At 40.7% G+C, this 144179-nt stretch overlaps 1 protein-coding gene across 1 annotated transcript; it reads left to right on the top strand.

Moving 5' to 3' along the window:
* The first annotated feature begins 30583 nt into the window (after nt 1-30583).
* LOC124606095 (protein spartin) lies at nt 30584-127624 on the top strand. Its single transcript, XM_047138060.1, has 8 exons — nt 30584-30831; nt 40338-40468; nt 71789-72105; nt 73624-73758; nt 74656-74844; nt 80118-80315; nt 112286-112538; nt 126958-127624. Exons 1-8 carry the CDS (start codon nt 30700-30702, stop codon nt 127142-127144), a joined length of 1542 nt encoding a protein of 513 aa, XP_046994016.1. The 5' UTR covers nt 30584-30699; the 3' UTR covers nt 127145-127624.
* Nucleotides 127625-144179: the final 16555 nt, after the last annotated feature.

Genomic DNA, 144179 nt, shown 5'->3' with positions numbered 1-144179 from the left:
TAATGTATTTTATCTCAGCCAAACATATTCCAGAATCTCGAAAAACTTGGTTAGTTATAATGCAAACCTCATAATAGTCGTCCAACAAGACACTCTGAATTTAAAATACATTCATCAAGCAAATGTAGGAATGAGATGTCATTCATTCGTTTTTCAAAGATACGTGCCGATAGCTGGAATCATTCACAGTATGGGTTTCTCGTTATTGATAAAACAAGAAAACAGAATGATGATAGGTACAGGCGAAACTCCCAAGAGTTTCTGTACATATGGCCCAATAAGAGAGGTGAGTACATCAATATATGCAGCACCATGGACAAATTCGCGCGCATGTGTAGCTCTCAAACCGAGAGAAGTGTGTACTTAGACAGAACAGTCGCTTGTACATAGTTGCGAAGGTTCAAGCTATTATGCATAAAGTTGAAAGTATGCACAGTGAGCTAGAAACTATTACCAGACTCTTATGAGAGAGATCAATGCCTTAAATGAGTTAGTTAATGAAAAAAGTAAGAAAGTAGCCGACTTAATTGAAAATGTCGAGATTATTGAGGGAAAATAGATGTAGAGGTCCTTGTAGTTGAGAAGGGGGAGCAGGCACTAAATAAGAAGAAGAAGAGCGCATGTATAAAGCCTTACGCTGCAGAGTCGTCTGATTAATATACACCGAAATGCCAATGAAGCAGAAAGTCATTCAGACCCAGAAAGCCGTTCGAGAGAAATTACAGATGCTAAGATTATGCCATATGGGTCAACAGCATACACTGAGAGAGACCTTTAATCCGGTTACCGAATCTCTCAGGCAGCTTCCAGTGAAAAGAAACCACACAATAACGATCCTGTTGCCATTGCCCAGATAGATAGGATATTCGGAGTCATCAGGGGAAGACCGTACATGATGGGTGCTCAGCCTATAAATCTAACTGATGACAGTCGAGAGTTTTACAATAGGTATTTCAAGACCGTCATGCAGCGGTATGGAATACATCACTACTCAACATTCACTCACCTGAAGGCGAGCATTGTGGAACGTCTGAACAAGACAATAAAAAGTCAATGTGGATGCATTTTAATCTTCGCACTCATACAAATGGACAAATATCCTCCCAGAAATAATTGCTCAGTATAATCGAGCAAAACACAGCAGAATAAAAATGAGACAAATCGATGTTCGTGATAATGGACTCATGGATACAGTGTACTATCGCTTTCAAATGCAGAGAACAAATCCTAGAACTTACATTTTAAAGTATAGTAAAGGTGAAAAAAATTGCAGGTTGCTCCTACACTGAGGAAATGCAGAACAGCTCAGAACGGGCGTGTTTCTCGTGGAGAGAGTCATAAGACGTCGGGGAAACAGAACACTAGTTAAATGACTTGCTTTTACCGGCAGCACAAAAAAGTTGTATTGACGCTGATGATTTGCTGTATAATGGAGTGTACAGAGAACAACTGGCACTATAGCATAACAAGCGTGCTAGGAGATACTTTAGAGGAGTTGGGGGTATTCCGACCTGCCAGTGGAATTACACATCCTGGGATACAACTACTGTGGCCTGGAACAAAGCTTCAAAAACGCTCGGCATGAGGTGATAAGGGGATTAATTTGCTCGACGAAGCGTGTATGGGACACAACATTGCATACGCTGCAAATAAAGATCTCCCAAGTTGTCACATTGGAGAAAGGATTTTAGCTTATAAGGCTAAGGCGATACACAGATGAAAGGACATTGGTATATATCAATGCACTGCAGCATTTGCAGTTTATAAAACTATGTATGGTAAAAACTATGCATGGAAAAATTAAGTTGGGTTTAGGAGTGATGAATTTCAAGCTTGTTATGAATGCTGCACGTCATGCACTGAAGAAGAAGGAAAAGACGATGACGAAGAAGAGGAAGAAAGGGTGTTTAAAAAACTGTATTTTGACAGCGACGTATGCAGCTAAAAGTGCTCTGAAGCGGAAGGGTGCGGGAAGAAGAGGATCCGTTAAAGCACCTCGAGTTCTATCAGTATCCAAGACATCAGGTAGTTTTCTTCCATTCCTCGCCCCAGCCCTCTCCGCTCTCTCAGCGGTGGGATCACTGGCTGGTGGAGCTGCGGCTATTGGCAGAACAGTCAAGAACTCGCAAAACTCTCAGGAACATCTAGAAGAAGCAAGAAGACATAACTGCATGATGGAATCCGCAGCCATCGGAAAAGGACTATACTTGAAACTGTACAGGAAAGGGCTTGGTCTATCCATAAATTAAAAAAAAAAGCCCATTAGCGGTCCTACCAGATCGACCACTCACAAATACTTATCTTCTCAAGTTTACTAGAAAAAAAATTCGAGATTCCAAGATTCTGTGGTATGTTTTCGCGGGATACATTACTGAAGACTATGTGGAAAACTGATGATTGTGGTACTGTCAATTTAGATGTTGCTGGAGGTCCCACGACCCATTAAGTGTTACATATTATGAAAAATGCAAATACCGTTTACTATTTCGATTCATTTGGTGATCTGCAACCGCCAGTAGAATTACAACGTTACTTAATTCGCAGGAGACGTGTTTTCTACAACTTTTGAACCTATCAGGACTTTAAAACACACCTATGCGTGCATCTATGCATAATGTTTCTCTTGGCGCTTACAAAGCAGAAGAGGAAATGTAAGGAAGAGCTTTAAACATTCCTTCATCAATTGAGGTTCAGATGCAACGTTGTACATTTTGACTTTAAAAGAACAGTCATCTGTATTATATACAAGTTACTTCCTATCAATTGATTTGAGCATTGGAAAATGGAATATTCCATTGATTGGACTCGAGACGTACAACAGCATACCTAATATCACTGAGGCTAACAACAAACTGCATCTGGATATTAATGGTGAAAAAGACATAGAGGAAATATAATCTGGTGCATACGATATCGATGATTTAAACAAAATCTTAAAACAGTCTGGAAAAGATATTGAACTATGTGCAAACATCAATATACTTAAATCTGAAATAAGGTCTGTGAATGCAACGTTTGATTTTAACCAGAAAGGTTCAATAGGGACGCCGGCTGGGTTTCGCAAAATGACAGGTTTTGAAGAAGGATCCTAGTAAATTTTACAAGTCAGATCAGACTGTGGATATACTGCCAGTCAGCACAGTCTGAGTCGAGTGTAACATTGTAACAAACTCCTATCTCAACGACAGTCTGATTCATATTGTTTATGGATGCTTCCCCTCTGTTGCAACAGTGTATGAGATTGTTGAGACTCTCACCAACGTAATATACTTTCCAGTAACAGTTCAGACACTAGACTATTTGGAATTGCGTATTGTGGACCAGAATAATCAATTTGTCAAGTTTCGTGGTGCGGAAATCATTGTATGATTTCATCTAAGGTAGGATGGGCATACAGTATAAAACCAGTGCACGCAATCCATAGCACGTCACTTCGCTGTCGAATCGAAGTGATAACACGTGCGAACTTAAATCAGTTGGCTTGAAACCTCGCAATGGCGTCCTCACTCTGTATAACCAGTCTAGTAGAGTATAATGAGCGAATTATACGTCAGAACTACTTCTTGCATAAACCTTACACTTCAGTCACACTTAACAAGAATGATGAAATGATCGTCATCCAGTACCAAAACGCGCTGACGCTTCCATGCAAGAGTTTCATATACACTCCTGGAAATGGAAAAAAGAACACATTGACACTGGTGTGTCAGACCCACCATACTTGCTCCGGACACTGCGAGAGGGCTGTACAAGCAATGATCACACGCACGGCACAGCGGACACACCAGGAACCGCGGTGTTGGCCGTCGAATGGCGCTAGCTGCGCAGCATTTGTGCACCGCCGCCGTCAGTGTCAGCCAGTTTGCCGTGGCATACGGAGCTCCATCGCAGTCTTTAACACTGGTAGCATGCCGCGACAGCGTGGACGTGAACCGTATGTGCAGTTGACGGACTTTGAGCGAGGGCGTATAGTGGGCATGCGGGAGGCCGGGTGGACGTACCGCCGAATTGCTCAACACGTGGGGCGTGAGGTCTCCACAGTACATCGATGTTGTCGCCAGTGGTCGGCGGAAGGTGCACGTGCCCGTCGACCTGGGACCGGACCGCAGCGACGCACGGATGCACGCCAAGACCGTAGGATCCTACGCAGTGCCGTAGGGGACCGCACCGCCACTTCCCAGCAAATTAGGGACACTGTTGCTCCTGGGGTATCGGCGAGGACCATTCGCAACCGTCTCCATGAAGCTGGGCTACGGTCCCGCACACCGTTAGGCCGTCTTCCGCTCACGCCCCAACATCGTGCAGCCCGCCTCCAGTGGTGTCGCGACAGGCGTGAATGGAGGGACGAATGGAGACGTGTCGTCTTCAGCGATGAGAGTCGCTTCTGCCTTGGTGCCAATGATGGTCGTATGCGTGTTTGGCGCCGTGCAGGTGAGCGCCACAATCAGGACTGCATACGACCGAGGCACACAGGGCCAACACCCGGCATCATGGTGTGGGGAGCGATCTCCTACACTGGCCGTACACCACTGGTGACCGTCGAGGGGACACTGAATAGTGCACGGTACATCCAAACCGTCGTCGAACCCATCGTTCTACCATTCCTAGACCGGCAAGGGAACTTGCTGTTCCAACAGGACAATGCACGTCCGTATGTATCCCGTGCCACCCAACGTGCTCTAGAAGGTGTAAGTCAACTACCCTGGCCAGCAAGATCTCCGGATCTGTCCCCCATTGAGCATGTTTGGGACTGGATGAAGCGTCGTCTCACGCGGTCTGCACGTCCAGCACGAACGCTGGTCCAACTGAGGCGCCAGGTGGAAATGGCATGGCAAGCCGTTCCACAGGACTACATCCAGCATCTCTACGATCGTCTCCATGGGAGAATAGCAGCCTGTATTGCTGCGAAAGGTGGATATACACTGTACTAGTGCCGACATTGTGCATGCTCTGTTGCCTGTGTCTATGTGCCTGTGGTTCTGTCAGTGTGATCATGTGATGTATCTGACCCCAGGAATGTGTCAATAAAGTTTCCCCTTCCTGGGACAATGAATTCACGGTGTTCTTATTTCAATTTCCAGGAGTGTATTTGGAGGGATCATTCAAGAAAACCGATGGCAGCGCTACAGTGGGATCCAAGCTTACATGTAACGCTTTAGCGTTCCTGTTTCAAGAGTATGCTATGAGCTCAATTGGTCTGAGATCGACGGTACACGCAATGTCGGCATGACATTAACCCTTAAAACATATGTGTCTGAATCACCCACGCGTATGAATGGTTTAGATAATGCAGAATGGTTCATAGACGATCCTGCGGATGGAACAGTTGCACAGTACAAACGATTTACTACATTCAGGGGTCATTCAAGAAAACCGACGGCATCGATACAGTGAGATCCAAGCTGACACATAACGCTTTAGCATTGCTGTTCCAAGAGATACGCTATGAACTCAGCGGGTCTGAAATAAAACGGGTCTGAGATCGACCGTACACACAATGCCGGCATAACATCAACCCTTAAAACATACATCTCGGCATCACCAGTTTCATAGTTTAGAAACTGCAGGATTGTTTATAGACGATCCAGGGGACAGAACAGTTGCAGAGTACAAGCGATTTACAGCCTGCATACCTCTAAAGATGCTTATGGGCTACTTTGAGGACATGAGGGAGATTATTTTGAATGCAAAACAGGAACTCATTCAGGTACAGAGTGCGACAGATAATAACTCATACATTCAAGGAGCTCAAGAGAGAATATGATCACAATCAGCAAGATAATATGGAAAATGCCTCACACCAGTGAATCAGACGAGAACCGTTTGAAGCTTTTAAAAGTCCTGAATTCCTGTACATATCTACTGCTGACACTCTCCCTGTGGGAGGTTTCCGAGTATCCAGTACTACCGACTGAAAGCAGACAAACATGGGCTGCTAAATCTGCTTCGCAGCTAGACACGCTTAGATTCACCATACTTGCGTTTCAGACTGATAGAAGAGGGAATACAGCAAATGATTCCCCTGCATTCGACAGCCGCAAGTTAACTAATGCCAGAGTGTAACTGAGTTCAGAATTCTACCCACATGACAATCTGCACCTGCAGTGAGATGAAAATGTATACAATCTAGTAAATGACATGTATGCGAGATTTCGTGCTTCTTACTGTGAAAGTGATGAAGAAGAAGGAGGAGGCTGTCTACTCAGTCCACGGAAATTCAAAGAGATATCACCAGTCATCGTAATAGACTGCTCTGTTTAAAGCAGAAAGAGGTAATTAGGTGCCACCCTATAGATGTTCGAACTGAATTTGAATCTTCACCAAATTTCCCAAAACACACTGCAGCATATGCTTTAGTTCTACATGACTGTGCGATCAACTACTGCCAGCTCGTTGGTGTTGTGCAACGAGCTGAATAAAGGAACAGATGCTGCGTCATACCTAGAGCATTTCACAATAGCATCTCAAGGTGTGAACATCATTGCAAACGCTCAGGGTACCTAAGATGATGAGCGTAGACAGCTCATATTTAAAGGCGTTGCATTCGTAACGTACACAGAAGATGCAGGAATAATAGAGACATTCTCAGCAAATATTGCATCACCAAGATCATTCAAAGATGTGAAGTCCGCTAAAACACAGGAGAGTGAAAAGTGGTTAACACATTTCTACCGCGGAATTCACTGAGTGATCCTGGCATACGTCGCTTTGATTATTCGACCACACGGATACCATCACCTACGTGAAGGGGAAGGAGAAGATCTCATGGATGCGTCGAATCTTCAAGTTTGCTGCTATTCAAGACCTGGAATACTACACATGTCTCGCTCTCCATCGACTCAAGAAGAAGAAGAAGAAGAAGAAGATGTGTGAAAATAGTGTTGCTGTGTCTGCTTATGAAAATGTAAAATTACTTTTAAGTTGGATGAGAAATAAATTAATTTTTACCTCATAATATATGTGTAGTTTCTCTTCACCCTGTTCCCACTTTACTCAAATGCTAAGTCTGTGGTTTTCTTCAAGCACAGGAGATATAATTTTAGATATGTTTGCTATATGTCTTTGGAAGCAGACGTGGTCATGTGCCTCCTGCTCCCACAACCCAGTTCCAGTTGTATGATACGGGTAATTCCATTCAACCATTCTTATGTTTTGTTATTCTGGAACTCAAGTGTCATTTGTGACCTGCACGGCCCTGATATTTGTATATACATACATAATGCAATAGCGGTGACGTTTTTTTTGTAAATAACAAAAAAGACGTATGGTAAAAAATTGTTTTCGTTTATTCAGTTCACACAAATACAGTGTAGTTCTTGAGGTACAGTTTAGTGCTTGATATTACAATATAGCTCTTGAGGTACAATTTCACTCTGTTATTCCAATCCAGGGATACTTTTAACTTACACGTTACAACAGTAGCACTGGTCAAGAATATTTTTTACACTTTTTTTTCACAGTAGCACTGGATGACAGCGTTTACAACTTTTCCAGAGATATAAATCTACGTTAAAAACTAAGTCAGAGGTACTTTTACTACAATTAAATTCCACAGTCCCAGTAGCATGGCTTTTACAATAATTCTGGTGGACTGTGCACACTTAGAATCTAATTTCCATAGCCCCAGTAACAAAGGTTTTTACAATAATGCTAATTCTGTGAGCTATATAGATAACTACGATACACTAAAAAACTAATCTGACTTGGGTGGCTATTGGCAGGTGAAAACTTAAAAACTGTTCTATTTACAAGACGCACATGATGTGTAGATATAATATATATTTACAGGGCACACATGAGTTATGCGTGAATAAAGAAATATACAAGTACAGGGTGTCCAAAAAGTCTTTCCCTGATTACATAAATTGATAACTCAGGCTAGAAGTAAGATACAAATATGAAACTTGTGTCAAATTGTTTACAACTATCAAAGCTTTTTTTCTGTTTTAGGTTCGCAGTACGTAAGTAGTGGATGAGGTGCAGTGCCCAAGAAGCCATGTTAACCAATCAGGAGAAGGCACAGTGTGTTCTGTGGTACCATGAGACACGATGACCAACCACAGTGCAGAGACACTTCCAGACAACATTTGGAAGGAATCCACCTGATGTCAAGAGCATTAAAGCCTGCTACGAGAGGTTCAAGAACACAGGATCGGTTGCTGACCTTCCGAGATCTGGTCGACCAAGAACCTCAGCAGACAGGGTGGAAACTGTAAGGCAGTCTTTTCTGCGAAGTCCGAAGAAATCGGTGCACGGGGCCTCACGTGAATTACAGATGCCAAAAAGCTCTCTCCATAACATTTTGCACAAACGTTTATTGTTTCGTGCACACAAAGTGCAAATCGTTCAGGCCTTGTTGCCCAATGACAGTACACGTCGATATGACTTTGCGGTCGAAATGCTATCACGTATTGAGGACGATGATGGTTATCTCAGACGAACTGCCTTTTCCGACGAAGCGACCTTTTTTGTCAGTGGAGTAATGAATCGCCATAATGTGCGCATTTGGGGTTCACAACCCCCTGGCGAGGTCATGAAGTGCACCAGAGGCAGTCGATAGGTGAATGTTTGGTGTGCGCTATTGAACGATCGAATTATTGGGCCATTCTTTTTCGCTGAGGCTACCATCACATCTGCAGTGTATCTGGACATGTTGCAACTGTATACTGTTCCTCAGCTGCTTCAGTATCACCCCTATGTCTTATTTCAGCAAGACGGTGCACCGCCTCATTGGGGTTTGGATGTCCGTGCCTATCTCGATATGACCTTTCCTGGGCGATGGGTTGGTCGTGACGGTTTGGCCTCGACGCTCTCCTGACATAACCCCATTAGACTTCTTTTTATGGGGTTATGTCAAGGACGAGGTCTACCAAACACGTGTACCAGATTTTGAAACCCTGCGGCAACAGATAACCACAGTCATTGAACTGATCCCTCCAGTGACGTTGGCTAATGTGTGGACGGAAATTGCATATCGCCTAGATGTGCTACGTGCTACCAAGGGTGCTCATGTGGAAGTTTACTGATGTGTGTAAAAAACTTTGATAGTTTGTAAACAATTAGACACCAGTTTCATATTTGTATCGTACTTCTAGCCTGAGTTATCAATTTACGTAATCAGGGAAAGACTTTTCGGACACCCTGTATTTTTTCTGTTTATGGTTTCTTTAATAAACGTGTTTTTTGTTTATGCTTTTTTAAACTTTTTTCACACACATGGTGTGCATATGTTTTAATCTTTTTCTTCCACACAAGTTGTGTGTGTGTGTGTGTGTGTGTGTGTGTGTGTGTGTATATATATATATATATATATATACGCATGTACATAATACACATAATATTTACACCACACACACAAACAAACACACACACACACACACACACACACACACACACACACACGTACTTACACTGTGATAAACTGGTGCTACTACTACTCTGCAGTCTCTCTCTCTCTCCCACTCTCTCACTGAGGATCCCACACCCCTTCTCTCTCACTACAAGTGAATAGTGTGAGTACAGAGTTTCAATCCTGTCATCACAAATGACCCTTTTATTGTCATGAGGCAACAGGCCATTTTTAGACTGCAGCACAATGTACACCTTGTGTCATCTCAATCGAATACTAGTCTGCCGTACCATATGCGCGCAAATAGTCTTAGATAGAGAGGGCTATTGATGCTATATGACGCACACCCTAACCCTTGTCTGGGTCGCACCTTCCAATGTGTGATATGCATACATTGTTGACTGCAGACCTACAAACTCCACAATTGGCAGTGCATTTGCCTCGTCCTTCATAAGGCCTATAACCTTGGCCTGTGGAACAATACAATAGGGATTATCGGCCACATTTGAGGATGTGTCGAATTCATTACCGTGATAGCTCATTACTTCATATTTATTGCAGTTCTTCACCGAATAGATGAAGCTATCTGTATCCATATAAAGTTATTTAGAATATGCGAAATGAGTTTTCGCAAACTTATAATGAAAACGGTACACGTGGAGTTTGGATAGGTCTAGTATGCACATCCCTGCATAAATAGGTTTTGTAAACTCTACTGCAGTCTTTGTCATCTCCATGGCAACAAAGTTCTTATTGAATATGATGACCTGCTTAAAATTTGGTCTGACAGTGCATTTTCTTACGCGATAACGCCAATTCCATTCAGTTGAGATCAAAATTTCACATCGTTCCCTCAAACTCTCCATTGTTTTGCTGAAAATTGAATTATTCATTAATTTGTAAAAATCTTTCTCAAAGTCGCTCGTCGCAGAAGCTCTCTGTCTCGTATTCAAGTCAATATACTTTTTCAACCAGGAGAGTAAACTGCCACTAGCCACAGGATCATCTCTATTACTCATACTGTAACTACAACTAGGTGACACAGCTTCTAGTTGCGGTATTGTGTTGAGAGGTATGTGCTGTAAAGCTCGAAATCGTCGAGGACGTGATGGCGGAGGAGGAGGAGGAGGAGGAGAAGGAGGAGAGGAGGAGACGCTGCAGAATCGGACCACTGCGACCAGCCTGGTTGCTGCTGCCCTGATCTGCTAGCCTGAGAGAGAGTGGTTCATAGGCGCCACAGCAGTGCTGGGGTGGCAGCCGCGATGGCGGGGTCAGCGGCGGTGGCGGCGGCAGCGATGGCGTCTTCCTGCGTGGTGACTAGCGGCACCCTTGCTGGCAAAGCATGCCGCACGGAACCTTGTCTCGATGTTATATTTTTCACCGTCTCTGGTACTCAAGCCACGAAATATTGTGGGAATTGTTCCCCTTACGCAGCTGCTGTGTAATAACGAACACAATTAAGTACAATGTTCTAGACATTGCATGCTGTCGCTGTTGCTGCACGGAAATAAAGAACACTGATTGTTTGTAAGAAGAGTGAAAATCTATTATCTATTTTGTTCTAGCTCCTTGGCATCTCCTTCATCTCCTCATGATAATGAAGGTCTTCTTCCATCTCCTCCATCTATAGTGGCATTTCGCCCTTGCCTGAAATTTGGGAAGATTTATCTGTCGAGCTCCATGCATTGCCTACAATAAAATGGTCTAATAATAAAATATGCACACACACACACACACACACACACACACACACACACACACACAGACACAAACTGCAGGAAACAAATATATTTTTGTTAGAATATACATTCACATGAATCCTGTGATGGTTCCTGCACATCTCCAGCACATACCACATCCTGTCCCTCTTCTTTGTTGGCCAGGCAATCACCTACACCAACAAAGAATATACACCATATTACATATAAGATGAAATTTAATTTTGTATACACAGTACAATGGAGATGAAAAAATTAATGGCTACATATACTCAAACAATACGAAATTCTTAGCGAAATAATGAGAAGCAACGTTTATCGATTCTGATCCTCGAAATCATCTAAAGCAACAACGACATGTTAAGTACATGGTGTAAAATATATATACACTACTTACAATGGTACTGTTGCTGCTGTCAGACCTTTGCCTCCAGCTCTTCTGTGATTTGGTGTATATTATCTGAAACAACAACTAAAAAATTAACACCTAAATTAAATCTGAACTTATACTGCAAATTTTTTTATGAAAATAAACACTGCGAAATCCGACCTCATGCTATGAAATTAAATATACGTTTACCTGGTAATTCCCATTGCCTCGGGCATTTGCTGCCACTGGCATTGCCACTGCCGCTTGTTGCCACACGCACACACACACACACACACACACACACACACTCTCTCTCTCTCTCTCTCTCTCTCTCTCTCTCACACACACACACACACACACACACACACACACACATATATGAGCGAGAACAACACAGTCGAGCTGACACCGCCGTGGACGATAGTACAATGAGAGTGACTGCACCATGATGAGTGTTTATATAACCTCCGCCCCCTCCACCTGCCATTTTATCCAGGGAGACAATAGGAGCGTGGCATTCTATCCCATCTGCAGATGAATGCTTGTCTGAGCTCACATGACAAGTTGGTGCTGGTCTGGCGGGCTATGGTTTTCGCGCTCTTGCTGACTGAGCCGGAAAAACCCTTCTTCCCATATGGACTTTACTCTATGGTCAGCTACGGCTACTGACAGGCGCGCCACCGCTTCGCTGCTCTGCAGGTTACGACCATGTCCCATGTAGCAAACTACTGTGATACTGTATTAACAATATTTTTTTAAGTGATGCAGGATCATTTTAATTGTTTTGATACATTATATTTGCAGTCATATATTTTAGCGATATATTTATTTTTTCGAGCGTATTTTGCCGTAATGTATTTCCATTCCACGTGCACCTGGGAAGACAATGCAGCATTTTGTGAGCGAGTGTATCTGAAACAAATTGTTTAAAGCAAAAATGGTTCAAATGGCTATAAGCACTATGGAACTTAACATCAGACGTCATCAGTCTCCTAGACTTAGAAATACTTAAGCGTAACTAACCTAGGGACATCACACACATCCATGTCTGAGGCAGGATTCGAACTTGCGACCGTAGCAGCCGCACGGTTCTGGACTGAAGCTCCTAGAACCGTTCGGCCACAACGGCCAGCTTAAAGCAACATTTGCAAATGTATTGAGGCATTTAACACTTTACCTAATTTGTATATGCATGCAAATGTTTCACAGTAGTGGCGGAAGACTGAGAGGTTTCTTATTTATATAAATGATATGCCTTCTAGTATTACAGGGGATTCGAAAATATTCCTTTTTGCTGATGACACCAGCTTGTTAGTTAAGAATCTTATGTGTAATATTGAAACAGTATCAAATAATGTAGTTCATGAAATAAGTTCGTGGCTTGTGGGAAATAATTTGATGCCAAATCACAGTAAGACTCAGTTTTTACAGTTTCTAACTCACAATTCAACAAGAACCGATATTTTGATCAGACAGAATGGGCGTGTTATAAGCGAGACGGAACAGTTCAAGTTCCTAGGCGTTCAGATAGATAGTAAGCTGTTGTGGAAAGCCCATGTTCAGGATCTTGTTCAGAAACTAAATGCTGCTTTATTTACCATTAGAACAGTATCTGAAATAAGTGACAGTTCAACGCGAAAAGTAGTCTACTTCGCATATTTTCATATGGTTATGTCGTATGATATTATTTTTTGGGGTAATTCTTCTGATTCAAAAAGGGTATTTTTGGCTCAAAAACGGGCTGTTCGAGCTATATGTGGTGTAAGTTCGAGAACCTCTTGTCGACTCCTATTCAATAGTCTGGGAATTCTGACATTGCCCTCACAGTATATATTTTCTTTAATGTCGTTTGTTGTTAGCAATATTAGCTTCTTCCCAAGAGTTAGCAGCTTTCACTCAGTTAATACTAGGCAGAAATCAAATCTGCATGTGGAATGCACTTCCTTGACTCTTGTGCAGAAAGGAGTGAAGTATTCTGCTGCATCCATTTTCAATAAGCTACCACAAGAACTCAAAAATCTTAGCAGTAGCCCAAACACTCTTAAGTCTAAACTGAAGAGTTTCCTCATGGCTCACTCCTTCTATTCTGTCGAGGAGCTCCTGGAAGAGCTGAAAAATTAAGCAAATTCCAGTGTTACATTGTTGATTTTCTTTATTTAAACTTACGACTTATCGCCTGAATATGTTTCTTATATCTCATTTTATCTGTTTCTACTATCGTGTTACAATTTCATGTATTGACTCGTTCCATGACCATGGAGACTTCTCCTTAATTTGGTCCCATGGAACAATAAATAAAATAAATAAACAAGTGTGCTGCAATCTTTTTTTAGTCAGTGGCAGTATTCATCACAAAACTGAGGCAAACTACTGTGCAGCGATCCGTTTGAAAGCGCATTTAGAGACATATTCAATTGTATTTAGTAACTCCTGAAGCAGCTTGTGCTCAAAGATTAGGGTATTTCCTGCAAAAGTGGGCGAAGTGTCTCAGGGGTAGTTTCACAAGTGTTTTGCGATCGTTTCTTTTAGAGCCTGTGTTCAAGTGTGACAGTAGAGTATTCCTTGGAATAAAACGTGTAATTGTTTAAATATTCTCATGTAATCTGCAAAGCTCTCTCTTTGTGCAGTGGTACATTTAATTCCTGTGACATCTTCAAGTTTTGTATGTGACAATTTTCAACAACACCAGATAAGTCTCAAAGCAGATCGTGAAATGCAACACTAGAAACTGTACTAGGAAGGCTGAGGCAGTTTAGAGCCCATGGTGGAATCCATTCTCAGACAGGAATTTGCCTTGGAAGGAAGGCATATAACGTGTGTCGGTATTCCACATGAGTTTTCTGGATAAACGCTTCTTTGTTTGCGGTTCGACCCGAGCACAACTGACAGTGCTTGCAGACCCAGCAGTGGGATGCTATAGGAGGAGAAATAGAGAACACTTCTTTTGACAGGAATTTATCAGGTGCTTTTGTTTGGAGATTAGCATGACATCATGTCTGTCGGCCACGGGGCTGGAGCAGACACAGGCACGTGTCGCGCCCACTGTCGATACGTCGCTTTGTATGGGCCACCAGTGCAGCCAGTGCACCCTCACTCTAGGCACCCTGCGTGGGTGGCGTTCTGTGCGAGCCAGTGGACAGTGCATGTTTTGCGATCGAAAGATTTTTAACAGTATAATTATGTGTAACGGTTGTTTCATGATAGTGTTCCTTGCATGATCGCAATAAAAAAAAGCAATCGATTTAATTACTTCTTTTCGACGTATTTTACAAGACCTAACGGTAAAGAATGATGAACACGAGAAATGCAACACCTGCAAACTGAATTTCTTATAGATAAACAATATACCTTCTGGTATGTAATTGAATTTCCTGTTGTGAGATCCTTCCTCTCCAGCACAGAGCCGCCAATTTCCAGGTAGAGGAGGCAGAGAGGGGAGGGGAGAGTTGGGGTTTACCAGAGAAGGAGGCATTAATTAATTGATATAATTGAGTAGTTAATCAAACTGATAGAGTGAGAGGGGGCTATTTGAATAACTCAAGCCTGAAAGTGTACCTCTATCAGTGAGGGTTGGGGGGTGTTGGAGGTTTCCTGATGGGTTGGAAGAAGGAGATGGATGGGTGGGAAAGGTTTGTCAGAAGGACAGATTATCTGCAGGTGGTCTTAGTCATCATAGCAGAACAATAGGTTAAGGACCTGTCAATCAAAAGAGAACAATAGGTTTCCTCTGAATGTATACTTTCTCCTGATGTAGGCAACCTGCACTAACAAATTGCGCTGAAATCGGCCTTTCCCTACTACTGACCTATAAAGCTGTTGTTTGGGACCTAATGTGTTGAAAACACTGTCCTTTCTTGCAGGGAATTGCTGCCCGACCCTTGGTTTAAGTGTTCTACAGTCATGAGGAATAAACTCAGAAACAAGAAGAACAGATTTTATTGATTCCAACATGTACAGCTACTTTCCACATTGTAACCCAACGATAACTTAACTGAAGTGTTAGCGTCCTCACAGAATTGTAATTTGAATCAGAAAGAAAGCTAGAAAACCTCGCAGCACACTGTCAGGGAGAAGTTGAATAGAACAACAACAGAATAAATTTAAATCTAAGAGTAATGTGCACATGCAGAGATGAATCACATATGCAGTGCAGCACTCCTGGAGGCCAGGTGCGGAACTACTGGATGGCGATGCACTTGCTATGTACACATGACACTCTACTGTCACTGCACAACACTCTGAGCAAATACATGGAGGCTGATGCATAGGGCGCTACATCATCGCCTCCCTGTCGGAAGCGGAGCGTTGGTATGGAGAAGACTCGCCAGGAAGTGGACTTGGTGGCCAGAGCGGCTCGTCTTCTCCGGAGGAGGTATCGCTACAGTTGGTGGATGCTGCACTGTATGAGGCGGCAGACACATCATTGAGTGACAATGGGAGGGGTATCTTCGTCTACGCTGGGGCATTAGCAGCAGCGTCTCACGGAAGATATATGCTGACTTTACTCGTTTCGATTAGACAGTTATCGTTTTCCATTCACCAGAATGTCTGTTGTTTGTCCATGTCTCTGGGGAACCTTGTATGGGCTGGAATACGGGGTTTGAAACGGAACTTTAACATCATCTGCACAGAGCGTCACAATTTTACAATGTTCAAGATCTTGGTGTGTGAAAGAGTGCAGTGTACCATGTCACGAAACCTTTGGCAGTTGGATATTGGACACATACTGTCTTAAACTCGATACTAATTGCGCTGCTAACACATTGATGTTTGACGTGAAACTTGTCTGTAAGTCGAGTAATATCACGGAAAGTGCCAATGTGCAAGATTCGTCATGGCACATTAATGCTGCCTTCAGACAGTGGTGCCAGGGCTCGATCATCCTATTGCTGGACAGGTGGTAACTTGTGGACTTGAGATGGATGTATCCACAAAACTTGGCCAGCTGAGTGAACAGTCTAACTCAAACTCGCATCCACAATCAGTTATGATATGCAATGGTCACCCATATCTCACCAATCACGCCAATGCAAAAGCAGAAGCTAATGTCTCAGTTGTGATATTATCTGTCAGTACTGCTTCAGATCAGCGGGTACAAGAATCAGTCATGGTCAACAAACACCGCCGTCCATCTGATGCAGGAAGTGCGCTAACGTTGACCAAATGCGCATAGGCGAAACGTTTGGTGGTATCTGGAAAATCGCCCATTGGAGTATGTTCATGTGAGAAATGCTGCATCATTTTCGCTTGAGACAGTACCTGACCCACTCGCACAGTCTTTCTGCGTGTCTGGCCATACATAGCACTGAGACACCAGTTGTGTCATTGGTTGCACACCTGGATGGCACAACTCCCATATCGTGCTGAAAGCTTGCCTTCTGCCTGGTGGTGGGAAAGGACGAGATCGACCGCATGCCTCATTGCAGCACAAACATGTATTTTCTCCTGGTACGTTCATGAGCTGCAAATTCAGTGCTGAAACAGGGTCATTAACGTACATACTGAGCTCTTTATCTTCCTGTTGTGCCTGTGCAAATGCGAAAAATTCTATTGAACTCAAGATATTGCTGACCCTCAACAAAAAGTGTGCAACGACATTGCTAATTTAGGATGTGTTTCTAACGTCTGTCATGAAGTAGGCAAAATATTCCAGATGATTAAATTGCCTGGAATAGCAGTTAACACTGTTCCTCCTGAATGCAAATGTCAAGGGCTTGTGGTCTGTAAAGATTCTAAACACCTACACTTCGACATGTGAACGAAATTTTCTAACTGCCTGGTACGCAGCCACGAGTTAGTTCACAGTCGTATGTGCTGCATTTCCTTTGCGAAGGCGACAGTTTGTGGGAGTAATACACCAGTGGCGACCAGAAGTTGTCATCCACTGTTTGAGTGCTTCGCCAATGGCTGTTTGACTTGTATCCACGGCAATAACTAGTGGTGCATCAATCTTCAAGTGCGCTAAAAGCATTGCCTCACCCGTGCTCTTCCTTGGAGCCACGAACACGGCACACATATTATCTGTCCAGTGCACAAAGCATTTTCTGTTAACATTAGGACCTGACAAAGCTGCCCTCAAAGGTTTTGTAACTCTGCGGCATGTGGAAGGTGTCGTCTGTAGAAATTAAACATAGTCAAGAAATGTGGTAATTCTTTGAGTGTAGCTGGCTTGGGCAGCTGCAGTACCGCTTCTATCTTTTCAGTCAGAGGAAGGGACCCCACGACTGAAATCTTACGACCAAGAAACGTCACTTCTGGCTGCCGAAAAACACACTTGGCTACGCTCAGTACGACTCTGTACCGTTCTAGTCGTCCGAATACCTCATGCAGGTGTTGATGAGATTGTTCCAGATTGGCGGAGCACACCAGGAAATTGTCGACGTATGCAAAGCAGAATGGCAGTCCTTGAAGAACAAAATCTATGAATCTCTGCCACGTTTGAACCGTGTTACATAAGCTGAAAATCATAAACATACTGTTGTATAAACCAAAAGGTGATTATGGTGGTCTTTAGTATGTCTTCTGTGGCTGCAGATATCTGGGTATAAGCTTCTGCACAGTCCAAGATGGTGAAAATGGTGGCCCCATGAAGTGCGCAACTTAAGTCCTTTACAGCAGTACAGGGTATATGTCATGAACTGTTTGAGAGTTGAGTGCACAATAGTCACTGCATGGGCTCCAGGCTCCACCTTTCTTTGGCACCAAGTGCAGAGTCAAAGACCATAGGTTTTTAGATGCCCGTATTGTGCCTTCCTGTAACATTGAAGCAAATTTGGCCTTTGCAATTGCCAAAAGAACTGGAGCCAATCGTCTAGGCCTCCACACCACATAGGGTCTGTCTGCTGTTTTAATATGGTGCACTGTATCATGTGGTATGCGTCTCAGGGCACCACGTGGCCTGTCAAATTCGGGAAGTCACACACTAATGCAGCGTACTCACCACCAGAAACCTGGATCAACTTGGCGCTGAGAACTGCTAAGCTGCGACTGAAGCCAGTGACGGTGAGGTCATTGAAGCGATCAACTAAGTGGGCATTTGCCACTTTGGGTAGTAACCTGTAGTGTACCAGGAAGTTTGCTCTTATGATGGACTCTGTTACGTCTGCGATGGTGAAATCCCATATGTACGGGCGGCGCAGTTCAAGTTTAAGCCCTAACCGTTGAGTGCCATATGTTGCAATTGGAGAGCTGTTAGCGGCCGTCAGGTGAAAAGTGACTGGCGGCCAACAATGATATATAGAGATCCGAGGCAATACACTCTGGTTTGAGCTTGTGTCTACCAGGAATTTTATGCCAGAATCTCAGTTGGTTACAAATAAGTGTTTGGAGGATGTTTGGCAATCAGTTGCGCCTATTACTGACTGCCGGCATCATTTGGGAATGAACAAGGTGGTAACGCTTCTTCGCCTATTCACCAAACTGGCGGTGATACGTGTGTCCCGGGATTGAGTCTCTTAACAGAAGTACAAGGTATCTGCCAGGAACTGTTCGAGAATGTCACCGGTATTGTCCTCTGCTGTTTCCAGCACCATTGCGTAATAATAGTGCGCTGACTGGGAGCACAACATTTCCACTTTTGCCACAAGCGAGTCATGGTCTGCCGGCACTACTGTTGACACAGTAGTTGCACAGTTATCCAGCGCCACGACTGTACTGACCTGTATGGGGGCAACTGCATTTCGAATGCAGTCAGCTAGCTCCTCAATGGCGTCCAGCGACATGTTCATCTGTCAGACGACGATTGCCTTGATCTGTGGTGTCAAGGGTGTATTCCATAATGCGGTTAACAAGTTATCTGGTATCGTGCCTGTGTCAACTTTACTGTGCAAATAACGCAGGCACTGCGATGGCTTCCTGTCGTCAATCTCTTCCTGTGTCAGCACTTGCATAATCGGATATTCTTGTGAGGCATCCACACGTCTTGGATATCAATTCTGTTTTGAGATTAATGTGTGATTACGTCTTGGGTGACGAGTAAAGACGTCTTGCAACTCGGCTGTGAATCTGTGATCCAGTTGACTTACCATAAGGACAAACTTAGTCACACAGTTGTTACTTCCATGTAGCATCTTCTAGCTTCCAAACTTTACAGAAGCTCTTTTGCAGACCGTGAACAACTAGCACTCCTGAAAGAAAGGATATCAGCGCACACTCCGCTGCAGAGTGAAAATCTCATTCTGGAAACATCCCCCAGGCTGTGGCAAAGCTATGTCTCCGCAATATCCTTTCTTTCAGGAGTGTTAGTTCTGCAAGGTTTGCAGGAGAGCTTTTGTAAAGTTTGAAGGTAGGAGACGAGGTACTGGCAGAAGTAAAGCTGTGAGGACGGGGCGTGAGTCGTGCTTGGGTAGCTCAGTTGGTAGAGCTCTTGCCCACGAAAGGCAAAGGTCCCGAGTTCGAGTCTCGGTCCGGCACACAGTTTTAATCTGCCAGGAAGTTTCAGAGTCAATGTTCCTTTAAGCGAAATTGAAACTACTATTTCCATGTTTCCCACTGATCGTTTCTTGTCAGATTGTAAATGGCTGTATGACTGCTGTCATAACTCAACTAATGCGTAATGTCGCCCATACTCCACACATCTTGCCACTGCATGAATATCCTTGGTAAACCGAAAGATAGTCCAGCGAATGCAGCCTGAAGCGTTTTGGCCCAGGCCCATAAACCTGTTGCAATGAACTATTGATACAGTTGTAACAGGAGATAAACATGGTGCTTTATTATACTTTTAATAATTGTGCACTTTATCTAGCAACATGGTCAGACAACAAGAAACAGTTCGACAAGACATAAACAAAAATGAAGAGTGCATGTCTCCCAGGAAGTTTCAAATCAGCGCGCACTCCACTGCAGGGCGAAAATTCATTCTAAAAGCAATACTCAGTTTTAGAGCAGAGAAGTTTCCATAGTGTTTGACAGAACACAAAAATAGGTGCCACATTACGAGGGAGAAAATCTCATCATCGTTCGATTTGTTTACTTAAATTAGGACTTCTTTACTCCGTCTCCATTGCTGAGTGGTCATTGTAGCTAGCTGTATGGTGTCCTCATCATCGTCGACGCGCAAGTCGCCAAATAAAAAAGACGCACTAAGCGGGCGAACAACACCAGATACGGTGTCTCGGTCAAAAATACTATAATGTCATTTCATTTCACTACTTTTTTGATTTATTCGTAATTTTTATCATCAGCAGTGGCACGTTTGAACAAACAACGTTAATTTTTGTTTGAGAGATGTATGCACTGTTGACGATATTTTAATTGACGTATTAAACACACTTAAAGGTTTGGCTTATATAATACCTACATAATACCTATTTTCTCGATTTCTACTGTACCTCACGGCACAACAATGTGGAAATGTATGAGTAAAGCATAAGTGAAATAAAACAGAATCAGTTTTCTTGTCAGCCTCTTACTTTCTGTTTCAGAGGAGGGTTTGAAAATGATATAGCAGAACTTGGTTTGAAAGAGTTCTTCTCCAATTATTTAGAACACCAGCTTAATAGATTCATGTGTTTCAGAAAGAATTTTTTCCAGAATTCTAGTGACAGTTCATGGCCGCCATTTTGTAACTAGGTGAGAAACAAAATCTGAGGATCTTTGGCAGGCACACTCAGGCAGTTGTTCAACAAACAGCCTATGAAGGAGAAATCTAGTACCAGACGAGCAGATAGAAGAAGTGGACAGTGTTAAATTCTTGGGATTACAGCTTGATAATAAATTCAACTGGGAGGAGCACACCACAGAACTGCTTGAGCGTCTTAATGAATCTCTATTTGCAATGTGAATTGTGTCAGACACAGGGGATATAAAAATGAAAAAGCTGGCATACTATGCTTACTTTCATTCCATAATGTCATATGGGACTATTTTTTGGGGCAATTCATCAAGCCAAGCTGACGTTTTCTGGGCACAAAAACGTGCAGTAAGAGTTATATGTGGTGTGAACTCAAGAATATCCTGCAGAAGCCTGTTTAGGGAACTAGGGATATTAACTACTGCTTCGAAATATATTTATTCCTGAATGAAATTTGTCATTAAAAATATATCACTTATTCAAACCAACAGCTCAATTCATGGAATCAATACTAGAAATAAGAATAATTTTCACAAGGATTTAAAGTTACTTACTCTCGTACAAAAAGGTGTGCATTATTCAGGAATACACATTTTCAATAACTTGCCAGCAGCCATAAAAAGCTTAACAACCAATGAAATTCAGTTTTAGAGAAGCCTAAAGGATTTATTGGTGGCCAACTCCTTCTACTCCATTGATGAATTTCTCAGTACAACCACCTGATTTGTGTATCTACTGGCCATTAAAATTGCTACACCACGAAGATGACGTGCTACAGAGGCGAAATTTAACCGACAGGAAGAAGATGCTGTGATATGCAAATGATTAGCTTTTCAGAGCACTCACACAAGGTTGGCGCTGGTGGCGACACCTACAACGTGCTGACATGAGGAAAGTTTCCAACCAATTTCTCACACACAAACAGCAGTTGACCGGCGTTGCCTGGTGAAACGTTGTTGTGATGCCTCGTGTAAGGAGGAGAAATGCATACCATCACGTTTCCGACTTTAAAAAAGGTCGGATTGTAGCCTATCACGATTGTGGTTTATCGTATCGCGACATTGCTGCTCGCGTTGGTCGAGATCCAATGATTGTTAGCAGAATATGGAATTGGTGGGTTTAGGAGGGTAATACGAAATGCCGTGTTGGATCCCAACGGCCTCGTATCACTAGCAGTCGAGATGACAGGCATCTTGTCCGCATGGCTGCAACGGATCGTGTAGCCACGTCTCGATCCCTGAGTCAACAGATGGGGACGTTTGCAAGACAACAACCACCTGCACGAACAGTTGGACGACGTTCGCAGCAGCATGGACTATCAGCTCAGAGACCATAGCTGCAGTTACCCTTGACGCTGCATCACAGACAGACTCAACGACGAACCTGGATGCACGAATGGCAAAACGTCATTTTTTTGGATGAATCCAGCTTCTGTTTACAGCATCATGATGGTCACATCTGTGTTTGGCGACATCACGTTGAACACACATTGTAAGCGTGTATTCATCACCACCATACTGGCGTATCACCTGAAGTGATGGTATGGTGTGCCATTGGTTACACATCTCGGTCACTTCTTGTTCGCATTGACGGCACTTTGAACAGTGGACGTTACATTTCAGATGTGTTACGACCCGTGGCTCTACCCTTCATTCGATCCCTGCGAAACCCTACATTTCAGCAGGATAATGCACGACCGCATGTTGCAGTTCCTGTACGACCCTCTCTGGATACAGAAAATGTTCGACTGCTGCCCTGGCCAGATCTCTTACCAATTGAAGACGTCTAGTCAATGGTGGCCGAGGAACTGGCTCGGCACAATACGCCAGTCACTACTCTTGATGAACTGTGGTATCGCGTTGAAGCTGCATGGGCAGCTGTACCTGTACACGCCATCCAAGATCTGTTTGACTCAATGCCCAGGCGTATCACGGCCGTTATTACGGCCAGAGGTAGTTGTTGTGGGTACTGATTTCTCAGGATCTATGCACCCAAATTGTGTGAAAATGTAATCACATGTCAGTTCTAGTATAATATATTTCTCCATTGAATACCTGTTTATCATCTGCACTTCTTCTTGGTGTAGCAATTTATATATACAAGATGTTACAGAAAGGTACTGCCAAACTTTCAGGAAACATTCTTCACATACAAATAAAGAAAAGATGTCATGTTGGACATGTGTCTGGAAATCCTTAATTTCCATTTTAGAGCTCAGTTAGTTTCGTCAGTATGTACTGTACTTCCTCGATTCACCGCCACTTGACCCAATTGAAGAAAGGTAATGTTGACTTCGGTGCTTGTGTTGACATGCGACTCATTGCTCTACAGTACTAGCATCAAGCACATCAGTACATAGCATCAACAAGTTAGTGTTCATCACGAACGTGGTTTTGCAGTCAGTGCAATGTTTACAAATGCGGAGTTGGCAGATGCCCATTTGATGTATGGATTAGCACGGGGCATATACGTGGCGCGGTACGTTTGTATCGAGACAGATTTCCAGAACGAAGGTGTCCCGACAGGGAGACGTTCGAAGCAATTGATCAGCGTCTTAGGGAGCATGGAACATTCCAGCCTATGACTCGCGATTGGGGAAGACCTAGAACAACGAGGACACCTGCAATGGACGAGGCAATTCTTCGTGCAGTTGACGATAACCCTAATGTCAGCGTCAGAAAAGTTGCTGCTGTACAAGGTAACTTTACCACGTCACTGTATGGAGAGTGCTACGGGAGATCCAGTTGTTTCTGTACCATGTACAGCGTGTGCAGGCACTATCAGCAGCTGATTGGCCTCCACGGGTACACTTCTGCGAATGGTTCATTCAACAATGTGTCAATCCTGATTTCAGTGCAAATGTTCTCTTTATGGATGAGGCTTCATTCCAACGTGATCAAATTGTAAATTTTCACAGTCAACATGTGTGGGCTGACGAGAATCCGCACGCAATTGTGCAATCACGTCATCAATACAGATTTTCTGTGAACGTTTGGGCAGGCATTGTTGGTGATGTCTTGATTGGGCCCCATGTTCTTCCACCTACGCTCAATGGAGTACGTTATCATGATTTCATACGGGATACTCTACCTGTGTTGCTAGAACATGTGCCTTTACAAGTATGACACAACATGTGGTTCATGCACAATGGAGCTCCTGCACATTTCAGTCGAAGTGTTCATACGCTTCTCTACAACAGATTCGGTGACCGATGGATTGGTAGAGGCGGATCAATTCCATGGCCTCCACGCTCTCCTGACTTCAACCCTCTTGACTTTCATTTATGGGGGCATTTGAAAGCTCTTGTCTACGCAACCCCGGTACCAAATGTAGAGACTCTTCATGCTCGTATTGTGGATGGCTGTGATACAATACGCCATTCTCCAGGGCTGCATCAGCACATCATGGATTCCATGCGACGGAGGGTGGATGCATGTATCCTCGTTAACGGTGGACATTTTGAACACTTCCTGTAAAAAAGTGTTTGAAGTCACGCTGGTACGTTCTGTTGCTGTGTTTTCATTCCATGATTAATGTGATTTGAAGAGAAGCAATAAAATGAGCTCTAACATGCAAAGTAAGCGTTTCCTGACACATGTCGACATAGCATATTTTCTTTCTTTGTGTGTGAGGAATGTTTCCTGAAAGTCTGGCCATACCTTTTTGTAACACCATGTATATACAACTTCTGCAACATTTCAGTGCAGTAATGTATTCACTGTAAATAAGTGTGTGTGTGTGTGTGTGTGTGTGTGTGTGTGTGTGTGTGTGTGTGTGTGTGTGTGTATGTAAGTACAATCTAACTTCTGCACCCATTCAGTGTAGTAATGTGGTCATTGCAAATAAGTATTGTAGTAGTTGTATTACATGTTTATTACCTTATAAATAAATTTAAAAAAAAGTGTTTTAAATTCAGTGCACTAGTGTTTGCAAAATGATTCTTTCATATAGAGTTCATTAAAAAAAAGTGTGATCATTCCACTTGGGACCTGTGGAAGGTACATTAGCTTATTTGTTTCAGTTGTAAATATTTGTCATGTATTATTGTTTTACCGACATGTTCTATGTCCTGGAGGACCTCCTCACGATGGATCAACTGGAATGAAAGTAAATCTAATCTAATCTAATCTTCACAAGATACTCTCGAACGTTCAGTTAGCATGAAACATACAAAGAACCGTAGTGTAATTACACTTTCTAGCTATACATACATGCACAAAAATGAAACATTAATTACTTAATTAATAAGATAACTAATGTCCCTAAAGATATGAACTATATCTGTTACAAAGTATGTTACAGTTATCAGTAGTGGTCTGCATGGATAAGAAAAGTGCAATCCGCATCTGCAAGGTCCTAATCCGCAACCGCATCCTCATCCGCAGCAATTAATCCGCATCCGCAAGTTCCTTATCCGCATCGGCATATATTTAAGTTTTGAATGAGTAATTAATAGTAATAGACAGTAGTACTTAGAATTATGGTATGTAATGACATAGTTATTGTTAGGGTGCCATTTCTGCGACAACTTAACTACTTTTGACTTCTTAAATCACAGGAAATGCTCTATACCTACTCTGAAGCAGACCATTCCAAACAGGAAAGCATTGGCGCTCCGGAGCACACACAGTAGCGGCTCGGATGTCGTGAGATTGGAAAAGCTATTTAAAAAAATAAAATTCAATGTGATAGTATTAAATGATGAAAATACGTGTATAGAAACAATTTCGCTGCTCTTGTGCCAAGGGAGCTGAAAATGACGATGGTTTTAAACTGTTACTAGCACATTGCATCATTTACCGACAGTTTTTTTGTACCCACTGCTTGGATGTGTCAAATTTTGAATCCATTCATGTCAGCTGATGATTATATTATAGCTTATGCGTTCAGTCCTCGTCATTTCCAGGTGAAAATATTTACAGTATTAGGCCTTCACTGCAAAACGCTGGCGCACCTGTGAAAAAGTTAAACTGCCAGCAATAATTGACGTTGTCTGGAAGAAATAATTCGTCTTCCGAAGAGTGACAACAAAATCAGTGGTTATAGAAATTAGGAGTGGTTGGATGAGGTAGCAGTTCCTTAGCACTCACTGTACCGTACTTGGCCCCCACATCAATAAGAAACTATGCCGTCTCGAGAAACCCAGCTCCACACGCAACTTCGAATGCTAAAATGTCTTTGCTGACAAGATTGATAAGTTTTTCTGTCGCAGCTGTCTTCAAATTTGGCGGAACTTCAGGAACTTTCACGTCTCTCTTGGCATTTAAATAAGTAATTATGCTACTTTGTCGAGCCTCACACGAATGTTTTAGCAAATTTGAAGTTCCACTTTTGTGTCCAGTAAAGGAATATACTTTTTTACATGCAAAACAAGCCACTATATCTTTTATCTTTTCGTTGACATCAAATACGTATGCGAATTTTTTCCAAATTGGCGATTTCAATTTGTTTTCCTTCACTAATGTAAAATCACCTTTTTTCACCTTACACGAAATTGTACCCATCGATATGGTGTTCATTTGAAGAAAGAACTCTCACTGATATTTGCTACGATGCACGTTGTCACTCGGTCACTACAAAGCGCTAACTGAAGGTAGCGGAAAATTGCAACGGGCACCTGTCTGGTAGACAGTGGGCAGGTTTGCCACCCAGAGAGCACTTCACAGGCCACACAAATGACACGGTCACGGAAACGGATTAGGCGCAGGTCTCTTGGCTACAGCTACGTCGGTCGTAGCCAGGGGCTAAGGACAACAGATATCCACTCTACCCGGGCCCTGCAAGATTCCAATAATGTCAACAGACTTGAAGTTTTGAACTAACATTGCAACATACGTACTGGGCAGATGCCTTGCTCATTATCCGCAGATGACCCGCGGATATCCGCGCCAGTCGCGATTTTATCCGCCAAGTAACAAATACCGCAGATATCCATATCCGCGCAGACCTCTAGTTATCAGTAATCACAAATATGTTTGACTGTTTCCAGAATGAGATTTTCACTCTGCAGCGGAGAGTGCGCTGGTGTGAAACTTCCTGGCAGGAAAATACAGAAGCGTCCGATCTTACCCGTCGGCTGTGACCCATGACGTCACAAATGTAGCTGAAACGACTATAAACGACAATTCCAATATGGCGGATATAAAAACATCGCATACGTATTATCCAATATGGCGGATATAAAAACATCGCATACGTATTATAAACACCGAAATACACAAGTTTCACAAAAAGCCTAATGACTCTAACGGGACAAGCGTGGGAAATTGGGGGTTTTTGGGTGGGGACAAACTAAATATACACAAATGTAGCCACCGACCGCCATACAAAACCACGCAAAACAACGAAATAAATCAACATCACAAAACTGACCAAATACCAAAAAACACATTCCTATCCAGAATCAGACACTTCCCTTGACCTATGTAGCTCAACAGAACCTACCAATCACATCCTCCAATACAAAAAAAAAAAACGAACACTTCCCTTACACCTACATACATCTACAACAGCTCCCAATCACATAAATTACGATCGATCACTTCCGTTGACCTATATAGCTCAACAGAACCTACCGATCACATCCCCCAACACCAACCTAAAAAAACCAACACTTCCCTTACACCTACATACATCTACAACAGCTCCCAATCACATAAATTACGATCGAACAAAGATAATAATAAACAAGTGGTACTCGAGGCCAGGCAGGGGGGGGGGCTGCGCCCCCCCCTGACTCCCCCCCCGCCAAAAAAAAAAACCTCCCAACCTAACCTCGTATTCAGGGCTACGCTACAGATCAATGTGTAGGTCCCTAACGTCACGGGTCAAAGCCGACGCGTGAGATCGGATGTTTCTGTAGACACAAAACACACATCAAAAACAAAAAAAAAAAAAAACGGAACTTACCTCAAAAAAGTTCCAGCCCCACAAACTAGATTGGCCACCACAATCACACACAAATGCACCCTAACTAACCACTTTCGGCCTATACATTTTACCTACAGCCCTTAAAAAAAACCCGAAAAATGCAATAGGCCTCTGGGACACTCTTCCGCCAACAGTACTCATCTAAATGAGACTGAAGGTTGGAAGAGCGCCTCTTCCCCCTCCCAAGAACTGACTTAACCGCCCCCCACATCCCCTCAATTGTGTTAGTGCAAGCCCCAGTATCATAATTCTTAAATTCTAGACTGTGGTTCACTACTAAATGATTAAATCCCCTGTCACCCAACCCCCTATAAGAAGAAAAAGCATCAGAAACTATTGTGGACCCGGGCTCTACATACTCCTCAATTAACCCCACTAATTCAGCCTTCGACCTCCCCTCCACAACCCTAAAAACACATTCAGTACCCCCACCCCCGTGAACAACAGCCCCCCACACCCAAAGACCAGCCACAGACTTCCCCCTCCCATACTTCCTTTTACCAAACTGCGACTTGTCCACCTCCACAAGCACCCCATGCCCACCCAACTTACCCCTGTACTTAATAAATTCCGAACACACTTCACGACAAAAGGAATACCAGTCTAAAACAGTCCTCTCACTCACACCAGTCTCAAACGCGCAAAAACTCTGTGGGCATCTATAACAAAAATAATATGTAATAAGCACAATCTCACGCATGCCCAATCTAGACTTCTCGAACCAGGTACCACGCCTTATAGAACGCCATACGCCATCTTTCCGGCAACACCACATGTATCCGTCGCTGGTCCGAGAGGTCAGAACTTTAACCAATTTCATCGCCTCAAGGCAAAGAGAACACTTAACAACTTCGGCGATTAAACCGAATAGTTGTAAGAACTTGATAAGTTCTAACGCTGTCTCGCCCATCATCGCCCTCAACCGAACACTATTAAGGCGGTCTTTCATATCCATTCCTAAACAAAAAACCACAACCAAATACACTCAATAACAAACTCACCCGACATACAGCAATGAGCATTAAATTAAAACAAACGAAAACCATGAACACACCACCAGAGAGCACCACAAACAAAAACAAGACTAAACTCCGCGCCGTAATGACGTCACACACCACAACACGCTTACGTCACGGGTCAAAGCAGACGAGTAAGATCGGAGGTTTCTGTTGACCCCGTACTGGGCAGATGCCTTGCTCATTATCCGCAGATGACCCGCGGATATCCGCGCCAGTCGCGATTTTATCCGCCAAGTAACAAATACCGCAGATATCCATATCCGCGCAGACCTCTAGTTATCAGTAATCACAAATATGTTTGACTGTTTCCAGAATGAGATTTTCACTTTGCAGCGGAGAGTGCGCTGGTATGAAACTTCCTGGCAGATTAAAGCTGTGTGCCGGACCGAGACTCGAACATGGGACCTCTGCCTTTCGCGGGCAAGTGCTCTACCAACTGAGCTACCCAAGCACGACTCACGCCCCATCCTCACAGCTTTACTTCTGCCAGTACCTCGCCTCCTACCTTCCCAATTTTACAGAAGCTCTCCTGCGAACCTTGCAGAACTAGCACTCCTGAAAGAAAGGATATTGCGGAGACATGGCTTAGCCACAGCCTGGGGCATGTTTCCAGAATGAGATTTTCACTCTGCAGCGGAGTGTGCACTGATATGAAACTTCCTGGCAGATTAAAACTGTGTGCCGGACCGAGACTCGAACTCGGGACCTTTGCCTTTCGCGGGCAAGTGCTCTACCAACTGAGCTGCCCAAGCACGACTCACGCCCCGCCCTCACAGCTTTACTTCTGCCAGTACCTCGCCTCCTACTTTCCCGACTTTACAGAAGCTCTCCTGCAAACCTTGCAGAGCTAGCACTCCTGAAAGAAAGGATATTGTGGAGACATAGCTTAGCCACAGCCTGGGGGATGTTTCCAGAATGCGATTTTAATCTGCATTCTTCTCGCACATGAATGAGCGATTCTCTAGCATATATTCAGATGTATATACAAATTTCCTTCAAAATCTCGCAATGGCGTCGATTTCTACTACACAATAAAGAACAGTCTCCTCTCTCATGAAATTAAAGTTTAACAAGAACAAAAGCTTACTATCTAAGAATAAATGTCTAAGCGCACTACGCCACAGAGTAAAAAAGAATATCTTTGTCTCTCTCTCTCTCTCTCTCTCTCTCTCTCTCTCTCTCTCTCTCTCTCTCTCGTTCTGTCACATTAATGCATAGCAATCTTATTACATGATACATCGTATATATCTTAGTTTTTGATTGCGATTTCTGGAATCTATTACTTTGCAAGATTACAAGAAGACTTCAGTTAGCAGACACGCACTTTACTGCTAGACAACGACGCCTACTCATAAAAATTTAAATGAAAAATGTTGTGATCTAAATGACTTATTACGAATTAAAAATATGGATTTTCGTGCCACTTTCTCCCGTATTCAAAGTGCCCTGCCAGGCCACTATGAGCACTGTTGCCGTTCTCTTGAACTTCAGTTTCGGTATTCTGCGCGGTATGCACGAGATGACGTTTTGTTGACGTACGATATGTTGTATAGTGGATCAGCGATAATTCTGTCAGAGATCACTTATATTTGCTCATGTGACATGCACATTTGTGTATTTTGATTAGCAAGAGCGCAGTGACTTCGCTGTGTGTCAGCGCAGTCGGCTCATCCACAATTGCTATCAAGGCTTAGCGAAAGTGTTGTTTACATTCTTCGTTTATTAAGTTTGATAACATAATGGCTGTGTATCATGGTGATACGAGAACCGATTGGCCTATGCTGTTTGCTGAATTAAAACAGTACCATGACGAAGCGTATCGTGTGATTGACACTGCTATAAAACTGGAAGAGGAAAGAAAAAACAGAGAGGTAATTATAGGACAGGAAGATAATGCAACGTGTAGAGAGTACGATGAGTTTGACAGTATGATGCCGAAAAGCGAAGTTCTTTATTGTGAAACTCGCAGTTTGTTAACACTTCAAATGATAATGTTAACAGGCACGTAAGTTTTTAAACAGAACCGATCGTTGTTGGATAAAAATTATAAATTTATAATGCGCTAAACTAGGGCAATGGCTTTGCTGCTGCAGATCAGGAACATGCCGATACCACCATTCTGCTTTGACCCATGACATTATGAAAGAAGGACCATCCTAATTCAGTATGGGTAAAGTACGTGTCATAACATGAATTGCAGTTATTCTCCTAATATCAAATTTGTTGTCCTTGACAACCGACGTCGTGTGTTGCCAGGTTCAGTCCAGCACACTACAGCGAAGAAGTCAATGGAATGTTTATGAGATACTCATTGCTTCATTATTTTTGTCAGAGACCATAATTCATTGACACCATTGGGTACCCGCATGAGCCATATTCGGAGTGCTCTCATTGAACGTCAGTTCAGTTGATTAGATGTGATACTGGTCAGGCAAAATGTCAATTTTTATGTCTTGCAGTTTGTTGTAGCTGGTACATAAAATAAAAGTTCTTGCTTTATGATACAGCGTAGTCTTCTCTGAAATAACTAAGTGGTTCTGTGTGTGTGCTGGTGTTATCTGTTATAAATAATTATGTTACATGTTAGGCCTATGTGCAGTTTGCCAAGTGGTGCTAAAGCAGTGCACCATTGGCTTCCAGGTGCACTTCAGGTCAGACACTGGTAACAGTGAATGAGCTGCCAGTGTGGACAATACATGTACTTGTCTGCTGTGGCCAGCATTAAATGGGCAACCAGTAGTGTGTGTACTTCAACACTGCAACTGAACTGGTGTTTGTTTACAACAGCAGACATGTTTACATGTCACATTGAGAGCTGTGATTTGTCGGCCTAAGTTCTAAGGCATGAAGTGAAGTGTCAGTTTGTTTACAACAGCAGACTGTTTACATGTCACATTGAGAGCTTTGATTTGTGGGCCTAAGTTCTAAGGCATGAAGTGTCAAATAACAAGCAATTTTAATTAGACAATGCTTCTCCCATGTTGTGCATTAGAGCAACAAGGAAATTACGGTATGAGAGCTCACAGTAGCAGTGACAAAATCATGGGGGTAATTTCAATGAAGCTTCAGATGTTCTGTTACCATGCTTATTTCCAATTGTAATTTAGAGGTGGGAGTCTGTTAAACATAGACATTGAATGTTTTGTGAAATGCCTGTAACATGTACCACAGGAACATTACTTATGAACTGGCAATGACCTCCAATGTTTTCCAGTGTCGCCATGCCTAAATCCAGTGTGATGCTTCTAAATGCATTTTCCGTAAAAATTGAAGAGTAGAGTTATTAATATCTTTTTGCAATGAATGCTTTACATATGGGCGCGTAGAATTACTCGGAACATTATTCCATGTGCCATAAATTCATGTAACTATGCAAAATAAAAAATTTAAAAAAAGTTTGTGCAGTGGCACTCAGATGGAAACATGTTGAACTCGTGCATCTATAAAAGTGTATGATGTGTGATTGTGTGCTGATTTGATGGTATTCCACTTGATCAAGTGGACAGTTTTTATGGATAATAAAATAAGGAAACGTGTTTGGGTTCAGATAAATGGAAGAGTATTTGCATAATTCTTTCATCCTTAATACCCTCAAATGGATAAACAACTCCCTATGTATCTGCAGCCATAATTGACTCTAAATTGCCTGACCTATTCATTCTTGTTTCTGTTCCTTTTTTTTTCACTGCTATGAAATGCTTGTTTCTTCCTCAAATATAGCTAACCCACAGTTGTGTAGTTTTAACAGATATTGTAATGGCTGCTCACATATGGGACTGCTTCCACGCGCTCTCAACCAAAACGCACTGTACTGCTGAGAATCCCGTGTGTATGTGCGTGTGTGCGCACATGTGAAATGATTTATTGCTTTCATTATTTTGTACATTTTTTTAACATCCTAGAGTTTTTAGCGTAACTAGTCTAACTGAAGGCCTAAACTTCTTAACTACTGCAGATATTGGACTTGGATCAACCATACTGAAGATTTACTACAGTTGAACTTGGTATATCAATTTACGCCACTGAACATATGAAACACTGCAACCTCTCAGAAAAAGACAACCTGTAATATAATTTTACTGTCATTTGTTGCTAAATTTTCGTATTGGAACACCCTGAAGTCTTGATTGTGACAGAGTGATCTGTTACGCAGCCCGAGGTCTAGGTTAGGTGGCAAGGAGTGACTTGGCGAAGCCAGTGAATGTTTAAATCTGCATCATATTGAAAAATGAAAGACAAAAGACTCACACACACAATAATTAGCCATATGTACCATCTTTCCTTCTGCTGGGTGCAAATCTTTGCTCACATTGTCCTCTTGCTGCGCACCTCATCCTTCTGTATTCCCCACCCTTCAATGTTTAGTCTTAACCCTTGCAATCCCAAGGGGAGGGGTACTTTATGCCCACTGTTTGAAAATATTGTAATCTAGTCTGTTTTTTCTTATATTAAAACTGAAAAATGTTGTTTTTAATGAATTGTTGTTTTAAATTTTTGACTTAAAACAACCCAAAAATTTAAGTTGCGATAGTAGTGTCACATTCTGCAGTAATGTCATATTCACTATTTTCAGGTGCAGGAGCTTCCTTACCCATCAATATTTCTTTAAAATTTATGTTGTTAGTAAAATCCGACAACAATTACTTCATTAAATTTTTTTAGGGTGAGTGTGAAGTACACCCCCTCCCCCTCCCCCCCCCCCCTCCCCCAAATTGGTAATCTGCATTATGGATATTGCATTGGTATTGCGAGGGCTAAAGTCTTCTGTTAATGTTCCAAACACCTTTATGCACAGTTTAGCTTTAACATTTTCAGTTACGTGCTGAAATTGAAATGAAATGATCGTAAGGCATTGTTGGCCAGGAGGCCCCATCCGGGAAGTTCGGCCGCTGTATTACAAGTTCTTTTTAGTTGACGCCACTTTGGGGACTTGAGCATGTCAGTGATGATGAAATGATGATGAAGAACACACAACACCCAGTCAGTTATGCTACTGCACCGTCAGAGGTGACATTTACTCTATTTATGCACCTGTGTGTCATAGTGTAATATCTTTTTAGTGTTGTTCACCAGTAATGTATCTTCTTTGATTGTGATAACATTTTTTATCTTTTGAAAATAACTTTCCTCCACGAGATTCACATAATACAATTTTGAACTCTTCCTTTTCAGTAATTTTCGGAGAATGTATACTAAATTATCCTTCCCTGTATTTACCCTTTCTTTTTTACTGAATGCCAGATCTTCAGTGGAACTGCTTTATCTTCTGATCTCTATGTATATAGCAGTTTTGGGTCTTTCCTGCAGTAGTGATATATCTGAACCGTCTCTGCAAATCATTTGTACTTACTTAGTTTGTTGTTGTTGTTGTTGTTGTTGTTGTCTTCAGTCCTGAGACTGGTTTGATGCTACTCTATCCTGTGCAAGCTTCTTCATCTCCCAGTACTTACGGCAACCTACGTCCTTCTGAATCTGCTTAGTGTACTCATCTCTTGGTCTCCCTCTATGATTTTTACCCTCCACACTGCCCTCCAATGCTAAATTTGTGACCCCTTGATGCCTCAGAACATGTCCTACTTACCGGTCCCTTCTTGTCAAGTTGTGCCACAAACTCCTCTTCTCCCCAATTCTATTCAATACCTCCTCATTAGTTACGTGATCTACCCATCTAAATTTCACCATTCTTCTGTAGCACCACATTTCGAAAGCTTCTATTCTCTTCTTGTCCAAACTATTTATCGTCCATGTTTCACTTTCATACATGGCTACACTCCATACAAATATTTCCAGAAACAACTTCCTGACACTTAAATCTATACTCGATGTTAACAAATTTCTCTTCTTCAGAAACGCTTTTCTTGCCATTGCCAGTCTACATTTTATATCCTCTCTACTTCGACCATCATAAGTTTTTATGCTCCCAAATAGCAAAACTCCTTTACTACTTTAAGTGTCTCATTTCCTGATCTAATTCCCTCAGCATCACCCGACTTAATTTGACTACATTCCATTATCCTCGTTTTGCTTTTGTTGATGTTCATCTTATATCCTCCTTTCAAGACACTGTCCATTCCATTCAACTGCTCTTCCAAGTCCTTTGCTGTCTTTGACAGAATTACAATGTCATCAGCGAACCTCAACATTTTTATTTCTTCTCCATGGATTTTAATACCTACTCCGAATTTTTCTTTTGTTTCCTTTGCTGCTTGCTCAATATACAGATTGAATAACATCGGGGAGAGGCTACAATCCTGTCTCACTCCCTTCCCAGCCACTGCTTCCCTTTCATGCCCCTCGACTCTTATAACTGCCATCTGGTTTCTGTACAAATTGTAAATAGCCTTTCGCTCCCTGTATTTTACCCCTGCCACCTTCAGAATTTGAAACAGAGTATTCCAGTCAACATTGTCTAAAGCTTTCTCTAAGTCTACAAATGCTAGAAATGTAGGTTTGCCTTTCCTTAATCGTTCTTCTAAGATAAGTCATGAAGTCAGTATTGCCTCACGTGTTCCAATATTTCTACGGAATCCAAACTGATCTTCCCCAAGGTTGGCTTCTACTAGTTTTTCCATTTATCTGTAAAGAATTCGCTTTAGTATTTTGCAGCTGTGGCTTATTAAACTGATTGTTTGGTAATTTTCACATCTGTCAACACCTGCTTTCTTTGGGATTGGAATTATTATATTCTTCTTGAAGTCTGAGGGTATTTCGCCTGTCTCATACATCTTGCTCACCAGATGGTAGAGTTTTGTCAGGACTGGCTCTCTTGAGGCCGTCAGTAGTTCTAATGGAATGTTGTGTTCTCCCGGGGCCTTGTTTCGACTCAGGTCTTTCAGTGCTCTGTCAAACTCTTCATGCAGTATTGTATCTCCCATTTCATCTTCATATACATTCTCTTCCATTTCCAGAATATTGTCCTCAAGTACGTCACCCTTGTATAGACCCTCTGTATACTCCTTCCACCTTTCTGCTTTCCCTTCTTTGCTTAGAACTGCGTTTCCATCTGAGCTCTTGATATTCATACAAGTGGTTCCCTTTTCTCCAAAGGTCTCGTTAATTTTCCTGTAGGCAGTATCTATCTTACCCCTAGTGAGATAAGCCTCTACATCTTTACATTTGTCCTCTAGCCATCCCTGCTTAGCCATTTTGCACTTCCTGTCGATATCATTTTTGAGACGTTTGTATTCCTTTTTGCCTGCTTCATTCACTGCATTTTTATATTTTCTCCTTTCATCAATTAAATTCAATATTTCTTCTGTTACCCAAGGATTTCTACTAGCCCTCGTCTTTTTACCTACTTGATCCTCTGCTGCCTTCACTACTTCATTCCTCAGAGCTACCTATTCTTCTTCTACTGTATTTCTTTCCCCCATTTGTGACAATTGTTCCCTTATGCTCTTCCTGAAACTCTGTACAACCTCTGGTTTAATCAGTTTGTCCAGATCCCATCTCCTTAAATTCCCAGCTATTTGCAGTTTCTTCAGTTTTAATCTACAGCTCATAACCAATAGATTGTGGTCAGAGTCCACATCTGCCCCTGGTAATGTCTTACAATTTAATACCTGGTTCCTAAATCTCTGTCTTACCATTATATAATCTATCTGATACCTTCTAGTATTTCCAGGATTCTTCCATGTATACAACCTTCTTTTATGATTCTTGAACCAAGTGTTAGCTATGATTAAGTTATGCTCTGTGCAAAATTCTACTAGACGGCTTCCTCTTTCATTTCTTTCCCCCAGTCCATATTCACCTACTATATTTCCTTCTCTCTCTTTTCCTACTCTCGAATTCCAGTCACCCATGACTATTAAATTTTCTTCTCCCTACTTAGCTTATTCCAAAGAAAACATATTATCTAATTTACCTTTATAGATGAAATAAAACTTAATTCACTAGCATTATTTATAGATTGTAATGATAACATTTTTATTTGAACCATGCAATCACTAACATTTTATGTACCTCCACTATCTGTTTTCAATAAGCTTTCTACACCTTGATACTTGCATCTGTTGTACCCTCTATACTACAGCTGCTGCTTGATATGGTCGTGTGACCTCACTTTTAATGCACAACTTGTTGCCCCCTGTCTTTTGTAAAAGTCCTTACTGTGACTGCTCTACTGTGTTTTGTCTTCAGTCACTTTACTTTTGCTAGGAGACTGCTTCCACTTTTCTTTCTTCAATGCCATTATGGATAAATATGAAATTGGTCATGTGCACTACTACTTGTACTTCAGTGATTATTTACAAGTATTTCCACTCTTTATTTTCGAGGTTAACAGTTTCACTGAAAAATATTTTCTGCCCTATATGTCAATGGAATCATCAGCATTTTTCCTACACAGTTGCCTTCTAATCAAATTTCAGAGGTGTATTGCTGTGGATTTCTTGTAACTCATAATACAGTAATCAGTCCACAATATTACAATTCTGACGTTGCATAACATTTCTACCTCAAAGTCATATGCATGCAAAGTCTGTTCAAAAAATTCTGGAACTTTGTTCACAAAATTTTTCTACAGTTACCTCTTACTTATTGTGCATGGTCTCCTTCGAAATACTCTCCTCCTCAATTGCTGTACCATTTCCAATGCCGTTTCCATTTTCGGAAGCAGTCTTCATACGCCTCTTGCTGGATTGTGTGAAGCTCCATCAGTGAATTTTCGTTTATCTTGTCTGTCATTACAAATATTCATCATTTCAGTGGGGTTTTCAGTCTTGGAAATTAGAAAAAGTCCGCAGAGGCCAGGTGTGAAGAGTACGAAGGAGGAGGCAGCACAGTGATTTCGTTTTTTGTGCGATAGTCATACACCAAAAGGGATGAATGTGTGGTTGTGTTATCATGATGCAGGGGCCATGAATTGTCTCATCAATTTCAGGTCATTTCCTTCTGACATTTTCTCGCAGGTGTTGCAACAAGTCATGATAGTACTATCGATTAACAGTTTGTCCCTGTGGCATGAATTCATGATGAACTAATCCTTCAAAGTCAAGGAAAACTATCGTCATGACTTTGACATTTGATCTGACCTGACCTGATAAGCTTTCTTTGGTCAAGAGAACCGTTCCCGACCTCTTGTGAAGATTGAACCTTGGGCTCAACATCATAACCATAGACCCACATCTCATCACCAGTTACGATTCTCTTAAGGAGCATCTCGTTCTCATGTGCACAATCTGAAAGCTCTTCAGAGGCTGTTAGGTGAAGGTTTTCCTGGTCTTGACTTATGAGCCGTGGGTGAACGTGGCGGCAACACGGTGCATTCCAAGATGCATCAGGATTTCATGGCATGATCTGACTGAAATGTTACAATCTCTTGGGCAGGCTGTCTTCGATTGGCACGCACCATTTCTTTGACGTTTCTGACATGAGCTGCTTCGATAGATGTCGGAAGGGCATTCTGAATGAGGGTCATCCTTAAATTCTCTTGGGCCATTTTTAAACCATGTGAATCATTTGTAACACTGAATACAACTTAATCACTCATCACTGTAGGCTTCCTACTTCATTTGGTTTGTCTCTGTAAAGGTTTTCTTGAGATACACACAAAATTTAATGCATAAGCATTGTTTCTGTAGGTGTGTCACCTTGAAAACACAAACTGTGTGACACAATATTCTACTCAGTACAGCACTGAACAGTAACTAACAGACATGCAACTATGAAACTTCCGGCAGCTACACATTAAACACAGATGTGTGTAGGGATGGCAATCGCATTTCGCTCCAACATACCATTGGCACGAAATTATGAATGTTCCGGAATTTTTTGAACAGACCTCATACCTACTACTCATGGCACTGTATGCTGTGTGGTGGAGGGAATGTTGTATACCACTGGTTGTTTCTTTTTCTGTTTCACTCGCAAATAAAGTGAGGGAATAATGACTATCTATATGCTTCCATACAAGCCCTAATTTCTTTTGTCTTATCCTTGTGGTCCTTACAGGAAATATAAATTGGCAGCAGTAGAATTGTTCTGCATCAGCTTCAACTGCCGGTTCTCTAAATTTTGTTTCTGAAAAAGATTTTCATCCTCCCCCCAGGGATTCCCACTTGAGTTCTTGAAGAATCTCTGTAATACTTGCATGTTGGTTAAACCTACTGGTAACAAATCTAGCAGCCTGCTTCTGAATTGCTTCAGTATCTTTTTGTAATCTGATGTGGTGGGGATCCCAAACACTTGAGCAGTACTCAAGAATCGGTTGCACTAGTTTTCTGTATGCGACCTCATTTACAATTAACCCACACTTTCCTAAAATTGTGCTAATAAACCGAAGCTGACCATTCACATTCACTGCTACAGTCTTTCGATGCCTGTTCAATTTCCTGTTGCTTCTATTCCAAAGACTATAAATTCTAAGCAGCACATTTGCCAGCCAAGGGATGCCAATTGAAATGTGTCCTTTGTGTCATTATTTGTACTGTTGCTACAAACACTACTTTGCTGGACCGATGTTGCTGTGAATGTTTGCTAACTGAAATAATGTCCCACAGGTTTAGCTCTGGCTGCTCCCTCTCTGGCTTGCAACTCATTGAATCAACCACAAAAGCATTTTAAAAAAAGGACTGAACATTGATGAACATTATCAATATTATTGTTGAATTATAACAAACATTATCATCTCTACTGTCTCAAACTGTGCATAGAATCAAACTAATTTTTGTGTCCTGCATACCTAGCTAAGTACTGTCACTTACCGTCAGTGTAATCATCTGTGTAAGTTCAGTCAGAGAAGGTATTGTCATTTGTTTTATATAACAATGTGTTTGACACACATTCACTGTGTCAGAACAATTGTTGCTTATTTACACATTTTTTCCCCCTTGGTCTATCACACCATACATTGCTTATGATAACCAACTAACTGTGTTTGATGCAGCCAACAAATGTCATGCTGCAAAGAATAATGTGGGAGAAAAACTAATCTCACTTAATAAAAGATACACTTTAACAAAGATAAATTACAGTCTGATGAAAAGCTGAGCCTTTTCCATTAGAGATGCTACTTTCACATAACAATATGGTAGAGCCTGTGTGGAGTATGATACGAGTATTATGCAGAAACTGTGTCTCTGGTCTCATAGTGAAGAATGTGTGCTGTAGTGGGAGGAGGAGGCAGGAAGGGGGGGGGGGGGAGAGAGAGAGAGAGAGAGAGAGAGAGAGAGAGAGAGAGAGAGCAGGGGATGGGGGAAGAGAGGGAGGGTGCTTGTTTATTTGTTTGCTGGTGTGTGCGCCCCCCCCCCCCCCCCCCCCCCCACACACACACACACACACACACCATCATCATTTTTTAAATTTTTCTATCCAATAGTCAGCAGAATTTGTTGTGGAAGAGGTTATATGAATTTTTCCTCTCTAAATGTTGCAGGCAGTTGAAAGGTATGAACAAGGTCTAATCTTAATAGATAGAGCACTAAGTATTCAGCTCGACTGTCCGCAGAATCCAGACTTTTCTTGGGAAAAAGCATGCATGATGATGCAAAAAATGAGGAAGACCAGGTTAGTGTGAAAACTCGTGTTTCACATAAATTGCTAATTATTTTTGTAATTGTTCATACATATGGATTAGTTTTTTATTTAATATTTGCTAGATAAGAATGATGACTTTGTGTTCTCTGATGTAAAAGTAGAATTTCCTTACTGAACATGAAGAAAAAAAATTGATCGATTTTTCAAACTTTTCTACAGTTTTTGTTGCAATGCTGAATTTCACTGTCAAAGTCGAGATTTTGATAACAAGTCAATGAAAAAATAGGGTAGTGAGCTCCAAAACTGGAAATTTGAGGTCCAAGCTACTGAATTCCACTTGTAGATATTGTGGGTGTTCTTGTAGTTTATGGGATACCTTGAGATATTGAAGGGAGAATGCAAAACACACTGTGTTTAATTTAATATCATGAGTTCTTTCTTTTCGATCAGTTTACATTAGGTGTGTTTTTTCTATGTTGGGGACTGTTTAAGATGACTAGCCCCATCCTAAACTACAGGCGCCAGGGACTGCCATGCAGTAGAATGGTGAAATTTTATGTATCATAGCAAATGAACATTTTATCTTAACTGACCAGATGATGACAATAAAAGAAGCTCAGGTTCATGGTGTGGTCTGTGCCACTGATTTTTATGACTGTTGCAGAGTGTCAGTTGTTAGTGAGCACTTGCTACGTACTAGTTTCTCTTGATAAATGGGCTCTGTCTGGGCTGAAAGGATATTTCCGTGGACTTTTAGGTGATGCAAATGGAAGTCATAGATCAGCTCTTGAACATTTCCAATGCTTCATATGATTTATTAAATACACTGGCAGAAAAAAATCACAGCACTAAAAAATAATTAATGTAGAGTAATGAAATTTCAGGAATACATATGTCTAGGTAACATATGTAAGTGATTAACATTGCAAGATTACAGTTTAATGTAAGCATGAGATATGTCATTGCAAATATGAAATGCTGATATACAGGGTGCGGCAGTCAGACCTGCATTTATTATTAGTGCGCGTAAGCATTGGAAGTAGTTGGGGAAGAGTAACGAAGGTCACCACTGCGTTCCACAACACAAAGCATTTCAGTAGCCATGGAGCAGTGGGCTAAGCAACAACAGTCGTTTGCAAAGTGTTCTACAAAAGTGGTAGTTTTCTAGTCACTCAGCATCATTTCCAGGCGTGTTTTCAAATTAATTGTAATAGTTTGGTGCCTTCGGTTAACTCAATAAAAACTTGGGTCGAAAACTTTCAAAACGTTGGTGAAATAACGAGGAAAAGAGATTGCAGAGTGAAGACAATGCGTACTCCTGAGAATGTGGAATGTATAAGAATTGCTGTGGGCAGAAGCCCCTGGAGATTAGCACATAGACAGAGTGTTAAGCGTGGAATTTCTGACAGGACTGTCAGAAGGATTTCGAGGTCGGACTTACATCACCACCCACACAAAATCTGAGTGGTTAATGCTTCGAATAATGACGACTTCGTGGAGCGACTGCTTGCCCCCCCCCCTCCCCCCCTCCCCCCCCTCCCGTTCACCTGACCTTACAGCTTGTGAATTTTTATTATGGGGTTACCTTAAGAGAAAAGTATGAAGAAAGACTTCGTAATGTTGGTGATCTCAAAGCAAGAATCCGGCTGGAAATTGAGAGAATTTCTCAGGGTATGCTCTGTGATGGACAGCTTCGAAAATCGCCTGCGAGAATGCCGTAATTGAGAAGGACACTATTTTGCTGATGTTATTTTCAAACAATGAAAAAAAAAGTGTTGATGTTTCTTAAGTACTTTTTAATGTAGAATAAGATTGTATGGTATCTGCATCTGTGTTTATTTTACACTCATTTAAAAATTCAGGTTTGACTTTCACACCCTGTATTAATAACCTGTGTAACTGCCAGAATGTTGAATGCAAGCATGTATGTGCTGTTTTGTACAGGTGCCAGATGTCAGTTTATGGGATGTATTTCCATGCCTGTTGCAGTTGGTTGGTCAATACTGGGAGGGTTAATGCTGTTTGTGGGTGACGCTGGAATTGTTGTTTGATGATATTCCATATGTGCTCGAATGGAGTCGGATCTCGTGATGAGCAGGCCAAGGCAATGTGTCAACACTCTGTACAGCATGTTACAACAGTGGTATGTGAGTGAGCATTATCCTGTTAGAAAACGCCCCCTGGAATGCTGTTCATAAATGGCAGCCCAGCAGGTTGAATCACCAGATTGACATACAAATTTGCAGTCACTGTGCGGGGGATAACCACGAGAGTGCTCATGCTGCCGTATGAAATAGCAGCCCAGACCATAACTCCAGGTGCAGGTCCAGTGTGTCTAGCACACTGACTGGTTGGTTGCAGGCCCTCAACTGGCCTCCTCGTAATCAACACACAACCATCTCTGGCACTGAGGTGGACCCAGCTTTCATCAGAAAACACAACAGACCTCCACCCTACCCTTGAATGAGCTTTCGCATGACAGCACTGAAGTCACAAATTGGCAGTTGGTTTGGAGTCAGTGGATTGCATGTTACAAGATGTTGGGCTCAGAACTGTCCTTGAAGTAATCGATTTGTAACAGTTCATTATGATACTGCTGTGCCAAATGCTACTTACATTGCTGCTATAGATGCAGTACAATGCACCAGAGGCATACATTGAGTACCATAGTCTTCCCTCTTGGTAGTGCCACGTGACCTCACAATCTCTTGACCACCACTGCCAGCAGTCATGTATGGTGGCTACATTCCCATTAAGTGTCTGCAGTATTGCGGTAAGAACATTCAGTCACAGAGAGAACGTCCAGCTTCTTGTAGCCTTATTACGCAACCTCATTCAAACTCAGTGAGGTATTGATAATGGTATCTTTGTTGCCTTGAGCACACTCTTAATTGACATCAACTCACCAAGTCCAGTCTGAAAGGCAACTAACACTCATGACCATTACAGCACATGTATAAAGTAAACATGATTTGCATCCTTTCTAGCACACTCTTATGCGACTTATTACCATTTACATAAGCACAATGCTATACACACATTATGTGCTGCATCTAAATATTTTATGAAATTTCAATAATCAGAATCGAAATTACTAAGATTTTTCTTAGAACTTTCTATTTGTTAATTTTATGAAGCTGTAATAAGTGAGTCAACCATAAGCATTCTGGATTAGACATTATCATTTTACCCAAAATAGGATAGAGCTACATGAAATTTCAAAGTATTGCGCTCTTGCAAATGAAATAGCACAGTAATTTGTCATTTACAGGCAATTTAGTTATTTGAAACAGTGTTACATAAAGAATAATAACTGCAAAAGGAGTATACACAACCATAAATATAAGACAACATAATAAAAGGTGCATTGTATTGAGCCGGCCGCTGTGGTCTAACGGTTCTAGGCGCGCAGTCCGGAACCGCGCGACTGCTACGGTCGCGGGTTCGAATCCTGCCTCGGGCATGGATGTGTGTGATGTCCTTAGGTTAGTTTAGTTTAAGTAGTTCTAAGTTCTAGGGGACTGATGACCACAGATGTTAAGTCCCATAGTGCTCAGAGCCATTTGAACCATTTTTGCATTGCATTGAGTAATACATCATAGACTGTGTATCACATAATACATCAATAGTTTTGCATCATGATCATAAGTAATGAGATGTATCATACACTCCAGTATTTGAGTTTCAACTTGTTACGTTACAATCCTCAACAAATGTGACCTGTAACTGAAAAAGTGTCACAATGGATGTGTCTTATTCAAATATCCTGGATAGGTTTGCCAAAAAAGGAGAGGTGATCATGAGAAAAAGTTTGAAAAACCAATTAAATGTTAACATTCTGAGAATCAGTGTGCTGAATGTCAGCACTAAGAATGTGGTAGAGAATCTAGTAACTCTGAAAATGAAAATATTAAGACATGCTCTAGATCTAGGAGGAGGCAGCAAAATGAAAAGAAAAGATAAGAATTTCTGGGCAGATGAAAATAGGAAACTATCAACAGCAACAGAAATTAGTGCGATATGAAAAGTTCTGTGCGGCATTTTTTTTTTTAAATTTTTGTCCCGCTTTGTTGGTGGACTAATTTGGGTAGGTTAGTTTTCCTAATTAGGTACTTATTAGAGGTTTATTGAGGGGGAGAGGGTAGTACTCACCTTATAGCCAGAGGAAACCTCCAAAACCGTGGCCTGAGTTGGTGGTGTTATCGCATTTCTTCTGCAGGTAATGGGTGCAAAACTCCCATCTCTCTCTCTCTCTCTCTCTCTCTCTCTCTCTCTGTCTCTCTCTCTCTCTCTCTCTCTCTGAGATACTTTTGGAGTTGTCAATTTTGCTGTTCCAATCCGACTATGTTCTTGGTCTTGACTTAGTTTTTCACTCTTGTATGCTGTGCACATCCCTCTGATTGTGTTGCCTGCATCTACTGCTATGTCTCAGAAAATAATGACAACACCTGTCTCTCCTTAGTCTGAGAATGTATGACAACACACGTCTGCCATTGGCTTGTTTAATAAGCAATACTGTTCACTGACTGCCTGAATTGATAATATGCACATATATTGTAACAAAACAATAGTTATCAATTAAACATGGGCAATACTGCTTATGGTTGTCGAAAACTGTTGTATTTTTTTATTTGTTGCAATTTCATATCCAGGCAGAAATTCCAAATCCAAATATGTAGACAGGCATAAATACAGCTGCTAACTGTACACCATGTGAGTATGAGTGGTGGTGAATTCATGGAGTACACCAATAAAAACACATTTAGATAAAAGCCACAACACTAAAATATTTTTTCATTTTCACATATGAAAATGACCATTTTTAATTATTAACAATGTAGGAAAAGACATAGTGCTACTTACCATAAAGAAGACATGTCAAGATGCAGACAGGCACATTTAAAAGACACTTGCATAAAGATTTCAGCCACAACCTTCATCAGTAAAACACAGACGCGCGCGCGCGCTCGCACACACACACACACACACACACACACACACACACACACACACACACACACACACACACACAATGCATCTATCACGTGGGATGAAAGCAGCAATCTGGAGGGAATGGGGAAGGGATGGTAGTGTACAGGTGGGGAGGGAGACAAATGGTGTCTGGTGGGGTGCGCAGGGACTAGGCTGTCAACAGGTGCAGTGTCAGGAGGTTGTGGGCCAAGGAGGTGGGGAAAAAACGAGCAAAAAAGAAGGTCAGCAGGAAAAGACAGGTGGATGCATTGGCAGAGGGCTGCAAATAAACAGGGTGGGAGATGATAATGGGGAGATGATGGATAGGCCAGAGGGGGTGGAAACTGTTGGGTGGAGGGTGTGGGGACAGTGTGTTACCATAGGTTGAGGCCGGGATAATTAGGGGAGCAGAGAATGTGCTGAAAGGATTAACATCCATCTGCGCAGTTTAAAAAAGCTGGTGGTGGAGAGAAGGGATCCAGATGGCTCGGGTAGTGAAGCAGCCATTGAAATGAAGTGTGTGATGTTCAGCTGCATGTTGTGCCACAGGGTGGTCTACTTTGCTCTCCTGATGGACAGATTGTTGGTAGTCATACCAATATAAAAAGCTGTGCAGTGATTGCAGCAGAGCTGCTAAATGACAGGGCTTCTTTCACAGGTGGCCCAGCCCCTGTTGGGGTAGGATAAACATGTGACAGGACTGAAATAGAAAGTGCTGGGTGGGTGGATTGAGCAGGTTTATCACCTGGGTCTTCCACAAGGATATGATCCTTGTGGCAAGGGGTTGGGATAGGGAAAGGTACAGGGATGGACTAGGATCTTGCTGTGAAAGTTGGATGGGTGATGTAACACAACTTTAGGAGTGGTGGGAAGTATCTTGGGTAGGATGTTCCATTTCGGGGCATGATGATAGGCAATCAAAGACCTACTGAAGGATGTGGTTCAGTTGTCCTTGTCAGGGGTTGTACTGATTGATGAAGGGGCATTCTTTTGTGGCTGGTTCTTGAGGGTGCTGGGAGCATTGGGGGTGTGACGGGAAATGTTGTTTGCTGACAAGGTCTGGGGTAGTATATATATGTGAAGGCCTTGGTGAGACCCTCAGCATACTGAGCACGGGAGTTTTTGTCATTGCAGATACATCATCCTCAGGTGCCCAGGCTGTATGGGAAGGATTTATTGGTGTGAAAAATATGACAGCTATCAAAATACAGGTACTGTTGGTGAGTGGTGGGTTTAATGTGGACAGAGGTGCAGATGGAGCCATCAGAAAGGTGGTGGTCAACATCTAGGAAGGTGGCATGCTGGGTTGAGGAGAACCAGGTGAAGCTGATGGGAGAGAAGGTATTGAGGTTGTGAAGCAACGAAGATAGGGTGTCTTGGCCCTGAGTCCAGATCACATAGATATTATCAGTAAACTTGAACCAGACTAGGAGTTTAGTGTTTTGGGAGGTTAGGAAGGTGTTCTCTAGATGACTCATGAAAAGGTAGGCATAGGAGGGTGCCATGCGGGTGACCTTGGCTGTGCCATGGATTTTTTTTTTATATACCTTCCCTTCAAATCAGAAGTAGTTGTAGGTTAGGTTAAAGTTGAAAGGTGTATGAGGAATGAGGTAGTGTATTAGGTGTCTGAAGAACATTGGGAAAGGTAGTTGGTTGGAGGGTGTTGGTCAATGAGGCCTGAAATTCTTTCAGTTGGGGGGGGGGGGGGGGGGCACAATAAACAGCCACTTGGGGCATCCAGGATTGTTTGATTTGTGGATTTTGGGGAGTGCATAGGTGGGTGTGCAGGGTGTCATAGAGGTGAGGAGGGAAATGGATTCAGGGGAGATGTTCTGGGAAAGGCCCAAGGCTTTAAGCAGGGATTGGAGTTTGTGTTGGATCCCAGGGATCACTCTGGCAGAATTTATAGGTGGAGGAGTCAGATAAGTGGCAGAGGCCTTCTGCCAGGTAGTCACTGTGATTCACAACAACAATGTTGGAACCTTTATCTGCAGATAGGATGATCAGGTCAGGATTTGTTTTGAGGCTGTGTATGGCTGTTCTGTCTTCTGCTGAAAGGTTGGTGTACTGAGAAAGGGACATGGGGAAGGATGGTGAGGCTCAATTGGAGGTGAGGAATTTCTGGAAGGTAACCAGTGGGTGGGAGGGCGGCAGGATCATGGTTCGATAGTGGTATGAACTGGAAGAGGCAGTGTTCAATGTTGGAATTAGGGTGGTTCTGGTTGGAGTGATTGGTGGCAAAGAAGTGCTTCCATTGGAGAGATTGGGAGAAGGAGAGTAGGTCTTTGACAAGTCTAGCATGGTTAAATGTGGTTGTAGGGCTAAAGGTGTGGCCTTTGGATAGGACTGAAACTTCTGTGGAGCTGAGGGTTTTGGTAAAGGTGAACAACAGTGTTATGGGAATGTTTTGGCTCTGGATTTGGTGAAGGGATGGTAGGAGGTTTTGGGGGATGTGGTAAGTTAAAAAGGTCAGCTAGGCAGGGTTTAGCTGCTATGAGGGGTGGATGAGGAAGAACACTTTAACATTATGGGTATGATAGGGGTTGGATAATGGTGCCCCAAGGTGGCAGTAAGGTGTCTGTAGGTTGGATAACTTACGGGGGTGGTGTCTGGAATGCTCCTCCAGGTGCTGGAGAGTGAGGGAATCAATTTGAGAGATCTGTTATATGGAGTAGGGTTTGCAGAGTAATAATATCTTGCAGAGAGAGCGGAGGTGGTTCTGGGATGATATGGAGATGTGTTTTGTGCAGTACCCGGTTGGTGAGGGCTAGGAAAGATGTCGGTCACTGTGAAAGGAAGGGTGGGGTACAGAGAAATGAATCTTTACAGTTAGGCTGTTTGAGGGGAGTCCATGGTTTAGGCAGCATTTGAGAAACAGGATGTGGGAGTGGGCTTTAGCCAAGGAAAGCGATACTTCTCTGAACTGATGCAGGAAGATGGAGAGAGGGGCCATTGTGGCAGGAATGGTGTAAAGGAAATGGGAATGACATAGAAACAGGCAAAATAGGTGTTGATGGTTGTGAGAGGAGTTGGATAAGTGAAAAGAGATGTAAAGATATGTAAAAAATATATGAAGACAGGCAGAAACACACACAGTTATGCAAAAATACGCACATATATGTAAAAGTGTGCACAAATACATAAAAAAAACACAAAAATATTTGAAACCACGTAACAATATGCATAAATACATTGCAAAGCAATTATGAAATATGGCCACCAGGGATGAAAATGGAAGTTCGATCCTGAGTTCATGTTGGAGTAGATTTAGAATTCCACAGAGTCATCACATCATCACTCTGGTGAGCTCATGTCAGACTTGTATATATATAGAGTTTAATTCTGCCTAACAGACACTGTTTGTAGTAACTGCACTTAGAACATTCAGACTGCGAGATTTACGGACTTGCCGTATCACACAGCTCAGTGTCTTTGGTTGCTTTTTGTTTAATTTGAAAATCAAGAATTAAATATCTATAAATAATTCCATCCAAATTCCCATCACTCACAGCAATGAGTGATAAGTGTGTTTCAGTGTTAAATAAAGAGTTGTGTTACTTGACGGTATCTGTTAATTCATTGGACTGTTCTCTTTGTGTACAAAAGGAGAACACAACAATTGTAATTGAGAGAGCTACGGGAAACTTTGAGAATGTATCCCTTTTCTATATTCACAAGGCACTGGATGGTATTGCTGGGTCCTTAAAAGGCATTAAACAACTTCATAATGGAACACTTCTAGTTGAAACTGCTATGTCACATGAAGTATCTAAGCTTCTGGGATACAAGGCCGTAGGTGGCTACCCATTGTGGCTGAGTTGCCTAACACTCTTAACTTCTGTAAGGGCACATTGACATTGCTCGGATGTACTGGAGGTGGACCCTAAGGAGTTGTGTGAAGAAACAGTGAGTGTGACGGAAGTGCAGAATTATATGAGGAGAGTCATTGGCATACTGTAAAAAATGACAACATTTATTCTAACCTTCAGCACTCCAGAATTACTCGAACATATTTGTACGAGCTATACCCATCTTATGGTTCAACCATTTGCTCCCAACCCAGTGCGATGCTTCAAATGTCAAAAATTTGGTCATACCAGTGTGGTATGTAAGGGGAGAGCTATGAGTGGAAATTGTCGAGGCCCAGCTCATGAATCAGCTGATCCTTGTACACTTCCTCTGAAATGTTTAAACTGCTACAGGGATCATGCTGTATGGAAGAGGAAGAACAGGTTTTAAAACAAAGAAAGGAAAATTCAGGTGTTGAAAGTGAAGAGTTGCATACCCTATGGTGAAGCTAAATGATTATCAAAGTTTTGATACTTTTTTGCTTCTTGTTTTGCATTGGCCCTTAAAAAACCAGTCGCTAAGTATGATGCCTCCACACAAACCAACACCACAGATTCAAGCATAAGTACGTGCACACGTCAATCTCCATGTGGGAGGAAAAGCTTAACTTGACCCTGAAACCATTCATAAGTCATCAGCAATGGACTTGAAACATTGGCCACATATCTCTGCACACCATCAGGGACCCACTAAGCTGTCCTCTCTACCCATGCGACTAACTCCTCTCATAAGGAAGAAAAAACTCTCACACAAAAAGACATTCAAAAGTGGCAGCAAGACTGTTGGATCGGCAAGCACTCTCCCTTTCCAAAGGTGATTTTAAGATTGAGGATACTGATATCTTCTTGGAGGAACCAGAGAGCTGGGCACAGCTACTGCTCCACCTGACCTCTTGGGTAAATCGCCATTGCTGAGGAAGCAGAACCAAGAACAATCCATGTAAATCAGTGGCTCCCACAGGGGCTTTGGTGTTTCAGTGGAACTTCAGTGGATACTAATTGCATTTGGAAGAATTTCAGCTCTTGGCCCTGGAGAGCCTGTTCTACTTCAGCTCACAAGAAACTCATTTTAGAGTCACCAACACACCTGTGTTACAGGGCTACTATTCCTACACGAAGAATAATCTTACGAGTGACAAGACTAAAAGTGGGGTGGCTGTTTCTTTCAAAGATGAATGCTACTTTTCTCCTGTCCCTCATACCATGGCCATACAAGCTGTTTGAGGGTTAAGGTCTCATACAATTTAAGAAAAATGTGTGTTATTTTATCTTCCACCTCACAATCCATCGGATGCAAATTCACTGACAGAGCACTTCCGGGCACTTCTCCCCTCATTACTCCTCAGGTATGACTTCAGTGCACACAATGTACTGTGGAGCTTGGCTACCACCTGCTCCAGGGGTCGAATTATTGAGTATCCATTTAGAGAGAACTCCATGTTTAACTCTAGTCAAATGATAATTTTTCATCTTCATCCCTTTACCATTTTTCTCACCAGCCATTCTAGACTCAGTTCAATGGAAAGTGGTCACAGATTTGCATTCCAGCGACCACTTTCTGGTGTGGATCCATCTGCTGATTCAGATGGTGGTCAGTTAGAGACCGCAATGATGGATACTTCAAAGGGAAAGTTGGTTGTGATACAGTCAGCAGGCTGCCTTCAAACAGTAGGTTTGTGCTTAGGAAATGGCGGACCACGTCACCTTCGTGATCTAACTAGATGCCGCCGATTCCATTCCTCAGTCTAGCAACCACCTCAGATGATGGCTTGTTCCTTGGTGGAATGAAGAATATCATTTGGCAATCAGAGCCAGTCACATAGGTTTGTGGCAATTCAAACACCACCCAACTGCAGAAAATCTTCATTTCTTCAGGTCTACATGAGCACATTTGAGGCAAGTAATAAAAGAACAGAAGAGGAACTCCTGGAAGGAATTTGAGACTTCCATTAATCAGTCCACTTCCACTGCATGAGTTTGGGGCTCAACAAGGCGGATTTCAGGCAAGGACAGTGTGCCTCTCTTATGGCTCTTGAGAAATGAAGTCTTGTTGGTGCTCTTGAGAAATGGAGTGTTAGTGGATGCGCCTAAGTAAATGGCACAGTCTTTAGCTGAATATTGCTTTACTGTAATTGCATCATCCAGACAAACTCCTGAGTTACAAATTTTGCATAGGACTATATGGACGAGGAGGCTCAGCTTCTTCTTGTGTAATGAGAAGTCTATGATCTTCCCAAAACACCTTGATAAAGCTCATAAAGAATGCTGGGACCAAAAACCAAAAGTCTGGATTTTAAGAGGTCAAGCAGAGAGGCATGGAGCGTCTTTAGAAAACTGGGAGGAAGTCGACCACTCACCTGAAAAGATCCTGAAGTAACACCAGACCAGATTGCGAATAGAATAAGTTCTCTCTCCAAAGCACCCCCACATAATCCACACACAAGAATGGTTAAGAAAAAACTCAGAAACCTGAAGCAGAAGGCACCCAACAGATCAGAGTACTCCAGAGACTTCATTGTAGATGAGATCACTGCAGCAATAAGAGATCACTGCAGCAATAAAAGAAATGAAAAAAGGCAAAGCTCCAGGATTTGATGGGATACACCCAGAGTTCATCATCAGTTGTGGAAACAGGACTCTTAGCTGGTTTGCAAGTTTCTTCACCAATATTATGCTATCAGGGAGCATTCCAAAAGCCTTCAAAAGAACAAAAATCATAGCTGTACTGAAGCTAGGTAAACCAGAGAACAAAGCTGCTGACTGTCACCCAATGACCCTCCTGAGCTGCTCCTACAAGCTTTTGGAAAGAGTCATCCTCAGTCAAATCGGTCCAAGGATCCATGAAGTTATTCCCATCAAACAGACAGGATTCAGACATAACAGAAGCTGTGCAGACTAAGTGCTCAGCTTAACTACACACGCAGAAGCTGGATTACAACTTCACCTTAAAACATCAGTGGCTTTTATTGGTCCTACAGCTGCCTATGATACAGTATGGAGACAAGGACTCTTGTACAAACTCGCCAGTGTTATACACTGGCAAACCACAATCAGGCTCATAAACATGTTATCTGAGAGATACTACCAAGTAGTCCTTGGTAGCCAATTAAGCAGACAGAAGAAACTTGATAATGGTGTCCCTCAGGGTTTAGTTTTGGCACCAATCCTGTTCAACTTGTATACATCTGACCACCCTGAAACAGAGCCAAGGAAGTTCATCTATGCAGACGATCTGGCCTTGGCCACCCAACAGAGAACTTTTGAAGCTGGTGAGATCCTATCCGCAAATCTAAGCACGATAGATGAATACTTCAAAAAGTGGAGACTGACACCAAATCCAACGAAGACTGAAGTCAGCTGCTTTCACCTTAACAACAGACTGGCCAATGCGCGAAGTTGAATGTCACCTTTAACGGTTAGGTCCTTCACCACCAAGACTTTCCAAAATATCTAGGAGTGACTCTTTATAGAACCCTCTCCTACAGGAAGCACATAGGAAACACCACAGCAAAGCTGAGATCACGCAACAACATCATACAGAAGCTGAATGGTACATCATGGGGCGCAAGAGCTATGACGACACTGCGATGGGCTGTCTTAGGGCTGGTCTATTCTGCTGCCGAATACTGTGCCCCAGTGTAGTTTAATAGCACAAATTTGAGAGAAATTGACATAGAGTTAAATGCAGCAATGAGGACAAGAACAGGCTGCATCAAGTCTACTACTCTATATTGGTTACCACCTCTAAGCAACATTGCACCACCAGATCTCAGAGACAGAACTTCCTCCTCAGGGAATACCAAAAATTACTTAAAATCCCCATCTTCCAACGCACTCTGATGTTCCTGCACTCCGAATGAACTGAAAAAAAACTAGGCAATCACCTGTCCTATTGGCAGAATTGCTACAGGCAGCTACTTTCAGTATCAAGTGGACAGAAATGTGGAACACTGTTGCCCATGAGGAACATCAGACCCTCCAAATACCTGACACAAGACCAGCCAGTATGGAATTAACGTGACATGCTCAGAAAAAAATTAATCAGATCCACACAGGCCACGGCATCTGTGCTGAAAACCACTACTGATGGTGAAAGGCTTTGTCTTCTCAATGTGGCAGTGGAAATGAACACCAGATGACCCATCACAATGTAACAAGCTATAGCAGAAGAGCCTACCATGGGAACTTGGAAGATTTCTTTGAAGTGACAAAGGCAGCCCTTGAATGGCTCAACAAATTAGATATTAATTTATAGACTTATTTTTTAAATTGTAAATTATGAAATTAATATATTTTTGTAAAATTATGTAATACACAATTGTTAGTTGCTGTTCATATGTAATGCCATAAGCTAAATAAATACGATCTTCCATTCTCGCTGTGGAAATTGGAATCAGTTCTGTCTGCAGTCAGAGATGCTGCTCCAGGATTGGATCAAATTCATTATGCTATGCTCTGTCATCTGTGTCCTGGTGTCCAAGACAAGCTCCTGTCTTGTTTCAGTCAGATCTGATTTGATGGACAGTACCCTATTTTTTGGAAGAAGCAATATTAATTCCCTTATGGAAATCAGGCAACATCATGCCAGCCCTAATAGTGTCTGGGGTGTAACTCTTATCAGCTATTTGGTTAAGACTTTCAAGCATGTGGTCAAATGCCACCTCCTCTGGCTCCTCAAATCACGGGGTCACCCCTACCAATTCCAGTGTAGTTTCAAGTGCTGCTGGTCCACACTTGACAACTTAATTGTACTGGAGATGGCGATATAGGAGTCTTTCATAGCTTCAGCCATTTACTTGGTGTGTATTTTGATCTTAAATAAGCATAAGATGCCACTTGGAGGTAGCACATCTTTCATCAATTTCATGAATGGGGACTGCATGGACATCTTGTGTTTCTTATTCACTCCTTCCTCAAGGACACATGCTTTCACCATTGTGTTGATGATTCCTTGTCTGATTGCTTTGTTCAGGAGAATTTGGTCCTCCAAGGCAGTGTATTCAGTGCACACTGTTCGCAGTCACTATCAGTGGAATCTCCTTTGCAGTCAGAATCTCAGTTAAAAGTTCTTCAAAAAAACTGGTTTTGGTTCTCATTTGAGAAGACTGCTTGCATCAACTTTACCCATGCTCATCTTAGTTGTCACCCAGTGGAGCTTACAATAGGGGACACTGTTTTAAATTTTAATGTCAATGTGCACTTTTTGGGCCTGCTATTTGACTCTAAATTAACCTGGTTCGTGCACCTGAAATAATTGCAAACAGAGGGCTTCAAATCACTAAATATTTCGAAATGCCTTGGCAGAAAGGCGTGGGGAACTGACCTGTCCCACCTCCTGCAGTTTTATAGGGCACTACTTGTCAGATCACCATTACATTGCAACAGCATCATTTATGGATCAGCACATATTTCCTACCTCAAGATGTACACTGTCCACCATAAGGGCACTGGGACATTGAGTGGAGCCTTTCGGACCAGCCCAGTTAAAAGTCGATGTGCAAAGGCTGGTGACCTACCACTGCCAATTTGGTAGCATCTCCTTCTGGCTTCATAAGCGCTTAAAACTTCATTGTTGCTTCATGGAATTTAATGTGGTTGTCCACACCAACTTGTGCGACTATTCAGGTATTGCCCCCACACAACCAAACTGTTTGGGATTAATGCATGCCTTATGATCCTGTCCTTTCTTTTTGTCAGTGTTTTCCACATATTTCTTTCCTTGACATTTCTGCAGAGACCCTCCTCATTCCTTACCTCACCAGTCCACCTAATTTTCAACATCCTCCAATAGCACCACATCTCAAATACTGTGATTTTCCTTTCTTCCAATTTTCCCACAGTCCATGATTCTCTGCCACACAATGCTGTACACAAAGTATACATTCTCAGAAATTTCTTCCTCAAATTAAGGCCTGTGTTTGATACTAGTAGACTTCCTTTTACCAGGAATTCCCTCTTCGCTTGTGCTAGTGTGTTTTCTATCCCCACCTTGCTTCGTCTGTCATGTGTTAATTTGCTTCCAGGCTAGTAGAATTCCTTAACCTAATCTACTTCATGGTCACCAGTTTTAATGTTACATGCATCATTAAACTCATTTCTGCTGCTCCTAATTATTTTTGTCTTTCTGTGGTTTACCTACCTACCATATGCCATGCTAGTTAGACTGCAGCAGGTCCTATAACTCTTTTTCACTTTCACTGAAGACAGCAATATCATCTGGAAATCTTATCATTGATATCTTTCCACCTTGTATTTTAATCCACTCTTCTATTTCTGTCGTTGGTTCTTTGATGTACTGATTGGACAGTAGGGACAAAAGACTGCATCCTTTCTGATATCCTTTTTAATCTGAGCCCTTCATTCTTGGTCTTCCATTCTTATTGTTCTGTTGTGGTTCTTGTGCATTTTTTTGTGTTACTCATCGTTCTCTATAGCTTATTCCAACTTTTCCCAGAATTTTCAAAAAATCTCATGAAAGTGTTTTCATTCTTTTTAAGTCTTATTTTCCTTATCAAGTGCTACCAGAACTGACTCTCTGCTGCATTTACCTTTCTGAAAGCCAAACTGCTCATCATCTAACAGATCTTCAGTTTTCTTTGCCATTCTTCTACATATTATTATTGTCAGTAACTCAAATGCGGAAACTGTTAAACGGATTGTGCTACAATTCTCACACTCATCTGATCTGCCCTTGCTATTTTCGGGATTGTGTGGATGATATTTTTCCGAAAGTCTCATCGTAAGTCTCTAATCTCATAGATTCTACATACCAAGCTGAATAGTTGTTCAATTATCACTTCCCCACTCACTTTAGAATTTTTGAAGAAATGTTTCTGAAGTATCCTTGTACTGTGTAGGGATGAAAGACACTTCATAATAACTGTTTGTAATTTTATAGGAAACAGAACTAAAATACAATGTCTCTAGATGAAAATCTACACACTTGAAGTACAAACAGAACTACCTCTCTCAGATGTTGCATGACATGTGCAGACACAATGAAGTCCACGAGTCATTGTGGGTGGTGGAACAGAAGGAGCAGAGGTTGATTGACATTAGGATCCAACCTGGCACTTGGAGTAAGTCTTTGAGATGATGATACTTCCAGAATATGGGTGTCGACAGTTGTGGGAGATGATGGCTTGGATGACTATAGCTGCTGGTGGGATGATGTGCCCCGAAACCTAAGTGAGCTGAGTTACACCCTGCAGCAGTTTCTGAATTTACTGCTCCTGTAACTGAATGAATCGAGACAGACCACTTGGACGGAGGGACAGACATGATAAGAAAAAATGACACACAAACCTTACATGAAAATACACTGCCAGTCCTGGAATGTGAACTGTCACAGGAGTACGAAAAATTCATGAAAGAACCACTGGAAATAATACAGACCAATATTGTCAACTAAGAGAATTCGCACTTGTAGAACGTGTGAATGGAAAGCCTGAACTACATAGGAAATTAAGACAGTGACCAAGAAAATTGTTCCTCTGACTTGCATAGACTGAGAAACTTGCCCTGTAATTAGAATTGTGGAGTGGCAATGGGCACCAACTGCCCTCTGACTGCGTGACAATGCAAGAAGTGTGAAAACACTGTCCCACCAAAACAACCTAGCCCAAAACCTAGCAGTTGAAAAACCATATTAACAAACTTGAAGTGAAACTTGTTCAGCAAAATGAACCAATACACAGCAGAAGCACTGAAACAGACTTTAAGAGTGCTGAAATACGAAACGTTTTACCTCATCATCATTGAAGCATAAGGCAGATGAAGGGGGGGGGGGGGGGGGGGGGGAGAGAAGACAGAGTCAAAATGCACTAGTAACACAAGCGTGAAAGAGACTCATTGCAAATGAGTCATGGCAGACTGGAGAAGAGCAATGAAAGACCTCACAGAACACTTAACCTTGTCGCTGTTGAAGTAACCTCATACTAAGGAGTGAGAGAATCTTTGTAATAACTTTTTATTAACAATACACAATACAATGTCCCTGGATGAATGTCCACACAGCTGAAGTACAAACAGAACTGTTTCTCCTGGGTATTGTGTGAGATGCACCTACATGAAGAAGTCCGCAGGTCATGGTAGGCTTCGGATCATGAGGATCCAACCTGGCACTCTTATGTATGTCCATTAGATGATGATATGTTTGGTATGTCGGGCATTGGCAAATGTTGGAGGCAAAGTCTTGGATGACATAAGCTACCGGTACGATGACATGTGGTGTGGCATGCCACCTGGAAGCAGCAAACAGCAGTCCTGCATAGTGTTGGTGACAGGTGCTCACAGCAAGGGCGATGACTTGGTATGGTGAGCTGCTAGTGTAGGTGGTGTGAAGCCCTGGGGCATAACTGCTCCAGTTTGGTCCAGCGGCGGCCTAAATGATTTGCTACAGAAGGATACCCATGTGGTGCTGCTGTGAGTGCAGGTGACATAGCTTCATATAGAAGTAGTGCCCTGCCTACAGTTCTCTCTGCCGCGACAGGCTGCTGCCTGTCAGTGAGGTTGGCGTCCCTGGAGGCTGCTGTGGCGGCTGTTGCCAGTGTGACTGTACACTGTACCATGACACTTACTTACAAACAACCTCCAAGTTGAGGCAGGGGCCATATCTTGCCCATGAAGCATACATGTTACTGCAGTGGCCGAAAAATGTAGGGGGCAATCCTGAATGTTGTTGTTGTTGTGGTCTTCAGTCCTGAGACTGGTTTGATGCAGCTCTCCATGCTACTCTATCCTGTGCAAGCTTCTTCATCTCCCAGTACCTACTGCAACCTACATCCTTCTGAATCTGCTTAGTGTATTCATCTCTTGGTCTCCCTCTATGATTTTTACCCTCCACGCTGCCCTCCAATGCTAAATTTGTGATCCCTTGATGCCTCAAAACATGTCCTACCAACCGATCCCTTCTTCTAGTCAAGTTGTGCCACAAACTTCTCTTCTCCCCAATCCTATTCAATAGTTCCTCATTAGTTACGTGATCTACCCACCTTATCTTCAGCATTCTTCTGTAGCACCACATTTTGAAAGCTTCTATTCTCTTCTTGTCCAAACTAGTTATCGTCCATGTTTCACTTCCATACATGGCTACACTCCATACAAATACTTTCAGAAACGACTTCCTGACACTTAAATCTATACTCAATGTTAACAAATTTCTCTTCTTCAGAAACGATTTCCTTGCCATTGCCAGTCTACATTTTATATCCTCTCTACTTCGACCATCATCGGTTATTTTACTCCCTAAATAGCAAAACTCCTTTACTACTTTAAGTGTCTCATTTCCTAATCTAATTCCCTCAGCATCACCCGACTTAATTTGACTACATTCCATTATCCTCATTTTGCTTTTGTTGATGTTCATCTTATATCCTCCTTTCAAGACACTGTCCATTCTGTTCAACTGCTCTTCCAAGTCCTTTGCTGTCTCTGACAGAATTACAATGTCATCGGCGAACCTCAAAGTTTTTACTTCTTCTCCATGAATTTTAATACCTACTCCGAATTTTTCTTTTGTTTCCTTTACTGCTTGCTCAATATACAGATTGAATAACATCGGGGAGAGGCTACAACCCTGTCTTACTCCTTTCGCAACCACTGCTTCCCTTTCATGCCCCTCGACTCTTATAACTGCCATCTGGTTTCTGTACAAATTGTAAATAGCCTTTCGCTCCCTGTATTTTACCCCTGCCACCTTCAGAATTTGAAAGAGAGTATTCCAGTTAACATTGTCTAAACTTTCTCTAAGTCTACAAATGCTAGAAATGTAGGTTTGCCTTTTCTTAATCTTTCTTCTAAGATAAGTCGTAAGGTCAGTATTGCCTCACGTGTTCCAACATTTCTACGGAATCCAAACTGATCTCCAGGGTAGGCTTCTACCAGTTTTTCCTTTCGTCTGTAAAGAATTTGCGTTCGTATTTTGCAGCTGTGACTTATTAAACTGATAGTTCGGTAATTTTCACATCTGTCAACACCTGCTTTCTTTGGGATTGGAATTATTATATTCTTCTTGAAGTCTGAGGGTATTTCGCCTGTCTCATACATCTTGCTCACCAGATGGTAGAGTTTTGTCATGACTGGCTCTCCCGAGGCCATCAGTAGTTCTAATGGAATGTTGTCTACTCCCGGGGCCTTGTTTTGACTCAGGTCTTTCAGTGCTCTGTCAAACTCTTCACGCAGTATCTTATCTCCCATTTCGTCTTCATCTACATCCTCTTCCATTTCCATAATATTGTCCTCAAGTACATTGCCCTTGTATAAACCCTCTATATACTCCTTCCACCTTTCTGCCTTCCCTTCTTTGCTTAGAACTGGGTTGCCATCTGAGCTCTTGATATTCATACAAGTGGTTCTCTTCTCTCCAAAGGTCTCTTTAATTTTCCTGTAGGCAGTATCTATCTTACCCCTAGTGAGATAAGCCTCTACATCTTTACATTTGTCCTCTAGCCATCCCTGCTTAGCCATTTTGCACTTCCTGTCGATATCATTTTTGAGATGTTTGTATTCATTTTTGCCTGCTTCATTTACTGCATTTTTATAATTTTTCCTTTCATCAATTAAATTCAATATTTCTTCTGTTACCCAAGGATTTCTATTAACACTTGTCTTTTTACCTACTTGATCGTCTGCTGCCTTCACTACTTCATCCCTCAGAGCTACCCATTCTTCTTCTACTGTATTTCCTTCCCCCATTTCTGTCAATTGTTCCCTTATGCTCTCCCTGAAACTATCTACAACATCTGGTTCTTTCAGTTTATCCAGGTCCCATCTCCTTAAATTCCCCCCTTTTTGCAGTTTCTTCAGTTTCAATCTGCAGTTCATAACTAATAGATTGTGGTCAGAATCCACATCTGCCCCAGGAAATGTCTTACAATTTAAAAACTGGTTCCTAAATCTCTGTCTTACCATTATATAATCTATCTGATACCATCTAGTATCTCCAGGATTCTTCCAGGTATACAACCTACTTTTATGATTCTTGAACCAAGTGTTAGCTATGATTAAGTTATGCTCTGTGCAAAATTCTACCAGGTGGCTTCCTCTTTCATTTCTTAGCCCCAATCCCTATTCACCTACTACGTTTCCTTCTCTCCCTTTTCCTACTGACGAATTCCAGTCACCCATGACTATTAAATTTTCGTCTCCCTTCACTACCTGAATAATTTCATTTATCTCGTCATGCATTTCATCTATTTCTTCATCATCTGCAGAGCTAGTTGGCATATAAACTTGTACTACTGTAGTAGGCATGGGCTTTGTGTCTATCTTGGCCACAATAATGCGTTCACTATGCTGTTTGTAGTAGCTAACCCGCACTCCTATTTTTTTATTCATTATTAAACCTACTCCTGCATTACCCCTATTTGATTTTGTATTAATAACCCTGTAATCACCTAACCAAAAGTCTTGTTCCTCCTGCCACCGAACTTCACTAATTCCCACTATATCTAACTTTAACCTATCCATTTCCCTTTTTAAATTTTCTAACCTACCTGCCCGATTAAGGGATCTGACATTCCACGCTCTGATCCGTAGAACGCCAGTTTTCTTTCTCCTGATAACGACATCCTCCTGAGTAGTCCCCGCCCGAAGATCCGAATGGGGGACTATTTTACCTCCGGAATATTTTACCCAAGAGGACGCCATCATCATTTAATCATACAGTAGAGCTGCATGTCCTCGGGAAAACATTATCTATGCCTTCTGCCTTATTTGTCCACAGGTCTTCCAAATCTGTGTAAACTCTGACACTCTGTCCTCCATGTCATATCATATCATCAGACAAGTTCTCCCCCTCGTAGAGGCCTTCAGTATACGCTTTCCAACTATCCTTTTATTCCTGTATGTTTAACAGCGAAATTCCCCTGTGCACCCTTAACGTTGATGCCCTTGTTTTTAGTTTCACTAAAGGTTGTCATGAGTTTTCTATGTCATGATTCAGTCCATCGGATGACCATATCTTTTTCAATTTTTTCACATTTTACTTGCAACCATTTTGCCCTGTTGTCCATGTACTTCCTATCTGTTTCATTTATAGGTGACTTGTATTGGTATAGTCCTGCCCTTTCCTAAGCATTTATGTGCTCTCTTCTTTTGTCAGTCACTTGAATATTTCTTTATTGACCTCTTTTTTTTTTTTAATTGCTATATCTAAACTGAGCTTTTGTATATCTCTCTTCAGATTTTCTAGCTTCCCTAACACATTCAGACTTCTGACTTGAAGAATGTTATTCTTTCACTGGTTGCTCAATTTTTTTGTCATGGCAACCTCCCAGATATCCAAATGGGGACTAATCCAGAATCTTTTGCCAACAGAGAGATCTCCATGACACTTTTTCAATTACAGGCTACATGCATTATGTATCTTTAATATAGTGGTTTTCATTGCCTCTTGCATCCTCATACTATTGATCATTTCTGATTCTTCTGCCTTTTAGGCACGGTTTCCCACCCTGAGGGCAAGAGGGTACTCTGAACCTCCTTATGTCCTCTGTCCATTGTCAGTACAAGGTTGACTACTTATACTGGGAGTCTTCAGTAGCCATTGCTGTTGACTTTTATTCGTGATTTAAGCAATGACTAGAATCAAACCTGGGAACCAGGACATTTTGATTATTAGCCAAACACGGTGTCACTAGACCATGGTGACAGTCTATAGCTCTAGTTGAATTAAATCCAGTACTGCTTAGGGAATTATGTCAGAAACTGAGTTGATGCAAGTAGAAAAGTTTTGCTATTTGGCAGGAAAATAACTGATGATGGCAGAATTAAAGAAACTCTTTCTTGAAAAAGAGTAAAATGTTAATATTGAGTATAAATTTAACTGTAAGAAAGTTCCTTGAAAGTATTTGTTCAGAATGTAGGCTTATGTGGAAGTGAACTATGAATTATAAACTGTTCAGATAAGAAGGGAGCAGAACCTTTTCAAATCTAGTGCTGAAGATTTGATGGATAGATCAAGTAACTGATTGGTTGGTAGGACCTGAGGCATCAAGGGACAGATGAGCTGGTACTAGAGTAAAGTGTGATTGATAACAATTGTCGAGGGAGGACTGGATCCAGTAAGAAGGCTTAAATAGCTGTAGGTTGTAAAGACTTGCATAAAACACATGAGTTTGGAGGGCTGTATGACATCAGTCTTTGGATTGATGACTTCAATAACAACAATTGTAGAGGGAGGACTGAATCCAGTAAGAAGGTTTAAATGGGTGTAGGTTGTAAAGACTTGCATGAAACAGATGAGTTTGGAGGGCTGCATCACATCAGTCTTTGGATTGATGACTTCAACAACAACTTGTTACTTGGCGGCTGCATTTTGATTTACCTTTTGTGAGACTTGACAGCACTAATAGTGAATAATGATATTTTTTTCTTCAAGTGTTGTAGCTGTGGACAGTACTATTCTTCTTGAATGGACTGCGATGAATTCTATATTTGTAAGTGATAAGTTTCCCCAGAAAATTATCCCATAGACTAATAAATGTAAATACACCAAACATGTTATTATGATGACTGGTTGGTTTCAAATTTTTTTAATTATGTGGTACACAATCAACTGCCCAGTTGTTTTCACCAACTGTGTTATCAGAGTGTATCAGTTGCTATATTTAATGTCATGTTTTGCTCAGTGTTGAGGGCAATGGACTGAATGGAACATCATCTGGCTTGATTGTTCATCTCATCTGATTCCTCAAATGCTATGCCAACCATTCAGCATTTGTACCACGTGCACAAGCCAGACAAAAGCACCCAGGATACCCTTTGCCCGTTGCAGGTAAGAAGATAATTGTACCATTCTCCCAGATAACAGATGTCATAGGAGACTATCTCTACAACTATCCATGAATCTGGCTTCTATACTGCCTGCAAAAAAATGTGAAGCACCCAGAGTTGGAAGAGGAAACAAAACTTCACAGACTGAGAGAGTATGTAATGATATTTCAGTGATTACAAAATAGAACTCACAAGTTGTTGGATAGTCGAAAGCCCTCATTTTACCATCTGGCACTTTAGTACCATTCTTGCTATGCCTTGTCGGCCCACGAAGGACATGACCACACAGTCTTGTGTGACGTCCAGTTCAGCACTGCAGTTGTAAAATTGTCTAATGCCATGGCAGCATCCCCATCTCCTCCTCCTACAGCTGTGCAAAAAGCCGACAAATTTTTGCCCCAGCATTGAAATCACCTGCTACACTGCTGGTAGGCCAGAAGGGCAAAAGGAATACTCCTGCAAAGACTTGTTATGTCCCTCCAGCCAACAGCTGTCTGAGTCTTCACCTGCTACGATAAAGGCTCTAACAAATCAAATAAAGGCAAACGGTCTTTTCCTTCCCTGACTTGGAGAGCCTCTTCAACGGTTTCACCATGTGATACCCTCATTCAGCTGACCTCCATTTGACTGGTGCACACCGTCTATTATTTTCCTGCTCTGGAATCCACAGGCCAACCCAGGAAGAATGCTGATGCCTCTGTAGATTTCATGGACCAGGCTCCTCCAGCTTCTGTGCCCTGTAGCAGTGAGTCTTTAAAGCCTGGCACTTGGCAGCCACCAAGGTGACTAGCCTTCCTTTCTTCCCTTCTCCCCATTCCCCATTATTACCCTTCTCCAATGGAATGTTCACGGCATTAGGTCCACTAGGAGGAATTACAGCTGCTCTTGGAATCGCATCATCTGGTTCTTTGCTGCCACTTTCACCTCCCGTGTTTCCACCTGTTCCGCCTTGACCTCCTTCTGAATGTGGCATTCCATCTCATGGAGGAGTCATGTTGCTCATTTGGGATGATATCCATAGCCAAACCATCTCACTGAGCACCCGACTGCAAGTTGTTGCAGTCCGTATTTTCCTTCCTCGCTACGCCTTTTCCCTGTGTAATGTCTACACCCCTCCGTAATTCGCTGTCACCATGACAGACTTCCCCTAATTTATTGGTCAACTCCTTCATCCCTTTTTGCTGCTTAGTGACTTTAAAGTGCACCATCCTCTTTGGGGATCTTAAAGAACCTGTCCGAGAGGTGCTGTCTTGGCTGACCTCAATCAACTCAGCCTCATCTGCCTTAACTCTGGAGCACTCACGTTCCTTTCAGACTCCACAGACACCTATTCTAATTTGGACCTCTCATTCTGCACTGCCCAGCTTGCCCATCATCTCAAATAGTTCTTTCTCTCTGACATGTACTCGACCAACCATTTCCCAAGCTTTATCCATGTGCTGACTCCTACCCCACCTACTTATAAACCCAATTGGCAGCTTTCTAAGGCCGACTAGAGGCTTTACTCCTCCCTGGCAACCTTCGACGAACAACATTTCCCCTGTTCCGATGACCAGGTAGTGTACATTACAAACATTATCCTTACTGCCACAGAACATTCCGTACCTCATACTTCCTCTTTACTGTGCCATGTTCCGGTCTCCTGGTAGACTGAGGTATGCCACGATGCGATTTGAGTAGAGACATGCTCTCCGTGTTTTTACCAGTCATCCTGTGATGGCGAACTGTATTCATTATAAACAGTTGCATGTGCTGTGTCGTCACATTCTGCAGGATAGCAAAAATGGTAGCTGGATTTCATTTACTAGTTTTTTTAACAGTTTCACTCCCTCTTTCCTGTTGTCTGGAGAAACTTCCTTCAGCTCATTGAGACCAAGGTTATTCCCTGATTTCCAGCCTGACCATAACAGATGATGTCATTGTGGCCCTATTGCTATCTCCAACTCCTTAGGCTGCTATTTTGTGGAAATTTTGAGCCCCACCCACTATCAACCCTCCTTCCTCTTTCAGAAACATGTTGAGGAGGCTTGGGTGATACCCTTCTCCCTTCAGAATTGTGAATGCTACAAAGCCACTGTTACTATGAGGGAGCTAGACCATGCACACACTTCATCCTGAACTTCTGCCCTAGGGAAGGACAAAGTTCACCTTCAGATGTTGCAGCACCTTTCTCTTGCGGGCAACCACTTTCTACTTCATATGTACAATTGTATTTAGTCAGATGGCATGTTTCCCAGACGCTGGTATGCTCTCCGTGTTTTTACCAGTCATCCTATGATGGCGAACTGTATTCATTATAAACAGTTGCATGTGCTGTGTCGTCACATATCTAAACATGGTAAGGACAAACACCTTCATTCTAGCTACTGCCCCATTTCTCTCACCAGCTGTGTTTGCAAGATGATGGAACATATGATACCTGGCCGACTGATGTGGTGGCTCAAGTCTTGCACTCTACTAACAACTGCACAATGTGGATTTTGAGCATGCTGTTCTCAGTTGATCATCTCGTCACTTTGTCAACACATGTCATGAATGGTTTTATGTGGAAATACCAGACTGTGGCTGTTTTTTGATTCGGAGAATGCCTACAACACCTGCTGGAGGACTGTTATTCTCCGTACTCTATATACATTGTGCTTCTGAGACCGCCTGCCCCTTTTCCTTCAGGAATTTTTAAAAGACAGAGTTTTTATGGTACATGTGAGTACGGTCTTGTCGGACACCTTTTTCTGGGAGAATGGGGTGCATCAAGGCAACGTCCTCAGCATCATCCTCTTTGCTATAGCCATTAACCCTAATGTGGCCTCTCTCTGACCAGACAGCTCCAGCTTCCCACCGAGCGAGGTGGCGCAGTGGTTAGCACACTGGACTCGCATTCGGGAGGATGACGGTTCAATCCCGTCTCCAGCCATCCTGATTTAGGTTTTCCGTGATTTCCCTAAATCGTTTCAGGCAAATGCCGGGATGGTTCCTTTGAAAGGGCATGGCCGATTTCCTTCCCAATCCTTCCCTAACCCGAGCTTGCGCTCCGTCTCTAATGACCTCGTTGTCGACGGGACGTTAAAACACTAACCACCACCACCACCACCTCCAGCTCCCTTTTTATCGATGGCTTTGTGATCTATTGCAGTTCTCCAAGGACAATGGCTTTTGCTTTTCCACTAAAAAAAACATTTTTATGAATTTCTGATGGCACTGTGGTTTTCTTCCACTATCTTTGAATCTTAGACATGTTGCTCTTCCACTTGCTGAAACTACGAAATTCCTGGTGCTCATGCTTGACAGAAAACTTTCTTGATCCTTCCACGTGTCTTACCTGGCCACATGCTGTTCCCTGTTCCCCATTGTCCTACTTGTTACCAGCGGTACTACCTAGGGAGCAGATCAGACCACCCTCCACCGATCCATTGCCCATTTGAAACTAGACTACTGGTGTTTTTTTATTAATCTGTACATCCGTCCATCTTATGCTGTCTTAATACGATCCACCATCATGGAAAAGTTTAGCCATTGGCAACTTTCACCCTAACATGGTTTGAGAGTCTCTAGCTTAAATCCACACTACCTGCCATGTTCCCAGTGGGTATGAACCCTTCACTGCCTTGGCTTTGTGCGGCTACCCATGTTCATTTTGGACCTCATTCACTTCCCGTGGAAACTAATCTGGATTTGATCTATCACTGTAGGTTTCTAGACCTTCAGTGCAACTTGGCGATAACACATTCATGTACACTGATGGCTTTAAGACTAACTGTGGTGTCGGGTGTGCCTTTGTCATTGGCACGGACCATTTTCGGTATCAGCTGCTCAGTATTTATAGCAGAGCCCTTCACCCTCTATCAGACCACCCATTATATCCAGCAACCCAGGCTTTTTAATTATGTCATTTGCTCCAATTTTCCTAGTGCCATACAGAGCCTCTGTGTGCTGTACACAGTTTAACCCTTAGTGCACTGTGATGTTCATGTGGGTTACTGATCACATCAGTCTGTCGGGAAATGAGGCTGTTGATGCTGCTGTCAAGGCTGCAGTCCTCCTATGTCAGCCTTGGGATGATCTCTGTGTGTTGCCATCTGTCAGCAGGTGGTGTCACTTTGGCATCACCACTGGTCTTCTCTCCACAGAAACAAGCTCTGGAAATTAAACCCCTCCGAGCTGTTTGGCCAACCTCCTCTCGGCCCTCTCACTGCGAGGAAATAATTTTAGCCAGGTTGTGTACTGGGCGCTGTCATTTTAGCCATCACCATTCGTTAAGCGGTGATCCCCCACCACTTTGTGCTAATTATTGTCAACCTCTGACAATTCACCATTTCCTGACTGAATGCCATTTTTTAACCACTTATGTTCTATTATATGTTTGCTGTCTGAGTTATGGGCCATTTTAGTAAACTATGCAGAGGCATTTTACTTTTATACATCGTAGCAATGTGGGCAAAGGACATTTAATTTTTCGCTTGGGACCTCTGCTGTCTCTGTGGCGTATTTTGTGGACCTTTCTCCAAGAGGAAATCCTTGTTTTTATCACTCTTTCCTTCCATTGATTGGGCTTAATGTATACTCGCTTTTAGCTTCTTTCACTTATTACTGTTGTAAGGTTATGACGTGGGTGCTTATGACCTTAGTTGTTTTTGCTCCCTAAAACAAAACCTGCAAACCCCCAGCAGTCCATGCTTTAGCTTCACTATCACTCCATATGGAGCTGTCTGCTTTTCTCTGACAAATGATGTGGAGTGATACAAAATGTTGCAGTGAGTCCATTACTTTTCTCAGGTTTCACAGTTTGGTGATCCTACTTTGTGGTGGTCAGATGTGGTCAACTGGAACCTTTATCATGAATATATATGCCCTCACATTCCCATGCAGTCAAATATTGGGCTACTGTTATCTGGATATTGCACGATTTGATCAGATGACCAAAAGGAGATCCACAATGAGGCCCTTCCAAATTCTGTCAGGTTCTGATAATGCTGTCTCATGAGTAAATGGCATCTCCATGTTTATCAGTGATCACTCAACATTTGACATTTTCCACGATGATTATGTCCACTACCGGGCCAGTTAATAAATTAAACATGAACAACAGTCATGCTCTCTGGTTACCTTTCTGCCTGCCACAGAGAATTGCAACTCGTAATTATTTACATACCCACAGTATGCTTTGGTAAAGTGATGTGTCACTCAGTGTCTACCTAAATTACAAATGATGGTTGTGACACTTGGAAGTATTTTTATTGGTCAAGCAATTTAGGATCACAAACTGTTTGGAAGATTTTGTCATCTGTCTTTGTATGTATGTGGGTATGGATGAACATCATGCATCTTCATTGTGAGACAGCAGTTGCAGCTTTATCATGACTTGTGGTACAAAGGGCATTGAAAAAGTTTTGCACAATCCTCTCTAATTTTATATTTTGCTGGAGGAGAATGAAATTTTTTGTGAACATACTTGGAACATTTAGCTATACACTGAACCTACTCAATGTAGCCCCTATCAGCTGTGACGCATCTGGCCCACCGTTCTTTCCATGCACTTTGGTAAAATTCTGGGGGATTGTCTTTTACACCATTGCCTGACACAGGAAATAAGGTCTTTCTTGCCATCAAATTTTTTATCATGCAGGTGGGCCTTCAGACGACTAAAAAGGTAAAAATCAGACTGAGCCAAGTCCGGATTGTAGGGAGGATGAGGAACAATTTTCCAATCCATTTTCCTGATTTTCTCCTGTGTCACAAGGGCTGTATGGGGTTTGGCATTGTCATGGTGTAGTCTGATGATCTGACCCTGAAGCCATGGTCTGTGGGTCTTGATGGCATGTCGCAGCTTGTCCAATGACAAAAAGTAACGGTCCCGGTTAATTGTGGAGCCAGGTTCCAAAACATCAATGAAAATGACACCACACCTGTGGCAGTTCCTCCTGCTTTATTTATCTCTTCGTTTGTTGTCCTTGGTGTTGACGTACTACATTGCTACACTGGCAGAAAAAATGGGTTGTGGATTCCGACACTGACTACCGCAAATTATGTAGCCAACAGGTGCACAGTTGTGTTTCATAGTACTTTAATTTCACTGTTCACAAGCCCCCAATAATACACAATTATGTGGTCAGTGCACTATTATTTAACCTTTGATAAGCCTCATTAATAGCTAGCAGGTGAAACTCCACATACTGCTACAATAGTTTCTTGTTAAACACCTACGAGGAGTAAAAACATAACCACAAAGTTCACAGTTCTTGAAGAATAATCAGGTACATATGGAGCAGACACATGGCCTAATTGTTTAACACTCATTCTACAGTTAATTTGAATCATTGTTATTGCTCTAACCAGCACAGGTTACTTGTCAGAAACTTGGCCGTGGACTGACCGTCTCGTGACCAAAAATTGGTCCCTTGTATATCATCACAATAATAGGTACTGAAACTACACATTGTTCGAAGTGTAAATTACAGAAATTACGATTGAAACTTAACTCATTAAATTAAGTGATTACATTGACAAATTGCATCTTTTTAACAGTGTCTTCTACTACTAGGGTTAAGCCAAATTATTTGTTTAAATCATGAAATTAACAAATATAGTTATGCAAACAATACTTTTGACAAAACTGCTAATTACTTTGGAATTAATGAAGAGCTGATTTTGCTAACATGTTTTCGAATAGAACCAAATAGATACTTAAAGATTGCTAGCATTTCGTCTTCCAAATGTTTACAATTATTACAGAATTTATACTTGTTTATATGTCAACAATAGAATTTAAGTTATGAAACAATCACTGATTTCACCCTATGCTGAAAGATACTAACTAGGAATAGTCAAAATAAATTAGAAAAATCAATTACGTACATAAAACTAAGCATAAAATTTGATCGGGTGTTATATTCTTTGAAACTGAGGGCCAACCTTTTTCTTTTATGAAAATACAGATTATATTCATGTATGCTAATGGTAAATAGTTCAAAGTGAAGAAATGAATTTAAGGAGGCAGATGGCAAAATAAGAGGGAAATTAAAATTATCCCAGCTTGCTTCATCACACACTGATCCCAGAAGGAGGAGGCCATCACTTTTCGGCCTGCTGTTCATGAAAGTCTTTGTTTCTTCTTCAGAGGGGAACCTGGATGACACCCCTCCATGGATTGGGTCTTGCTCTCAGGTTCGGACAAAAACAACCATGTTTCATCCTGGGTAATGATGCCATCAAAACACTGATTCCAATCTTCAGTAAAGGTCTTCATTAGACCCTCGCACACATTCTTCCTCATCTTTTCATTTCTCTTGTCAGTAATCTAGGCACCCAACGTGCATAGATTTTTCTGTACCTTAGTGACTGTACCAGTGATACCACACTACCCAATGACAAACAAGTCATTTCAGTGTCGTCACACATCTGTCATTTTGGATGATTTGATCAGTGGTCTCCTTATTCACATTACTCACTGCCAATGGTGGTCTACTGCATCGTGGATTGTCCAGTAGAGAGAAATCACCTTCTTTAAACCTCTGCAACCACCACTGGATACTGCTGTGATCCGCTGAGTCCTCCCCATAAACAGGGAGCAACTTCCTGTGTATCGATGTGACAGAGTCATCGCTGGTCTTCAAGAGGAACTCCATCACCGGCCGTTGTTGCAACCAGACATCTACTTCATGGTTCATTATGGCTCACTTGTAAATTAAATAAAATACTTTTATAATACCAACATATAGCTAAATGTTCCAAGTATGTTCACAAAAAATTTCATTCTCCTCCTGCAAAAAATAAAAAAAAAATCAGAGAGGACTTTGCGAAAACTTTCTGAATGCCCTTTGTACATGCTGACTCTTCACAGTTCCTTATACCAGTGGTCAGTCAACCACATTTCTGAAATGTTGTTTTAAATACTTTCATTTTAGTGGTGAATGTTCAATTGTGAAGTATTGCGCCTCATCACTACTACTGTTAATGTATAGAAAGTAAAGGTTTATGAGATTTAAGCTCACTTTCCCAACAAGAGAGTTGTATGGATTCTAATAACATCAGTGTTGAGAGAGGAAAAATGATGGGAGATGGGGCCACTAGAGACCTTACCTTTTCTACATTTTTTTCCATGTTTGGTTCCAATGTATATTCCTTAAGACATATTTTCACTTTCACTGTATTTATTAGTTAATGTGTTTTTATGTATGCATTTTTCAAGCAATCATCCTTTGTCACAAATTGTACATAAAGTGCCATTGTTAAGAGATGACCCATTTGCATACATGTATACTACTTATAACTGCCATATGCATTGGAAATCATATACAGCAATCAAGGTGGTTCAGGAATAAAACTAAATAATACCGTACAGTGGATACCAGATACGAAATAGAAAATCCTGTGAAATACTGCACAGTACTTGCTGTCACTTACACTGATTCGACACTGATGAGGCTTGCAACAGCTCTTCTGACCAGTCATGTCAGGAATACTACAGATAGTTTAACACCAACTTCTCTCTTCGTGATGGTTCACATTTCTGTATTTTTACTGTCAGGTTCCGTGCTTGCCTCAATAAGGAGAATATTTATGACCTTGACTTTCCCTTTTTCTGGTTTTATTGCTTCTTTGAATCAATGTGTGTATGGTCAGAGGACATATGCTTTCTTATTTAACTTTTGCACCAAATAGCAATTTTACAGTGCTTTTTCCACATGTTGCTTGTAAAATAGAATCTTCACAACTTAAGCAGACTCTTGATTTGACAAATTTTGTTCTGTTAATCAAGGAAAGAAGTCTTGCACCGGATTAGTGATGCACAGGTCAGTGCAGCAGGGAGTGCATCATCTCAGCAGGCACCACCTTCGTATGAAGAGGCAATGTCGGCACCCAGTTCACCCGTTCCAGAGCCATCTCAGATTCAGACATATGAGGATTTGGGAAAAGCCCTGCAGAGGTTAAAGCCTGATAGCAGTAAGCTGTGTGATGAGATGCATGGGGAGCTACTGTTCACAGTGGATGGAGTTAGAATTTACTTTATCTCACCTGATGGTTCTGTCACATCTCCATCAGACCCTGCATCACTACAGATTGTACATGTGAAAGGTATGCTTATGATGGAGTTACTTTTGCAGAATTTGTGTTACTCATTTATTCCTAGGCAGCAGAGCTTCTGCTTTCATGTACCTTGACGTTGTCAGATACTTTTGAATTGGAAGCAAAATGTCGGACATTGGAGTGAATTGTTTGATTCCGTCAGTGTAAGAGAACCCCAACAAACTCTACTTTCTTACTTTCATTCCATGTTCAACCAAAATCCTTTACAACAACAAAAATAATAAGAAACTGCTATCATCCAGTAAGCTTGTGGTGTTGTACTTGTATTCCTTCAATTAAGACTTGAAGATATACTAGAAAATGCTTCCTCAGTTATTGCATTGCGAACTCACATCTGGTTGTTGAGTGCTAATGAATAAATTTGTGCTATATCATTAGCAAAAACTTCCCAGTTAAGCAAGTGGTTCATAAACTGAAAAGAAGTGTTGAGGAAAGGGAGTACATGAATGTTGGATACAGTAAGACTTTTTGCTGTGTTATTTTGGTTTACAAAATTTTGTATTTAAATTTGCAAGTGATATTGTGAAACAGTGGTGATGGTGTAAGACAACGATATACCAATATACAGGTATGAATAAGTAAAAATAATTTCGGTGCACCAATCTACAGTGGAAGATGTGCTATAATGATTGCCCCTGTGAGAACAGTTAACCAGAAAGAGTACTTTGGTATTGTCCATTGTACACATCATTATTCAGAAAATTGTCTTTGGTTGGCATTAGTTCAGAATTGGTGATCAGTATCATAGACAACAGAAATAGTGGTCCCATGGACACATTATTTCTGACAGTCTGGAAATTATGCGGAATGTTAAAAACAACATTTTCAATGATTTTGTGGCAGTAGATGACTATTGTGTTCACTGTAGTAATACAGAAGTAAAAGGGGATGAGAGTTCCCTGTCCAGAGAGCTGATGGTTAATATTTTCTGAGATTTTGCTGCTTTGTCTAAGAATGGTGTCTAAACAGCAAAACTTTATAAAACATAATAGGCCTTTATGAAGGTTTGCTGTCAGAGCAGTGCTGTCAGATGAAATGGAGTAGATGAAAAAGTTTATCAAAAGGGATTTGAATTCTGTCAAAAGAAAATTCACTTGTGAGCTCTGAATTCTCCATTATAAGGAATTGCTCCTCTCACCCCCCTCCCCCTCCCCCCTTTTCCCTATTGCTTGTGAAACTGTCTTTTACGCAGGTTGCAGGTTGTGAAATTGTACATCATTTGCCCTATTTTCCAGATAGGACATCCAATAATTTCTTTCTGTTTTGTGAACTTTAACTACCATTACATTGGAAACATTTCTCCAGCAGTGATAAGACTGAGTAACTTATCGTACCCAAATGCAAGCTTAGCCACTAATGGAATCTGGCAGATTGTATATTTCTGCAGAAACGGGCTAATGGTATAATGACTGTTTCAGCTCTATATTGAGTAATGTATTTGCTTTTCAATAATATTCCTATATGTACTGGATTTAAAACTGAAGTCAAAGGAAAATTATGTTGCAGATGCAGAAGGAGAGGTGCCAAGTTATTACTTGCAGCTCGGCACATGGATTTATCCATTAATACCTGGTGTTTCGCCATGCTTTCATACACAATACGGGGCTTTGATACTACCTGACTTGCATTCTGATGTTCCTGGTAAGTGTTATAATGTGTATTTGTGTAAAATAAAATCAATAGAACAGTGAATGCTCTTTATAGTGTGCAGATGAAAGTTAGGATGATTTAAAGGATGCACATTGGAAGGAAAGAATACTAATTTCAGAGTATATAATTTATGTGAAAGATTACTATTGGCCACGGATACAATTCTACAGTATTGGGTTTTAATTACTCAAGTTTGGACTGAGCATAAGTATTCTGCTTAATTGTGTAGTGTTAAGTAGATGCCAGCTTGCAGCAAATCATAAGCTTCTATAGAAACACACAAGCAGCCAAAGATAATATGGATCAGGGGGTATACCGTATTCCCAGAAATTTATGAATTCAAGGACTCATAATGGAGAACCATAGATCTGCTTGCATGTGCTCCTCAGTGGCAATTATTTTTCCAATTACTTAAAGCCAGATTTAAAAAAGGTGACAGAGATACACACAGTGCTCTGTAGTACTCACTATATTAGTTATGTGCATCACTTCAGCTCAAAAATTGCTCCTTTTGGTGAGAGGTTGGCTGCAGTCATATCATGGACTGCATCATACGATACTCAGTAGGACGAATGAAATGTCAGAAAATTTTGACTGGTATAGAAAAAACAAATAGGGAAATTGATAGTCTTTTCAGTTATCACTATTATTAGAAGAAATAAATGGCTAGTTAACTTATTCATAAGAAATTGATGAGTTGTTACAGTGTTGGACCAAAATGATTTCAACTTCAACGTACATTTTTTAAATTTATAGCTCTTCTATTTTCCTTTGTTCACTTGCAGTTTTATTGTGTTTACATGCTGTGTTTAAATCAGTGTAAAATAACTGCTGCCATACAGTAGCAGTTTTGGCAAATTATACGCAACAACATTGTTCACCAAACAGGTGCAGCTGTTGGACTGATCCTACCTGAGAATGCAGATGATTCATTGCTTGAGCTCTTGGATGACATCCTACAAGGTGTCATGCGCCAGGAGGCACCCCAGGCACTGCCTCGCATGGCGAGAGCAGTGCCAGCTCTGCCACCTGCACCATATAGCTATAGTCAGAGAATCTCAGGTGCTCTCATCTCAGGTGAGCACGCATGTATTCAGTACTTATAGACTGCATTAATAGTTTATCATCATCATTGTTAAATCGTATGCACTATGTTAATGTCAACTTGTGGTGATTTAGCACAGTTATTATTTTCGGTTCATGTTAATAATAGATACTAGAGGTATATATGTACAAAAATGAAAGTATGAAAAGATTGTGTAAAACAAGTGAAATCATTTGAAGAATATGGTAGTCATTTTCCCCTGTAAGAACTTACGTAATTTTTGTAATTATTTAGGTGTATTATCATCTCCAGTTTTACACCATATTTTGTGAAACAATACAGCCTTTAAAACTAACTATAGGGAAGATGACGCTTAAATTGAATAACCACGAGGGACCAGAAAATCTGACACTGTACTTCAGAGGTGATGGAAAAGCTTCACTGGTCTGCCTGAGCAAGTCTACTAGGATAAAAAAATAATTTACATCAAAATATAACAGTGTAACAAATATCATAGAACATTGTGAAATTATTAGAAACAAACTGACACCCAAAAGTGACAAACGTAATAATAATAATATACTTGGTTATTTATTTAGACCATCAGATCTCACTTGTACAAGATACACCTGGATGTTGGACAAACTTAAAATTTTTAGAACAAAACTTCACTTTGCCATATGTGATACAAATTTTTAGCCATAAATGATGCAACATTGCTGCACAAATTTGCTTATGTGAGATCATACACAGCTAAGTTAGCACAGTGCAGATCATCAGACTAGATCACAGTTAAGAAACTTAGTCAGCTGCACATGAACAATACTAAAAATTAAAAATAAAACACAAAAGCATAACAGCACAATTCAGATAAATTATATACTATAAACTTGTACATACTATAGTGCAGCCACATTGTAGACTAAGAGTACAAGAGGCTGATGACCTCAGAAGTTAAGTCCCATAGTGCTCAGAGCCACTAAGAGTACAAGAACTTTTAGGACAAATTCAATTGTAGATATTCATCAACAGAATAAAAAGAATGCATTGTTAAGATTTTTTTTCTTTATTCCTAAATGTGTTTCTGTTTTCCCTAATTTATGGTGGTAGTTTATTCCTAATAAGGAGCGAATTATTTAGTCTCACCTGAGTACTTTGATAGTTCAGTTTTTGAATCTCTGCATATTAATCTAATTTATTGGGCGCAGTTCTTGCATTTCCCTCTGTGGCTACTGTAGAGTTCTGTAGTGTGTGCTGATAACCCTTGTTTGTCTGTGTGGTGTAGTTTTCCGTAGTCTTTAGTATGACTGTGATTGCTGTGCGCAGATGCAAGCTGAATTGGTGACATTTTGCTCTCAGCTCCAGGGTGTGATGGCTTTGGTTACACGACTTGAATCTGAAATGGATGGGCATCACTATTGCGGGCCAGCAAGGGAGTCCAACAGATATCCACTAAGTCTGAGTCCACCAATCAGTCTGCAGCCCAGTTACTGCTCACATTGAGGTTCTCAAGAACAGGTCCATAAGTGAAGCTTTATTTTCTTTTACTGATCCAGTTCTAAGTGCTTTAAACGGTAAACGTTCTGTCTCTGGTCCTTTCATAGTTCTGGCTAAAGCCTTTGACTTAGTCAGTCACTCTCTGCTTCTTGAAAAACTACAATTTCTTGGCATCAGAGGCAATTGCACTATGTGGTTTCAGTCATACCTCAGTAACAGGAGGCAGGTGGTTGAATTCTCAAAGAAAGATGGCATCAGAGTTCTGTCCAATGAAACTATGATCAGTTGTGGTACCCCTCAAGGTTCAGCTCTAGGGCCTTAATTTTCTTGCTATTTTTCCATGACCTGCCTCAAAATCTGCCTGTGTTGTTTCCAGATGACACAAATCTACTTTTTCATAATCTGTCTCTACAGATTGTTAAGGATGTAACAATAGATTGTATCAATGGACTAATTTTCTGGGTACACAAAAACAGACTACAATTTAAAAAAAAAAAAGCAAAACTGCCCATATGTTTTTCAGTGCCTCTAAAAATCACTATATGTAAATGGAACCCATACTAACTGACAATGAAACAACAGAGCTAGTCAATGAGATCAAATTTCTTGGTGTGTGGTAAGACAATAACTTACAGAGGAATATTCACAGAGAAAAGCTACTAAAGAAATTGAGTAATCCGTGCTATGCTTTTCACATTCTTAGTCAGTCCTTGGACAACACTGGTTGGTCAACTGGTACAGCTAGCCTTAGCCTGCAGTGACGTGGCCAGCCGCAGTTCACAAGTAAAAAGAGATGAGCAATACAGTTTTGATTGTCATTTAATTTTTAAGCAGAATGAAATAACACACTGCAAATCTCCCACAATATGTTCCTTAGATGACTAGACGAAAACCACAACACATTATTGGTTTTAGCTAATGCACTATTGTAATTAAAAACAAGAATGATGAAAATTCCTGACTCAACCACAGGTTAATTTCTTCTGTATAAGCCATGTGTAACGTAAGAGAGTATTGAAGGATTTCACCATATAGTTAAATATTGAAGCTACTGAAGGTATTAATTACAGTTAGTTGTCTGGTACTCTCTTAGCTCCTTCCTAATTAGAATCCGAGAAATACATTACAGTTCTGGAAGTGTCACCTGCCATGTTGATAATGAGCCTGTCAACAACAGAATCTACAAAGCCAACCAGGCGCAGTATTTTCTCTTCTTCTTTTATGACGAGCCATTCTGTATCCCGCCAGCTTTCAGCAGTGACGTGTGAAATGAAATGATAATGAGCCTATCAACAACAGAATCCACGAAGCCAACCAGGTGCAGCATTTTCTCTTCTTCTTTTATGACGAGAACCGTTCTATATCCTACCAGTGTTTGGCAGTGACGTGTGAAAAAATACATGCGTTAGTTACAGTACGTCTGGCAACTTAACAGTCTTGTTACTTCTCGGGCCAAATCCCGCAGCTCAGCTCCAGTTCAGTTCTGTTGGGTTCATATTGTAATAGTACAGTAGAAAACGTAAAAATGCAGCATTTATATGTTGTGCTTGATGCTGTGAAAATGATTGTGTTTCATGTTTCTATGATGCTTATCTACCTCTGTGGTATAAAACAGTGGACATAGTCCAAATAAAGAGGATTTGGTTTTTCATTTTCGCATTAAAAAATTAAGTTGTTATGTTTTCTTAATTTTAACAACTTTTATGAACAGTCTTTCATTAAAAATCTGTAATTAAGAATTTGTATTTGAAGTGGAAACAGGAAATTCGTGTCCAATATGTAATTAGAAACAAGAAGACATCCATTATTCATAAAACATGATGATGAGTTTTATAATCATGAGTTGTAGGTATTTCAAATTGAATGAAAAAAACGGTATCGGGAAGATTTGAATCACCGCACGAATAATCATTTTTTGATTACATTCCATTCCACTACTGATTGAACTACACGTTCAATGCTCATTCAGTTACCAACTGTGTTATTTACAACACTCGAGAAAGCTTCAAAGCCGATTATCTCCGTAAATTTATGAAAAACTTTAATAACACCTTATTTCTTGGCACTTTTTAACTGTGTTCCATGTGTGTGTTTCACTACGGAACAGAGCGCAACCTCAGCCATTTTCTTACTGCACATTAGCAGTGCGACAATCAGAGCACAATGCTGCAGAGGCTGTGACTGTACATGATTTTTTTAAATAAAAACTACATAGCTAAAGCGTGATTAAGAAAAAGTGTGATGGCTATTAATTCATTTGAATATCTTAAAGTTTCATTGAGCATAACTCGATAATAAGATATCTAATACGTAAGTAGGACCTACTTCCAAGAGCATAACGAATCCAGTGCGGCGTGCAATGGCTTCTGACCAATCATTGCATTTGTGTTTGTTTACATCAGGTTTATTCTTATGATGGACGGATTATACTCTGCTGATGACAGTTTCCATGAGCTTCCAAAAGAACTGAAAAATGAGGTTGAAAGTCAGATTTTCAAATCTATCCAGAAAACTTTCCTTGTGGCAAGCTATTTCAGTCTTTTCCACCATTCCTGCTCCTGTCTATAGTCTTTGCTGTGTACAGATCCATATCCACTGTAAATTTCATAAAGGAAGCAAATAACACCGATTTTGTGACATCGTCCTACAGGAGGCAGCAATCAACCTGTGGTACAGCTGACGTTATTCTGACTGAGCATGCTTGGGACCAATGAAATTTGCAGGAAGTCTTTCACACATAGGATGACCTAATAAGGGTTACCACCAAAGAGTGGGACAGGCTTGAGCAGCCGTATCTCAACCAAATAGTAGCCAACATGCCAAGAAGGTTCCAAACCTGTTACAGTGAACAATGTGGAGTTAAAGGCTGTTGAATGTTACCCAACAACATATTCCGATGTGCAAAGGTGTACACTTCTGAACAGACAACCTCTATTGTGAGCTAATTCTTTGATTCCTTGTTCCTCTTGAATCTAAGCCTACACGTTCGTAGGTATACAGGTGTTTCAAGTGCAGTTTACTTAGAAAGTTTCTAGAATCAACTTTAAATGATGAACTTAGGAACATTGTACAACTCCCTGTGCATCACTCCCATAGTGATCACAAAGTCAAGAATAGACTAACTGTAGCATGCAGAAGGGTGTTTAAGCAATGGAATAGCAAAAAGGCGTAACAACTGGTACAGTGGGATGTACCTGCTGCCATGCACTGCACAGTGGTTTGCAGAGTATAAATTAGATGAAGATGTAGATATAATGGTGCAAATCTTCTGTTGATAATTTGATGGTTGATCTCATGCTTTCATATTTAATTTCTTTGGTAAATATTTTACTTCTTGCATATGTAAGACAAGTTTTACAATTGTGTAGCTTCAGCTTGGCTGCTCCATATAATTTGAGGGTATAAATAAATATGTAAGTAAATAAATGTAGATAACATTATAAGCCATGTGGATATAAAATCTTATTTTATATACAAATTGAAACTATTTTTTATGCATATGTGATGGACAAAAAATTTTGTATGTCGAGATATATCAGGAAGAGTAGAACTACAATGCAGAATGATTTTCTTAACTTTCATTTACAAACTGTTGACATAATGTTTTATAACTTATCATGATCATAGCTATTTTATATAACTATCACATCAACACAAGTATCTAACTTTTTGTGTATACTTTGATGAAATTTTTATAGGAAGAATTAAAATATTTGCACCTGCTCACAATGTACCTTATCCTCAGTGTAGAACAGTTTTTATTTAGAACATAATGCATTTTAAAATTTTTTTGCTATCACATTTTTAGGTGCCAAGTATGTGTCAAATGGATTAGTGTGGGGAGCAAGTAAGGCAGCAAACTTGATAACACAGCGTGGGACACCTGCTCTGGTATCACATATTCAGCCTGTAGCACAGCCACGACCAGTTAGTCCTAGCATGACAAGGGGTGTCCAATTTGCCAAAGATGTTTCTGGAAAAGCTGTGCAGTTTACAGGATTTGTAGGTAGGTGCCTGGAAGAATAAAGTAAATGTGATATTTATTTTTAAGGGAAACTGTATGAGATAGAAATTATCAATTTCTGGATTGACTATCATAATGTAAAGTTGTTCTAGTTTGCAGATATGTAAAAATAGCAATGCTTTTCGATATTATCCTTGTTTGAGTAGGTAAGAAACTAATGAATGACAGTAATGTGAAATGATTTATTTAATTGAAACTAAAACTGAAACTGTTACACAGTGACACTTCGTAGTGATGCTTATTGTACAAGTTATGAATCAGTGGAGTAAAACACAGAATTTGCAGTGGAGATTCCAATATTGCTGCAGTTGACAGTTAATTCCGGTAGCAACTGAACATACATCACCACCATCCAGAAGATTTATGGAAACACAAAGATGGTATGACTATATACAATTATTTGGGACATGATCTGCAACTATAATGATATATTATCAGTCTTCTAGTGGACTCAGATAGCAGCCAACTGAAGTTTTCTGGTAATTCAATGACAACAGTATCTTGCATGTGCCTGAACAACTGTTTTAAAATGTTATGTGAATGATGCAAAAAGGGCAAGGGATATATGTTTACTTACTGGGGGAATTGAGAACTTTTTGTCGAAATCTGTCAAACATGAAACAATCATGATCAAAGCTGAAAGACATTACAAATTTGGAAAATTCTGCAAAAACAGACCGGCATGTCCTTAGTACAAAAAACATTGCATGGAGACTGATAGATAAAATTTAACAGCAACTCAAAAATCCATAACAAAGAGCATGTGTGAAGCCTACAATTAAGTTGCACATTCAGATCCTGGAGACAGATCTATCAGAAAATCTTGCAAATTTCTTTTCATGCTTCAAGTTAATGAATGAATGGTCGAAATGGTTTGCTTAGCTGTGGAACAAATGGGAAACTCACTTTATGTACGTGTCTCATAGAACTCGACACATCTCTCTTCATGGAACAAAATTGACAATGTAAAGACTGTGTCAGGAATGCCCCAAGGAAGTGTGATAGGACTATATGTGATCCAATGGATAATATTGAAAGCTCCTTCAGGCTGTTTGCGTATGATGTGTTGTCTATAAGAAAGCAGCAGCAACAGAAGACTTTAGTGAATTGCAGCAAGACTGCAGATGATTAATGAATGGTGCAGAAACTGGCAGCTGACCCTGAATGCACATCAGTGTCAAACATTGTGTGTACATATTATAACAAGTCCACTACTGTACAATAAATATTAGTGACAATTGACTGCAAACAGTAACTACTGTAAAATACCTGAGAGTAACAATCAAAAGCTACTTAAAGTGGAATGACCACATGAAACAGATAAAAAGACAGATGCCAAGCTGAGATTCATATCAATTCTTGAGTATTGCTTGTCAGCTTAGGACCCTTACCAGGTTGGATTAATAGATGAGATAGATAAGATCCAATGAGGAGTGGCCCGTTTTGTCACAGGATCATTTAGCTGCCACAAGATAGTTACAGAGATACTCAACAAACTCCAGTGGCAGTCTAGAAGTGAGGAATTGCAGATCATGGAGAGGTTTACTACTTAAATTCTGAGAGTGTGTGTTCCGGGAAGAGTCGGGTGACATGTTACTTCCTCCCACACACGTCTCATGTAATGATCACAATGAGGAAATCTAAGCAATTGGAGCTCAAATGGAGATTAACCAACCGTCATTTTCACATGTGGCATTCAGGAATGGAATGAGGAAGTAGAATCAGGTAGCAGTACCAAGAGTACCCCAAGCCAATGTGTGGAGTATAGATGTATATGTAGACTACTTTCTTAATTCCTATATGGCTACTGTGAATCTGGGTCTACCACTGACTGCTTTCTGAGGCTGGAGTTTGCACCCAAAAATGCCATTGCACATGCTGACACCAGATTGCTGTGTTCTTTGATTTATGAAAAGTGTACGATACAACATGGGATTATCACAATTTGTCTACATTGGATAAGTTGAGTTTTTGGAGTTGCCTGCTCATTTTAATATGGAAATTTTTATTACTCAGACTGTTTTGGATATGAGTTGGCAGGACACACAGCACCCAATGTATCCAGGAGAACAGAGTCCCACAGGGACCTGTGCTGAGTGCCACACTCTTTGCAATTACAATCAACAATATCACAACCACTGTGTGGTTCATGGTCTTGTTGGCATTATTTGTAGAAGTGTTCTGTGTATATTGCACCTCTCCACCATTCCATATGGCAGGATGGAAACTTCAGGATTCTATATCAAGGACATGAGGTTGAGACCAGAACCACAGGTACTATGTTTTAGCAATGAAATCTCATGTGAAGCATTTTTACAGAGTTAAGTCTGTACACCACTCTTGGTTTTATGTAGATTTTATAAAACATTAATTTTATGTTACTTAGGAGTATAGGTGTGTTGCTTCTGGTTCAGTAGCACTAGCTTTATTATAGCCGCCTTGTAGACGTGGGCATCTCTCTCTTGACAGTACAAAGCCAGCTGTTCCTGATGAAATACATAGTCACTATCAGCCAGCAACTGGAACACCATTGTTAGCTCATTCTGTTCCAAAATGGAAGCATTTCTCTGCCTGTGAACCTCCTTTGTACTGATAGGTCAGCTGAGATATGTAGCAAACTACAGCATCCACCACTTGCTTGTGTGCAAAGAACCACATCTCGGACTCCTCTGTGGTATGCCCCTAGGCCAGTAACATGGATGGGAAGCACTGTAACACCAAAGGGACTACCGATCCCACCACTTACAGACAAATATTTAACTGTATATCATGATTATACACTTCAAAAAATCGTTTGAGCAGATGACTCTGATGTCAGTGAACAAATCATTTATGCCTGTGTTTGTGCAGGTTTTGAGCAACACACTCCAGCGAAAAAGTGCAGTACATTACAGCAAACTGACATCTGTATTTTGAGCTCTCTGATATTGTAAACCTCCCAAACCTGAACTTATTTGTATGTAATGATTCCTTAAGTGGAATGCAAGCAACAGATCAATGTTAAACATGAAAAATGCTAATCTCTAATGTTCAGGACCTACTATATGACCACCATAGAGCAGAAATGTCCTTAACTTTTCTGTGTACTCGAGTTATGTGAGCATTCCAGACCATGAACAGGTATACGGACTTGCCATGGACCCAACTGCAATAGAAATGTTACAACTATTAGCTCCATGTACTGACGTTTGGTCATATCTCAGACACCATATCTTGAAGACATGGGACACCGTATGGCAAAATACCGACCTTACCAACAAACTCTGAGTGATCAGAGAGACTACTTATGAGTGGCAAATTTCACTCCAGGTTTCTCTCAAAGCACCAGTCATAATATATCACTTACATATTGGTCACAGCAAATTCACAGATGATCTGACTGGAACTTGAGTTGTGGGCAAACTCATGCTTAACTCTGTTTTGGGTACCCCTGGTCATCACGACTGTGTATGTGTACTCAAGGAGAGTGTGCAACTATTGACTGAGGCTAGATGCTTCTTATAATTACTCTTTACATATGATTTAACCTATTGATATGATTATGAACTTTATTCATTTTGTTGTGTCGAAATATTTTATGCTGGTTCGTGCCCAGTGTTATTTGGATTCATGGATCAGTCCCCACATTGTAAGCATAGGCCCTAATATTTTTTCATTATTTTGTCCTTTCGTAAGTCAACATATCCTTAAATACTCTGGTTTATGTGGCTGATTGATTTTGTGTTATATTTCTACTCATGGTTGAGTATATTCTTCCGGTAAGACTTTGAAGGTGTGATTTTATGGATGTAAACTTGCGATTTGTAAGTCTAGTAAGTTACATTGTCACTGCACCTATTTCTATAGTTTAGTATTGTAATGTTGTAGTTTTGACTTTGTATTATTTGTCCTGGGACAGACTGTTCCATAGATCTGAAGATCTGAATGCCATGTCCTGATATATGTATAGATTATGATTTGTATAGTAGATATCTTTCTTATGTTTTTTGTAATATGTTATGTCTCAGATACTTCTATACATCTGTGTTCTATCGTTTGGCATCATTTTGTACACTGTTTGGCAAACCTTATAGTCTGTCACAAAATATTGTAAACACATTGTTTCCAAATTTTGTGCGGGGGTATTGTTAAGGCACACTCTCTAACATTAGTTTTCCTCAACAGTAGTAGTCGATGCCAAAAATAATTAAAACTTTTTAAACAGGTTAATACTATCTCAGCTGTTTTTCTAAAAGAATTTCACATGATTTTGTACATGGTGTGGTATATTCCAGGCTATAATCCATAAAAAGAAATTACTTTACTTTCGTCGTTACAAGTGATATGTACTAGCTCTATATGTACAGTTAAAATTACATTTTTTTTTTTAAAGAAATATTTGAAATTACGAAATATCTGGCACACTTAACGTTCCTATTATTTAACAGCACAATCTGACGATATTATTATGTTTACTTCTAGATTCATTTATAAAATAATGATATAAATTGGTTGACATTTACTTGTCAAGAAAATTTGTAAATTCTTTGGAATATTGTTAGCACTGCAGAATGGATTAGTAGTGGGCATGCCCCTGATGTGATCGGATGTGTGTTTATTTTTTGGCGATAATGCAATTTTCGATTTTGAAGCGGAAATTGAAAAGACCGTGTGATACAGAAAAATGAAAGAGAGAATAAAAATTAATTGCTCAGGCAATTCTTTCAGAAGTTATTATGTCAGTTGGAACCATGAGAACCTGTAATATCAAAAATTTCAGCTTCATGAATCAGCCCCTAGACGTGAAGAACTGGGGCCAACTATGAGAAAAGAAGATAAGTAAAAAGTTTACTGAAAATCTTATTTCTCTCAAAGCTTGTTAAAAGAGTTCATTATGATGTCAGTGATGATCAGCAAATGATGTGAGGGAGGGATAGATTACAAAACACATACACACACATACATTCATTCATTCATTCACACAAGCAGGTGCACCACACGCACATATGGCAAGCATCTCTGACAGCTTGGAGCAGAATACAACTGTCACATATAATGGAAGCAGCAGTCTGGAGGGGGCAGGAAAGGGGAAGGGGAAGGGATAGCATGTATGGGTGGGGGGAGAGAAGAGTGCTGTCTGGCAGAGTGCACACGGAGTAGACTGCCAGAAGTCACAGTGTTGGGAGGCTGTGGGACAGGGAGGTGGGGGTAGGAAGGGGGCAGGGAATGAAAAATGAGAGGAGCGGGGAAGGGGAAAGGTGGGTGGATGCATTGACCAAGGTTGGCACCCAGACGGTGTGAGCCAAGAATAGGGAAGAGGTCATAGGACAGGGGGGTTAGAAAGTGTTGGATGGGGGTGTGGGTATAGTATGTTACCATAATTTGAGGCCAGCATAATTTCAAGAGCAGAGGATGTGTTTCAAGGGTAACTCCCACCTGCACAGTTCATAAAAGCTGGTGGTGGTGGGGATGACTCAGATGATCTGAGTTGTGAAGCAGCCATTGAAATGAAGCATGGTATGTTTACCTACATGTTGTGCCACAACGGAGTCAACTTTGCTTTTGGTCACAATTTGGCAGTGGTTGTTCATCCTGGTTGACAGCTGGGGGTAGTCATACTGATATAAAAAACTACACAATGATTGCAGCATAGCTGGTATATTGCGTGGCTGCTTTCACAGGTGGCCTGGCCTCTTATGGGGAAGGATAAGCCTGTGTCAGGACTGGAATAGGAAGTGCTAGGTGCTTCAGTTGGGCAGGCCTTGCACCTGCACTTCCAAAGGGATATGATTCTTCTGGCAAGTGGTTGCGATTGGGAGTAACATAGGGATAGACGAGGGCATTGCAGAGGTTGGGTGGGCGAAGGAACACCACTTTAGGAGGGGTGGGAAGGATCTTGGGTAGGATGCACCTCATCTCAGGGTATGATCATAGATAACCAAAACCCTGGCTAAGAATGTGGTTGAGTTTTTGCTGTCCATGGTGGTACTGAGTGATGAAGGGAGTACTCCTTTGTGGCTGAATCTTGGGTGTGGTGGAAGGATTGGGGGTGTGGGGGGGGAAATGGTATGGGATATCATTTTGTGGGCTAGGTTTTGGGACAAGTGCCTGTCTATGAAGGCTTTGGTGAGACTCTTAGCATGTTGGGTATCCCCAGGTGGCCAGGTGACCAGGCTGTATGGGAGGGATTTTTTGGTGTGGAGCCAATGACAGCCATTGAAATGCAGGTACTGTTGGTGGTTGGCAGTTTAATATGGACAAGAGAGTAGAAGCCTAAGACTTTAAGCAGAGATAGGACATTATGCTGAACCTAAGATGAGATGACTCTGGCAGAGCTTATAGGTGGAGGTTGTGTTCTGGGGAAGGGACCTGGGGAAGGATGGTGAGACTAAGTTGAAGGTAAGGAATTCCTGGAAAGCGACCAGAGGGTGGTTAGGTGGGAGGGGGGGTAGCGCCAGAGATGGCGGCGGGTGTTGCCATCCGGCAAGCACCACTAGTGGCAAGTTGCGGCACAGCATCGAGGAGGCTGTGGATTCAAGTCCTGTACTGTCCTGGGAGCAGCGGTGGCCCAACTGCCATGGGTGACCAGTACATCCACCTTCGTCCCATGGTCAGACAGAGCAGGCCAAACGGGGCAGAGAGCGGTGAGGACCAAGGGCTGTAGCAGCCCCCGGAATCGTGGGCAGCAGCGCGGTGCAAGTCTCAATGCATTGGCAGGCGGCAACCGGGAGAGTGGTGGCCAACTTCCATCGGCGGGCAGCCTTGATGACGACAGCAGTGGTGTCGGCCTACCAGGAGTCTGCTGAGCCAGCTGGACTTACGGGACATCGGCGGGCGACACGCTGACACTATGCTTCACCGTCGAGTACTGTAAATTAGCTGAATGAAGCAAAGTTACCAAATACCGCACTCTGCACTGCCCCTCAAGGCTCTTGAACTTTCTCAGCCTCCTGACATCAGCTCTGCCATCTGGAGCCCCGAGTTCGCCCCCCCAACCCCGCAACAGTGGTGTCAGAAGTGGTGCTGCTTAAAATGCTGGTACCAGATTTCCATTCCCTCATCTTTGTGGTGTGCCCGTGTAGAGGGGTAGTTGAGGTGTTTGGTTGTGTTTGTGACGGGTGGTTGTGCACTTCTTGTTAGGCCTTGTCAATCGGGAGGTGTTCGTCCATACCAGCATAGGGAGGAGAGCAGGACTGTTCACCTGCAGGCGAGCACAATGTGGAGGGGTGAGTGACGTTTGATTTGTGGTTTATGTGTCATTCTTTTGTTAATTAGGATGGACTTTTTAAAGGTGTCTTTTGTAAGGCTGGAGGAGCCTGTAGATTTATCTGGATTCAGGGGAAATGAGGGGACATGATAACATAGTGCCTAAGCAATGTAATTTTTGTAACCTGTCAGGCCATGGATTACCGTGTACAAAGTGGGTGCCAAAAAATTGTTTTATTTGTAAGAGATTTGGTCATTTGGCGCATAATTGTTCAGAATGTAGATGGGCGATGATTCGCTTCAAGAACTAAGTTTAAGGAGTAGCAGAGTGAAATTAATGGCAACAGTGGAGCTATAAGCAAGAATTGTGGAAACATGGCAAGCAGCGGAAGCTGTAGCAGCTCTAACAGAGCAAATTCGGGTATTGTCAGAGGTGAGGCTAAGTGACAAAGAAAATTATGAAGAATTAGCAGGGAGATTTGAGGCATTGCGAGTAGGGGAAGGGACATCTGGTGAAAGTAAATTACAGGTCATGGAGTGTCATAGACTGTTTGACCCGGCAATCACAGCATTGATTAACTCCTTTTCGGGTAAAACAATGGAGGATGTGCCAGTATTCCTTAATGACATTATCACAATGGCTGAGGCCAATGGGTGGTCAGATGTTGTAATGTTGACAGTGGCGAAATTATGCTTTACAGGGGATGCCAAGTCGTACATATTGTACCATGAAATGTTGAACAATGTGGGGATGTTCTCAGAGCTTGAGGCTGGTTTATACCAGAGGTACCAAAAACAGAATAGTACCAGGTTTTTTCGTGAAAATTTAAGTGCATTAGTTATGAGGAGAAATGAGACTGTGGAGATTTCCTCAGACAGGATTTGAAAATTGAATGCACAAATGTTCGAACTGTCACAGAATGGGGAGACTAATACAGTGCTGTTACAAGAGGCTGAGAACAGGGTGTTAGATGTGTTTTTGCAGGGAGTACCACCGGAGATGTCACGTCGGGTGAGAATGGAGAATCCTAGTGATCTTGCAGTGGCTCTAAGGATTGCCACATACTTAGAGGAGCTTTCTGCTTGACACGGGGGCACACATGTCTGTTAGTAGCCTGGACCTGTTTAACAGGAGAAGGCTTGAGCCACCATGTTATAGGTTACATGGGGTGGACGATAATAAAGTGGAGTCATTGGGTACGACGATACTTCAATTCGTTATCACAGGAACTAAGTTTAGTGAGCAGGTAGAGGTGTTACGACGTGTAGGTGAGGAGTATTCAGTGATTCTTGCACTGGATTTCCTTGACAAACATTGTGCGAATATAGATGTGTGGCAACAAACAGTGGAACTCAATGGAAGAATGGTTCGCATGGGGGAAATGGTTGCAAATGGACAAATGTCGCAATGCGTACTTAACATGAAGGTGACATCAGCTAAACTGCGAACAGATTCATTAAAAGTCGATCAGTAGGATAACATACCGGCAGCTACAGGGAAGGTAGTTTGGGTTTCGATAAATATGGACTTACCAAAGGAGACGTTGTACACGGTGGAGCCACTCTTGCGTAATGAGGAGTTGGATAACGCGCACTGTTTTGTGCGGAGGAGTTTAGCTCACATAAGTTATGTGGAATGAGACTATAGAGTTCCTGTAAGTATAGATAACTTCGGCAGAGTGGAATTTTGCTTGTCAAAAGGGTTGTTATTGGCCACGTTGGGGTTTTTTGATGAAGATGACCTCAATAGGGAGAATTTAGAGGCGAGCAGTAAGCAAAACGTCGATGCAGTGCAATTAAGGGGAAAATTACAGCATTTGCAGGTAGACGACAGGGTTGCGTTGGAGGAATTGTTATTGACATTTAGTGATTTATTTGGAATGGTGTGTAGGTTACCGGCAACACTGATTACAAAGCATCACATACCAATGGAGGAAAATACACCAATGTTTAGGAAACCATATAGGATAGCACATCATATGCAACCGCTGCTAGAGGAGTTTATAGAACAACTACTACGGGATAGAATCATAGAGCATATCGATAGTCCATATTCAAGCAGTGTAGTTCTCGTACCTAAGAAGTCGGTGGATGGTACAAGGAAATATAGGTTTTGTTGTGATTGTAGGTTTCTGAGTGCGAAAACCATTTCGGATGCATATCCGATTGCGAATATCACGGACACATTGGACAATCTGGGACAATGTAAGTATTTTATGACAATAGATTTACAGAGTGGATACAATCAGTTGGAAGTAGCGCCAGAGACAGGACAGAGACAGCTTTTACTGTTACTGGGGGGCACTATTAGTATATACGTATGCTGTTCGGGTTGAAGAATGCACCGGCAACTTTTTAGCGATTATTAGATGGGATTTTAAGGGGATTGAAACCAAAGACTTGTATGGTTTACCTAGATGACATTCTAGAATTTTTGAAGGATGTACCGGAATGTGTATCGTGTTTAAGAGAAGTCTTTAGAAGATTGCAATCGGCACGGTTAACATTAAGTTTAGAAAAATGTAATTTTGCGCAGACACAGGTCAAATATTTAGGTCATGTAATTAGTGAACAAGGGGTTCAAACCGATTCTCGGTGAACAGAGGCAGTCCAAAATTTCCCGACACCACATACAATGAAGCAATTACAATTGTATATTGGATTATGTTCATATTATCGTAAATTTGTAAAGGATTTTGCTAAAATAGCCGAGCCGTTAACAAAGCTTTTAAAGAAATGGGTTAAATTTCAATGGACGGAGGAATTTCAGGAAGCTTTTGATGAATTAAAGATGAGATTAGTCTCTGATCCAGTGTTGGTGTATCCAAATTTTGAAGAAGACTTCATCTTATCATGTGACGCTTCAAATGGCACAGTAGGATGTGTTTTGGGGCAAATGCTGAATGGACAGGAGCATCGGGTGGCGTATGCTTGCAGACAGTTAAATAGGGCAGAGCGGAATTATTCCACAACGGAAAAGGAGATATTGGCTGTAATATATGGAGTAATGTATTTTCGCTGTTACCTTTATGGAAGTAAGTTTAAGGTTGTGACAGATCATGCAGCATTGAGATGGTTACTGGGACTCAAGGATCCTTCTAGTCAATTAACATGGTGGGCTATAAAATTGAGTGAGTTTGACTTTGATGTAATTTATAAGCCGTGGAAGAAACACGGGAATGCAGATGCATTAAGTCGCAAATTAAACACATTAGAAGTAATGGGTAAGAGTGTTGCGGAATGGCAAAGGGCACAAGCAGAGGATGAGGAATGCCAGAGTTTTAGAACTCAACCACATTTCATTGTGGAGGGAAATTTATTGTGGTAGAGTTACCAGGTGTGGACCACGGCTAGTGGTACCAAAGAGTTTAGAGAGGAAGTTTTAAAGCAGGCCCATGATCATATGCTCTCGGGGCATGGTGGTGGTGGTGGTGGTGGTTGTTGAGCAACGGGAAGATGAGTAGCAGAATGATCTTGATGCTGCACTCGGAGAAGTGAAGCAGAACAATATGTAGCAAATTGTGTGCGCAGTGAGCAGATGTGACATGCACAAGAATTCCATTGCAGCGGTTACCAGAAGCTTCGAAAACATTCGAGTTTATTGGGCTAGATGTTTGCTGGCCATACAACAAAACACCAGCAAAGAATCATTACGTTTTAACTATAATTGATCACTTTTCGCGGTTTCTAGCCATGGTCGCAATACCAGACCAACAGGCAAGTATGGTAGCACAAGCTTTAGTCAATAATTGGTTATTGAAGTTTGGGGTGCCTGATACCATAATTACAGATCAGGTAAAGTACTTCATGTCCGAATTAATGTCACAGTTGTGTCGTTTATGGAGAATTAAAAATTATGTACCAGTCCATTTCATACACAGGCGAATGGTAGAATTGAACGAGTACATAGGACAATTTCAAAAATGCGAAGTTATTATGTGAATGGAAACCATGATAACTGGAACGGTTATCTTCCATATTTGGTATCGAGTTATAACACTAAAATACATTTGGAGATTGGAATGTCACCGTTCGAGGTGGCCTATGGAAGAAAAATAACATCGCCATTTGACATTCTATGTCCAAAATTGGGAGCTAAAGGGAACGCAGTGAGGGAATTTGCATGAACAATATGGGAAGTCTGGAAGAGGGTACAGAAGGCCAGTACAAAAGCATTAGAGAGGCAGGAAGAACCGAATAAGCGATTGGGACCTTTACGACAGTACAGGCTAGATCAATGGGTATTAATCATGAATCCATATACACCTAAGGGAAAGACGAAAAAATTCTTGACGAAGTACCACGGACCATACCAGGTCATGGAGATGACTTCGCCTGTAAATGTTAAAGTGCAGCTGCCAACAAAAGCATCCATTATCCACATGAGTAGAGTAAAGCCTTTTAAAGGAATGGTGGACGGATTACCTCAATTACAGGGAAGTGACCCGATTGCAGAGGCTAGCCAAAGTAAGCAGAAGGAGGTGGTCTCTGGGGGAAGGACAACAGTGGATGCATAGCGTTCCATATGCGTTACGGTCATGGAGGGAGTAAATTATTGTATGTGTAATATTGTATGGCACGTTTACATTTGGTGTTTTTGTATCAAGGGATAATTTGTGTTTTTGTTTTGTTTTGCGCGCACGTGTGTGTGTGTGTGTGTGTGTGTGTGTGTGTGTGTGTGTGTTTGTTTTCCTCTCTATCTCTCTTTTTCTCGCATTTTGGTGGGTCCAATAAGAGTTGCATTTTTCTTGTTTGTTGTTTTAGTTTTCTCATTGTATGGGGGAGACCCTTTTTTTCCCCAGAGAAGTCGATAGGGGCAAAGTGAACTGTCGGGAATTTTTGAGGATGTCGTATGATGTTGTAGTAACCTGTGGCGGAAAAGAGGTGGTACACGCATGTTTCGTTCCTTTTCTTCGCAGGGTCAGATGTGGATGTGCTGGATGATAGCCATGGGGATGCTGATCTGTGGTCACAGTAGTGGAGCCGGACATCAACAGATAATGATCTAGACCTTGCAATCAGGGTAACTGTATTCACGGCAGCCAGATATATTAGTAACAAGTCATAAGTGGTCGCTATGAACAACAATAGAGGTATGGAAGATCAGGAATGAAAAACGAAAATTACAGGAATCATTTTTGGAATTGTATACCGAAGGGGAAAGGAATCACATATTAAAAGAAGTACAAGGGGAGTACCAAGAATTACAGTTGACTTATAGTAAAGTTAGGGAACAATTGTCTCGTTTAGTGGAGAGAGTAACAGGCGGTAACTAGGCGCAAGAGTGGATGGATAAATGCAGGGGGAAAGATACTGAAAATTGTGTTCGATACAGCGGATGATGATGATGATGATGATGATGATGATGATGATGATGATGTCCGAGCACTGAATTAATTGGTAATGCGGGTGGAGCAAGCGGTCAGTGAGCTTAGAGGAACCATAGAGTGGCACGCAACACGCTTGTCAAGCTTAGAAATGAGGGTCTTGAATAACACCAAGCTTGGACAGACCTTAGCGGAGGAGTTGACTCGATACATGGGAAATTATAAATAGCGATTTAGAGATTCTGCAGAAATGATTGAAGGTATTGGATGGTAAGTTGGCTATTGCCAGTTTGCTCAGGGCATTAGCAGACTGATTAATTGACGCATGTTCAGAAGTTACGATGTTACAGGAAGCAGTATATCATGCGGTAAACGGGCATCTTATTCAAGTGTTAGTCAAGTGTTAATCTCGCCAGATGATCTTTTTAGAGGATTACAATTAGCGAAGAGGCAATACCCACCAGATATAGAACATGTAGTGGAGGTAACACGGGCCACTATACAAATATTCTTTCATGTGTCATTGGTACAGGTGAGGACGGATGGGGCGCGAGTTTACATCGATGTCAGTTTTCCAGTACATCTACATCTACATTTATAATCTGCAAGTCGCCCAACGGTGTGTGGCGAAGGGCACTTTATGTGCCACTGTCATTACCTCCCTTTCCTGTTCCAGTCACATATGGTTCGCGGGAAGAATGACTGTTGGAAAGCCTCCGTGTGTGCTCGAATCTCTCTAATTTTACATTTGTGATCTCCTCGGAAGGTATAAGTAGGGGGAAGCAATATATTTGATACCTCATCCAGAAACGCACCCTCTCGAAACCTGGACAGCAAGCTACACCGCGATGCAGAGCGCCTCTCTTACAGAGTCTGCCACTTGAGTTTGCTAAACATCTCCGTAACCCTATCACACTTACCAGATAACCCTGTGACAAAACGCGCCACTCTTCTTTGGATCTCCTCTATCTCCTCTGTCAACCCGACCTGGTACGGATTCCATACTGATGAGCAATACTCAAGTATAGGTCGAACGAGTGTTTTGTAAGCCACCTCCTTTGTTGATGGACTACATTTTCTAAGGACTCTCCCAATGAATCTCAACCTGGCACCTGTCTTACCAACAATTAATTTTATATGACCATTCCACTTCAAATCGTTTCGTACGCATACTCCCAGTGTTTGTTCCGCTATCATATAATCATACAATAAAAGATCCTTCTTTCTATGTATTCGCAATACATTACATTTGTCTATGTTAAGGGTCAGTTGCCACTCCCTGCACCAAGTGCCTATCCGCTGCAGATCTTCTTGCATTTTGCTGCAATTCTCTAATGCTGCAACTTCTCTGTATACTACAGCATCATCCGCGAAAAGCCGCATGGAACTTCCGACACTATCTATTAAGTCATTTGTATATATTGTAAAAAGCAATGGTCCCATAACACACCCCTGTGGCACGCCAGAGGTTACTTTAACGTCTGTAGACGTCTCTCCATTGAGAATAACATGCTGTGTTCTGTTTGCTAAAAACTCTTCAATCCAGCCACACAGTTGGTCTGATATTCCATCGGCTCTTACTTTGTTTGTTTATCAGACGACAGTGCAGAACTGTATCGAACGCCTTCCGGAAGTCAAGGAAAATGGCATCTACCTGGGAGCCTGTATCTAATATTTTTTGGGTCTCATGAACAAATGAAGCGAATTGGGTCTCACAAGATTGCTGTTTCTGGAATCCATGTTGATTCCTGCAGAGTAGATTCTGGGTTTCCAGAAATGACATGATATGCGAGCAAAAAAACATGTTCTAAAATTCTACAACAGATTGATGTCAGAGATATAGGCCTATAGTTTTGCTCATCTGCTCGATGACCCTTCTTGAAAACTGGGACTACCTGTGCTCTTTTCCAATCACTTGGAACCTTCCGTTCCTCTAGAGACTTGCGGTACACGGCTGTTATAATGTGGGAAAGTTCTTTCGCGTACTCTGTGTAGAATCGAATTGGGATCCCATCAGGTCCAGTGGACTTTCCTCTGTTGAGTGATTCCAGTTGCTTTTCTATTCCTTGGACCCTTATTTCGATGTCAGCCATTTTTTTGTTTGTGTGAGTCGGATTTGACTCACGTTATGAGTGTTACATGATTCACCCATACCCAGTGAAATGGAAGGAGATCAGTAAACGGGTGCAGATTAGGATGCTAGACGTACCTTTTATTTTGGCAAACAGGGAAGCTCATGGGGTACTACCATTGTCAGAGTTGGAGCATTGTATGCAAGGACGAGTGATGATTTGCCCTAATTGACCAGTTTTTTCAGATAGTAGTACATGCAAAGTTGGATTGTTCCTGGGGATTACGAATGGCTCAGATTGTGAGAAGGAGGTGTTATCAACACATTCCTACTACCAGAAGGTAGGGAGGCATTGGTAATATTCGGTATTTACACCGATATGGGTGACAGTCACTTGTTATACCAATCAGAGAGCGGATAAAATAAGGAGGTTGCAACTCCGGGAGAGTGGGATAATTATAAAAGGTACGGTTTGTGAGATTGTGGGGGAGGATTTCCGTCTTCCAACATCACGTATGGGTGAAACACCTTTAACTTTGTCACAGGGAACTTTGTTTTATCTGGAATGGGTTCTAGAGATATTACCAGTGCAGAATCTGACATATTTGACCTCCACATTAACCCAGAGTTTTTGGAAATGTATTCCTTTATTAATTCACAGGAGGGATCTATGACAGTTAATGAAGTATTGGAACACGTTCAAACAGTACAACAGCATTGGAGCAACAGGATAATGACAGTGAGCATTTCAGCCACAGGGTGTGCCGTTTTTCTATTTTTCTTGAGTATAGCTTTGTGGAGAATGTGGAAACATACAACAGTGGAGGAGGTGCCAATACATCAGTTGCCTATGGCATGGGTAACCAGTGTAAACAGTGTATAGGTGTAGAGTTAATATTTTGGTGTTCTCATTACTTTTAGTCTGTAGAATGTAAGTTTTGTGAACAAGGTATGTTTATGCGGCCACAGGCCACGTCTGTTTTATCTCAATTCGGGACGAATCTCATAGAAAGGAGGGAGATGTGCTGCGCTAGTGTCAGTCCTAGTTGAGGGAAAGGAAAATTTTATCAAAATTCAATGAAGGCGGGGTTGGGCAATGAAATCTAGGGCCGCTGGCAGAGTGTGGTAACAGACGACAGCCAGCAGGCCAGACAAGATAAACATGGCACTCACGGGCGTGGATCTGCAACGGTGGTATTGCACACACAATTTGTTTTGAGTGGAGCAACGAAGCAGGAAACTGCAGCATTGCTTTAAGTTATTGTGATGTATGAGGCTGTGCACTAGGCCAGAGCCAGGTGTGGCGATTTGTGAATGACTGACATGTGGGAATTTATCCCTGCCATAGTTTCTGTCTCTCTCTGAGACTACATCAGAAGCAAGGGAGAAACCAATATAAATAGACGGGCAATTTTAGCTTGACATGGTGTGCCAGGTCAGTCGAGCATCGGGACGGACCTGTGCTGGTCCACGCTTATGGGGGCCAGTCTGGCAGCAATGTTATAAGTATTTGGCATAAACTTGTGCTTTGTTTCTACGTTCTTGTTCTGGCTATATTCCGCTTCCGGGGACACAACACTGGGGTGGGACAGAACGGCAGCCTGGAACTTGGAGATTGCACAGTCTGCCTGAAAGAGGGCAGTGACAGTGGTCTGCAGTGGGTCCAGGAGGGGCTTGGTTCCACTCCAGTCTATGGGCCACGTTTGCTTCCCACCTGGCATACCGGGGTCCGGGCAAGCACCACTAGCGGCAAGTTGCGGCACAGCATCGAGGAGGGTGTGGGTTCGAGTTTGGTCCTGTCCTGGTAGTAGTGGCGGCCCGAAGGCTATGGGTGACCAGTGCATCCACCTTCGTCCCATGGTCATACAGAGCAGGCCAAATGGGGCGGACGGCGGCGAAGACCAGCGGCTGCAGCAGTCTCCGGAATTGTGGGCAGCAGCGCGGTGCAAGTCACAACGCATCGGCGGACGGCCACCGGGAGACCGGCAGCCAACTTCCATCGGTGGGCGACCTTGATGATGACAGCGGCGGCATCGGCATACCAGGAGTCTGTTGAGCCAGCTGTACTCGCAGGACATCAGCGGCGGGCATGTTGACACTATGCTTCACCATCGAGTACTGTAAATTAGCTGAATAAAGCAATCTTTAACTTGCTCAGCCTCCTGACAAAATACAGCGTGGTGGGTGCTTCAGCTCTGCCATCTGGAGCCCTGGGTTCGACCCCCCGACCCCGCAATTGGAGGACCAGGTGAACTGAATGGGAGAGAAGATATGAGGTTGTGAAGGAATTAAGGTGGATTGTGTTGGCCATGAGTTCAGATCGTGAAGATATCATCGATGAAGCTGAACCAGACCAGGGGTTTGGGATTTTAGAAGGCTAGGAAGGTTTCCTCTAGATAGCCCATAAACAGGTTGGCATAGGAAAGTGCCATGTGGATGGCCATGGCTGTGCCATGGATTTCTTTACTTCCCTTCAAAGTAGAATTTGTTGTGTGTTAGGATAATGTCAGTAATGTATATGAGAAATGAGGTAGTGGGTTTGGAGTCTGAAGGATGTTGGGAAAAGTATAGTGTTCAACAGTGACAGGGCCATTGGGATAAGGGATTTTGGTGTATAAGGAATTGGCATCAGTAGTGGTGAGTAGGGATTCACTAGCTGAAAGGGTATTCTTGATGGAGAGTTTGTGAATGTAATGGTTGGTATCTTTGACACAGAAGGCTAGTTTTCGGGCATTTGGTCGGATGTGTTGGTTAATGAGGGCTGAGGTGCTTTCATTAGGGGTACATAATGAGCTACAAAAAGGTGTCCAGGATTGTTGGGTTTGTGGAAGCATGTAGAAGGTGGATGTATGGGGCGTCATATTGGTGAGGAATTAAGTGGATTCAGGAGAGAGGTTCTGGGAAGGGCCTAAGGCTAAGTACAGATGGAGACTATTTTGCACTTCTGGATGGGATCACTGTGGAGGAGTTTATAGGTGGAGGAGTCAGATAACTGGCAGAGGCTTTTCGCCAGATAGTTATTGTGATTCATAACACCAGTGGTGGAACCTTTGTCTGCACGTAGGATGATTAGATCAGTATTTGTTTTGAGGTTACGTATGACTGTCTTGGACATGGAGGAGAAGGATGGTGAGGCCAAATTGGATGTAAGGAATTCCTGGAAGGTGACCAGTGGATGGTTAGTTGCGGCAGGGTGGAGGGGGGGGGGGGGTGTATCGTGGTTGGATGGTGGTATGAACCAGGAAAGGCAGAGTTCAATGTTGGGATTGGGTTGACATTGGTTGGAGGTACTGCTCACAAAGAAGTGTTTCCATTTCAGGGATTGGGTGAAGGAAAGTATGTCTTTGACAAGTTCAGCATGGTTAAATTTATGTGTAGGGCTAAAGGAGGGGCCCTGGGATAGGACTGAAACTTCTGTGGAGTGAAGGTTAACTACATTGGTCCGGGAATATTTTGGCTGTGGATTTGGTCAAGTGTTGATAGGGAGTTTTTTAGGATCTGGTAAGTTGAAAATGTCAGCTAAGCTATGAGGGGTGACAAAGAGGAACATCCTGGGTAGAATAGAGGTTGCATAGTGGCACTACGAGGTGGCAGTAGGATGTCAGCAGGTTGGATAATATACGGAGGTGGTGTCTGGAATGCTCCTTTAGGTGCTGCAGAGCAGGGATTCAATTTTGGAAATGTGATGTAGTTAGCAGGGATACATACCAGCTCTGCTGCAATCATTGCACAGTGTTTCATATTGGTATGACCACTAACCAGCTGTCCAGCAAGATGAACATCCATTGCCAGATTGTTGCAATGAGCAAAGTAGACACTGGTACGGTACAACATGCTGCCGAACGTAACACGCTTGATTTCAATGGTTGCTTCACTACTCGAGCCATCTGGATCCTCTCCTTTACCACCACAAGCTTTTCTGACTGCACAGATGGGAGTTTCCCGTACAACAAATTCTTCGCTTCTGAAATTATCCCAGTCTCAAACTATGACAATCTACCATCCTCACGCACTCCACCAAATGGTTTTACCCTCTATGTCTTATCACCTCCTTCCTATTCTCTTCTCATACCTTGTGTGTTCCACCTCCGGCCAACACACCTGCCTGACATTCCCTTTCCTCACTCCTCTCCCTTTTCACCCCCCCCCCCCCCTCCCCCCGTCCCAACTCTGTTGCAACCTCCCTACCCTGCAGCCTGCCGACACCACAGTTGCACACTCCGCCAGACTGTGCTCTTCTCTCCCCTCCCAACTGTACACTGCTATCCCTTCTGGTACCATGACCCGTCCAGATCACTGCTTTTGTTCTATATGACAGTTGCATTCTGGTCCTAGGTACCAGAGATGATGGTCATGTGTGCATGAAATGTGCTTGCTTATGTAAATGAATATGTGTGTGTGTGTTTTTCTTTTATCTTTCCTGATGATGGCTTTGCCCGAAAGCTTACATGTAATTGTCTTTTAGTTGTGCCTCTCTGCAATTGAATGTGTCACCTTTAGGATAAGTAGCAATCTCTCTTTCCTCTAGATTGTTGATATTCCAACCTTGAGTTTCCATTGTTTGATAAATTGAAATTGGACATATCCCTATATCAAAAGCTATCTGACAACACAATGGGTGCCAACCACATTTTCACATTTTGTTTTAAAAAAGAGAGAGTGGATAATACAACAAAACCTAAAGCCTTTACTCACCAGGCAGGCTTAGGAAGCGAGCGTGGAGGTGGTGCCGTTCACAGGTGCCTTAACACCACTTGAGAGGTGAGCATATCACCCTCACAGGTTTGATGGCTCCAACTAGTACTTAACTGTGCTGTCCATGTATATTCAAATCATTATATTCTCTTCACAAATAAAAGGACATGCACAGCATCTACAAAACACCCTTGATCTGTGTCCTGCTGTAGCCCATCTTCAATCCATCCTCTCTGAACTATACGACATGTCTGACGCCTCTCTCTCCAATCATTCTCACTCTCTCTCCCTTGTAGTGTCCCATGCCAAACTTTGTCTAGATCTGTCATTCTGGCCGAAACATGTAAGTGACGCATCTGTCTAAGATGAATTTTTTGTTTGATCATGAAGTAATTCTAGAGTTGGATTGTCTTTACAATGATTGAACTTTTGTTGATGGCCAAAGGGGGTACATCTTCACACACAAGGCATGAACAACACTACCTATTATAGCAACAAAAATAATCAGTTTTTGAAAATATAATGTAATTTGATAGCTAAAAAATCTACTCACCAAGTGGCATCAAGAGAATACAAATGTAAAAGTATTGATGTTTACAAGCTTTTGGACCCAGTGTCTCCTTTTTGTGGCAGAAGGGTTGAAGGGGAAGGAAGAGGGGTGAAGGAAAAGGACTGGTGAAGTATAAGAAAAGGGTTAGCGTTTGGAAAAGTCACTGTATTGGGTATGAGAAAGAAAAACTGATTGCTGGGACTTCAGAGAAGAGGCATGTAGGTCACAGATTAGCCAGATTTAGCTAGAGTTTGCTGTATTTTAAACTGTAAATAGGCTGGTGTAGAGCAGGATTGCATCCAGAAACAGGGACTTTCAATGTTAGACCTTTGGGAGTAACTCTAGGGACAAGCAGGTTTCAAGAAACAGAATGTGGGACCTTAGTTTTGATAGTGCAAAAGCATGTTTTCCAAAGGAACAGATGTAATATTTGATGGGATTCATCATGGCAAGAGAAGAGGTTTAGGAGTGTTACGGATGGTGGGAGTGTCAAACCACAGAAGTGGAGAGTGGAAAAAGATAGAAAATTGGAAGAAAAGAAAGGAAAAGATGGGAAAATAGTAAAAATTCATACAAAAATCATGAGAACAGACTAGGACTAACAAGAAGTGACTAGTGGGTGATAATTTCTCATCAGAAAAGTGGCCTTATGATACAAAAATATGAATGGAAAAAAAGATTGATTGGGAATGTCATGAAAACAGACAAAATTTTAAAAACTAGGAAAGCAGAAAGATGAAGTCATTGGAGGAAATGTAATCAACTGTGTTTGGCAGGTAACATAATGTAGTAGATGGCAGTAAAAGTCAATCAGAGTGGTTTGGTGATAAATGCACAGAAACATGAAAGAATTATGTATAAGCAAGGTAATTGGACAATAGGAAAGAAAATAGCTCTCAAATTTACAAGTAAACCAGCAAAAGACAATTGGGAGAAGGCCTTGCAGTGTAGTGAACTGCGAATAAGTTTTTCCATGCAAATTCATAAATAAGTGGATCTGCCTATTGTGAGTTAACGAGCATTGGGCTCTCATTTAAATATATGGCCGAAAGAGTCAGCCTACATGAATTGTGAAATGAACCCTGTCATCCAGGACCGCGTGCCACCAAGGGCGCAGATTCACCACGAGATGGGGAAACTCACAGGCGTCTATTGTCTATTGAGACGTAAGTGCTGTAGTGTGCCATCCTCCATAAATTTTCATGATGATCCCAATAAAACTTGAATATTGATCATATTTATAATAGTTTAGGATTTACTGTTAAAGTGAAATTCACAAGTTTTATAACAAAGACCTGAATGCTAAAATCTAAGATCTTGAAGATCGACATTTGGTATAGAAGCACATCATTAAATTGATGAATGTTGTAAATATCAACTCAGTAACTTCATTTGTTTAAAAGATATAGTAAATTTGAATTATCAGTATTTTCAGTTAAGCTTCAGATCATCATTTCCTCCACACAAAACACATTGAACAATGACAGCATGACACCTTATTGAATCATTAGGTTACAGAATATTTGTTGTAAAGTTTAGTGCATAATAGTTACTTTTGTTATTTATTTATAGAAAGCACATTGGTGCAAGGCTACTGGCCATGGCACTTAAAGCTAAGAAGGAAATTGTATTGGTTTTATGTAAAAAAATTTAGCATTTATTATGTAATGGATATTATTGTTACGTTATTTAGAATGTGAAAGTGGTCAAGCTTTGATTATTTAAATATGTTAAAATGTAAAATAATGTAGAATAAACTGTAGCCAATCAGATAGACAGATTCAGGGAACTGCTCTAGTCAGGTGAGCGAGGATATTCGGCGCGTGGGAAATGCAGCCGTGGATGGACCGAGGACAGTGCTGGTGCAGATGCGAAAGCGGACAGTTTTGCTGGAGACACCAAAGGGTACAATTTGGATGGAGACGCGAAAGTGTACAGTCGGTCTTTAGATAGCTAGGAAGAGAAACGACTTAGAATATTTCGCATTGTGTGATATCGTGAGACTTAGTCTCTGAGCAGTGAGCAGCCACATGCCTGGTATGAACTCTAACTTTTTGCATAGTTAATGAGGTGGAGTACCAAACTTGTAATTCGCGATGAGATTGTGAATGATCGAACTGTGTCAATGGATATGCGCTCGAGTGTAACAGTAACTCTAGATACGACCGCTTTTGCTATTAGTTTGCTTTATGAATAAACATTATTCTAACAAATTCGCAACTGTGTGGTCTACATCATTTATGGGTCATTAATTTGGTTCCCAATATTATTATTATTATTATTGTTGTTGTTGTTGTTGTTGTTGTTGTTGTTGTTGTTGTGGTCTTCAGTCCTGAGACTGGTTTGATGCAGCTCTCCATGCTACTCTAATTTGTGCAAGCTTCTTCATCTCCCAGTACCTACTGCAACCTATATCCTTCTGAATCTGCTTAGTGTATTCATCTCTTGGTCTCCCCCTATGATTTTTACCCTCCACGCTGCCCTCCAATACTAAATTGGTGATCCCTTGATGCCTCAGAACATGTCCTACCAACCGATCCCTTCATCTGGTCAAGTTGTGCCACAAACTTCTCTTCTCCCCAATCCTAGTCAATACTTCATCATTAGTTATGTGATCTACCCATCTAATCTTCAGCATTCTTCTGTAGCACCACATTTCAAAAGCTTCTATTCTCTTCTTGTCCAAACTATTTACCGTCCATGTTTCACTTCCATACATGGCTACACTCCATACAAATACTTTCAGAAATAACTTCCTGACACTTAAATCTATACTCGATGTTAATAAATTTCTCTTCTTCAGAAACGCTTTCCTTGCCATTGCCAGTCTACATTTTATATCCTCTCTACTTCGTCCATCATCAGTTATTTTGCTCCCCAAATAGCAAAACTCCTTCACTACTTTAAGTGTCTCATTTCCTAATCTAATACCCTCAGCATCACCCGACTTAACTCGACTACATTCCATTATCCTCGTTTTGCTTTTGTTGGTGTTCATCTTATATCCTCCCTTCAAGACACCATCCATTCCGTTCAACTGCTCTTCCAAGTCCTTTGCTGTCTCTGACAGAATTACAATGTCATCGGCGAACCTCAAAGTTTTTATTTCTTCTCCATGGATTTTAATACCTACTCCAAATTTTTCTTTTGTTTCCTTTACTGCTTGCTTAATATAGAGATTGAATAACATCGGGGAGAGGCTACAACCCTGTCTTACTCCCTTCCCAACCACTGCTTCCCTTTCATGTCCCTCAACTCTTATAACTGCCATCTGGTTTCTGTACAAGCTGTAAATAGCCTTTCGCTCCCTGTATTTTACCCCTGCCACCTTTAGAATTTGAAAGAGAGTATTCCAGTCAACATTGTCAAAAGCTTTCTCTAAGTCTACAAATGCTAGAAACGTAGGTTTGCCTTTCCTTAATCTTTCTTCTAAGATAAGTCGTAAAGTCAGTATTGCCTCACGTGTTCCAGTATTTCTACGGAATCCAAACTGATCTTCCCCGAGGTCAGCTTCTACTAGTTTTTCCATTCGTCTGTAAAGAATTCGTGTTAGTACTTTGCAATTGTGGCTTATTAAACTGATGGTTCGGTAATTTTCACATCTGTCAACACCTGCTTTCTTTGGGATTGGAATTATTATATTCTTCTTGAAGTCTGAGGGAATTTCGCCTGTTTCGTACATCTTGCTCACCAGATGGTAGAGTTTTGTCAGGACTGGCTCTCCCAAGGCCGTCAGTAGTTCCAATGGAATTTTGTCTACTCCGGGGGCCTTGTTTCGACTCAGGTCCTTCAGTGCTCTGTCAAACTCTTCACGCAGTATCGTATCTCCCATTTCATCTTCATCTACATCCTCTTCCATTTCCATAATATTGTCCTCAAGTACATCGCCCTTGTATAGACCCTCTATATACTCCTTCCACCTTTCTGCTTTCCCTTCTTTGCTTAGAACTGGGTTTCCATTTGAGCTCTTGATGTTCATACATGTGGTTCTCTTATCTCCAAAGGTCTCTTTAATTTTCCTGTAGGCAGTATCTATCTTACCCCTAGTGAGATAAGCCTCTACATCCTTACATTTGTCCTCTAGCCATCCCTGCTTAGCCATTTTGCACTTCCTGTCGATCTCATTTTTGAGACGTTTGTATTCCTTTTTGCCTGCTTCATTTACTGCATTTTTATAATTTTTCCTTTCATCAATTAAATTCAATATTTCTTCTGTTACCCAAGGATTTCTATTAGCCCTTGTCTTTTTACCTACTTGATCGTCTGCTGCCTTCACTACTTCATCCCTCAGAGCTACCCATTCTTCTTCTACTGTATTTCTTTCCCCCATTCCTTTCAATTGTTCCCTTATGCTCTCCCTGAAACTCTGTACAACCTCTGGTTCTTTCAGTTTATCCAGGTCCCATCTCCTTAAATTCCCACCTTTTCGCAGTTTCTTCAATTTTAATCTACAGGTCATAACCAACATATTGTGGTCAGAGTCCACATCTGCCCCTGGAAATGTCTTACAATTTAAAACCTGGTTCCTAAATCTCTGTCTTACCATTATATAATCTATCTGATAGCTTTTAGTATCTCCAGGGTTCTTCCATGTATACAACTATTATTATTATTATTATTATTATTATTATTATTATTACTGTTATTATATGTTGTGTTAACTTTGTATTTCGCAAACTTGCCATCAGCCAGACAATTTAACCAAAGGTCACAAGTGTCTAATTGAGGGGGTGTAATGCGACACGTGTAGTTCAGCCCCCAGACGAGTTTGAGTCAAGACATTTCAACGAAGAGGAACCGCATGTGAGTCCAAACATCTTTGGGGTGTTAGCTCGCACTATATGTATGGAAATTCGTACTAGAAAAGATGTAGGGACAAGATAGCACATAAGGTAGAGGACAAAATAGCACATAAGGTAGAAAACAGATGACAATTTGAACAAGATTGATGGCAAGAGAGACTGATAAGAGGGTTACATAAGAAGCAATTATGACCATGCAGGCTAATACATCCATGAAAATAATCCATTTTTGAAAACATAAAGTAACTGAATAGATAAAAAATATTCTCACCAAAGCAGTTGGAGAACACATGCGTAAAGGTATTAAAGTCTGCAAACTTTTGAAGCCAATGGCTCCTCCATCTGGCAGAAGTGTTGAAGGTAAAGGAAGAGGGGTGAAGGAAAAGGACTGGTGAGGTTTGGGAAAAGGAGTAGAGTTCAGAAAAGTTGCCATAGAACCCCAGGTAAGGGGAAACTTACCAGATGGGATGAGAAGGAAAGACTGACTGCAGGCCAACAACCAGTTAATTGAATAAAAAAATAATCAAGCTCTTTTGATTAAATTCAGAAATTAAAAAAAATTACTACATTTGATGAGATTCAGACCTACAACCTTCTGCACATCAAGTTTATAATAGGCTAACAATTGCACTAAGACACAACACTAGGTGTAGTAGTTATATTTATGACTGCGGTGGTCCAATCACAACAATGAATTGCAGACTTCAAAAATTTGGCTTCTTGTAATGTCATGTGAAGCTTATCTAATGTAAGCCAAATGTCATTACGGTAACTGTATATGAGACACTGAATCGTGTCTTATGCGGAAGTACCCAGTAGTGTTTGGTTGCTGCTGTGTATGAAATGTGTTGGCATGCCAATGATTTAGGATCCAAACTCATCAAGAAAGAATGCCGGACAAGGAACTGGAAGTGAACTGGCCACTTGTGCCAGTTTGGCAGTGGTGAATGGTCAGGACCTGATGTTGAGTGCATGTCAACTATCAAGTAATTGTAATCAGACTATGGTGTGAACGTTTACACGTGTGTGAAAGGTCGGTTTACAAGGTGGTATGCAAAATTTTCAGGACTGGTGCTGCCATCTGTTGAAAACCATACCTTTGGACTAATGGTCACCATCACCCTCGAAGTAGTTCCCATCTGCACGTACACACCGGTCCCAGTGCTTCTGCCACTGGTCAAACGTTTTCTGGAAGTCCTGTTCTTTGAGGGTGTTTATCACCGCCAGCAATGCTTCTTCCATCCTCTCTAGAGTGTCGAACCTATGGCCTTTCAACTTGAGTTTTAGTTTTGCAAATAGTGCGAAGTCGCAAGGTGTCAAATCTGCCGAGTACGGTGGGTGGGGTACAATCACCATGTTGTTTTTTACCAATAAGATCCTGGTGAACAAGGGCGTGTAACAGAGTGCGTTGTCATGATGCAGCAGCCAGTTCCCAGCATCCAGTACCCTTGACGCCAAAGTCAGAGCTGTCATCACCGCACGTTTGCACAGAGCCATTGCAAAACGTCACAGTAGCACATGAAATTCTCTGTTTGGTTGGGTGGGACAAATTCTTTGTACACAATTCCCTTGGTATCAAAGAAAACGATGGTCATGCTCTTCTTGCTCTTTACCTGTCTCGCTTTTTTGGCTCTTGGAGAGCCCGGGCTCTTCCACTGGGACAATTGTTGCTTTGTCTATGGGTCATAACCGTAAATCCAGCTCTCGTCACCAGTTATAACCTGTGACAAGAAGGTTGGATCATCAGATGAGATCTGATGAAGGTCCGTGCACGCCTCAATATTCTGTGCTTTCTGATCGGCAGTCAAGATCCTCGGCACAAATTTTGCGGTGACACGATGCATGCCCAATTCATCAGTCAACATTTGTTGACATGTCCCATAACCAATACCCATTTCATACACAAGGTCTTGAATGGTTCGACATCGATCCTCATGAACCAGTTGTTGAAGTTTGGCAACGGGCCTTCCAGTGTGAGCATCATCTTCGACGTCTGTACGGCCGGCCCTGAACCGTGCATGCCACTCAAACACATGCGTACTGTCATGCTCTGTCCCTCAAACTCTTGTTGAATCATTGAAAGGGTCTCCGTAGCACTTTTCCCAAGATTCGCACAGAATTTGATACACACGCGCTGCTCTGTTCGCGGATTCATCGTAAAATCGCCACACACCAAACACACGGTGTTACAAAAATCACTGTGGACACGTAGCACGTCCTCCCAGCTGAATGCCACTCCACACACTGACTCATCAGATATACAGCTCTTGCCACCTAGTGGCACAAAGATCTACTACTCTTACTTTCCAGATGCATGTACAGATAGGAGTACTTTCTGCTGAGGTAATCAGTTCAGCTCTGCCTGTAATTTAAAATATGCTTAATAATTGTGCTTTCAGTGTGAAATGTTAATTTTTGTTGATGTATCTTCTATCATAACTGGTAATTGATGTAGATTCTACGAGACACAATTTGTGCTTATGTCAATTAAATATCTCCAACTTAATTACCAGGAAAACACCAACTTTGAAAAATCTGTCCAGTTAATAAGTATTTCCAGTCCTGAAATCTAGATTATCACATAATTTGTAGGACTGGTAATGAAATGTTTTTAAACTGCTTTGGAATTGATAGACGTCCTCTGTTCTTGCTTTGTGTGGGAATTTGATCAAGACATGTGCAGAGGAGTGCATAACACCAGTCCAAACCCTAAAGGAGGAGACATAATTCATATGAAAATATTTTTTGTCTCTCGTACTGTAGAAGTCACATTTAAGATCAGATTGATTTCTGTTTTCAGCAACAAAATCATTAAGGAGTAAATATAGGGCCTACTGCGAAGGAAAAGTAATAATTCAAAGATCCTTAAAGAGGTATCTGTGAGAGGTGTGGTTATTTACTTTACACAGTATTAATAGTTCTCTCTCTTGCTCTACAACAGATTTATTTATGTTGGGTGCGTTACTCCAATTTATAGTTCCATAAGACAACAGGGAGTGAAAATGTGCAAAATAAACAAGCACCCTTTCCTTTAGGTTGGCTCAGTGGAAGCAAAACAAGCTATTTTATCATTTTGTTGACATTATTTTAATTTTCTAGCTGGACACCAAGGAATTTTACATCCAATGTTTCATTTAGTGAATGGCCAATAATGTCTGTTTCTGATGTGAGCAGATCCTTTTCCCCTATCTGAAATTGCCTCTGTAAGATTATAAACTATTTTCTCTGAGTCATTTGTAGGCTTATTCAGCTATCATTTGGGCTATGTCTGCTAAGCTTGAGTTTTGCTCTTTGAGCCTTCTTTTAGAGTCACTGGAAATTATTTTGTAGATTAAGAACAAAAGTGGATGCAGAATTGAAACTTGTGGCACACCGCACATTGTGTTCTCCAGTCTGTTTCATCACTGTGACAGTGTGTTAATGAAACTCTCTATTTTCTGTTGTAAAGGTAAGACACACAAGAGGAAATCATAAATTCCATAACATTTTAATTTCCCTGTTAATACTTTTTAGTCACATGATGAATTTTATGATCTCTTTATGTATTGTACTTTGGAAGCTGATGTTTCTTACTATTTTTAGAAATAGTCCAAATTATTTTTGCTTTGTTCTTGGAGTATTTTATTTTGTATACATTATACTTTTTAATAAGACTGTAATAAACAGATGTAAATATTGAACATTTTTTAGTTTAATGATGATCATACTTCAATTTGAAGTTGTTGTTTATACATATTGCAATAAAGCTTTGCAGAAAGTGTGTGGTACAAATTATAATCCAAAGATGTTTTGTACCCTTTACTTATTCTGAAGGTAATTTTGGTACTCCTTTCTTGTTTTTGAATGTTTGTGTTATCTGTTTAGAAGTTTTGTAAGGTTATCGACTCAACACATAATGTATAAAAGAATGTCACAGCTTCCTTTACTTTGTTTATTTCAAACTTACCTACCCTTCATTCACTGAAACACTGAAGCAATTTTTCGACACTTGTAGTGGTTTGTATATTGATAGTAAATTATTTCTTTGTTCTGTACCCAACCTAATGAAGTGTCATCGATGCCTTCCTGAGGCCTTGTATTAATTTTGAGTACACTTCATTAGAGTTTTCTTTTTGTATTTTTGCAAATATGTTGACTCCTTTTTTCATTCTTTTGAATTTGTTCATATTCTCTGTTAGAGGATGTCCCTCCTAAGAGTTGTCAGGTGCATTTTCTCTTGTGTTTTGACTGCAATTCCCAGTGTCCATGGAAAGTGTTGGTTTGTTTCCCCATTACAAACAAAATTATTTGTAAGTGTAACTTCAAATGCCATTTGATGACACTGGACTCGCATTCGGGAGGACGACGGTTCAATCCCGCGTCCGGCCATCCTGATTTAGGTTTTCCATGATTTCCCTAGATCACTTCAGGCAAATGCCAGGATGGTTCCTTCGAAAGGGCACGGCCGATTTCCTTCCCCATCCTTCCCTAATCCGAGCTTGTGCTCTGTCTCTAATGACCTCGTTGTCGATGGGACGTTAAACACTAATCTCCTCCTCCTCCTCCTCCATTTGATGGAGTAGTCCCAAATCACTCTAGAGTGATATTTGTGTCATCAGCAAGTACTAACAGTGACATTAAAACACTCCAGGAGCAACTGAGCCATGATGCAATCATCACGGCCAGGGCGATGCTGCTGCTGCTGCTGCTGCTGCATTACTGGTTATCTTCATGTTTTACTGTCCCTGTTAATATACGAGGTACGTCCACAAAGTAAGTTCCTTTTGGTTATATAAAACAAATGTGCACAGATACAGAAAAAATATTTATTGTACAAAAATATACAACCATTAAACTACTTTTCTACATAGATTCCGAAATTTTGTAGGCACTTGTCATAGTGTGGCACAAGTTTTTGTATGCCTTCTTCATAGAAGGTTGCCACCTGTGTTTTCAACCATGTGGTAACATGTTCTTTCAGCTCGTTATCATCGTTGAAGTGTTGACCACCAGGGTCAGATTTTAGAGAAGAGATGAAAGTCGCTATGAACGAGGTCCGGGCTGTATAGAGGATGATCAAATGTGTCCCAGTGGAATTCCCATAATAGTTGTTTGGTCACATTCGCCGTGTGAGGTCGGACATTATCATGGAAAAAAACAACACCTTTTGACAGTAATCCTCGGCGCTTGTTCTGTATTGCGCAGCACAATTTCTTAATGGTCTTTCAGTAACCATATGCATTCATTGTTTGGCCTCATGGTAAGAAATCAATCAGCAAAATGCCTTTTATGTCCCAAAAAATGGTGCACTTGACTTTCCAACGTGACAAGATTTGCTTAGGTTTGTTAGGGATGAAGTTTGCCTCCATTCCATTGATTGCCATTTGTTTCAGGGGTGTCGTACGATACCGAAGTTTCATTCTCCATGACTATCTGAGAAAGAAAACCATCGCCTTCTTCATTGTAGTGTGTTAAAAACTGAAGTGCACTGTGCATCCATTGTTTTTTGTGTTGTTCAGTAAGAATTTTGGGTACCCAATGTGAGCAAAGTTTTCAAAATTTCAGTTTTTTCAGTAACAGTTTCATGAATTAGTGATTGTGAGAATTGCGGATCTTCCATAGCAAGGGGTAAACTTACGGTCATATCTTATCTTCTCTCCAGTTGTGTGAACCAATTCATCAGTAACCACAGATGGATGTCCACTTCGTTCTTCATTGTGCACATGATCACGTCCTTCATTGAACGGTCTGACCCACCTTCTAACAATTGAATCACTCATAGCATTTTTCCTGTAAACCTTGCAGATTTGCAAATGAATTTCCTTTGGTTTAACTTTCTTTGAATTTAGAAAACGAATCGCGGATCTGATTTCACATGCGACAGCATTTTCAATTACAGCTGACATTATAAAGAAGCGCTACAAAGCATGCGTCGGGCAGCAGTGATCTGAAAATGGTGTACATGTCTTCTACTTGAGTCAGAGTAACTGCCATGCATGCTTGGAATTGCGATCATAGGGCCGCCGCAGATAGAAATAGAAATGGAATCCTTGTATATTGATTAACCAAGTATCACACTTGACTAATTTGGGAGCTCTATGTCAAATATGCACTTAAAATTCTTTTTAAAAATAATTTTATTTGTAACAGGAAACAATCCAATGCCTTCGATTGACATGAAAGACATGATGAGCAGTATTTGTTTGGAATGACTTCAGTAACACATTGCAAAAGGTAAATTCCAAATATCTGCTGTAACACTAGAGAAAATGCACCTGACGACTCATAGGAGGGACACACTTTATGTTCATTCATTTTCAAAGCTCTATATTGTCCAAAGTATTACACGTACAAATATGATCGATGTGTAAGCAGAACTGTAAACTCACCAAGGTTGCATTTTGCACTTCACAAATGTTCTGTAATTGCCTGTGGTCAATTGATGCATGTCCAAGAGGTAATCGAGTTCATTCCTTATCTTGTATAGCATTGTCCTGTGAGTAATCATCGCAACAGTCTTGAGGCGTTCTCTGAGGTGTTCCAGTGATCTTGACAGTGGGGGTACGCGAACACAGCTCTTAATGTACCCCCAAAGGGAAAAGTCACAAGGCTCTACATCAGGGGACCTGGAGGGCAGGGGGGGAAGGGAACAGAGCCACATCATTTTCACTACTGAGTGCAAACCAGTGGGGCAGAAATTTGTTGTTTAGGAGGTGATGAACATCAATACTCCAATTGGGGAGGGGGGGGGGGGGGGTTCCCTGCATTGTTGGAAGGTGAGGGAGGGGGAGGGGGGTGCCCTGCCTTGTTGGAGGATGAAATTCTTGGACTGAGCAGTCAGTTGTGGAAGCAACTATCAACTGCAATGTATTGAGTTAAGAGGTACCCCTCACAGTCTTTTCACATTAGAAAAGTCACCCATACAGATTCATCGGTGACTCTGTGCAAAAAACTTTAACTTCAGCAAAATACATCACAATTTTATAAGGATTTTCAGTGCCCCACACTCTCACATTGTGGTAATTTGCCTTTCCTTATAAATGGAAGGTTGCTTCATCACTGAATATCAGCTTGGGGACGAGAAACTTTTTTCCCTGCTTTTCACCATTTTATCAAGGCACTGGTCTCAAAAAGTCAACTGGTGGTCACAATGCAAACTTGATAAGTTTATGGCTCTATTGATTATTCATGCATCAATCTTACTCATATTTGTACATGTGTACATGTAGTACTTTGGAAAATACAGAACTTTGAAAACAAGTGAATCATGTATAGTAGCCCTGTATATTCAAAAGTTAAAATTTATCACCAAAGTAATGATTAAACCTTTACATTCTCCTCAGCTAGCAAAGTCGGAACTGCAACTGTGGCTCTTGGAAGGTACCTTGCACCACATGTTCGTGAACAAGGAACGAAGTTACTGACAAAAGTGTCTGGGTCAGGAGAGGAAGAAGCCAAGGCACGTATGGAGGGAGTGCTGGAAGTGGCAGCTGGCGCAGTGCAAGGGATTGGCACTGTGTATGAAGGACTAGAACGTTCTGCATCCATATTAGGCAGCAGCCTTGCTAACTCCACAGTGACAATTGTGAAACACAGGTGCGTAAATGATTTACTTTCTATTTTCTTTTTACAGTATGTATTTACAAAAAGTATAGTAAAATTTTGGTTAACCTAAGAATTGTAGTTGTGATGGTCATTTATGACAACTGGATTTTAGAGATGCCTATAAATGCTGGCATATTACTAGTAAAAATATCCCTAACGTAGACAGTTCAGTCACTGACAGTCGTAGCAAAATGTCTCTCATTAGAGTAATTATTATGATGATTTTTCCTCTTGCGACTTGGAAATCTTAAATATCTTAATATTGAATGCTAGGAAATTGCTTTTCTCAAATTCTGGATTTTCTGTAATTAATTGTAGTTGTTTGTTGAAACAAAACACCTACATTGAATCACATAAAATCCAGGAAATCCACAGCATATTGTAACAAGAAGATAATATAAAACCCACTTTGATGCTGTAACTTCAGCAAAATATGTCTGGGGAATAAAAAGAAATTATGTTTTGCTCAAGGTGTACCCTCTCCAAGAACAAATCTGTTTGTAAGCAAACATGGACAGAAGAGCTTCAACCCAAATCTGGTTGGTTAGTTAGTTGGTGAGTTAGTTAGTTTGTTTACAGATACATGGCTGCTGTCCTGGTATACATTGAAATCCCTGTGTCATAGTATTGAACACAGTCCTAAAAGAGCTAGAATAAAATGATGCAGCCCATTGATGATGTACTCGGGTACAATGGGGCATGTATTTTGGCAAATGTTCCACATCCTCCAAATGTGGAAAATCTCAACAAACAGCATGCATTCCAATCTCATTCATTTAATAGATTTCAGTAATTGAAGTTGGTATGGGATTACATGATATGCAACGTGGGTAAAGCACCTTTATTCTGTGGAGTCACAACACATTTAAAACTGCTGCATGAGGCATTCCCTCACAGTAGGCACATAGCTCCATACCTCTAACAAATGGTTTGAGGCATTGCCTCCAGCTTAAAGATGAGACAGCTACTGAGTCTTGCCTCTCCTGCTTATGCAGTGGTTTCACTTCTGACATGATTAGGGCAACTGCATAGGGAAAGGAAAGGCTGTTAGTGGTGGTCAGTTTCAGTGTTAGATGTGTGATGAGCTCTCTTGGGGATAGAGCATCACAACAATGAAATGAACCAAGTGTGCACTCATTGTTACTCTGGAAGGAATTGTCTGCTAGTTGGAAGTGTTTGTCTTAGAAACAGTTGAAAGCACCAGTTGTATCACATGCAGATCCTCACTCATGTTGGCACCTGGATTCTGAGACAATTTCCAGTTCTTTACAGAGACTGGTAGGCAAGGTGGTGAAGGTTAGCCTCATTTGTGAGGCTTCTGCACAGTGATCAATTTCCAGCATTAATCCTAAGACTAATTGGGTGCCAGTTGTGAGCTGCATGGGGGTCTAAACCCAAGGCTTTGCTGGGTCTGCAACAAGATTAGCAGTAGATTGCTTGACCTATGTTGCTCAGTGGAGAACTATAGAGTCACTGTGGATTGGTCAGGTGTGCAATATTTACTATACATGGCTACTCAGGTGGCAGGGAAATGTGGAATGCATATGTTTGTCATTTTTACATTACTGAGACCCTCATTAGAAAAACTAGGATCACATAAACCACTATTTCAATAAGCCAGATAGCAAATGTAGGGAAGGAGAATCTCAAAATATTCACTGTTAAACTACCAGAGTATTCGCAACAATATCCCAGAGCTCACAGCTCTCATAGAAAGCAGTCATCCCACATCATGCTAACTGAGAGGTACATGAAACCCAAAGTAGAGATAGGGAAATTTTTGACAATACATGGAACGTATATTGGAAATATTGGTTAGGCTTCCCAGGAAGATGAATGTGTACAGCAGTAAGCAGAAGCATTAAGTCTAATGAGGAATTTATCCTCTGTGCACTACTATAAACAACAGTAACGAGGTTCTGTGGGCTTAAATTAATAACAGGATGTTTTTACTGACCACCTGATTCACACATATCAAGATACAGCCATTTAAAGATAGCAAGGAAATACCTTGAGCATACAGTAGTAGTAGTAGTAGTGGTTGGTGACTTTGACCTGTTTATCATCAACAGGGGAAAACCACTGATGTGTTATCAACAGTAAGAACAATCAGTCTTGTGAAGTAATATTGAAAAACTCTGACAATTGCCTCGAACAACTATTCTAATAATCCACACGCAAAAGACATATTTCTGATTCCCAGTTAAAAAGAGACACAATCTTCTAGAGAGTGTCACCAGTGAGATTGGGATTAGCAATCATGATACTGTTACAGGAGTAGCGGTCACCAAAGCTTGGAAGGCCATCAAGAAACCTAAGAGAATATTTTGTGGTTAAAGCTGAAAGACATCCACAGTCTGCGTAGATGTATTCTAAATAATTGTGTTGTTTGGAGAGCACTACAATCTCATAAAAAAAGACTGCAGGGAAACTGATAAAGAAAATTAAAAGCAATGTATCTGTGTTTGAAGCCTACAGTAATGTTCGCAATCAGACCCAGGTGAATATCTTTCTTAATACCAGGAAGTTCTGATCATAGGTAAAGTCAGTGAATGGTTTCAAATCTTCCATGCATTCTCCTGTGAATCTGACTGTTGTTGAAACAGAAAACAGCAGAAATATTAAATTCCATATATTAAATTCCATATTTAAAGAGGTATTCACACATGAGGATACTATTGTACCAATGTTTGACCACTGTGCAGACTCACAAATGAGAGATATTGATAGTACCATCCCCAGTATTGAAAAACAGTTAAGACTGTTGCAGAATTAGCTCCTTTATAAGATCATATTTATCAGTAGTCTCTTGAGCTCCAAATAATCCCACATGACTGTAAAAGAGCACAGCTCATTCCTATTTACAGAAAGTGTAAGAGATCAGCTGCACAGAATTAAAACAGGTATCACATGCATTAATCTGTTGCAGGATCCTAGAGCCTACTCTCAGTTCAGAGTTTATAAAGTTCTGTTCATTGAAAGAATCAGCACAGATTCAGGAAAAACCACCCAGTGAAACACAGCTTGCTTTGCTTACACATTGTGTCATACAAACAATAGATATAAATGAATGTGTAATTTCTGTGTTCCTGGATTTCCAAAAGATATTCGATACTGTACTATATTGTTGGCTACTATCCGAGACAGGACAAAAAATCACTGACATTGGAACAATGTTATCTCCACCATTTCCTGTACAGAGACTTGCAAAGTACATAGGTTATATATGTACATAAACATGTATCACCTCACGTGTGTAAACAAGTCTCAATCCATTTATTGAATAGTCTCTGAAAGCAAAATGTATGTTAGGGACAGTACAGGCCGGTTTACACAGACCTGCCTAGAGCATTAAAAGTGCATCTGTCATCTGGATACAGCAACAGACACACCAAGACTATTCCAAACCTGCAGAAAGACCAACAGCCATGAATATACAATAATTCCAGGAGAGTCTACCTTGCATGTTACTGAAGAAAATTCCAGCACAAATGGGCAAATTCTGTGTGCAAGCTTATGGTCTGCAATCTCTTCACTGAAAGTGATGTTTAGTAGACATCTGTCTAATGTACATGTTCTAGCAACAATTGAAGCCTGGAAGTCAGAAATGTTGAAAGTGTCAAAATTATGCAGTGTCAAATTGTTCATGGAAACTGTTGTATATGCCAAGGTAAATAACATGGAAAAGGTTGAAGTACCACAAAGGTTTCATAATGTTCACAAGAATGTCAATAGATGTAGGAGAAAGGATGTTCGATGGCAGCAGCACGGTGAATGCTGAATTTGTTGTGCCTGAAGGCAGTGATTGTTGTAACCTGTGTCTGGTGTGAGCTATGCCATTGTAGTACTTTGAGTGTTGTGTACTTGCATTGATACTGTTAATTGCTATACTATAAAGGAAAGGAAAGAAAAAAAATGGTTTTTAACTAAAAATGAGGCCGGCCACGGTGGCAGAGTGGTTCTAGGCGCTTCAGTCCGGAACCGCGTGACTGCTATGGTCGCAGGTTCGAATCCTGCCTCGGGCATGGATGTGTGTGATGTCCATAGGTTAGTTAGGTTTAAGTAGTTCTAAGTTGTAGGGGACTGATGACCTCAGATGTTAAGTTCCATAGTGCTCAGAGCCATTTAAGCCATTTTTGAACTGAAACTTGGAGCTGATAATTCATGGAAGCCCATATTCAACGTAGAAAGGGACAGCATCTGTTCCTAAGCAGTTCAAACCATAGGTATTGTGCTGTATTTTGCGTTACATAATAAAATATCTATGAGGAATATTGCCATTTTAGTTTCATTATTACTATTCTCTTTGATATTATATAGGTTTGTTTTCAGGTGCTGTGCAAATGCAGATATCCCTGCAAGTCATTATTGTATGAACACAGAGAGCTTGTGGCTGTGCAGTTCTACCAACTCGCTGAAGAGCAACAGGGTATATACTTAATAGGGTGCTTTTAAGTAACTTGTGTTGACAGAAGACATCACGGTAGATACGGTAAGCCCTAAGAGAGCAGGAACCAAGCCAGCATGTATTGCACAGTACCTAATGCTTCAGGAAGATGTGTGCAAGGATGTAGTGAAAATTTCTAAAATAGTTTTTTGAATTTTTTCCCACAACTACAGACTCATGAAGAGAAACTTGAAAAGGGAGAAACAATGTATGATGACTGTAGAGGAAACATTGCAGGTTTCTCATGCTTATAAAAAAAAGTTCAATGATGAAGACATGAATCTAATCAAAGCAGACATTAATAGTTTTCCCAGAGAAGAATGTCACTGTGGCAGAAGAAAGTTAGGTAAAGAAATATTTCAGCCTGAACTTAAATAAAAACCAGATGTATGCGTCTTTTAAAGAAAAACATGTGCCTTCCTCACTGACTTACAAATATTATTCTACCATCTTCAAGAAATTCTTCAGCTATGTTTCTTTCAGCAAACCAAGAAAGAGCACGTGTGAACTATTTGATAAGCTGAGTTTGCAAACTAAAATTATCTCTGATGAATCTGTCAATTCTGCACTGTTAATTCATCATGAAAATGCCAAGAAAGCTCAGGACTTGATGAAAATCGACTTTACAAATTCATAGATGCATACCATCTGGTGAGCAAGATGTATGAGACAGGCGAAATACCCTCAGACTTCAAGAAGAATATAATAATTCAAATCCCAAAGAAAGCAGGTGTTGACAGATGTGAAAATTACTGAACTATCAGTTTAATAAGTCACGGCTGCAAAATACTAACGCGAATTCTTTACAGACGAATGGAAAAACTAGTAGAAGCCAACCTTGGGGAAGATCAGTTTGGATTCCGTAGAAATACTGGAACACGTGAGGCAATACTGACCCTACGACTTCTCTTAGAAGCTAGATTAAGGAAAGGCAAACCTACGTTTCTAGCATTTGTAGACTTGGAGAAAGCTTTAGACAATGTTGACTGGAATACTCTCTTTCAAATTCTGAAAATGTCAGGGGTAAAATACAGGGAGCGAAAGGCTTTTTACAATTTGTATAGAAACCAAATGGCAGTTATAAGAGTTGAGGGGCATGAAAGGGAAGCAGTGGTTGGGAAGGGAGTGAGACAGGGTTGTAGCCTCTCCCCGATGTTATTCAATCTGTATATTGAGCAAGCAGTAAAGGAAACAAAAGAAAAATTCGGAGTAGGTATTAAAATCCATGGAGAAGAAATAAAAACTTTGAAGTTTGCCGATGACATTGTAATTCTGTCAGAGACAGCAAAGGACTTGGAAGAGCAGTTGAACGGAATTGATAGTATCTTGAAAGGAGGATATAAGATGAACATCAACAAAAGCAAAACGAGGATAATGGAATGTAGTCGAATTAGGTCGGGTGATGCTGAGGGTATTAGATTAGGAAATGAGACACTTAAATTAGTAAAGGAGTTTTGCTATTTAGGGAGTCAAATAACCGATGATGGTCGAAGTAGAGAGGATATAAAATGTAGACTGGCAATGGCAAGGAAAGCATTTCTGAAGAAGAGAAATTTGTTAACATTGAGTATAGATTTAAGTGTCAGGAAGTCGTTTCTGAAAGTATTTGTATGGAGTGTAGCCATGTATGGAAGTGAAACATGGACGATAAATAGTTTAGACAAGAAGAGAATAGAAGCTTTTGAAATGTGGTGCTACAGAAGAATGCTGAAGATTAGATGGGTAGATCACATTACTAATGAGCAGGTGTTGAATAGGATTGGGGAGAAGAGAAGTTTGTGGCACAACTTGACTAGAAGAAGGGATCGGTTGGTAGATGTTCTGAGGCATCAAGGGATCACCAGTTTAGTATTGGAGGGCAGCATGGAGGGTAAAAATCGTAGAGGGAGACCAAGAGATGAATACACTAAGCAGATTCAGAAGGATGTAGGTTGCAGTAGGTACTGGGAGATGAAGAAGCTTGCACAGGATAGAGTAGCATGGAGAGCTGCATCAAACCAGTCTCAGGACTGAAGACCACAACAACAACAGATGCCTTTAAGTAAAACATGCACTGTGTCCAGAGATTGGCAAAAAGTTTTGTTTACACCTACGCGGACACTCGGCAACATGTTTTACTCAAGACAACTCTCAAATTATAACTTGGGAATACAAGCTGTTTCGGGCAAATTATTCATGTGCATGTGGTATGAGGACCTAGTTGGCCAAGGAGGTAATGAAATGTCGTCCTGTGTATTAGAGGTTATAGCTATGGGATGATGCACAAAAAGGTACTCATTTTGTGGTGTGACAACTGCATCAGACAGAACAAAAATTGTATAATGTTGATGGCTTTAATTTTGCTTGTTTCAGAAGGTATCTTTGAAAGTGTTGAAATCAAGTGTTTAGTATTTGGTCATAGTTACATGCCTTCTGATCAAGACTTAGGTATTATAGAGAAAAGGAAAAAGAAGGTTATGGTGGCCACAGCTAGAGTAAAAGATCCTTGCAGGTCAGGGGCGGGCAGGAATTCTGCACTTGCACGTGTGCAGCTAACAGGTGTTCTGCATGCACATGGGGGCAGGCTGGCCACCCGCTTCTCCCCCCCCCCCCCCCCCCCCCCCCCCATACCATCTCTCCGCTTCTTTCTCTGTAATGCGTTTTGTTTCCTGGCCTGCTTGATTGAATGAAGGAATAAGGTTAGTAGGAGTGCTTGAAAGTAATCATGGTTTGAAAAAGTACCTATTGCCTATGATACGTTTTATTTAATTATCACAGGTGGCGTTTACAATATGTTTAATGTCTGGAACAAAATTTCTACATACAGACAAACACAAACAGTTACGTAAATTTTCGTTACTGATGTTTGCTCTTAACCGAGACTTATTAATTTTCATAACAGAAAAAAATCTCTCACAAACGTATGTCGAGCCAAACATTGACATTATCTTCATGGATTCATGATGGAGACGAGAAAACTCTTGGGTGGAAAGTCATGATAAAAATCTATTACACGTCTTGCCAAAAGGAACTTGTCTCTCAGGTGAGAATTACGCTGTAGATCTATTAATTCCCTTTGCAAACTGGGATGAATATCATCTACAGAAACAGCAGATTGTCTCGAGAACTTTTCAAAACCTTGGGATAAGTATGATATATCCTCAAATCACTTGGGAAATTCCTCTTTTATTGCACTAAGAACGGGAACATACTGAAATTTATTATAATGATGTTCAATATTAAACTTCCGCTGACCAGTGAGAATACTGTCACATATTATACATTTCCAATTTTCACGTTTTTGTACAAAGAAAAAATGATTCTCCCATTCCTTTTTAAAAGATATCAAATCTCCAGTTCTCCATTTCCTTGATTCACTTTGCATTTTCCGGTTCTTGAAATACAACGTTCACTACGTAGTGGTCGATTCGCTTCAACGTCCGCAGCTTAGCCTGGTACTACACTGTCGCAACCTGCCGGCTGTCGCCACTGTCCCGGTCGACGATTGCACGCGAGCAGCACACGTGCAGCACTGTGTGTTCATGAGCCGCGTGCAACATTTGCCTGCCCCTGTTGTAGGTGATCAGCATAGGTGAAGGTGATTTCTTGGATCTGGCTTCCTTAGTTAATACATATCTTAGCACCAGCTAACTAAAGATCATCAAAGCTTCAGTTAGACACTTCACTTTAGACAAGAAAGGAAAGCTTCTAATGAAAACTCATTGTGATGAAGCAGACTGGACTGAGTTCTCTGTGTTAAAAAAGGGACAGAACTTCAATGATCTGCCATCCTTAGGAAATGTGTACCAGCTTCCACTGCCAAGCACATTAAGTGAAGAGAAAAAGAAGGGTGTATTTGTTATGATCACGTTTCTTGACATGAAATATAGAGCATTTTATGAATTTTTGTGTAAGTGATATCAGATTGTAAGAATTTACATGGACATTTAGCATTTTCTTGGCAAAGTAGCATGGCACATTCAGCCTTACCAAAATCTTAAGTTTTATGGGAGTCTGTTCCTTTTAAAATGTGTTTGTGTGAAATGTTAACAGTGATGTCAAATATCAGAATTTATGTTTCATTAACTACAAAGTATTTGTAATACAACTTCCGTAAGGTTTCTTCTCAATTTCCTAAATATTATTTTTTGGCACATTCAGCTTATCCCACTTCCAGTCTTGAATTGTAAATCCAATAAACCACATTCAGATTTATACAATGACTAGTACATTCAAAGATAACACTGGAGAACCTGTATTCTACCAAGGGAGGGCACATTTGTTCTTCTGGTGTCCTTCAGTTATCATGAGTTGAAGAGGAAAAAGATGGTCATTAGAGTTTGGTATCTTAATTGTGTTTTCTAGGGTGACAAAATAGTACTTTACAGCCATACTACCCATGCCCATGTAGTTGCTGTTTCCAAGTAGGGCAGCACTCTGGTAACACACTAGACTTGCATTCGGGAGGGCAGCAGTTCAAATCCTTGTCTAACCATCCAATTCATGTATTTTATGGTATCTCTAAATCACTTATGGCAGTACTGGAACAGTTCCTGTGAAAGTCACTGCCTGACACATGGCCCACTCTGGTCTTCTCAGAGCTTCTGCTCCCAGCAGAGCATTAAAAAACTAATCTTCCTCCTTTTCTATAGTGCTTATGCAATAACATCCAGGTACCTGTGATACAAACAAAAAAAGGAGAGAAGTTTTTTAGTTGATGTAAAAGCCAGAGATCATTTTTCATTTTCTTGTTATAACATTATGAACCTAAAAAGTACCTTCTTGGGTACACACTAATGCTACCATGTGATTATGAGTAAAACTTCCAAATTTTGGATGGAGCTAAAAATTATTTTTAGGTGATCTGATCAGAACAAGCTGATCTATGTCACTATAAGTTAATAGCATCTGATGATAAGTCAGTGTTTTTCAGTGAAATGTAGTTATCTTTGGGGGTTGAAGTGACTGTTGCCTGGCTACATTTTTCATTGTTAGTAACCCAACTCAAGGTTCCAACAATATTAGGAAAGGGATAGATTGCTACACACCGTAAAGATGACCTGTTGAGTTACAAACAGGCACAACGACTAGATTGTTGCACATTATAGCTTTCGACCTAGGCCTCCTACAGCAACCTCATGCACACGACCACTACCACCGGCAGTTCTGACCAGAATGTAACTGTCAGGTGAATAGCAATCTGGAGTGGGGCAGACAAAGGAGAGGGATAGCAGGGTATGGGTGGGGGGAAAGAAGGGTGCTGTCAGGAAGGGCATGCAGGGCAGCCTGATTAGATTCCCAGGCATAGCTTCAGGAGGTGGGGTGTGGGGTGAAAAACATGGAGAGTGGAAAAGGAGAGTAGCGGAGAAGGGGAAAGGATGGGTGGGTGCATTGGCAGAGAGCAGGACACAATGAGGGTGGGGGATGTGAAAAGGGAAGAGGTGACAAGATAGAGGGGGCAGAAACTGTTCAGTGAAGGGTGTAGGGGCAGTAGGTTACCATAGGTTTAGGTCAGGATAATTTCAGGAGTGGAGAATCCCCTGTAAGGCTAACTCTAATCTGTGCAGTTCAGAAAAGCTGGTGGTGGAGGGGAGGAGCCAGATGGCTCAGATTGTAAAGCAGCTATTGAAATCAAGCATATTATGTTCAGCTGCATGTTGTGTCACTGGGTGCCATACTTTACTCTTTGCCATACTTTGCTCTTTGCCATACTTTGCTCTTTGCCATACTTTGCTCTTTGCCATACTTTGCTCTGTGCCATACTTTGCTCTGTGCCATACTTTGCTCTGTGCCATACTTTGCTCTGTGCCATACTTTGCTCTGTGCCATACTTTGCTCTGTGCCATACTTTGCTCTGTGCCATACTTTGCTCTGTGCCATACTTTGCTCTGTGCCATACTTTGCTCTGTGCCATACTTTGCTCTGTGCCATACTTTGCTCTGTGCCATACTTTGCTCTGTGCCATACTTTGCTCTGTGCCATACTTTGCTCTGTGCCATACTTTGCTCTGTGCCATACTTTGCTCTGTGCCATACTTTGCTCTGTGCCATACTTTGCTCTGTGCCATACTTTGCTCTGTGCCATACTTTGCTCTGTGCCATACTTTGCTCTGTGCCATACTTTGCTCTGTGCCATACTTTGCTCTGTGCCATACTTTGCTCTGTGCCATACTTTGCTCTGTGCCATACTTTGCTCTGTGCCATACTTTGCTCTGTGCCATACTTTGCTCTGTGCCATACTTTGCTCTGTGCCATACTTTGCTCTGTGCCATACTTTGCTCTGTGCCATACTTTGCTCTGTGCCATACTTTGCTCTGTGCCATACTTTGCTCTGTGCCATACTTTGCTCTGTGCCATACTTTGCTCTGTGCCATACTTTGCTCTGTGCCATACTTTGCTCTGTGCCATACTTTGCTCTGTGCCATACTTTGCTCTGTGCCATACTTTGCTCTGTGCCATACTTTGCTCTGTGCCATACTTTGCTCTGTGCCATACTTTGCTCTGTGCCATACTTTGCTCTGTGCCATACTTTGCTCTGTGCCATACTTTGTCAGTGGCCATTCATCCTGGTGGACAGCTGGTTAGTAGCTGTACTCATATGAAAAGAACTGTGCAGTGGTTGGAGCAGGACTGGTATAAGACATGGCTGCATTCACAGCTGCCTCAGACTTTGATGGGGTAAGATGGGGCTGTGACAGGACTGGAATAGGAAGTTCTGGGTGCATGGATGGGGCAGATCTTGCACCAGGGTCTTCCATAGGGGTCTGACCCCTGTGGGAGTGTTATAGGGATGTACTACGACGTTGTGGAGGTTGAGTGAGTGACAGAACACCACTCATTTCAGGGCATGATTGTAGATAATCAAAGCCCTGATGGAGGATGTGGTTCTGTTGTTACAGTCCAGTGTGGTAATGGGTGACGAAGAGGGGCACTTTTTTGTAGCTGGCTCTTAGGGGTGGTGGGAGGATTAGAGGTGTGTGGGGAAATAGCGTGGGAAGTATGTTTATGGACTAGGTCTGGGGGTTAGTGTCTGTCTGTGAAGGCCTTGGTGACACTTTCAACATACTGGAAAAGGGAGCGATTTTTTGGTGTGGGAGAGATGGCAGCTGTCAAAATGCAGGTACTGTTGGTGTTTGGTTGGTTTAATGTGGAGAGAGATGTGGATGGAGCCATTGGGGGCGGGGGGGGCGGGGGGGGGGGGGGGGGGGAAGAGGAGGAGGAGGAGGAGGAGGAGGTCAACATCCGGGAAGATAGCATGCTGGGTTGAAAAGGATCAAGTGAAGTGAATGGGAGAGGAGGTGTTGATGTTTTGAAGGAATGAGGGTACGGTGTCTTGGCCCTGAGTCCAAATCATGATGCTATCACCAGTGAACGTGAACTAGACCAAGGGTTTGGGGTTTGAGAAGGCCAGGAATGTTTTTTGATGGCCCATAAACAGACTGGAATAAGAGGGTGCCATGCAGGTGCCAGTGGCTGTGCCACAGATTTGTTTGTATACCTACCCTTTAGAGGAGAAGTTGTTATGTATTAGGATAAAATTAGTTAGGGGTATGAGGAATAAGGTTGTGGGTTTTGAGTCTGAAGAATGTGAGAAAGGTGGTGTTAAAACGTGGCAAGACCATGGGAATGAGGGATGTTGGTGTATAGGGAAGTGACATCACCAGTGACCAGTAGGTAAAGGGATGGATATAGTGGAGACTCAGTGAAGGAAGTGGTTAGTATCTTTGAGTTGGAAGGCTAGATTATGGGCAGTTGGTTGGAGGTTGTGGTCAATGAGGGCCGAAATCCATTCAGTGAGGACACAATAACCAGCTAAAATTGTGTGTCCAGTATTGTTGAGTTTTTGAATTTTGGGCAGTCAGTAGAGGGGAGAGGAGGGGTGTCATAGGAGTGAGGAGGAAAATGGATTCAGAGGAGAGGTTCTGGGAGGGCCTAAGGCTTTAAGCAGAGATTGAAGGTTATGTTGGGCTTCTGGGATGGGATCACACTGGCGGAGTTTGTAGGTGGATGAGTGAGACAATTGGCAGGGGCCTTCCACCAGGTAGTCGCTGTGAGTCGTCATGAGATTGGTGGAGCCTTTGTGTGCCGGGAGAATGATTAGGTCAGGATCTGTTTTGAAACTGTGTAATACTGTCCTTTCATCTGCTGAAAGGTTGGTATTCTTAGGAAGGGATCTGGGAAAGGATGGTGAGGCCAAGTTGGTGGTAAGGAATTCATGGAAGGTGACCAGAGGGTGGTTAGGTGGGAGGAGGGGAGAATCCAGTTGGATGGTGGTATAAACTGGGAGAGGCAATGTTCATTGTTGGAATTTGGTTGGCTTTGGTTGGAGGAATTGGTGGCATGGAAATGTTTCCATTGCAGTGATAAGGAGAAGGAGAGAAGGTCTTTAACAAGTCCAACATGGTTAAATTTTGGTGTAGGGCTAAAGGTGAGGCCTTTGGATAGGACTGAAACTTCTGTAGGGATGAGGATTGGTGGAAAGGTTAACAACAGTTTGTCAGAGTTGTTTATGCTCTTGATTTGGAGTGTGGGTAGGAAGTTTTGGGGATGTGGCAAGCTGAAAAGGTCTGCTAGGTGGTGTCTTGGTGCTATGCGTTGTTGAAGAGGACGAACACTGTGGGTAGTGTAGGTAGTTGGATAGTGGTGCCCCAAAGCAGTAGGATGTCAGCAGGATGTATAATTTATGGAGGTGCCATCTGGAATGCCCTTCCAGGTGTTTCAGAGCAAGGGATTCAATTTTAGAAATCTGCTTCAAATAAATTCCAGTTCTTTATAGCAATCACGTTTACATGTGCCTTTAATCCTCACCAAATTAAACATTTCAAGTTTGAAACAATTTTTCATATTGCACAAAAACTTTGAAATTCTGTTCAAGACTGCCCTGCAAACACTCCCTGAATATTGACTCCATACCAATCTGTATGGTCTCTGCTGTAGAGCCATTTATAATGTACTAACAATCAATATTTTCTAAAGCACTATTACATACAAGGTGTAATGTTTTGCAGAACTAAACAAAAAATTTTGGTACAATAACAGTGCTGCTTAAATTACATTTTTAACATGAAAATTAATGAAATAGCATCGTTGAACAACCACTTTACAATAGTCTTTATTTACATTTTAAGTATTGCTATTTTTCTTACCTACATTTACTCAATGTCTGTGTGTATTGTGGATTATTGTGCAATTAACTTTTATGAGTAAAATAGATAATAATACCCAATTCTAGGCAGTGATGATAAGGCAGTCTTTCTATAATGTTCTGAAGGAAATAAATCTGCATAAAAATTAATGATTCAAAGGTTGAAATTGTATCCGCATGACACAAAAGTAGAAATAAAATGTATATGTAAGTGGAAAGAGGAATGAGCAAATTAGCATATATTTATAATATATATGAAAAATATGTGACGACTGGATTGCATTGATAATCAGTCCTGGTATTGGTAACTGCATAATGTTATTTCCCAGTCAGCCACATTGCAATACCTTACCTTCATTTTGTTCTTTATGTGACAAGTGTCGTACAGAAGAGATAAAAAAATACTTTGTTTTTCCTTGTAATTTTTTCTTTGTCCATAAATTAAGCTCTTCATTGTTAGAATGTTTTCCTATGTCACTTCTATTTCCCATACTTTAATGGGAAGGTAATTAATGTTGTGATGTATCAGTTTTTGACCATTTAAAAAATTAGAGTTAACAGTGCATCAGTTCTCACATATATTCTCTTCAAGCAGGGCAGGAAATTCCTTTTGTCAGTGACTGTGTCATATTTAACCCAAGTCACATAGTAACTGTTTACCAGATGTGTTCATAAAGACAGTTGTTTTTCCTGCAAAAGTAAATGTTGGCTATATGTCCTTTCTTACACAATGCAGTCATACACCATAGTTGAAGTATAATCTGTCCAGATGCAAATGATTTTTTTATTGTAATTGTAAGACCATATATATATATATATAAAAAAACAATTTTTTTCCAGATATGGCAACTCTGCTGGTCAGGTCACAGGTGAAGCTCTGGATGCTGTTGGAAATGTCTGGGTAGCTGGTCGTGATATCAGACATCTTTCACCTAAAGGGCTTGCAAAGGCAACAGCTATTGGTGCCAGTAAAGGTGTTGTGGAAGCCACTGGGCATTTGCCAGGACCATCAAGTAAAGAGGAATGATTACTCTTCGGTAGTCTTCAAATAAGTCAGTTATTATCAGAGAATCAAAGACATGCTGCTTACAATTTGGCTTTCCTTCATGTTGAATGATTTAAAATTACTTTTTTATTGGTTCACTTGAAGTGACTGCAAGGCATTAATAATTTTGTAATGGTGGACTTACTGTTGACATTGTATAGTTGTTGTTATCAGACTTTACAGTGCACAGTTTGATAAATCTGCCTTGTATGTACATTTGTATTGTTATACTTTGATTATAATAACTTTGTGATTGACATTAAGCAAGACAGTCGGCAAGGGCTGAGGTGTCAGTAAACTACAGTTCTTTCTATGGTTTCACATGCTCACTGTTTAGTAGGTAACTACAGAATCCTGATAAGTGATCCTGATTATATGATGTGGAAGAGGGAGGAATAGCAGGAACAGCTGGCCATTGATATCTGTCAATCACTTAAGTCACTTTATTGAAGCTGAACTGACGGCAAGGGGGGGGGGGGGAGGATGTTATAAATTTCATTCACTGATATTTCATAATTATTTGAACTGTTTTCTCAAACGGGAGTTACATTATGTTGTGGGTGGTCTTTAAACTGGTGTTGTACTAAGAAACATAAGGCACCTAAGCTATGATAAATTTCTTCTAAATATACACAGGTAATAAATTTCTAGGATATGGTCAGTGAAATTACATAAATTTTTAGTATTCCTTGTTTAATAAGCACTGAGGAAAGAAGAGGTGCTGTTACTATATTTTTTCAAGTGGCAAATTTCTATGCTGTTCCTCCTCATCGTTGTTTGAATGTTCACTGTATTGAGAAGAAACTGAAAGCATTAAGTTGTGTTAATTATGAAAACTTTTTCCAGCTGTATGTGAAAGGAAAGGCAGTGCACGGTAATCCACCTTCTTTTTATTTCTCAATATGTACTGCAATTATTACAGTGTGATAGTAGCTAATCTGTAATATTTTTACACCCTGTAGCTATTTCAATTCTCTTTATTATGCAGAAAATAGTTTCTGTTCTGTGATATTTTCTCTGTAAATCTCATAATGTAGTAAGTACAATGAGTTGTTGTGTTGGTTAACTGGATGTTCCTTTTGTGGTTTTCAATTATGTTAATGTTGATCTACATATTCACTTGTCATTTTAAAATATAGTAAAATATAAAAATTTCTATTTTTATGTTGAAGGGTACTTGTTGTTAGAGCTATAAAAATAATTTTTAAGAGGTTCTAGTATAATGAAAGAGGAGTGGTAAAATTAGAATTGGACAGTTTTGTGCTTTATGAAAAGTGTACATGTGAAACTTAAGCCAGAGTTTTAGTGCAGCTAATTTTTCACTGGGTGTTCATTCGAATATTTCACTCACTATGCGAAATACACATTGTACTGGAGTACATGTACTTGCTTGTGTGAAGACAAACTTAAGAGTACTTATACTATTTTGTAATCAGTCAAAATGCTTTTTACTTAGAATAGATATCTCCTCACTGCATGTTATTGGCACAGCTCACACTGACCAGATGCAGTGCATGCAGCTTCTGTAAAAAAGGACATTTTTTTCTTCACAGATTTTATTCATACATACCATGCTGACCCTCATCAGCACTTCTACTTTATTTCCTGAGTTTCGTCTGGATCCAAGCTGCTGACAACTCAAAACTCTTGTCATTTTTAAACTAAACATTACATGCTTACTTTTGTTTAATTAATGTGGTGTTGTTTTTATAAAATGTACATCTTATTCAAATCTGCACTCCTTCTGAATTGTACTTATTGCACTGTTGCTGGTGCTGACTTTGAATACTCGACAAGTTTTTGCTCCACATGCTACTGTACTGTCAGTGTCTGTCATGTTAAGTTACCAAATTCTGTACTCAAAAGTGTGAAGGACTTCTTAAATTTGGCATATTCTCAAATAAATGAGAGAAAATAGCCATAGTTTCAGCAATAATACTCATTATTACATGTACCTTTCATGACTGCAGAAGTACATGCTGTTTTCTCCAAACCATTCAAGGGATACAGCAAATATGAGGAGTTTTTCAGACATTTGGATTCAAAAATTGATAACTCTCTCCAATAATCATAACTAATTTTTGCATATTTCAATCTGAATGAGGTGTCACAGTGGTAAGAACTAGACATATCTTCAGGAAGATGGCAGTTCATACTTCTTTCCAGCCATTCACATATAGATGTTCCATATATCCAAATACTCAGTCACATAAGGCAAGTTCCAAGATGTTCCAGAAGGCCCCTTTGAAAAGGCACAGCCAATTGCCTTCTCTGTCTTACCCTAATCCAAGATCGTGCTTTGTCTCTAATGACCACTTAGTCAATCTGATGTTACGCTGTATTTACTTCCTTCTAGTTTTCATTTGACCTCTATAAGTGTGCCAGTTGTTGAGATTGTGTGTTACGGGATAACATTATGTACTAAGTCATCAAGTAAATAAACGTATTTGAGTGCTCCCAATATTGTGTTGGTATAAAGGACCAGCAACTCATTTTATTTAATGTTTATTTAGTCTTCCGACTATTATGAAAAGGACAGATTGCTACTCACCATATAGTGTAGAAGTTGAGTCGCAGACAGGCACGACAGAAAGACTGCTAAACAAGTAAGCTTTCAAATAGCCATAAAAGAGAAACAGGCAAAAGCCTACCTTGTGAAGGTTTACAGTAATGTGGTAACACCACAAGCCAATAATGCTAATAAATGAGAACTCTCATAAGGAAATATCAAATGTGACCTTTGAAAATACAGGTTCTCTCCACAACATAAAAAATCATCTGGAGAAGGAAAGCACACTGTTAAAATATATAAACCATGACTTTATACAGCAGAAAGAAGCGAACTGTCTGCATGCCGAAAGAGCAAGACACAGACATTATTTGACTTACCATACGGAGGTGACACCCTTAAAACACAAAATAAGACCTGTTTACATCTGTCATATATACACAACCTTATGTGCTAGCACTGGTCTAACTAGATGAAAACTAATGACTATTATATCATAGTGTTGGGAAGCTTGCCAGACGGTGATACTACAGTTTCAAACAATGGAAGGCCATGTGTAAATAATAATGGATAACGCCCAGTGTCTGAAGTAATAGAAATTCATAAACTAATTTGAAGATGCACATCATAGCACAGAAAACTGTTTGGTTTTTCAACAATAGCTGTTCATTTAAAAGCCTCAGTGGTTTGAAGCAAGTATGTTTCAAAATTTTGAATTCCTCAAGCAAATTTAATTTTCACCCTTTTATTTTCTACATGCTTGATCATAAGATTTTCCAAAAATATTTTTTTCCAAAGTAGGGGACTGATGGTCTAAAACTTTTAGATGTTCAGTGAAGGGGGGATATTTTTTAATTTGACCTTCACTGAATCTAACAGTAAATGACCCTTCCATTTGTCTAGTATATTTGATGAACATTCTGGGCACCTAATTCTATAAATCTGTGATTTCAAAAATAAATGATTCGTGGGTTGCTCTTTGTGGGGGAGCATACTGAAATTAAGGATTCAACAGAACTAAAAATGTCTTTAAAATCTAGTTTTCTTTGATCTTGTTGCAGCTAGTTTAGCTCTGTACTTTCTGTTATCATTTTTCTTGAAAATACATTTTCCTGTAATAATTTCTATTCTGTGATAGCCTTCATCAAGTTTTCCTTGCCTTCACTTTTAATGCACTCCTTGTATATGAGCATTACTTAATCATATATCTTCGGAAAATTTGTTTGATTTTTTATCTTCTTCTCCTTCTTCTTCAAAAACTTGGTTTTATATAGGTAGATTTATTCATTCTTCTTTGATTTTGTCTGTCTCTTCTTCATATTGATAAGTAAACATCACTTGCTTCAGAAAATTCTCCAGTTCTAGGATTCCACAATACATAGCCATTGTCTGTATATCCTACTAGAACACGTTTCACCTCTTACACTTGTTTTTGTAAATATTCAAGAATTTTAAGAATGTCACATATTCAAATAACCCAATCTTTACAAATTTGATTTTCTTCCATACCACATATTAGATAGTGTCACACAAGTAGCTGTAGTGTGACATCTGTTCATGAGGTAAGCTCCGGTCAGATCTGCATAGCCTCACATGTTGTTTCTGACTTTTGAATCAAACATGGTCCTTATTTGTTCATGATAGTAAAATTTATTCTTTGTCTTATCATTCATTTGAGGACACACACTAACTGTGTAGTTAATCACTATAGCTCCCTTTCTACACCATTCATTAAAGGCAGTACTTCTACTCTCCCCTCCTCTGTCACTTCTGTTTTTTTCTGTATTCAATTATTGACAAAATAATTTAATTGGATAGATAAAAAGTCTACTCACCAAGTGGTGGGAGAACACACACATAAGACGGTTGTAATTGGCAAGCTTTTGGAGCCAGTGGATCCTCTTTCAGGCAGAAGGGTTGAAGGGGAAGGAAGAGGAATGAAGGAAAAGGACTGGAGAGGTCTAAGAAAAGGGGCAGATTTCAGGAAAGTCAACCGGAAACGTTGGTTAGGGGAGACTTACTGCACAAGATGAGAAGGAAAGACTTTCCTTCTCATCCCGTATGGTAAGTCTCCCCCGACCCGCGATTCTGGGTGACTTTCCTTCTCATCCCGTGTGGTAAGTCTCCCCCCGACCCGCTGTTCTGGGTGACTTCCCCTAAAGAAGATAGCAAAGCAGACTGTGTCTCATTTTTGTAAACATCGTTTGCTCCAGCTAAAATAATGCAAGAGTTACAACTTGGTTAATGTACATGTCAGTGTATTGAGTAACTTCTCGTAGTGGAGCACATGGTTTCACAAATCCAACAACACTTCGATTTATTAGTTTTTCATTCATAATGACTATCAGAAAGCAAGTAAATGCCAGAATCTTCTACACGTTGACTGTTATTGTTTTTTGTATTCAATTTGGAAACTTTCGGTTGCATGTTTGCATCACTTAGGCTTTTCATTGTTTCTGATAACACACTAGATCTGTTTGTGCACATAATATTAGGTTCATTCAAAAAGTTTCTTTGAGAATTTTTCACTATGGAGTTTGGAGATTACTGTGAGGCAAGTTTGATTTGTTTGTATGCTTTTGGTCATTATTTTCCACTACCTCACTGTAGTTGTTCGTGTGATCACTTTCTTCCATAATTTGCTGCATTTGGTTGCAGCACTGAAGTTTCACAATTTTAGGAGATTTTACTTCCTGAATGCATTTTTTTCCCATCACTGTTTTCCACTTGTCTGCAGAGGCCGAGTCTACTTGCTTCAACTTCACCAACAAAATAAGAATACACGAAATTTCCATTTCCAGTCTTAATTTTTGTATCTTCATAGCCTGTCACAATTTTCCTTTCACGTGACATGTGCTTGTTACTACCAGTGCCCACATTAAATTTATTATCTATTTTATCAGGCTTCTCTTCTCGATTTTCTGTCACCAACACTTCTGGAAGATAAACTGTCTTCGCTGTTTTCTTTATCTCCTCATGTTACTTTTCATAGTAACATTTTCCAGCTGGGTGATTTGTGTTTTTGCACAACTTACATGGAAACAATTCCTTCGATTGCCCAACACTCTCCCAGATGATATTTACCACTCTTAGAGCATTCTGTTTTGTTCTTGTTATCTTTTCTTTTTACACTCACTCACCTAATGACCTGAACAGGAGAAGCACAGTATTTTTTTTTTTTTTCCCACTTGCAAATTTCAATTTTTTTCTTCCCCAGATTTACAGCATTAATGGCTCAGAAAGTATCAAGATAACTTCTAAAATCTGGGATTGCCTTTCATTCTTTGAGACACCATATGGGATTTATCTTTTTAAAAAGAATATAATAAAGTACAGGCCATAAAGAATGACTTACTTCATTTATTATTCAACTCATATTGCCAACGGAAACAGTGCACTAATACCAACTGTGGCCTCGTAATAATAGGCAAATGTTCAACATGTCACAAGGGAGAACAGAATGTAATATAGTTAGGAATGGTACACTTGACATCATGTTGGAGGGCAACTGAGCCATGCAATAGCATTAAATGGACCACTGCAATTAACTGGCTTAAGTTCAAAAGTATAATGGATGTTAAAGAAGCTAGTGACTGTAGTGTATAGAATACAATATACTACATCCAGACTACATCTTACAGAATAATATCAACTTAAAAAGAGGCCAGTAAATAGCTAATACAGTGTGAAGGCACCCAGATTCAATGTAAAGACAACAGGTTAGTGTATTGAGGTGCTCATAGCTGATTTCAGTTATGTAATTTCAATATAACATCAGACTCTAGTGCAAACGTTCTTTCATATGTCAGCATAAGTGTCTTTGCTCCAATCAGACACCAGAAAAAGGCACTTGAGCTGCAACTTTTAGGATCTGCAAAAACTTAGCAACCACGCCTGAAAGTCCTCAAATGTATGGTATAGACTTTCACAATCACATAGTACTCCACAGAATAGAGCACGCTGCCTTTGACAGGGAAAGATTAACTGCTGAACATGAATTATCATAGGTAAACAGCTCTCTCATATTCTTCATGTTCTTCCAAGTCAAATAGCTTTCTCTTTAAATGTTTATTCCATTCATTTAGGGATTGTTTTCTTATACATGGTTAATTCATTTATTTCCTTCTGTTAATACAGGTTCCTCTTAAAGTTGTTGTTGGTGGGAGCATCTGTCAGAATCTTTGCTTTAGTTATTTGCTTGTTGTCTTGTTTGGATATAGTCTTTCTGATGAGTGCGAATGTCTTGGGAGGTCCCCTCCCTCCCCAGCCCCTCCCCAACTGATAATCAATTATTCACTAGACTGAGGAGTGCTCAGAATTTGCAGTTATGATCTTCTCAAAAACATCAACAGTGAGATTAGATAGCAAATCATTTCATTGTTCTGATTAAGTTGGCCAAGGCTGATCAGTAAAACAACCTGGCAGATAGTCCTCAGGCTCAAAAGTGTGTCTGTTTGTGATTCAGTACTGCATGCTCTACAACCATTCCATATATTTTGATTGGAGAAAGTGATTGCAGTGCTTGCAATAAGAGCACAACACACTGTATTACATAATTTTTTGAAAAAAGCAAAAATTTTCAGTCAATAGGTAATAGAGTAAACGAAATAATAGCATTGTCTTTTGCACATGATACTTCAGCTATACTTTTGTGGCTTTCATGACTGTCCAGTATCATGAGTTTAGGATGTTCTTTTGTGAGCCCTTCGTATTTAATGGAATGCTGTAAAATTGTGAAAGTAATTCACTGTTCATCCAACCTAAGACTGTAGGTTCACCCCCAATATGAAGTGAGGCACTGTGCAGCATGCAGTATCTTTAAAATGAACCCTAGGAAACAATGAATATGGTACATCTCTTCCTGAAGCAGTAATTATTGTAACCATTGTCACTAGTATACCTTTTTCAGCCCATGTAGCCTATACAATTGCTGCAGCAAGGCTGACTGTTTACATTTGGTGGCTACCGAACATTGATTGCCATTGTATCATCCAGATTTTACGTCTTGCAGTTCAGGCCTAAAACCAGATTGTTAGAGTAAACTTTCTAATTTGCCCTTGTAAAGTAGGGATCAGCATTTAAAATAAAAAACAAAAAAATACATCAATCTCTCTCTCTCTCTCTCTCTCTCTCTGTGTGTGTGTGTGTGTGTGTGTGTGTGTGTGTGTGTGTGTGGGCGCACGGGTGCGCATGCGCATGCGCAATACATCACATTGTGACATCAGTGCTATGATGCTATATCAAAAAAATACATCAAAGTTTCCAATGTATCAGTTGTCTTGTGGAATTGAATGCAAGTGTGGTTTGGATATGCCTTAAATTGACTCATTTTTGAAAAATCCCAATATTTCTTATCTGTCCTTTGGAAAAACAAAATTTTACTCTTTCTTTTGTCCTCCTGTTGATTTTGTTGCAGATTCAAAAATTGCTCCACTGTGATAAATAATGTGTCAGATGGAACAAATATGCTGACCATTGTAAAATATCTAAACATGATTTTATATAATTTTGGAAATTGTATTTTATGATCTTTCCAAATTTCATTTAGTTTTTGCTTTAGGAGTTTTTAGATAAAGTGAAAGTTCATCAGTAAAACTGTATCACATTTATTCCTCTTCCAATTTCATGTATTACTTTATGATCATCACTCTGTGGTAAAAAGGTCTCTTCTTTTTTATGCAGATCAGTGTGGACGAAATTTTTTAATTTTAGTTACAGCATTTGCACAAGCTATTCCACCAATAAAGTGCAGTATTTTAAAGTGTAGTGTAAAATGTTTTCAGTGGTTGGCAGTTTCAGTATGGGGCCCATTCTTGTGGTTATTTCATTTAGAGCAAGTTTCTGCATCTCTTCTGACCATTGGATCTGCAACAATGGGTGAAGTAATATAAGGCAGACTCTATGTATGTATGTATGTATGTATGTATGTATGTATGTCTGGGATCACCTTTGGCACACCAACGGTAAACTTCATGAGTATCAGCACTGTGGGGTTTATAACCTCCTAGCTCCAATAGGAGTGGAAATACGGACAAAAATGTATTTTTTCAGCCCCTGCCATATAGATTGTCCTGGACAACATGCATGTTGTTTGATTATAGTATAGGCCTGCTTTATCGAACTGTTTTGTAGGGTCTACATGTACTGATGGGAATGGTTGGGAGGGAGGGGGGGTGGTTTGAGATGGTTAGAGGAGGGAGGGTCTGGATAGAGAGAGGGGGCAGGAGGAGGTGGGTAGGGAGAAATGAGGACAAGGGGGTCAGAGGAAGGTGGCAGGAGGTGATGAATAGGGAGAGGGGAAGGAGCAGATGTGTAATGTGATGGGGCAGAGGGAGATGGATAGGAAGAAGGGGCAGGACGAGGTGGGCAGGGAGAGGGGGCTTGAGGAGATGAATAAGAGAGGTGGGGAGGAGGAGGTGGGTAGAGATTTGGGGGGGGGGGGGGGGGGCAGAAGAAATGGACAGAGAGAGGGGTGGTGAGAGGACAGACAGAGAGAAGGGGGAGCAAGAGGTGGTCAGAGAAGGGGAGAGGGAGATGCGGATGCGGGTTATAGGTGGAAGCTGTAGAGGGGGAGTGGGCTGGTGGAAAAGAAGAGGGGGAAGGAGGAGCTGGTCAGAGGGAGGAGGATAGGGTGAAGGGGGGAGAGGGCAGGGATGCACAAACTGGGGGGGGGGGGGGGGGGGGGAGAGGAGATGGAAAGGTAGTGATGGGAGGAAGAGGTGGACACAGAGGGGGAGGATCAGATGTGTGCAATATATGTGTCGAATGCTTACACAAACGAAGACTCAGGGGAAAAGAATAGTATTTTATAAAGCATACAGTGGTCTAAGGGTCTAATTTTGCTAATTGTCCAACATTTGTCACCAGAAATTTGTTTTGTAGATGCCTCTAAATGTTGAAATATGTTGCGAACTGATAAAACAATGGATATTTGTGATGTGTACTAAGCATTGTAGATGCATTAGTGTGACAAAAAAAGACTATCATTTTCAACACTTCACAGCTTTAAAAAGCTTTGTATCATGTAGCAAGTACTGTTCCAGTTAGTGGATACAGTTATGTCTCCGAAACAGCAGCTTTGCACAGTTTGTTACTAATAGTGTAATGCTGTTAAAACCTAGTTACTGTTAATGATGTAATTATTATTATTTTAGAAATAAGGTTTTGCCACCTGATGCATGCTATGACCCCCTTACTTAACACATTTAATGCATGCATGGAACATGAAAAGTGTTTATTTTGATCAAACATTAATTCTACTGCATTAACCATGTGGCTACAGTCTTTTTGAGGGTTTCAGTGATATGCTATGATGTGCATCTTTGAACTATTCATACATGGCAAAGTAACTGAAATGGTTAGTCATGCCTAAAAAGCTTTTTATTTACAGTATCAGACCAAATATGCATTGTCAAAGATATCTCTTCTGTAGTGGACAACTTTATTTTAAAAGTTTCCACAATATCCTCATTTTTTGTCTAGCCAACATCTGAGAGTTATAGTGCATGTATACTCAGGACACAAAGTTGAATTTCACACTAAGTAGTGTGTCACTTATTCTACTTAGGCCACACAGTTTTTGTGAATTTAAATGAACTATTGACAAGTTAACCCCAAGGTGTGTGGGTCAGTTAACCTCACCAACACTGATGAAATAAATTTTGCATCAGAGTAACCATGGCCAAAAGAACATTTGGAAATGATATGTGAAATGCATGTTTTGCAATGACATTGTCACACATGTAATGGGTAGTCAATAACTACAAATAGAATAAAAATAAAAATGGCAAGAAATTACTTTTAACCTTGTTAAATCAATAATAATAATAATAATAATAATAATAATAATAATAATAATAATACAGCACTGTGGTTTTAAGTACTGAGCTCAGTTGAGCTGAATTGGAGATTTTAAGGGCATCCAATTCAGCAAAATTTTCTAATGATTAAAATTTCTCTACTTGTTAATTTTTCCAAATGTGGTTCAGTTATCCTCACTTTACCCTAACTGCTGTGTACTAGAAATGTAGCACACCAGACACTGTGGGACTTTGAACATAACAGGTTTTAATTATACTTAACTGCACAGATCTGATTGTAAATATCTGTTTTTTTTTTTCCTCCAAGTAGGTCATAATTTCCACCCCTTTAAAATAGGTAGATACATAATATACTTTTTATTCCATAGATCCATAGTGAGATCCCTATAAATGTAAAACATCTTGTAAAAACAAAAATGCATATTAACAAAAGAAGATACATGATAATGCTTGTTTGCACAGATCCTAAATGAACTAGTACTCTTCTTCATTAATTATAATTGCTTCTGCAGTTATTTGCCTAAGGAGTTTATATCATTGTTAAACAGCAATTTCCTTTCAGTATCAGCAGCATCAGTTTTTTGTCACATTTGATATGGTAATGTGCCAATAATCACTTTATTCTGTCCTCTTTGTTGGTGTGTGCTCACCTGAGATAGGTATTCATTGGATCTCAGTGTACCGTGTATTGATATCTAGAAATTGTGGGTGTTACAACACAACACTTGACCAAATTACAGATATGTGTTGTAGTTACTTGTTTAGAGATTTTCACAGCCTTTGAAAGCAGAATTTTGTAAATATAATTTGGCAAACAAAGCCAACTGTCACACATAGGAGTAGGAGGATAATTAAAATATTTCAGTTTTGAATCATTCAGAGTACCTGTGACTTTCCCACCTACATCTACATGTACATGGTTACTCTGCAATTCACAATTAAGTGCCTGGCAGAGGGTTCATTGAACCATTTTCATACTATTTCTCTACCATTCCACTCTCGAATGGCCTAATCTTAAATAGTGGAATATGATTTGGATTAACACTATGCCCACTCTGCCAACTGTCACTTCATTTTTTTTCTTTTAGTCTTCCCTGTTCATGAATCATGAAACATTTCCTTTGTCTGGCCTTATAATAATATTACAATAATGTTCTTCAAAGTAAAAAATAAACTTTTCTTCTCTTTTGTGTTTTTGTGACATTTTTGATGTTCATATAATTATGTCTTGCTGTTCAGTAGGTAAGTGTAAAGTATTTCATCTGTGCCTCTAATTTCACTTGGGCATTACTCCAGAGTTTCTCTCTTATCAGTGGTATTACTGTTATTTGATTCATATTCTCAGAAAGAAGTTGTTATATGTCACCCATTGCCTCCCTGTTAACATATTTGCGGTGTGTTGAAAGTTATTCTTTTGTGTTTGTCTCAGTGTGGTATTTTGTATTTTTGGAGTGTGTATTAGTGGAATAGGTTACAACTTTAGCTCATGTTCAGTGATAAAGTGTTTTATCTGATTACAGCGTAGTGAAGTAACCTGTTAATTTAAATATAATAGCAGCTAAGAAAAATTCCATTATTATGTTATACAGTCTTATTGCTTAATGTACCCCACACGCATGATTATTTACACGAGTTGCAGTGCAATCTGTGATTCACAACATAACACCGTTAGAATATGCAAATGTGATAGATCAGTGCGCTGAAAGTAGCATAAATTTGTTTCTTAAACAAACTTTTGTTTAGTGATGAGCACTTATTTTTTATTGTTCATGCAAAAGTGAAATTGAAAAAAAATGGAACAAAATTTTGTTATTGTCCAGTGTAACATTTAAAAATGTGTGGATAATTTAATTTTCAAATTCTTATGAATGTATCCTAAATGTATTTAATTGGTAAATGAAGAAAGCAAGTAGCAAGATTCAGTTCTGTGCCATCATCGGCAATATATACTGTTATTTTTAACACTTCAGTCATTTTGTTTATAAAAGGCTTTTGCAGCTGAAATATAACTAACAGTAGCAATGTTTGCATGTCCTTTTTATTAAGGGACTGTTAGTTTTACAGTATATTGTTGCTGTTTTTGAGTGAAATATGTGTTCTGGTACATAAGTACTGGTGGTATACCAAGATGTTTATTGCTTGAGAGTGAATGGTTTTTTGGAATAAAATCTGCTGTTGTGATTTTTTTCTCTGAAATAAGGGGATTTACTATAATTTCTACAGTGTCTATGATAAATTTCTTTTGATTCTGTTGTTCACTAATTTCTATTCAGGAAGGCAGTTTTATTCTATCACAGCTAATACTTTCAGCTTATTACACTAATGTCAAATTGGGAAGATATTCTTCTGAAGATTTTCTTTCATTGTTCCAGAATTGTTAATCCATACATTCAGAATTGTATTGGTGATTTTGTGAAGCATGGCATGGTCTAACATTTTTATGTAACACTGGACATTACTTTTTAAGGAATACTATTCCAGTGCATGCTGTGATGTTAAAGATTACCAGTGAGGTATTTTTTCACACTGTGCAATACCTGATTTCCTAAGATTCTGTACAGCTGCATGCCAAAAATGGAGTCAACAATTGACTTCGTGCTTCTCAAAGATATAAGCATTTGTTCCTGCACATATGTGACTGAGTTCAATTAATTATTATTATTTGTTTGCTTGTGAGAGTTGTGATCTAACTTCTTATCCATTGTAAAATGCAATTACTCAGTCTAAATTGTTGTTTGATCTATATTATTTAATTATGTTATGCAGACTATGCAGTGCTTGTACACACTGGCTTGACCTAATATTAATTATATCACTTCTTGATATCCTATTTGTATGTTGATGTAGAGTTAATCACCTCTGCAAAAGGCATTCTAGGTCAGACTGAGGTCACTCCATTATTTGATAAATTAAGCAGGAAAAAATTGTTGGTTGTGATGCTCTCTGTAAATTATTAAAATATTCTGATGTCTGTTTGATTTCTTAATGATAACTGATACAAATGGTCATATGTTCCTTGTGCCAGATTCATAAAGCACATTTTAATTTGTTAATACTCAAGATATAGTTTTAATTTTATGACCATGATTTTTTATAAACCTTCAAAGTTTAGAATAATTCTAAAATGATTATGAAGCAGAGGATGTTTGGAAAAGAAAAGAGTTCAATTTTGATGTCCAGTCCTCTGTTACATTTTCACATAGTTTTGGCAGTGAATATATGCACAGCTATGAAGATAACTGTTTCAGTATGTAAAATAAGGGAAAAGCAACCACTCACCTATAGTGGGCAGATGTGTATACCATAGAAACAGATAACAGAAGACACTGTTTTTCTCCTTCTTCTCAAGAAATACGTACATTCACACACACAGCAGCACAGATACCTTTACCTTTCCCTTGTCTTACATATTGCTCCACCCAGGAGTTTACATTTTGGTTACACAGTAAGATAACCATTTCATTAGATCTGAGAAATGAGATTTAAGTTTACATATTATAGAGCTTGCACTATTTTTTGAATGTGATATTGTTACATTATACACGTTTTTACATTTTAATAAAGCATTGTCTGTAAGCAAAAATACTATTCACCCAGTAAAGACTGTCAAGTGTTTTTGTCAAAACACTAGTACTGAAAAAAAAAAAACCTGTGTTAGTTACAAAATACTCAAAATATTTATCAGATGCATTGGCTATTTTGTCACATTGTTGTATAAAAGTGTGTGGTACATGTTGTTATTCTTTCAGTGTCAAAAAATAAATGAATTATTATTTCAAAGAAAACGACAGGATATTTCAGATTATTTACTTATTGTATGTCTTAAAACAATAGGTAAGTAATGTGCTGACAGTGCCTTCAGTGAGATACAGCTGTAGATGGTTGGAAAAACGAGAGAGAACTCATGACACAGTGTGAATAGTCTGGTTTCAAGAACTGTCAAAATATTTAGGTTATCACTCAAGTATGAAATAACTGGTAGACAGAGGGGATATTGAATTAAGAAATGTCGAAATGTAAGAGGCTTGAGAAAATAAGAAGGGGGAGGGGAAGGGGAAGGGGGGGGGGGAGAGAGAGAGAGAGAGAGAGAGAGAGAGAGAGAGAGTTTTCTTGTTGCTGTCAAGTCATTAAGATTAGCTGAGGGAAGAAGACGGCTATTGTTTGTTGTAAGGAACTATTTTACTTTCCATTTACAATGTTATATGAAAAACAGAAGTGAGGTTATTTGGCCAAAGGTTTGAATTATAAAGATTTGCTCCTAAATCATTGTGCCATTTTTCACAATAGATGAAAGAAATGAAATAACTTCATTTCCAATAAATAAAAGTGATGTGGAAAATTGTTAACATTTTTATCTAGATAACAAACAAATAATAAAAAACAAAGTGAAGGACAAATGGTGATGTGGGGAGCAAAAGAGAGAAAATAATATGGCTTTTGACATACTTGTAAAATCTCTTTTGTGTTTACATGCAGTCCAAAAATTTAGAAAAAAGATTTCCAACAAGAAAAATTAGGTGTGTGTGTGTGTGTGTGTGTGTGTGTGTGTGTACACATTCGGTTGTCCGATCACATCAGCCTTTGCTATGCTTCAGTAGTGCCAATGTGACTGGATGGTTGACGTGATTTTTATATGCTGTTTCCTTCCTCATTTTCTTAGTCACTAAGGTCCTCTCATAACAACATTGCATAACCCTAATACAAGATCTGATACAGCCAGCAGTTTCACTTTTCCTATGCATAACACTAAATCTTCCTCCATTTTGCTATGATACTGGAATAAATTACCCAGTAATCTGTCTTGTCCAAAACCACGCTGCGTTCAAGAGACGTTTACAGCTTTACCCATTGTTATCAGCATAGTGGACATCTCAGTTGGGATATGCTGTCTTCCCTCTGTCCAACAACAAACTAATATTTTTTACGTAGTAAATTATTTGTGCTTTCCTCAAGCTTTCTTTCTTCCATCCCATGTGGCTAACCTTACTCAGTTATTTCTCACTCTTCTCCAGACAAGTCAGCTTCTCCAGATGTACTGTAGCCTGACATTGTTATTATTATTTAATGGTGGTGGTGGTGGTGTGTTGGGGCTTTTGGGCGCTCAACATCGAGGTCATCAGCGCCCTGACACACATTTAAAAGAAACAAATGTGGACAGACCTAAGAAAACTAAAGCACACACTCAAACAAAGCAGGAAAAGAAGGAAAATGCTACCTAAGAAAGTAAAACCTAAGGACTATTTTTTGAATGTGATATTGTTACATTATACACGTTTTTACATTTTAATAAAGCATTGTCTGTAAGCAAAAATACTATTCACCCAGTAAAGACTGTCAAGTGTTTTTGTCAAAACACTAGTACTGAAAAAAAAACCTGTGTTAGTTACAAAATACTCAAAATATTTATCAGATGCATTGGCTATTTTGTCACATTGTTGTATAAAAGTGTGTGGTACATGTTGTTATACTGTCAGTGTCAAAAAATAAATGAATTATTATTTCAAAGAAAACGACAGGATATTTCAGATTATTTACTTATTGTATGTCTTAAAACAATAGGTAAGTAATGTGCTGACGGTGCCTTCAGTGAGATACAGCTGTAGATGGTTGGAAAAACGAGAGAGAACTCATGGCACAGTGTGAATAGTCTGGTTTCAAGAACTGTCAAAATATTTAGGTTATCACTCAAGTATGAAATAACTGGTAGACAGAGGGGATATTGAATTAAGAAATGTCGAAATGTAAGAGGCTTGAGAAAATAAGAAGGGGGAGGGGAAGGGGAAGGGGGGGGGGGGGGGGGGAGAGAGAGAGAGAGAGAGAGAGAGAGAGAGTTTTCTTGTTGCTGTCAAGTCATTAAGATTAGCTGAGGGAAGAAGACGGCTATTGTTTGTTGTAAGGAACTATTTTACTTTCCATTTACAATGTTATATGAAAAACAGAAGTGAGGTTATTTGGCCAAAGGTTTGAATTATAAAGATTTGCTCCTAAATCATTGTGCCATTTTTCACAATAGATGAAAGAAATGAAATAACTTCATTTCCAATAAATAAAAGTGATGTGGAAAATTGTTAACATTTTTATCTAGATAACAAACAAATAATAAAAAACAAAGTGAAGGACAAATGGTGATGTGGGGAGCAAAAGAGAGAAAATAATATGGCTTTTGACATACTTGTAAAATCTCTTTTGTGTTTACATGCAGTCCAAAAATTTAGAAAAAAGATTTCCAACAAGAAAAATTAGGTGTGTGTGTGTGTGTGTGTGTGTGTGTGTGTGTGTACACATTCGGTTGTCCGATCACATCAGCCTTTGCTATGCTTCAGTAGTGCCAATGTGACTGGATGGTTGACGTGATTTTTATATGCTGTTTCCTTCCTCATTTTCTTAGTCACTAAGGTCCTCTCATAACAACATTGCATAACCCTAATACAAGATCTGATACAGCCAGCAGTTTCACTTTTCCTATGCATAACACTAAATCTTCCTCCATTTTGCTATGATACTGGAATAAATTACCCAGTAATCTGTCTTGTCCAAAACCACGCTGCGTTCAAGAGACGTTTACAGCTTTACCCATTGTTATCAGCATAGTGGACATCTCAGTTGGGATATGCTGTCTTCCCTCTGTCCAACAACAAACTAATATTTTTTACGTAGTAAATTATTTGTGCTTTCCTCAAGCTTTCTT

This window comes from Schistocerca americana, chromosome 3 (genome assembly GCF_021461395.2).
Source record: "Schistocerca americana isolate TAMUIC-IGC-003095 chromosome 3, iqSchAmer2.1, whole genome shotgun sequence".
NCBI lineage: Eukaryota > Metazoa > Arthropoda > Insecta > Orthoptera > Acrididae > Schistocerca > Schistocerca americana.
The sequence above is the reverse complement of the archived record's forward strand: the minus strand, read 5'-3'. Positions and strand labels throughout refer to the sequence as shown.

Excerpts from the sequence above, each read along its gene's own strand:
- LOC124606095 (XM_047138060.1), top strand. The coding sequence starts at position 30,700 with ATGGCTGTGTATCATGGTGATACGAGAACCGATTGGCCTATGCTGTTT. Across the intron at positions 74,845-80,117 it reads CTCAGGTGCTCTCATCTCAG|GTGCCAAGTATGTGTCAAAT; the intron begins GTGAGCACGCAT and ends TCACATTTTTAG. Across the intron at positions 112,539-126,957 it reads GTGACAATTGTGAAACACAG|ATATGGCAACTCTGCTGGTC; the intron begins GTGCGTAAATGA and ends ATTTTTTTCCAG.